At 37.0% G+C, this 108,357-nt stretch overlaps 7 protein-coding genes and 1 long non-coding RNA gene across 11 annotated transcripts; 3 read left to right on the top strand and 5 right to left on the bottom strand.

Annotated features, from left to right (window-relative positions):
- The first annotated feature begins 5,550 nt into the window (after positions 1–5,550).
- On the top strand, positions 5,551–13,338 carry LOC123663791 (uncharacterized protein DDB_G0287625-like). The gene is made up of 3 exons (XM_045598447.1): positions 5,551–5,860; positions 6,657–7,061; positions 11,530–13,338. The coding sequence occupies exons 1-3, from the start codon at positions 5,833–5,835 to the stop codon at positions 12,258–12,260; spliced, it is 1,164 nt and encodes a 387-aa protein (XP_045454403.1). The 5' UTR covers positions 5,551–5,832; the 3' UTR covers positions 12,261–13,338.
- A 5-nt stretch (positions 13,339–13,343) lies between these two features.
- Positions 13,344–28,050, bottom strand: LOC123663764 (protein cereblon-like). 3 transcript variants are annotated; one of them, XM_045598441.1, is made up of 5 exons: positions 27,998–28,050; positions 22,560–22,668; positions 22,287–22,489; positions 14,829–15,006; positions 13,344–13,495 (listed from the first exon to the last, which is right to left on the bottom strand). In XM_045598441.1, the coding sequence occupies exons 2-5, from the start codon at positions 22,651–22,653 to the stop codon at positions 13,452–13,454; spliced, it is 519 nt and encodes a 172-aa protein (XP_045454397.1). In that variant the 5' UTR covers positions 22,654–22,668; positions 27,998–28,050; the 3' UTR covers positions 13,344–13,451. The 3 variants fall into 3 exon arrangements, with proteins under 3 accessions (XP_045454397.1, XP_045454402.1, XP_045454390.1); XM_045598446.1 differs by having other exon boundaries at positions 27,995–28,032; XM_045598434.1 differs by lacking the exon at positions 27,998–28,050 and having other exon boundaries at positions 22,560–22,688.
- Positions 28,051–33,718: 5,668 nt separating this feature from the next.
- On the top strand, positions 33,719–39,391 carry LOC123663756 (run domain Beclin-1-interacting and cysteine-rich domain-containing protein-like). The gene is made up of 2 exons (XM_045598422.1): positions 33,719–34,054; positions 37,046–39,391. Exons 1-2 carry the CDS (start codon positions 33,833–33,835, stop codon positions 38,945–38,947), a joined length of 2,124 nt encoding a protein of 707 aa, XP_045454378.1. The 5' UTR covers positions 33,719–33,832; the 3' UTR covers positions 38,948–39,391.
- A 475-nt stretch (positions 39,392–39,866) lies between these two features.
- Positions 39,867–47,387, bottom strand: LOC123663745 (mitochondrial DNA helicase). The gene is made up of 10 exons (XM_045598413.1): positions 47,138–47,387; positions 46,822–47,048; positions 46,019–46,283; positions 45,655–45,802; positions 45,183–45,339; positions 43,578–43,727; positions 42,776–42,964; positions 42,193–42,381; positions 40,761–40,847; positions 39,867–40,686 (listed from the first exon to the last, which is right to left on the bottom strand). The coding sequence occupies exons 1-10, from the start codon at positions 47,385–47,387 to the stop codon at positions 40,372–40,374; spliced, it is 1,977 nt and encodes a 658-aa protein (XP_045454369.1). The 3' UTR covers positions 39,867–40,371.
- A 2,105-nt stretch (positions 47,388–49,492) lies between these two features.
- Positions 49,493–50,527, bottom strand: LOC123663737. Its single transcript, XR_006744697.1, has 2 exons — positions 50,051–50,527; positions 49,493–49,882 (listed from the first exon to the last, which is right to left on the bottom strand). It is a non-coding gene; the product is annotated as an uncharacterized LOC123663737 (long non-coding RNA).
- An 89-nt stretch (positions 50,528–50,616) lies between these two features.
- LOC123663727 (mediator of RNA polymerase II transcription subunit 12-like) lies at positions 50,617–96,711 on the bottom strand. The gene is made up of 47 exons (XM_045598396.1): positions 96,523–96,711; positions 96,084–96,243; positions 95,039–95,230; positions 94,141–94,254; positions 93,928–94,032; positions 93,222–93,405; positions 91,611–91,792; positions 91,150–91,517; positions 90,658–90,807; positions 87,044–87,131; positions 85,139–85,284; positions 84,258–84,397; positions 83,321–83,436; positions 83,027–83,152; positions 82,584–82,720; positions 80,546–80,682; positions 79,608–79,690; positions 78,469–78,654; positions 76,857–76,969; positions 75,221–75,403; positions 74,384–74,528; positions 74,072–74,261; positions 73,894–73,985; positions 73,687–73,795; positions 71,075–71,295; positions 67,803–67,979; positions 67,163–67,303; positions 66,524–66,644; positions 65,098–65,139; positions 63,677–63,859; positions 62,968–63,055; positions 60,485–60,648; positions 59,599–59,722; positions 59,189–59,301; positions 58,400–58,771; positions 57,523–57,730; positions 57,345–57,425; positions 57,076–57,215; positions 56,426–56,528; positions 56,187–56,291; positions 53,795–53,918; positions 52,924–53,033; positions 52,504–52,601; positions 51,847–52,138; positions 51,393–51,695; positions 51,223–51,300; positions 50,617–50,985 (listed from the first exon to the last, which is right to left on the bottom strand). The coding sequence occupies exons 1-47, from the start codon at positions 96,709–96,711 to the stop codon at positions 50,794–50,796; spliced, it is 7,215 nt and encodes a 2,404-aa protein (XP_045454352.1). The 3' UTR covers positions 50,617–50,793.
- A 1,071-nt stretch (positions 96,712–97,782) lies between these two features.
- On the top strand, positions 97,783–99,053 carry LOC123660162 (peptidyl-prolyl cis-trans isomerase NIMA-interacting 4). Of its 2 annotated transcripts, XR_006744140.1 has the most exons (3): positions 97,783–98,102; positions 98,186–98,674; positions 98,840–99,053. XR_006744140.1 is itself a non-coding variant. In XM_045595270.1 (2 exons), the coding sequence occupies exons 1-2, from the start codon at positions 98,018–98,020 to the stop codon at positions 98,503–98,505; spliced, it is 405 nt and encodes a 134-aa protein (XP_045451226.1). In that variant the 5' UTR covers positions 97,783–98,017; the 3' UTR covers positions 98,506–99,053. The 2 variants fall into 2 exon arrangements, 1 of the variants encoding a protein (XP_045451226.1); XM_045595270.1 differs by having other exon boundaries at positions 98,186–99,053.
- A 6,818-nt stretch (positions 99,054–105,871) lies between these two features.
- LOC123663717 lies at positions 105,872–106,882 on the bottom strand. Its single transcript, XM_045598385.1, has 2 exons — positions 106,577–106,882; positions 105,872–106,456 (listed from the first exon to the last, which is right to left on the bottom strand). Exons 1-2 carry the CDS (start codon positions 106,740–106,742, stop codon positions 105,906–105,908), a joined length of 717 nt encoding a protein of 238 aa, XP_045454341.1. The 5' UTR covers positions 106,743–106,882; the 3' UTR covers positions 105,872–105,905.
- Positions 106,883–108,357: the final 1,475 nt, after the last annotated feature.

Below are 108,357 nucleotides of genomic sequence, written 5' to 3'. Positions count from 1 at the left end.
TCAAAAATTTCACGATATCTAGCTTACTAAAAATATTATTGTTCGCCACTTTTTATGGACCCATTTCTAAGGAGTAGGTAATAAACATTATGAAGTTTAAATAATAGGATGAAAAAATAACTGAGTAAAAGTCAATAGTTACAAAAACATAATGAACCGAACAAATTGTCATGGTAATTTTTTTTTATTTGTGTAGAGACTACAGTTTTTTTAATGGTTAAACATAATTTCAAACAAATTTTAACGTATTCTATACATTGATTTATAAAAATAGATCAATGATTCTATAGTACCTAAGCTTCAGCCTGTAATATGTGTATAATGTGTACTGGGCATACATGGCTGTGACCGTTGCCCTAATACGGCGTCGTCGGTCGGGTATAGTACCTATAATAGTAACATTCTACATCGATCTATATAAAACTAGCTAACCCGACGAACTTCGTACCGCCATATTTTATTTCTCTAATCGCAACAGAGGAAATAAAACCCTTCCGGTAAAATCGAATTAGCTAAATTGAAAATAAAACTGGAGTACTCAATTGAAAAATTCATATTGTTGTACAAAATGCGTGGGGTGCTTATTATAATTACTACAGGTATACTAAACTATCGTTAAAATATTTACACAGCACTGAAAATCATCGACTCGATAGAATTTGATGGCCAGAACCTGAGGCCAGAACTTGCAACTTTGATTAAAATTTGGCGCCAAGACTTTAATAATTCTCTAATAAAAATAGTACAATTTTTTTTTTTGTTATTAATGGTAATAATATTGCAAAATAATACGCAGTAATAAAAATATCAGTCACAAACCATTAAAATAATCCGGTGATATGGTTATTAGAATTTATTTTCTAAGAAACAGAACACAGCGCCATCTATTGGGTGTATTTGCAACCCAGATGTCAAACAATATTGAAGAATTTTATCGACGAATCGGCGTCCACCGCCATTTATGAGAACTTCATAAAATTAAACAGTAAATAAACACTTGTTTATGAAAAAATTTATTGATACATTTTATTCGTTTACATTCACGACTTATGCAAATAATTAAGATGATAACTATCCTATCCAGTAAGTTAGACCAAAATACGGGTATATGTGAAATTTGATTGAAATCGCTTCAGTAGTTTTGGAGTTTATTGGCAACATACATCGTAACAAGATTTTTATATATATAAGATTGTTAGGTCATTTAATAGTTATCACGAAATATTGAAAACTACTTAACGTATAAAGATATAACGTATAATTTCCCTCTCCTCTTAACAAAAAAAAGTGAAATAGTTTTAAGTTTCGGTGCAGTTGAATAGGATCATCTTGCCTCATATGATCATCTCGTACATTTTTCCCCTAATTTTTATAGTTTGGTGTTCACTACTTTATTCATTTATTTATTTATTTTTATGAAAACAAACAGTAGGTACATAACTTTTGTACCTTACTACCAAACCATTTCTAATGTTTATTTAACATCTAATAAAGTACCAATGTGGCGGGAAGCGTCTTTCGAAACCAAGCAAAACTTAAATTGAATGATTGAGATTACAAAGAGTGTGAAACTATTCAAATTAACGATTAACATTATAATCAATAATTATATATAACAATTGTATCGATCAAGGTAAAGCTTTAGATTAGGTAAAACCGAATTTCGGGACCGTGGGGGGAAGGGGGGGAGAGGGTGGGGAACGCTACCCCTGGTACCACTGTCACACCTCAGAACCCCATGGTTATGGAGATATCCATGGTTAAAGTTTTGAGGTTAGAAGAAGAATTTCAAAAGTTAGAGGAACGCTTGCACTCCCTCCGCGCCTCCGCGGCACAAAAAAAATACTCTAGGGGTAGGACAGACCAAGACCACGTGGACAGTGGGGTGCTCCGATGTAACGTAGTAAAATTGTGGTGCATAGCGACATCTAGTTATAGCCGCGGTATTACTATTGATCCTGGTATTGAGGTTTATCTAGCGAAGCTTGCGGGCTCACTAGATGGCGTGCTTGGAGAGTTGCTATGTATTTGCACGGTTTTGTTTTTACATTGTTTCATATTTAAATATTTATTTAATTGCTTAGGATTTTTGTCTAAATTGTTTTTATAAATAATATTAAAAAAAAAAAATAAAAATATATAGATTTATTTCGGTTTGCTGTATTGGATAAATTTTTAATTTTGAGTGGCAACACTGCCAGATTAAAAGGACTTTCGCTTCGACCATGATTGGGAACGGCGAGGGAAAGATTTCACGTTTTCGTGTTTTGTTGGCCAGGTTCGCCTGCATATTAAAAATTATGTCTCTGAAGTAGAGAATAATAATTTTATTTATCTCAACAATAATGCTTCCTTATTTTGTTCATTTTGAAATAGATATTTTTATCTGATTTCGGGGATGGTGGGAACGAGAGATTACATTTATGCAATCTACTCTGGGTTTTTTTTCATTCTATCATTTTTATATTTCCTTAGTATTTTATTGTTTTATTTTATTATATTACGTAACTAATTAATAGAAATATGACTTTAGAAGAAAATACACTTGCGTTACCATGATGTAGGAAAAATTTAAATATGAAAAATTTATAATTTGAAATTAAGATGGAACTTAAATGAGTTACAAACTGAACTCAAACTTAAAATTATATTTCGATTTCATTCAGTCATTTTCGTTAAACTTCAATCATCGAGACCTGGATATTTGAATTTGGAATTTAAATAAAACACTAAAAGGTATCTTTTCAATATTTTGAAAGCTGAGTCTACCGTGGATCACCAGTGCAATGAAACATCTGTCCGTATTAAAGTAGAACCTTTGGGCTGGAGATCCTGCTCATCGAAACTTCCTGTTGAAACCTTAACACCCGGTGGATGTCCAGAGCAAATTGACAATTCAAGTAATTGGTATGAATTAAAGCAGAAGAGGTACAGACTTTCTCATTATTTAGTTGATCTATGCTTATTTACAAGGTTATTTGATTTCTGGTGGTATACTCGTTAAGCTCATTATACTCGTTAAGCTCATTATACTCGTTAAGCTCATTATACTCGTTAAGCACATTATACTCATCACGTATTTTTTTTTTAATGTAGTAAATATATTAAGAACCTTCTCTCTACGACTGAGCAACCTTAGTATTTGTTTAAATTGTAATTTCTGAAGTGATGGTTTTGGGGTTAGCTAGGTAGGCTTATTTATTATATTTTGTTACATGAGGGTAAGTGTAAAAAAAAAAAATGGAAATTAAACTACCTTAATGTTGAATATCTAGTTGGTTTATGATTTAAATATTTTTTTCCTACCTGCTTAAAATTTGTATATGGTCCTAGCCCTAAAGTTATATCACTATTTTTTTTTTTGTCAACGGCACATTGTATTCCGAAATAGCCGGGCAACTTTTTCCGTCAATGTGTCGGGTGGCACCGATTCGGTTTTGCGTATTTTTCGAATTTCTAAACCTATATTCTAGCACGCAATGTTACTAATTTTATTAGAATATTATGTCTGACGCGTTATTTTGTTTAAAAGTGTCGATTTGTCACACAATGCAAACAGTACGAGCTCAAAGGTATTATAATAGCTTTAAATTCTTCTTCTAACCTCAAAAGTTTATCCATGGATATCTCCATAACCATGGGGTTTTGAGGTGTGACAGTGTTACCTTGTATAGATTCCCCTACACCCTCCACCCTCCACACCCAAAAACCCCATAATTCGGTTTTTCTAATTCGGTTTTACCTAGTCTAGATCTTAGCCTCGATCAATACTAACATAACTAAAATTATCAACTAAAATCTAAATTTATAATTGATTGTAAAAAGATAGTAATAATTATTCAAATAGGATTACCGTTAGATAAAATATTTTTAATATGATGATTAAACTTGAATGAATTTAGAATTAATGGCTTTCACTAGATGATTAAACTTGGTTTATGACAGAATATGAAAGATGTCACGGTTTAGAAACAGCTTGTTGTATTATAACAACTTCTATTAAGACATACATTTCTTGCAAAATTAGTTTTGAACGCACAGTTTCTTCACGTCTAGCACTAATTCGCAAACAATGGATAAACAGACTCGAGAGCAGATAAAGCGAATCAAGATGACTTTTTATAATTTTATACAGTAGTGCTTCAGTCAAGGCAGCGGCCGTTAATATTGTGACAAAATTGTTCTAGTTATAAGTTGTTGTATACGAGGCCCTGACCAAATGATTATGAATACGTTCTATTCTAGAGACGTGATTTTTATACTGAGAATTCCACACAGAAGAAGCATATTCTAAAGTAGATCTAACAAAAGCATTACGTGTATAATAATATAAGCGTTGATGAGCGCCTTAATTCTTTTGAAATCCTCAGCTCAAAATCAAGCCTTTAGTAAGCCTTATCCGATAAATAATCAATGTAATAATTCAGTAGCTTAGAATCGATATCTAGACTCCAAGATCCTTGATAATGTTACCTCTAGATACTTCGACTTCCTTACACAATTCATTATAGTAAAAGTTATAGCGTTACATTTTTTAATTTAAAATTAATTTTATACTTATTTGAACAACTGGAACCGAGACAGTCAAGGCCAGTCTAGAAACACAACCAGTCCTCAGGGTTTTTCATTTTTTTAAATATATTTTATTGTCATCTGGCAATAAAATATCTTAATTTTACACCAAAGTAGGTATCTTAATTTTTCGAGAAAGATATAATTTGAAATTTTGTCAAAAGTTGGTCTAAAGTTTTAGAAAAACCAATTTACACGATGTCCACCTGGTAACCCATTCTGTTTCTGTTGGAGCTGTTCCAAAGTATACTTGAGCAATTATAAATGCAACTTGAGCAGTTTATTAACTCTTTGAGCAATTTAAAATATTGTATACACCAAAAGATGTAGGAGTTTGAAAATATTGATAAACGATATTTTTTTTCAGCGACTTTTGATTTTTAATTAAATAGTTTAAGGTGAACAATTTAAAAGGACAACGTAGTTGAATTGAGTTATTAAAAATCTATCGATTAGTATTTTTTTTATTACGAATATCCGTAATTTTTTTGCTTCAAATCATTGTCTATGCGCATCCGCAGCGCTCACCTGGCTTAAGATATAAACGTTAAATTTGTTCGAACTATATATATTTATTTAAAAATTAAGGGAAGTAGAGCTGTTCCAAACTGTACTTGAGCAATTATAAATGCAACTTGAGCAGTTTACTAACACTGAGAAATTTAAAATATTGTATACATCAAAATATATAGGAGTTTGAAAATATTGATAAATGTTTTTTTTTTTTTCAACGACTTTATTGATTTTTAATTAAATAGTTTAAGGTGAGCAATTTAAAAGGACAACGTAGTTGAATTGAGCTATTGAAAATCTATCGATTAGTACTTTTTTTAATACAAGTATCATTATTTTGCAGGCTGGGGTGGGGTAGGTCTACAGCGCTCGCGGCGTTTTTTACGTTAGTGGAATATTATATTTCAGCTGTCGTGGTCGATGGCGTTGCGGGCCTTCAGTGTAACGCGCCCATTAAAGTTTGCTTGTTTGGAACTGAAATGGGCCCGGTAGATCATAGACAGTCCAACGTGGTTATTAATATTGTACTCTTTGGTTAGGTACTGTATTATTCATCTGTAAACCGAATTTGGATTACTTACTCGATGTCTATTTTAGGCGCAAAGTTATTATTGTAAATTTTTTGAAGATTTCCTTTCTTTTGAATCAAAAGTTTTGAAGTAACTTATGATTTCTTCGTAAAAACCGCAGTGTTGAAAATAAAATTTTGTGTAGGTGTTAACTTAAAAACTTCTTTAAAGCATCAAAATGACCGACACTGTAAATATGTCACTGGGTAAGCATTCTTATTTTTATTTACCAGAACTAAAGATAAGCGTCGAAGAAACTACAGCAAAATACCAATTTTGTCTCTTTAACCCTATGTTAATGAAAAATTTTAAGTAACAAAATTCCCGATGTATCGACAATAACATGGATAAAATTTAGAATTGTATGGCACGAGTTTAAGGGTGAGAAGGGGTGACGAGGAGGGAGGAGTTCACCTCGACCACCGATACCACTCGTAATACTAGGTAATTCACCATTCTAGAAGAAAAAAAATCCCAAGAACCTAACCTCAAAATAAGATAATTTCGTTCCGTGACGTCTCCAGCGCTTCGGAAGGTGCAGTCCTTTCGTCCAATAACAATATGTAGACACCTAGCCTCGCCCGGGTGTCTGCGTTTTGTTACAGCAGGCGGGGGCTGCCCTCCCTCCGCGCCTATCGGCTTCTTAAGAACACTTTAGCAAACAAGACTACATAGAGTCGGTGTAATCTGTTCTGTCATTTTGAGGCGTATGTCAATATCCCTAAGATTCCTCCCGAATAAAAAAAAATTAACCATTGTGTTCATTGCGAGTGCGAGTGTCTACCAGTGTGTGGGTTTCTTTTTTTTTCATGAATGGTGCATTACCTTGTATTGCGAGTGGTATGGGGAAGTGAGGAAGACCCACTCCTCCCTACGAGACTCTCTCGCCAAAATGTGTTCCAAACGATTCTAAATCCAATCCATTAACATTATTGATACCTACATTAAAATATAGTTGGACTAAACATATGGCTAATCGTACCTAATTTTTGGTTGGTGTAGATGAAATTATCAAACAGAATCAGAAAAATCGAACTAGCCGTGCTCGTGGACGAGGTGGTGGAAATGTTAGAGGCCGTGGAGGTGGTCGCGGTGGACGCAGGGGACGCGGTGGTCGCGGTGGAGGTGCAGATCGCGGTCGACCACAATCACGAGCTGGAAGCAACAACAGACAGAGTCGGTCTCGTTCACGGTCTCGGGTTACCAGAGATAAATCTCAATCACGTGGACGTTCTCAATCGCGCAATAGATCAAAATCGCAAGAGAGGCGTTTTTCTTACCCAAGAACCAGATCTGCCTCACGTTCTCGATCTAATTTAAGGAGCTTAACACCAAAAGGAAGAGCTGGACTTGAGCATGAAAACTTAGATATGCCACCACTAGTGCGCTCAAATAGAGGTAACCGAGGTAAGGATAATGAATAATAATTAACACCTTACACTCAATACCCCCTACTAGGATTTACTCGCGTCTGGGCTTGGGAAACACTCAATACTCAAGCCAATACGAATGTATGTCATATGCATGTTGCATAGCCTTGGCCTAAATATTGTTACAAAGAAAAAAACTTTTTTTTTTATTGCAAGTAACAATTATTACTAATACAGTTTAATACATTAACTAGCAACCCTGGCTTCGCACGGGTGAAATGCTGATACTAAATATACTACAGATTGTCTTTATTAGTGATGTTCCAGATGTTCGTATATGTATCTGTGGATATCCACGAGAAAAATGAAATCCGTATCTGTCACTTTTCAGGCGGATCTTTTAATAATTTTCAAATTTATTTGACAGGATAACATGCTGCATAATAACTTAGATTACATTCATTACAGTCTTCTCCTTCTTCTTCTTCTTTAAAGACTATGGCTCCATCAGCTTTTCGCCGATGATTTTTTCTTTACAGTCATGAAGTAGTAAAAATATTTGGCACCTTTAATTGCAAACATATTCTAGTAAGTTATTACCATACTAATAGTATATAACTCAAAAATACTAAATCTACTATCTTGTGATATCACTATTACATATGGAAAGTTATAACATTACTTTTATAAATATAAGAAAATGAAAAACAAATAATTTTTCTATTGAAACAACTTTTTTGGATTTTATTGCGGTTTATTAAGTTTTTAAGATGCCTGATGTTTCCTGGACCTCGTTGCTAAACAAAGTAATACGCGCGCAATGCAAGTCGAAACCTGTCCTACCTAGGGTTGCCAGATGGACGGGATTTGGCGGGATTCTCTGGAATTTTTGTATGCCCTCCCGACTCCCGATAAAGAAAAAATCTCCCTAAAAACAACTTCAGTTTAGAAAACAATAATTTTAAGTTCTAAATTTTTGTCAACGAAACATTGAAGTTCGGCACTCCGGCAGTATTGACATGTTGTTATGCAACTGGGTTAGAGCGCAGCATATATGTAATATCCCACTCAAAATCTGCAGCAGCCTGACTAGGGAAGTACCTCGACCTTAATAATACTGATCATAGCTATATAATACTGATTTCTAGCAGTGTTGTGTTTGGGTGAGTAAGGTGTCCAGGAGGGGGGGGGAGAGTGAGGGAAGGGTTGGGAACGCGCTTGCGATGTTCCTGGTGTTGCAAGCTACTAAAAGCTACGGTAATCGCTTAACCATCAGGTGAGCCTTACGCTTTGTTGCTGGTTGTGAAAAAAAGATGCTGTAATGAGAAAGCTACTAGCCAGCTCAAGGGCCAAATGCAAATTAAATTCTATGGCAGACCCATAGCAATTAGAGTATCCGATGCTGAAAAGGAACAATTTTATAAAGAAGCAGAGCAGTTTTTCAAACGAGCTATTAAGTACTTAAAAGAACAATTTGATTTCATTGAGAAAGAACTCCTTATACGACTTAGACTCTCTCAATTTTCACTAAAAAAGAGACTTTGTTCTTATGGAATGTGCTCTTGGATCAATAATGATGAATTGTATAATGATTATTGTTCTTTAAAAGAAACATTTAATTTCAATCACCTCCCGGAATGAAAAATGAGAATGTCCAATGACAAAATATGAGCCTATTTTCTTATTAGGTAAATAATTGTATTTGCTCGTAAACGAAAAAAAAAACCGACTTCAATTACATCGACAAGTAATATAATGTAGGCAGACGAAAAAATAGTCAAGTAAATACGCGTTATCAAAAATTACTCAAAAAGTTGTTATCAGTAAGCAATGCAATTATGGTTGAAGAGTGTTTAGTTTACTGAACAATAATAGTTTTAGTATAATCCTATCCAACCTAATGTACTTTCTATAAATATGGTTTAAAAGTAAACCTTAATACCGACTAAAGTACAAATATACAATTTCGAAAAAATTGTCGGCCGCGGTCTCCGCACATGTACCGCCGCAATCGTTATGTCCCTGCATTTTAAATCTGTAATATCGTCGAAAATTTTCATTTAAATTACATGCTGTAAAGAGCCATATTGATCTATATTAAATGCATATCGCATTTATGGTACTTAATTGGATAAGGATTAATGCTGTTTTGCTTAAAATCGTTTCGTAAATAAGGCATTATTTCTTGTAAAAAGTCTCGTAAAAGGATAAAAATGGTTATTGTGGGATATCCCTAAGATACACATATATAATCGCGGACTTTAGTAGACCTTTTTAAGGTGTACAATATTGTCGTACACTATTTTAACCTATCTCGTAGGATTCCGCCAGCGTTTGCAATGTAAGCGCAAAAAATGTATTTATTTACGACATCACATTAGAAACCTCTAAATATTATCAGTGTTTGTCTACATGTATTATACACATAGACCTTCCTCTTGGATCACTCTATTTATTAAAAAACCCGCATCAAAATCAGTTCCGTAGTTTTAAAGATCTAAGCATACATACTAAAGATAGACAGCGGGAAGCGACTTTGTTTTATACTATGTAGTGATATAAAACCATTAAACATTATAAAGCTTATTGAAGTGGTTTCCATTGGCTGCAATACAGTCCTTTAAACGTTTAGGATAGTTATCAATAGAAGCACGCACACTTTCCATGGGAAAATTCCTCATTGCCAATTGTAGGAATTGTTTTAGGGACTCCAAATTATCATGGCATTTAGAGCAGCTCATACTCTTTAAAACTGATCATAAATACACTGGAGGAACGTCGCAAAATACTTGGTCTTTCTTTATTATATGACATTGTCCATGGCCGCGTGGATTGTACCGAGCTTACATACATACATATAATCACGCCTCTTTCCCGTAGGGGTAGGCAGAGACCACTTCTTTCCACTTGCTACGATCCTTACATACTTCTTTCGCTTCGTCCACTTTCATTATTCCCTTCATATATGCTCTTCGGTTTAGGGTACTCTTGACCTGGCCTTTTTTCAAGACGTCCCTTGTTTGGTCTCGGAATGTCCGCCTAGATCTACCCCTTCCAACCCTTCCATCCACACTCGCCTTATACACTTTTTTCGTCAATCGTTGTTCACTCATTCTCTCGACATGACCAAACCATCTGAGCCTACCTTTCTCAATTTTTGTCACTACATCTTCTTTCAGACCACAACGTTTCCTTATCTCACTATTTCTTATCCTGTCACTCAGTTTAACTCCTATCATACTTCTCAACGCTCTTATCTCAACTGCATTTATTCTGCTTTCATGTTTCTTCTGCCATACCCAACTTTCACTTCCGTACATGAGTGTCGGAATCAACACCCCCTCATGCACAGCCAAACGAGCCTTGTTAGACACCTTCCGACTGCTCATAAATTTTCTCATTAATTTGCTCTATGTCCCGAGCTTGTATCTCTTATATTACTATCCTATTAATTTTAATTTTGTTTTGTTTTTCAAGTCATTTTAATATGGGCTCTTAATACTGCCCTTTTGTATCAGTACTAACATGTATAGATAGGAAAACCTATTATTGGCTTTAATATTGTTAATATTATGTTAAATTTTATATATATACGAATTGTAACGCTGTTGGTTTTCGAATAAAATAAATAAATAAATAATAAAATCATAATCCAGCGGATTTAGATCAGGACTAGATGCGGCTGATGTCCAGAAGATCGAGCTTTATGACCCTGTGCCGAGTCTTGCTGAAAGTACCATCCTTGGTTATTGAACATAATAAATGGGCTTAACTATCTTCTCAAGAATGTTATCTTGATACATCTGTGGCGATGTTTTGATACCTTTTTCACAAAGATATGGCTCAGTCACTCTTTCATACCTAACAACTTACCAAACCATCACTGTAGTCGAATAATGCCCACGCTGTACTATGTGACTAATTGGAAAACTTTCTTAGAGCTTTTGAGCATAAATATAGTAATTTTGTTTGTTAAAATATTGCCCACCTTCCCTTTGCGTACCGCTTAAGTAGTTGCTTTGATTTTACCATCAAATTCTTTTTTAAATTATCAGTTAAGAAATTACCAGTGCGTTTCTTATAGGCTGCAAGTCCTAGTTGTAGGCACTATCTTCATCTCCTGGGATAAAATCTTTTTCTTTCGGACAGGATTCTTCGAATTCTTTCCCTTACTGCTTTGATCGCCTTTTTCGTACGAACACTACGTGGACGGCCAGATATCTTTCTGTCCCAAACAGAGAAGCTTTCATTGTACCTATCATTAGCCCGGTACACAAACGGTTCGGTAATTTTTATCATCCCACTCCATTTTAATATCACAAAATGTTTTAGAAGGTATTGGAAAATGAGAAAACACAATGAACAATCATATAAAATTGACAGATTCCAAATTCAAATGTAATGTTTTGTTTATTTTTAATTGTAACAGTATTTATGGCCAGACTTTGTATGTTGTATGTAGTCTGTTGTGATTGAGATTTTGTACTACTTGGCACTTTTTACAGGTGGAGCTCAAACAAGACTTCGACGGTTGAATCAAAATCAACAGAAACAAGGTATACACAGTAGACTTGGAAATACACGAAATACACGCGGTGGAATAAATTATGGCTTCAAACCCTTAGCAGTAGCTAAGCGTGGAATTTCTAAGAGGGGCCGTGGTCTTAGTACTAGAAATCGATATAGTTCAGTAGGATTAAGATCTGATCGAATTCTTCAGGAGCAACGTCAAAACTATTTACAGAATAATATAATAAAATCCCAGACGTTTACTCGCTCTAGAAACAATTCTCTCAATTCGGCTTCACAACTAACAGTCAGTGTAGCAAATGATTTTGCCAAAAGACGCCGAAATAGTGTTGGCAACGCAGGCTATTTAAATAAACAAACATTAGCACAATTAACTAATGACTATGGTGGATATAAAACAAGAAGGGGCCCAGGAAGTGTGAGGTCTGTTGGATCAAATAGATCAAATAGATCTAGCCGGTCCAATACCAGTAGAAAGTCAAGTCAATCTCGAGGACGGGCTCGTGGGAGGGGTGGCAATCGTGGTATAGGAAGGAAGTTTGTAAATAAACAAATTCTAAATCCTAAACTTCAAAAAGAAATTGCAGCTATTCAAGGAAAAAGTTATGGTGCGAGTAGCAATACAGAAACACCGAGTGGTGTTAACTTTACTCCTACACCAGCTACTACGCAGCAAACTCTGCATCAAAGATTTGCAACCTCATAAAATGTTTTAAGTGATAAGGTTACATTTAGAAATGTAAATAATATCGGTTTTTTTCAGCTTGAAATAAGAAAATTTTGTTTTGTTTTATTCAGTATAATTCTTTTCTACAATCTTAAGATGATTTTTATTAGTGAGAAATTTACTGAATTGTACAACTTTAATTTTATATCACGATCTTATATACAGGTTATGCAACGAAGCACAATTTCAATGATGAGATTATATATATATATATTTCAAAAGATAAAACACATTTTTTTTAATATTAGTAAAAAATTACACAAATTTATAAATTAGTTGTTCATAATGCAAATTTTTAACCGATATTTTTAGGTTACTTACTTTTGGTGCTTTACTAAAGCCACTTTTCCTACATTTCCACTTGCCTTTCGGCCACTAACACAACCACGAACAGCACAACACCTTCCCATTTCTTTTTATTACAATTAATTTTAAATAAATTAAAATTTTATATTTAAGTTAATTAAATTCAACATTCGCGAGCCAACACTTGTTTACGCGTAATAATAATAGCATCGGTACGTCCTAAATTTTAGCGCAGACAGTGGCAGAAAAGAGAACTAAGATCTGGGTTTATTATTGTGTACATGAATACTATGGAAAAGCCTATATCGTTCGGACTCCTTGTATACTTCATGGTCACTACCATCGATGGGTGCGGTGCGGTGCGCAGTGCCCACCGCGTACACCGGTTGAGTACTCTTCATTGTAATTTATTATATTGAGTGACGTTTTATTTTATTGGTTATATTGAGTAAAGTTTCATTTTAATTGGTTATATTTTAAAACATAATCTATCGTCATGCCTCTTGCAACGGTAAATTGAAAAGAAAAGTGCAACAATTAAGCCGACGCACCCCCATTACTATCGTTGTACGACCTGTGTATAAGACCGTGTTTTATACACTTTATGACATAGGCATAGCTCATTTGTTTTGTATTAACTACTAGTTGATAAGAATTTGATTTGCCCTAGTTTGAAGTTGCAAATTGTCTAATATTTCAAAAAAAATATTTTTGTAACTTTGAATTAGAATAAAGTTGTTCATAATAAAAACCTGATTCTCTTTTTATTTATTTTATTACTATTTTGTAAAAAACATATACTCAGTCCTGAAAGTTGCTTAAAGATATTTAAATATCTCAATTGATACCATTATTAAATATTATTTACATTTTATACATTTTGGGCATCATTATTAGTGAATCAGTAACTGAAAAGAAAAGTCTTATTATAATAACAATTTAGTTTCATTATTAGGGTCGGGAGAAAAGTTTCTTCGCATTCTATATAGAAATTCAAGGTAAGATGTTACAAAATTTTACATTAATTATAATAGGTATATATATACCATTTTGTTCGATAACTTGTCGCCAACTCGTAGGTATTGATTAGGACTCCGTTATTGTAGAAATTTTGGGACTTCTCATTAAAAAACCGCGACAAGTAGTTTTGACAGTCATCTCTTATTAAACTTTACACCACCCAAATAATTATGAAGAGACGAAACAGATGGAAATCTGAGGGTGCAGGGATCGGGGCTATTGAGACTTCCCAATGAAACTCAATTTTTGTTGAGTGGCCAAACACATATGTAGTTGGGCGTTGTCGTGATCAATGACTAAACCTTTTCTGTTGATCTATTTTGGCCGCTTACTTTCAAATCTCAATTTCTTGCTAACTTGCTAAGTCTCATCAGCTGTTGACAGTAGAAAACCGAATCGATGGTTTTGCTCAGCGGTAAAATCATAATGAATGATGCCCTTCCCAACCCGCCAAACATTCAACATCACCTTATTGCGTGTCAACCCGGGTTTCGCGATAGTCTGTGCAGCTTGACCGACCTTTGACTACGACTATTTACGATATCTTTCGTACATTCTTATTGTAGATGATCAACTTTTCGTCACCAGTGATCAATCTCTTCAAATTTGTTCGGTATCATTACTTCTAAGGAGAGTGTCGCAAATAGGTACACGGCATTAAGTTTCTTTCAGTGAGTTTGTGGCCTCCATATATCGAGCTTTTTGTACATACATAGACAGCATTTTTCAAATGCGTCAAAACTTTTTTATGATCAATTCTCAGATCTTCACCTTTATCGTTACTAATCAAATGTCGTTCTAGCTCCACTTTTTCAAAATGTGTCCGTAACTTGGCGACAAGAGTGAAATGCTTTAAACAATTTTGTCCAATTAGGTCCATAAAGGACACATTTTTTTCGCGACTTGTTGCATTTTTCCGCTTTTTTAACAAAAACTTTAAAATGTGCCGATTTTCTTCAATGGATTTGCCGATTTTAACGAACAGAAAAACAAATGAAAAGTGGCGGGAAACTGTTTTTTTACCTTTTAATTTCATTTTTTAAGATTTCATATTTTCATCGCGCAAAACCAGTTACAAATAATACAACCAAAAAGATTTTATTGCAACTTTTTACTATAAAATACGGAAAGACTTTTTCCCCGACCTATTATGTCAGTCTATTTTTATTTTTCATGTACATATTACAAAATTCTGATAGTTACTTATTAAGTAAAACTTACAATTTTCGCCAAGAATGTTGCTTAATATTAAACCATGAAATAAATTCATGCTCTCACTGTTATTTTCAACAGCTTTTGAATGAGAACTTTCAAAAGACCATCCTAAATGTTGTCCGCAGTGTGGGCAGGTACAAATACGCCATGTATAACCTGGAAACCACGAATCTGCACCTTGGCTCTGTAATTTATAAAGAATTTTTAAGTAAAGGTTGATAAATATTATTTTTACTATCTACACTACCAGTCAAAAGTTTGTAACAATGACAAAAACAATAAACAAGAATTGAGTGGTTTTGTGAAACCACGATGCAAGTGAAACTTTAGTGAATAAAAACATTTACATTATACACAGATCAAAATACACAAATACCGCAGAATACTTGCACGAATAAGTGATAATATAAATGCTACACGATCTGATGTGAGCTATGGGTGCCGCCATATTGACCTTGCCTGCTCTGCCATGCGCCTTTCACTGTTCCCTACTCTGAGGCTAGCTGTAATGCTACATGCGATAGATGAACGAAAATTTTTAGGGTATTAGAAATAAGTTTCACTTTTAGAAAGATGCATTTGAAGAGTGTGTATCAAAATTTTATCTTAGTTTTAAATGTCTAATTAATGCATGAATAAAATAAACACATTGTATTCAATAGCTCCACATCACGCTCACATTATATTCAGTACGATATGGACTCTAAGTCAGGTTTCCGGACACATAACATAAGCAGAAACACCAAGACTGCAACAAAAATAAAATAGGCAATTTGTACACCTATAATACCAGTTTCTTTAAATAGTATAGTAGTAATCGTCCTTGCCGTTTTCAGCTACGGTGAATTTCTGTTTCTACTCACCGAGAAGAGTTTCCGTGCTAGGCTCTTACGTGGCTTACGTAGTAAATTTTATGATGACAGGACAAATTACCGTTTATATAGTTATAGCAGTCTACACAATTGTCTAACGAAGCCGTCTAGACAGACAGGGAAATCGTGCTGGGTGTGGAAGGGTGAGACGTATGTAGGCGAACCCGAGCTGCATATTGCGACTTTTAGGGCTGACGCGTGTTTGTTTTAATAAATAAAATTATTTATTAGTATGAAGATTTTTTACACACGCTTAATGCTTCAGCCTGTAATATCCCACGGCTGGGCATAGACCTCTTTCCTCATGTAGGAGAAGGATCAGAGCTTAATCCACCACGCTGCTCGCATGAGGGTTGGCGGATATGTTCCCTATTATGAGTAACGATCGCTATTAAGTGTACACGATAACAACCTGGACCGACGGCTTAGCGTGCTCTCCGAGGTACGGTGGGGAGACCCACAAGGACTAACAACCACACCGGAAATAAATATTTATATAAACACAAAATAATATCCACTCCGAGCGAGAATCGAACCGGTGACCGTCGGTATTTAGGCGCCGCCGACATGGCATTCGCACCATTAAACCATAGCGGTCATCGTATTTTTTACATAAATTCAATAAAAGAAATTTCAAATCCAGTAAATCTGAAAACCGAAAATATTTGTCCGTTGCCCATTTATATAATAGGTGATTTGGAACATTATTTATCATTATAAATATATTATAACCCGCCATAAATTACTTTATTATAGGTATTATATACTTTATTGCACTAAAAATAATGTACAGAAAAATTGCACATAAAGTTGATGGCGAAGGTGGACTTATCTCTAGAAGTGATCTTTTCCAGTCAACCAATGGTCATGAGAGAGAGTGTAATATAGCGGGGAACACAGTGCAAGAAATAACAACGTAATAGCTAAATAACTGTAATATATTACATACTTACAAGTATAAATACATACACTTTCATAGAGACATATAGATATCATACATATACATACACACAAATACACATACATCATATAATATTATAGGTAATTATATACTTACATAATTATTCACTAAGTAGATGATTATAATTTGAGTTGAGAAATAAAGTGCTCCTTTAATTTACGTTTGAAGGAAACAGGAGAAGGACTTTTTTGAACGCTTTCTGGGAGTTTGTTCCACAGTAGAGGCGCGTACCGCAAATGAATTCAGTTTGAATTTGGTATTGCACTTTGCTGTGCTGTGTGGCTATGGCACCAAAGAATATAGCCACCCCCTCTCTTCCCGGAGGTGTCGTAAGAGGTGACTAAGGGATAACGAGGTTCCACTACCACCTTGGAACTTAAGAAGCCGACCGATGGCGGGATTACCATCTAACCGCTGGCTTTGAAACATACAGGCCGAAGACGGGCAGCAACGTCTTAGGTGCGACAAAGCCAGCCCTGCGGTCACCAACCCGCCTGCCCAACGTGGTGACTATGGGCAACACACATGAGTTCACGCAATTTTGGCGCGAACTTGTGGAGGCCTATGCCAGCAGTGGACTGCAATAGGCTGGAATGATGATGATTGCACTTTGGTACATCCAGCTTTGGTGTAATGCCTGGGCGCCTGGAACGATTAGGAGAGGGTAGGAAGTGAAAACGGGATCGAAGATAAGAAGGAGAGTTTGGGTCACGTATGATAGGATATGCAAATCATGGCGAAGGCGAATAGGGAGCCATTTGATCTGAGCACGGAAATGAGATACGATCAAACTTTCATACGCCAAAAATGAAACGTACTGCGAGATTCTGAAGTCGCTCTAATTTACTAAGCAGCTCCTCTGTTACATCCAGATAGCATACATCGGCATAGTCAAGGAATCAAGCATCGGCAAGGATAGGTAGTAGAAGAGATTGCGCGAGCATACATTTGGTTTTGAAAGGAAGAAAATACTGGAGACGCTTGAGAGAGAGGATCGAGTAATGTATTCTTTTGCTGATTTCATTAACAAGAGCGTTCCAAGAAAGGTTACAGTCCATAATAAGGGCCAAATTTCTAATTTTATTAGAGTAAGGGATTGGGACTGATTGATGAGATTGGGATTGTACTGTGTGGCTACGGTACTAAGGAATATAGCCACCCTCTCTCTTCCCGTGGATGTCGTAAGAGGCGACTAAGGGATAACACAGTTCCGCTACCACCTTGGAACTTAAAAAGCCGACCGATGGCGGGATAACCATCCAACTGCTGACTTTGAAATACACAGGCCGAAGACGGGCAGCAGCGTCTTCGGTGCGACAAAGCCAGCCCTGCGGTCACCAACCCGCCTGCCCAGCGTGGTGACTATGGGCAAAGCACATGAGTTCACGTTTTTTTTGGCGTAAACTTGTGGAGGCCTATGTCCAGCAGTGGACTGTATAGGCTGCAATGATGATGATGATGAATGATGAAGGGATTGGGACCCCAGAGTAACAGATTTTAGGGACGAATGCCCAGTCAAGTTAGCTTCTTAATCTACTGCTGCCAATAATAACCACTTGTCATTTAGCAGCATTTACTAGCATACCAAAAGATTTAGCCAAGGCCTGAACAGCAGCAAGATCATCATTTAAAATTCGAACAGCCTCATCCAACTCAGTCAAATCGAAGAGTCGGTATATTTGTAGATCATCTGCATACAGATGGAAGGGAGAAGTGATAACACGTAAATTACGTCACAAGTTAGGGGGGGGGGGAGATCAATGAAGTATCACAGAGGGTGGAAAGGAGCCCAGCTACTTATCTAATGTGATCATTTGAGGAAAATTATTAATGGATGTCTGTATTAAATTTATGTCTGTGGCCCGGAATACATTTAGGTTATTAAAGTGATCCACCCAGCGATCGAGGATTTCGTTTCGACTTGCAATAACGGAGCCAACAACAGACTTAAACGGTGTATCCGTTCTATTTGGGGTACCTAAGAATCTATGTATTTCACAGAACAACTCGCCTCGGTTTGTGTCGAATAATGCTTGGACATAATTAGTTTTATTCTGCCACCAGCCATCTTTTACTCTGTGTGCTACTTGTTCTAAGTTATATGAACTTTGTTTGATGTGATTTACTATTATTCGAGATAATTATGTCGTTGCGCCGGTGTTTCGAGATAGCCTCAGTTAGTACTACATCGTTTTTATGAAACCGGTCTTAATGATGGCGTGGCTTCACTCCAAGAGTCCCAGCAGCAACTTTCATGATGAAGTATGTGAGACGACAAGCATTTTCAGTCACCCTCTACCTCACCGTGATTACATGTAAGCTGAACGCTCTTAAGGGCTTTTGCGTATCTGATTTCTTTACAGTCTGTTTTTTATTTTATTTAAGGATGTGGGTTTAGATCGATTTGGTCTGCGTGATGGATGAAGTTGATCTAAATTTTACTAATCACGAGCCTGTGGGCAGTCTAGCAGATGGCACCTCGCATTACTATTACATCCAAAATGTCTCTCTTACGCATAATGGTATAGTCCACCACACCATGTCTTTCCAGCAATCCAGGTAAAGATTCATGGTCACAGCCAACACAGGCATTAAAATCTCCCAACAATAATAATTTCTCACTATGTGTGATGTGTTCCGGTTCGATGGCATGTAAGCCAGTTCCCTTTACCCCACCCTATTCTTTGCCTTTGCGTTTACCATCGCCAACAGACTTTGGTCCTGCACCAGTACTTTTCGTGCGGCGGAGCATGTGGCGCCGTCATGGGGTCCAAGGAGAGCCGATGAAACGGTTCACCGCTGCCCACCCGGTGGTTCGTAGGGAACCCGAACCCAGGCCATCCCTTCGTAAGAGGATATCCCGCCGCCACCGAAAAAAGCCCGTTAGCTGATCACCGTGCCGGTGTGGGAGAACGGTGTGGAACTCAATGGCTGACGGGATGGATTGATAACGTATCGGGGGCCCTTACGTCCACTATGCCGGCGACACACTACTCTCTATGACAAACTGTCTGGTGTACTCATTGCCCGCAGGACTGCCGGATTTGCTTCCACTACCACCTTGAGACGGCGAAGCCGGCTTTACTCTTTCTTACTGAGACACAGATATCTACTCCTGAGGATACTTCGTACTTGTGCTATCCAGGGTACAATTTTAAGCACCCCTTTTAACCTAAGGTCAGCGTTTGTATATGCGTCAGATTCCCGTCAAAATCAAGTCAAATTTCCGTTGGAGTTAGAGACCTGTCTATTTTATGGGGGCGCGTAGCCTTTGGTGTCGTGAGACGTATCTACGCGTGCCTGTATAGGTCTCATAGCGGTGATGCTGAAGTCGATCGTCGTCGGGTAGTCGGGCACGTCGAGAAGACTGCAGAATATGTGTTTCATCGGAGGTGGTGATCCTGGGTGAACGCTCAACACGTTTACTGGCTAGGTTCACGCACTACAGACCATGCAGGGAGAACCATATACAGCTTTGCCCATACGTATGGCTTCTCTCAACGTGTCAGGTATTACAAGAATTCTTGATAGACAAGATCATACTCCTTCCCTGCTGGATCTTCTGCTGACCACCCGCCTGGAGGGTTATCCGGTGCCCGTTGGTGCGCCGTTAGGTTCTTTCGACCATTGCCTGATGCACTCCGAGGCACCTGTATTGCGTACCGGTCACTCCCGACCACCTAGAAGTCGCCGAGTGTGGCACTACAAGTCAGGTGATTGGGATAGTTTGCGCGAATTTTACGCATCCTACCAGCTTTATTTTTCTTCAGGGGATCTATCGATGTGCGCAGAAAACGTCACGGATAACATTTTGCAGGGAATAGAATGTTTCATTCCCAGCACTTTTGTTCGTGTCGGCGGCAGGTCGCAGCCTTGGTTCGATGTCTCTTGCAAAACAGCTTGTAGCTACTAACTGGAGAGCTATCGGGCTTGGGCTGCAGCAATTGATGAGGGAGACAGGTCTCTAACCCGAAGAAGAGATACAACGCTGCTTCCAGGTCTTGCAGGAAGCAAATCGCTAGCGCAAAGTTCAAACACATTAGCAGAATTGGCGAGATTATTGGGCTTTCCAACTGGAACCCGTGCCTTTGGGTCTCTTACCAAAGCTGTCGAAGGTAACTTCTGTCATTCTTCACTTTCATCATTGCCCGAACCTAAAGGTACCCTGGCACATTCCGCAAGAGAGAAAGCGAAACTTCTTTTCACTCTTTTTGCGTCGAATTCAACTCTTGACGATGAGGGAAAAGCACCACCGAGCTTCGCCCTGTTCTGCGTTCCCTCGACGTCAAGACATCCAGTGGTCCTAACTGTATTCCGGCCCTCGTGCTTAAGACGTGTGCTCTTGAATTGACTTCGGATCTAACGCGTTTATTCTCACTCTCTTACACCACTGGTCTAGTACCGTCTTCGTGGTAAGTAGCAATTGTGCACCCTATACCCAAAAAGTGTAACAGCACAGATACATTCCAACTACCGGCCAATTGCGATTTCCTCCTTGCTTTCTAAGATGATGGAGCAGGTTGTTAACAATCAGCTCCTTGGTTACCTGGAAGATTGCCAGCTAATAAGCCACCGACAATACGGATTTCGTCTTGTTCGCAGCACTGGAGATCTTCTAGTGTACCTAACACACCGCCATTGAAGGCAAGGGGAAGCTATGGCAGTCAGTCTGAATATCGCGAAGACCTTTGATCGGGTCTGGCCTAAAGCTCTTTTAGCAAAGTTACTATCTTACGGTCTCCCCAAAGGAATTATACAAATGGATAACCAGTTTCCTTAATTCCTTAATGGTGACTACAGCGGTAATTAGTGTTAGTGACGATCACAACAGACTACAATAGTACAGTTTTGAATCTACTATGAAGGAATTTACAATTGTCTGTGAACTATAAAGATCTGTGGTTCTGTTTCCATAATTTAATCATGCTGAATATCCATCCCTAGAGTGTTCTTTAGAAGCCAGAGGCACGGAGAGACAGCAGCCCCCGCCAGCTGTGACAAAATGGAGAAACCCAGGCAAGCCAAAGCTGCGGAGGCGAGAGTGGATGTCTAAATTTTGTTACGTAAGGGTGAAGGGACTGCACCTTCGTATACGCGCAGAGCCGTCACAGAACGAAATTGTGCCAATGAACAGTCTAAATTTGAGATTAGGTCTATGGGATTTCTTTTTTTTTTTCAAGAAGAATCAGTCACGCAAAATTACCGCTGTAGTCACACTCGTGTAGTCTGATTACCCTCAGCCTACTTTTTAATAATTTTTGAGGTTTATCTTTACTATCCAAAGAAAAAATAAGATAATGGCTTCTTATGTATAACTTATGGACAGTAGAATATGCATGATAAAATTTAATTTTTTTAACTGGTAATCTTAACATATATAGGGAATTTATTAGTGGTTTCATACTTGAACAGCAGTGTATTTGGTAGTGTGGTGAATAATAAGCAAAATTGTATATATTTAAAGTACAGTATGTAACAACATATCCTATAAAATATCCAACGACGAAGAATGGTTAAAGCATAATCTGCTACTCTAATGGTTCCATTAAATATATAATTCAGAATTGCTTCTAGAATTGTAAGCAATTCAAGAATAACAGATTAATTTAGTTTTTCGCCATTAGTACTTACTGGGCCTATATTCGTACATCTTGCTTTTTCTGCTGTAACTATATCGAACTTAACACCAAAAGGGTTAATAAGTGTCTGCACAGTAATATTCTGCCTCCCGAATAAATTCTTTTTTTCAATTTTTTGTGCTCCTGGACTATTTTTACTTATCAAATAATTTGAATCAGCTACATCAGCACCGCACCTTCGACATAAAAGAAGTTCTGCAAAATAAATACAACTTATTTTCTGTTTTAAAATGATAAATTATAAGTATTTATAATTTATATGTACCTTGACCATTTTTTTGAATGTACGGATTTTGTTCTGCATTAATATATTGATTGTTTAATGAATATAAAATTAGTAAATAAAGTACGTAAATCATGCCTTATATTTACTAGTTTACTCATCAATACAGTTGTTGTTGTTTTAAAATTTATCCCCAATAGGGAAAGGCAAAGGACTATAATCCATACAGCCTAGTCTGAATTTGTAAGTTTCGTTCTGATATATCAAAAGGCCGGAGCCAAGTCTGAAGTAACTTTATTGTTCTTCTGATTCGATGACTGGTAGAGTAAGGCCGAAACCAAGTCTGAAATTTCATATTTTCGTCTACTAAGTGATAGGCGAGGTCGAAACCAAGTCTGTAATAGGCCGAAGCCTGAAATATCAAAATAAAATTTCACATCCGATGAATGAAGGTCCTGATCCTGTTTCAAATATCATTGATAGTATTGCAAATAAATTCAAATATACTAGTATAGTTATCCAAATTAGTCAATAAATCTTGTGTATTGCGCGGGACATTTTTTGGTCCAGAAGTTGATAACAAGTTGGCTATAAATAAGAGGCGTTCCAGATTAAAAGCGGAGCATTCAAAAAATATGTGATCTAAAGACTGTGTAGAGTTGTTGGTGCAATGTGGGCAAACGGGCGATGAGATGATACGCATACGATTCAAATGTGCATTAAATCTGCAATGTCCAAATCTCAAGCGGCATAGTATTGTATAATATTTTCTGCTTCTATGTTGATGCGATTTAGTAAACCAAGGACTTTTTCCAATATCTTGATTTATCTGAGCATACCAAGATCCTTTTCTTAACAAGGTTTGTCGCCAAAGATCACGCCAATCAGATAGGATTTTTGATTTAATAGCAACTAATAGATCAGTGTATGGTACGGCAACATTCTCATCAACAGGGCTGCCGCTGTCACTGTCAACAATTGAACGTGCCAGAAAGTCCACATGTTCATTTCCCCTTACTCCTATATGTGAAGGTGTCCACAATAATTTGATGTTGTAGTTTCTTCTGGATAGTTGATAAAGGAGATGTCTTATTTCTAAAATGATGAAGTTTGTATTAGCACTGAATTGATAATTATCTAAAGCCTTTAGAACGCTCATACTGTCAGTAATGATCAGCCAATATTGATTAGTTTGTTTTTTAATGAATTCTAGGGCAGCAGTAATTGCTAGAGCTTCAGCTGTAAATATTGATATCTCTTTTTTCAATCTGACGCCTTGGCCAAACTTCAGATGAGGTACATAATAGGCCATGGAAACATTTATATCATTTTTTGATCCATCTGTGTAAACTTGTTTGAACTTATCAGAGTATTGTGCTATGAGGTTGTAAACTTCCTGGCGCTCTTTTAGCTTATGGTCAATAATAATATCGATTTGATTAATAAGACAGTCAAACTCCTTTTCGTAACACATCCAATTGCTAGAACTGTGTATTTTGTGTTGGTTATTTAGATTTAACATGAATGAATATTCGAAGAGAATAAATGGGTTATTAGAAGTTAATGGAGCATTTACAGGATATTTACTATGTAAGTAATTAAGCTTTTTAATTAGAGGATGATTACTAATGGAAAACAGTTTTAGCAAAAAACAGTATTTCAAATATTTAAATCTAAGGTGTAAAGGGGAAATGTTGCACTCGACCTGTAACGAATTAATTGGGGTTGTTTTCATGGCGCCAGTGATAAGTCTCAGGCTGTGATTTTGAATAATATTTAATTTGTTAACCAACTTGTCATTAGCAGAAAAACATAGAAATCCATATTCAAAATGACTGCGTACAAGAGATTTATATAGGGTAAGAAGGATTTTTGGATCAGAACCCCAATATGTTTTTGCAAGAGACTTTAAAATATTAAGAGCCTTAAGAGCTCTATCAACTATGTGGTCTACATATTTGTTCCATGATAAGTTATTCATGAATATAACACCTAAAAATTTAACTTCATTTGTGATAAGAAGAGATATATTATTATAGTTTATTTTAATTCTTTCAGACCCTACTTTATTAAAAACTATGACTTTAGACTTTTCAAAGCTAATGTCCAATGCAAGATAATTAAAATAAGAATTTAATTTAACTAAAGCTTCGTTTAACTTAAGATTTAGGGTAGTTATATTATTACTAGAACAATAGACTACCAAATCATCAGCAAACTGTAAATTGTATATATGAGAGCCTAGAATTAAGTTTAATCTATGTATATAAAGTGTGAAAATCAATGGACTCAAAATGCTACCTTGACATGTACCTTTATGAGAAAGCCTTGGACCAATAAGTCTATTATTATACTTAACAAATACCTTCCTACTGTGCAAAAAATTAAAAATCCATTGTATAACTTTTACAGGTAAACCAATCGCAGCTAATTCCGTGGATAGAATATGATGGTTAACATTATTAAAGGCTCCAACTACATCGAAGAAAACTCCAGCGAGAGCTTGCTTTGATTGTATAGCATTATAAATATCAAGATGTAAGTGAGCAATGCTCTCCCTTGAAGACCTGCCTCTTCTAAAACCAAACTGATTAGAAGGTAAAATATGATTAGACTCTATGAAATGTTCCAATCTTTGTTTTAAAAGTTGTTCAAATATTTTTCCCATGCAAGAAGTCAATGCTATAGGTCTATATGAATCAAAGTTAAACTTGTCCTTGTTGGGTTTTAAGATAGGTACTAAACAATCAACCTTCCAATCCATAGGAATAAGATTATGCTCCCAAAGAAGATTCAGGATATTTAATAAAATTAGTTTAGATTGAGAAGACAGGTGTTTAAGCATTTTATATGAAATGTAGTCAAGGCCAGGTGTAGAGTCTTTTCTGGATGAAATAGCAGAATTTAATTCAACAATGGTAAAAGATTTTATAATAAAATTTTGATTAGGAAGAATATGGCAGAAAGAATTAAGATTAAAGGCTGGCTCTACAGTATCTGGAGTATATTTTTTGAGAAAATCAAAGATCCAAGAATAGTCAGAGTTGTTATGGGAAGGTGGAGAATAGCTTTTGTTAAATTTTCGCATATACGTCCAAATGACTGATATAGGAGTCGATCTGTTAAATTGTTCACAAAGTTTTATCCAACTGTTTCTTCTCTCATTTCTGATAATATATTTTTTGGTGGCTTGTAGTCTTTTAAAATTAATGTAATTAGCCTCAGTGGGATCAGATTTAAAAGTCAAATAAGCGTTTTTGCTATTTAATACGGCTTTGGTGCAATTGAAATTCCACCAAGGAAGAAGTTTTTTTTTTTTATTTAAGTTAGAAGGAGAGCATGAAGATAAAGCTGTATTAACCAAAGAGTGCTTAGAAATAGAAGATGATTTCCACAGTGCTGAGTGTAAAATATCTGTAAATTTTGTGTAGTTATGAAGGGGGTCTTGTGTATCAAGAGAAAATTCAGTGAGCAATAGTTGGACATTTAAATTATAAATGTTCCAATCAACGTTGTTCAGGTTAGGGAAGCAGGGTAGTGAGCTACTATTGGGAATAGGAGTGGCATTGTAATGATTGTTATTAAGTAAAATTTTTGTGATTACAGGAAAGTGGTAGCTGCCTAAGGGATCGTCATGTACTGACCAGTCACACTCTAGAGCCAATGAAGGTGATACTATGGTTAAGTCAAGAGCATTCTGTCTCCATATGTGCGAACCAACAGTGGTCATACTTCCGTCATTAAGTATAACCAAATTATTGTTATTGATAGACTCTAAAATGTCTTTGCCTCGACAATTAGAAGTAGAACAGCCCCAGGCTGAGTTTAGGCCATTAAAATCTCCTGCTAGGAAGATTGGTTCTGGTAAACTTTTAATTAACCTGTCTAGTTTAGATTTAGAAAAAGCAGGATTGCAATTAGTTGGACTGTAAAAGCTTATGATAGTAAGTTCTTTGTTGCTAGAGTATTTTATACGAACAACAACATTTTGAATGGAGTCATCATAAAAAGTATCAATTTTAGAATAAGAAATAGAGCTATGTATTAATATGGCTACGCCATTGTGGGTGTTTCCTGAATCAAGACGAATTACATTGTAATGACGTATCTTAAATTTTTGACAAGGCTTTAACCAAGTCTCACAAATTAACGCAATGTGAATATTTTTGTCCAAAAGGAAATAATTAAAAATATGTTGATTGTGTAGAATACTCTGAGCATTCCATTGCACAATATTTAAAGTATCCATAAAGTACAAATTATTTATTAGTAACCTTTTTTAATGTATCTTGCAGGACATTTTTAATATTTTGGGAAGAGATAGGTATTTCATTATTTTTGTTTAGTGTTATAAGTTTTACTAAAGCTTCTGTAATAGATTTGAGTATTATTTCGGAATTTAAAAGAGATAAGAACTGATCAGTTTTGTTTAATGATGGAAAGTGAGAGCTGTTTAAAACGTCAACAAAGCTTTTTTTCTGAAATTTATCTCTGTTAAGCTGGATTTTTTCTTTTTTAACAGGGCATGCAGGGGATATGGCAATGTGATTGCCAGAGCAGTGACAGCAACTGGCTGCAGTATAAGGAGTCTGACAATCTTTAAAATTGTGACCTTCGCCACAAATGCTGCATCTTTGTGAATTTTTACAGAATTTTGCAATATGACCATATCTTAAACACTTTAGACACTGCTTTACTGGCGGGATGTACTGCCGTACTTCGAACCGCCAGCTGTTGAGGTCCACACTATCTGGTAAATTGGGACAGGAAAAGGTTATAGAAATTGTTTTTGTGGGGATTAATTTTATTTCTCCATTTTCTCTTACACGTCGCATAAATCTACGTATAGATATAATATTTTTCGTGCTAGTTAGAGCTGAATATATTTCTTTATTGGATAATTCTATTGGCACATGAGAAATTACCCCAGTGACCTCTGTAGCGGCAGCCGGAAGGGAAGCTTTAAGTTTGTACCCATCAAGATATTTTTTGTTGCCTAAGACCGCGTTAGCAAAAGCAGGTCTATCAAAGATAACTCCAACTTTACTTTTATTAATGCGTTTTAGTTGTTTCACGCCTTTATTATATTTTTTTATGCTATTAGCGAGTGTCATCATGTCTCTTGTTCCGATTGGCTTGTCAGCCTCTGTACTCTCCAGGAATACAATATAGTCAAAATTACCCCCGTTCTCAGGGTAGTGCCGCACGTAATCGGCTACCCGAAACGGGGCATACCTTTCGGCGTCTGTTAGCTCAACAGATTTTATGGACTCGGAGTCGGAGCTCAACGAGTCGTCCTCAGCGTTACCTTCCTCCTTCTTTTTCCTTTTCTTACTTCTCCCCATCTCTTGATTAATTTATAAGTATTTATTTATAAAAAACTCCAGTGAATGAATTATAAAATTAATAAAATATTTTTGAAAAAAAAGACCGCCTTTTCACTTCAAAGTTCCCGCGCTTTCGCCTTAGAAATGTTTTATTGTTTTCTCATCAATACAGTTTTAGTTTGACAATTATTTAATTGACACTTGACAGTTTGTTGTTTTAAAATTTATCCCTAATAGGGAAAGGCAAAGGACTATAATCCATACAGCCTAGTTTGAATTTGTAAGTTTCGTTCTGATATATCAAAAGGCCGGAGCCAAGTCTGAAGTAACTTTATTTTTCTTCTGATTCGATGACTGGTAAAGTAAGGCCGAAGCCAAGTCTGTAATTTCATATTTTCGTCTACTTTGTCTATAAATGATAGGCGAACCAAGTCTATAATAGTCAGGCCGAAGCCTGAAATATCAAAATAAAATTTCACATCCGATGAATGAAGGTCCTGATCTTGTTTCAAATATCATTGATAGTATTGCAAATAAATTCAAATATACTAGTATAGTTATCCAGATTAGTCAATAATCATCAGAAGTTGATAACAAGTTGGCTATAAATAAAAGGCGTTCCAAATTAAAAGCGGAGCATTCAAAAAATATTTGATCTAAAGACTGTGTAGAGTTGTTGGTGCAATGTGGGCAAACGGGCGATGAGATGATACGCATACGATTTGACACTTGACAGTATGTCATTCAGGCCGCGTTCCATTAAGGGTCCGTTCCACCGCGTTCCATTAAGGCCCACAACGCCAACGCCCAACGTCCACAACCGCTGAAATTGGCGTACCACTAAGGCAAAAAAACGCCGCGTACGTGGTGGGTGAATTTGATAATTGGAACGCTTATTTGGGTGAATTGGGCCTTGTCAGGTATCAGCTGTATGCTCGCAATATGGCGGCATGGTGAAAACATGCAGCTGTGTGGGTTGTGAGTGAATATTTCGCATGGATTGGAGTTATACTTAATTCAACTGCCTGCCGAATCGAATGAGAGATAACATTCACAATTTGACATTGACAGTTGTTTTTTTTTAATTCCCACCACGTTTTGATGAAACCCAACTTTGATCCATTTATATTGTGTGGGCGAAGTGGGCGCGATGCGTGTGGAAGTGGAACGCGGCTTAAGTGTCTGCAACGCCCGCGGTGATCATTCTATCGTTCCACCAAGGCCCGTGGTCGTCGCGAGTCATAGATGACGCCACTGTTCGCGATCGCACCGCACCCATTTTGCCCACAAAATATAGGTTGGTCACAGTTGGGTTTTATCAAAACGTGGTGGAAATTAAAAAAAAAAACAACTGTCAATGTCATATTGTGAATGTGTGAATGCAAATACGCAATCTAATCCATGTTGAATTAAGTTTTACTCCAATCCATGTGAAATATTTACTCACAGCTACGTGTTTTTATTATGCCACCATATTGGTAGCACACAGCGCTCAAATATGCATTCCACCTATTAAATTCGCCTACAACGCTGTTTCGGGTTCGTACGCATTTTTCGTAGTGGTACGTACGTACGGTAATATCTTAATATCCGCGGTCGTGGTCCATAGCGTTGCGGGCCTTAAGTGGAACGTAGTCATTCTATTGTTATGATTGATATGATTTCTACACTCCATACTTCATATATGCGCAATGAGGAATCTTTTTTATTTATTTATTTACGGCAATAGACAGTCATAATTATATAATCCTCTTCTGATATCTGAGGGCGAGAGCAAACGGTTTGCCATCCGCTATTTTCAGCTTCTCCCCAAAGATCTTTGGAAAACTTTAGACCCCCTATTCTGCTCTATAAGAGTAGTAATGTCTCTCGTATTTGAGCAACGGAGGTCTCTGCGTACCAGTTTCAGTATCCTCTTGGAAAGTCTTCTTTTCTGGCGAAACAAATTAGTGGCTATGCCTCAAATATCGATAGTTCAAATTTCAAAATCGATTCCATAATTTGACCTCAACTCTATTGTCTCTTACAGCAATTATAATACAAAGGAATGCTACTTCAAATTTTCATTCGATTTCATTATGGAGTGTAGAAGAAAAGAACGCAATGTTATATGACGAGTCAGCTGAAAAATTGTCCGCTAATAAATAAATAAATGTTAAATTATAGTTCAAAATTGGTATATATAATCTAAAAAGTGATAATATATAATCTAAAAAGTTACTGTGAAATAACTTTGAAAGTTAATAAATTATTGATTTATACAGCTTTTGCAAGTGAATGTAAAGTGACAATTGTGACAAAAATTGTAAAAGCGAAAGTATTTCCATCTATGTATCCATTTACCTCTCCTTATTCTTTAATTTTTGGCGTTTTATTTGAAAATTACCCTCGTGCTACAGTGGCGTCTCCTATTTAATGACTTTGAACTGACAGTTTCTGTTATATCAAGATGTTGCTCCTTTCTTTTACACCACAGATTTCATGAACACAACTAGTTTATTCTTAGTCCGAGTTTTTTTATACAGTAATCAGTTGTAGGGATGGGCAAATGAAAAAAATATATCGATATATATCGTATCGATATTTTTAAAAAGTATTGATATATACTGAATAGAAAATATCGATATTTCGATATATCGATATTTTTATTACGAATTGAAAATTAATACATATTTGGCAAGTATATTAATTTTATTACATATTATTACAATGAAGACTTAAGTATTATGATAACAATGACAAATATATATATTATTGTATATATGAATTACATATTATTACTAACTGCTGTGCCCGCGACTTCGTCCGAGTGGAATTTAACAAAAAAGTTATTGCTCAGTTCGCAGTTATAAAAAAAAATCTAAAATAAAAGCAGCCTAAGTTACACCTTATTACACCAGCTATCTGCTAGTGAAAGTCCCGTCAAAATCGGTCCAGCTTAATAAACATGTACGCACACGTTACACCATAGATTAGCATTAGATTCACACTGGTATTTGATCACACTTAAATTAAGTCTAAAGGGGCCTACTCAAAGCACTGCCTGCAGGGCCTGCTTGCAGCTACTGCCGCAGAGGATGTTGCTCCACAAAGCACTGCAAATCATTTACGCGGCATACGTTGTCGTGTTCACTTGTGTTCTCTTTGTCCTTGTCTAAATTCGTCAGTTTTTATAAATGGCTCCTACATTATTCAAACACCAAAAAATAGCATTGGGTTTGACTGTATTGACTACTTGTAGCGTTCAAAAGAAAAAAAGGAAGCACTGGTGTAAAAAATGGTTACTACTGCGTAAGACATTGAGTCACGCCAATTTATTGAAAGAATTAGAACCTCATGACTATAAGAACTATCTTAGAATAGATGAATCAGTCTTTTAAGATTTATTGCAAATGGTGACACCACTAATTGAAAAAAAAAAGTATTTTGATGAGAGATACTGTAAGCGCAAGAGAAAGATTAATTGTTACTTTAAGGTTCCTTGCTACTGGGCCAGTTATGAAGACTTGAAATTTAGATCAATGACCTCTCCACAGTAACTATGTAAGAAAAACCACAGATCAAATAGAGTAGACAAACGTCGGAATGTACAGACGTATACAAAATGGTGGTCTAAATCGGCCCGACCGAGCTACACATGTCCCTGATTGCAGTTTACGGAGTGGGGAGATCGTGTGTCGGGCTGGCAGAACGACACTGCGGCCCTGCGACAGGGTGAACAATTAAAATATCGGCCCTGCATGCATACATACAATACGATCGGCAGTGGCACTGCAAGCAGGGCCCTGCAGGCAGTGCTTTGAGTAGGCCCCTTTAAGGGGCCTACTCAAAGCACTGCCTGCAGGGCCTGCTTGCAGTTACTGCCGCAGAGGATGTTGCTCCACAAAGCACTGCAAATCATTTACGCGGCATACGTTGTCGTGTTCACTTGTGTTCTCTTTGTCCTTGCCTAAATTCGTCAGTTTTTATAAATGGCTCCTACATTATTCAAACACCAAAAAATAGCATTGGGTTTGACTGTATTTAGTACTTGTAGCGTTCAAAAGAAAAAAAGGAAGCACTGGTGTAAAAAAGTTTTATATTTTTCATGTAAAAGTCACATAGCCTGCGACCGCATATCTTTGTTATGATAATGATCGTGGTTAGTTTTCCAAAGACATGGCAAATCCCTATACAATTAGATTACGTCCCTCCACACGTCTTTTTCTCGCTGGCTCATTTTTCTTGAAGAAAACAGAGCCAAACAAATAATATAATAAAACCAAACCAACTAACCACCAACTAACTGATTAATTGCTAAATGACAACCACTGACAAGACAAACCCCAGGTCAAATAGAGTAGACAAACGTCGCAATGTACCGACGTAAACAAAATGGTGGTCTAAATCGGCCCGACCGAGCTACACATGTCCCTGATTGCAGTTTACGGAGTGGGGAGATCGTGTGTCGGGCTGGCAGAACGACACTGCGGCCCTGCGACAGGGTGAACAATTAAAATATCGGCCCTGCATGCATACATACAATACGATCGGCAGTGGCACTGCAAGCAGGGCCCTGCAGGCAGTGCTTTGAGTAGGCCCCTTAAAGAAACTACCCATAGACATGTTTTTTGGTTGCGTTCACAAACTACAGAGGGATAGAGACAGTACTAATACCACCTACCCCACCCCAGCCTGCAAAATAATGATACTTGTAATAAAAAAATACTAATAGATAGATTTTGAATAGCTCAATTCAACTACGTTGTCCTTTTAAATTGCTCACCTCAAATTATATAATTAAAAATCAATTTTTTTTAATAAAATCAAATATTTTCAAACTCCTATAATTATCATTTGATGTATACAATATTTTAAATTGCTCAAAGTGTTAAAGAACTGCTCAAGTTGCATTTATAGTTGCTCAAGTACAGTTTGGAACAGCTCCACTTTCCTTAATTTTTAAATAAATAAAAATAGTTTGAACAAATTTAATGTTTATATCATAAGACAGGTGAGCGCTGCGCATACGCATACATACGCGTTCTTTTACACTTTGAGCAATTTTAAATGCTGTATACATCAAAAGATATAGGAGTTTGAAAATATTGGTAAAAAAATATTTTTCAACGACTTTTTTGATTTTTAATTAAATAGTTTAAGGTGAGCAATTTAAAGGGATAACATAGTTGAATTGAGCTATTAAAAATCTATCGATTAGTATTTTTTTTTATTACGAATATCCGCAATTGTTTTGCTTCGCATCATTGTCTATGCGCACGCGCAGCGTTCACCTGTCTTATGATATAAACATTAAATTTGTTCAAACTATTTTTATTTATTTAAAAATTAAGGAAAGTGGAGCTGTTCCAAACTGTACTTGAGCAACTATAAATGCAACTTGAGCAGTTTTTTAACACGTTGAGCAATTTAAAATATTGTATACATCAAAAGATATAGAAGTTTGAAAATATATGATTTTTTAAAAAAAAATTGAATTTTAATTATATAATTTGAGGTGAGCAATTTAAAAGGATAACGTAGTTGAATGGAGCTATTCAAAATCTATCAATCAGTATTTTTTTTTATTACAAATATCATTATTTTGCAGCCTGGGGTGGGGTAGGTACTAATACCAAAACTCGCAAACTCACGCGCGCTGTTACAGTTATTCATTTACAGATAAAACGGACCATATGTTGAAATAAAAGTAGAATACATAATTCATTTAAAATATAATATAATTAAAAAAAAATATCGACTTCGATATTCAAAAATAAATATCGATTATCGATATTTTGAAATTAAAAATATCGCCGATATTTATCGATATTTTTTTGAAAAAATTACGATATATCGATATTTGGTGCCCTTCCCTAATCAGTTGATATTGACATTACTAATGTTGTTTATTAATGTATTATCACAATAAATAATCAGTTTTACTGCGGAGTTATCAATAAATTTTAGGTCTATTTTTCCCTTCTAAAATAAAATAAATTATTAAAAATGTCGTTTTTTAAAAATGTTACTTCAAGCTTAGCAATTCGCAGTCGTGATACAATTCTCAAGGAATCTCTTATAAATAATTTATCGGAGTGTGTAAAGGACATCCAATACACCAGTCAATTCGAGGAGAACTTTCATAGCGTTCTTGGCTCTACGGACTCGACAAATACTTTATGTATGGCTTTGGAAGCTGTTTTTCTTCATGGGTTAAAAGATACATTCTTAACACGTTCACGGACAGAACGCCTATCGACGTTGTCACTACAAAAATTAATACGACAGTACGCCTGTCGACGTCAGACTTTTTACTGGTATACGATCAGTACGCCTCACGGCGTTCTATTTTCTATAGTGACACAAGGTAGGGCATTCTGTAGTGTCACAGTAGAGAGAATTTTGTCATTTTACTGTCATATCGTGACTTTAAAAAAATCACTTTGCAAAAGTATGCCTTACGCACACATGGATGGTTTGGTCACGCACACTACGCCCGTGGACGTCGTTATTTCATACATTTCGTTGAGTAGTGTTCGGCGGGCAACGCGCGCGCGTGTTAGAACACGTTTTGGCGCGTAAAGCGATTTCTAAAAGGTAAGTAAGTGTTTATTTTACATGTTACATTAATTTATTTATAAAAATAAATAACTTATGGGTTTCTCCTTGTGTAAACAATACGATTTTAGTGAACATTTATGTTTTAAACACGATTACATCATATTGAAATCGAACTAATATTTTTATAGATGTCGTCTAAAGATTCATACGAAGAGCGTCAAAAAAAGCTTCAAGCCTTGTTCGACAATGTTTCTTCGCCTGAATCTAGTCAAGACCCTTATGTTGACGATGGGACATTTGGTTCTGATCAAGATTATGAACCATCTGACGCCGAATCAACGAGTTCTGAAGAGACAATTCGTGCTTCACAAAGCAGACAGGTAGACAGGAAAAATTCGGTTTTGCGTTTTGATAACTCTTTGTCATCGGTACCTAGTGATGCAGATGATAATGAAGATAACAAATCAAGTTCTCAATCCGAGGGACATCTTGAAAATATTGATAATATCCAGTCATTTGATGAGTCTGTAAATCAGATACAAACGTCTGTTTCGTTGTTAACTGATGGGGCTAGAGACGATGCAGAGTGTCCAGCTGTATCCCAAAGTACCTCTGGTGAGCCAAATTCAATAAATCTTACCCCTAGAAGACCAGCTACTCCTGCTATAAATGAATCTTGGTCTAATACACTTATGGACATACCTAATTTTGATTTTAACAGCTCGGCATCTGGTATAACGGTGAATGTTGATAACATGGACAAATCTATTGATTTTTTCAAACTTGTGTTTCCTAAAGAATTTATAGAATATCTAGTGCAATACACTAACAAATATGGAAATGCTCTTTGTTGCACTAATCGACCACATAGCAGACACAGCCGAAAAACAGTTTACCGTGAAACCACTTGTGAAGAAATGTTGCATTTTTTGGGTCTCAGCCTTCTCAAAGGCCACATAAAATGTCCAGAGCAAAGACGTGTCTTTTCACAAGCTGATCCGCTATATTTTCATCCAATATTTAGTTACGTAATGTCAGGACGAAGATATGAGCAAATTTTGCGCTGTCTGTGTACATCGGAATTGGGTGAAAAAGGTGAAAAAAAGATTGTGAAATTTATTGACATGTTAACATTAAATTTTCGAAAACTTTATAATGCTGGTGAAGAATTGTCTCTAGATGAGTCCCTTCTTCTATTTCGTGGCCGCCTACTTTTTCGACAGTATATAAAATCTAAAAAAGCTCGCTATGGTATTAAATTTTACGAACTTACTACACACGACGGTTATGTGCTCAATATCAGAATGTACTCGGGTAAGGAAGAAGCACAGGACTCAAATGTAACCAAAACAGAAAAACTTGTGTTAAGGTTGATGCGTCCATATTCGCTTCGTGGTCACCATCTCTTTATGGATAACTTCTATAACTCAATTAACTTGACTCAGAAATTGCTAGATTTCAAAACTCATAGCACCGGCACTTTGCGTGCAAATCGTAAGGGCACGCCTACACATATAGTCAAAAAGAAACTGAAAAGGGGTGAGCATGTTTGGGCGTGTAAGAATAGAGTATATGTTTCCAAGTGGAAGGACAAACGTCCAGTCCTAATGATCACAACTAAAATACACCCATCAATAGTAGAAGTAAGCAACAGATTTGGCAAGAAAAGATTTAAACCTGCTGAAGTTGAAGTGTATAATAGATTCATGTCTGGTATCGACCATTCAGATCAGATGGTCGCATACTACTCGTGTCCTCGTAAAACAATACGATGGTATAAAAAGGTATTTTTTCACCTTCTAGATATAGCTGTGTGGAACGCGTTCTTCCTTTTTAAAAAATATAAGAAAGGAAACTCCACCGCATACAGTTACATAAAATATCGGGATGAACTAATCAAGGATATGATTGAACTTAACAAAAATTCAACGGGGAAAGACATTTGTAGAAACACTACAATAAATGACAGCAGGCGATTTGGACCTCCTCATTCTCATCCAGAGAATGTTTCTACAATTGAAAATACCGACAGTGGGCATTGGCCAGAACAAATGTTAGCACGTCCAAGTACATCAAAAAAATTTGCCTTTTTGAAATGCAAAGAATGCTCAAAACAAAATATAAGAAAAGAAACAAGCTACCGTTGCAAAGGCTGTCCAAATAAACCACCATTGTGCCCAGGCTGTTTCGAAAATTATCATAAAAGCTTGGGTTAATAAAAATTAAATTTTCGTTTATTACTAATAATTTTAAAGTAGAAGACTGATTATAATTTTGTTATATTAAAAATTCTGTTGATTATTTAGAAGATATATGAAAATATTTTTGTTATTTGTTATAATATAAATAAGTCTGATGACATAAGTAACTCTCTGTGATTTAACGTTAATTTCATAATAAATTTTAAACTAATTTACCGTTTTTTTTATTTATTTATCATAGCACAACAGTACCGCCTAAAGGCGTAGTGTCACAGGGCACAGTAAAATACATAGCACAATGTGACAGAACGCCTTACGACGTATACGCCTATATCTGTACTGTCACATCATATCATTTTTTACTTTTTCGAAATGACACAACGCCTCTAGGCAAAGTATGAAATTTTGTAGTGTCATAACACAATCAACCACTGAGGTGATACTGTCCGTGAACGTGTTAAGAAAAGCAAAAAATGTTATATCTGGTGACCCTGACTACCGTCCACAATCAAGCTTTTGGCCACTGATACTTGTACTATCTCATAGGCAAAACATTGATCAGATTTCATCTTTACCCCAAATTAACACAGAGATAGGACAATGTCGAGCCTGGCTTCGAATCGCACTAAATGAATGTTTATTGTCGTCCTATATGTCTACATTACTAAAGAATATATCAGCAGTGAAACCTTTCTATAACAGAACTGCATTTGTGTGTGATACAGAAATATTGGAAGTGGCCCAAAAGTTAGTACAGGGCTTGGAAACATGTGTCCAATTTAACTTACCTATAAATTCTAGTTTACTAAATAACTGGCCCGAACAAGTTTTGATGCAAGCAGGCATTTGGGTGCCGACTATGAGAGTAGCTCCAATAACTGCCGGATTAGATGTAGCCAGTACTCTTACAGATGAAGTAAAACCAAAACTAGCAACAACTCCAACGCATGCTACTAGTATTACAGGATTGGGTAGAATGTTATCTTTAAGCGAAGATGAAGCTCTGAAGTTTATACTTTCTAAAGATGCAAATGACATACACAACAAAGATAAAAATGTTGAAACTAAAAATAAAGTGGAAAAAGAAAAAGATTCACAAACAAATATAGAGTCAGCTTCGCAGTCATTACCAATAGTAGACCAACCTGCAATAGCTCAAGAACCAGTAGATTCAGGTCAAATATATTCATCATCAGCAGATTCAAGTGATTTTATAATACCAACTGATGCTATTGTTACTGGTAACTCTTTAAGTGGTAAAGGTTGGTCAAATGATAGCCATGATGATCTAAATTCATCAATCAATTCGAATTCATCACATGGAAGTAGTTTGATAAAAACACCAGAAATAAAGAGCCTATCATCACTCATCGATAACTCAAATCCTTTTAATGAAGCAGCCTCCAACACTCCTAATTTGAGAGACATTATGAAAGATATACATAAAGAGCTAAAATTAACACCTGAAGATGATAAGTTTTGTGAAGTAAAGCCAGAAACAGTATCACCAGATGATCCAACATTGCAAGGACTGGATTTTGAAGTAATACCAAGTTCTACAACAGGTTCTTTCACTCCCCAGGAGTTACAGAAAATGATAAAACAATTGGGAACATTGTCAAGAGAAAAAGGACTTGATTACCAAAATTATCAATGCAAAAGTTGCCAGGATTTATTAGGGAGCACAGTTTCTAAAGCTAAAGTTTGTGGCTACACTGGAGAATATTACTGTTCAAACTGTATGGACCCTAATGTGTTTATTATACCTTCTCGAGTGATTCACAATTGGGATTTCAAGAGATATCCTGTGTCAAAGAAGTCTGCCACATTTTTATTAGAATTCCAACATCATCCATGGATTGATATGAAAAAACTTAATCCTAAAATTTACTGTGGAGTTTCAGATATGGCTCAGTTACAAGAACTGAGGATTCAGTTAAATTTCTTGCGGGCATATATATTTACATGTCGTGAACCAGTAATTGAGGAACTCCAGAAGCGTGTTTGGCCACGGGAGTACTTATATGATCATATTCATACATACACAATATCTGATTTAGCACAAATACCAAATAGCTCTCTAGCTTTACAGCTAGAAAAAGTAGTTCAATTTGCAAAATCTCATGTACTTGATTGTTGGCTTTGTAGCCAAAAGGGTTTTATATGTGAAGTTTGTAGAGATTCTAAAATATTGTATCCATTTGAAACTAGTACAACATATCGATGCAATGAATGTTCTAGTGTGTTTCATTCCAAGTGTCTCAATGAAACCTTACCTTGCCCTAAGTGCAAAAGGAGACAAGAAAGAACGAATGATACATCACTAGTTGATGCCCTTCATAGCCATTTTAATAAGTAATTAATATAATATAGCAAACATTTGAACAAACAAAGAGATAACATGCTGTTACAAGTGAGGATGGTATCTTTAGACACATTGAAGCATTCATTTCAAAATATGTTTTATAGGTCATTAAATTAATAACCAGTTGTTCTGTTTGAAATAGATAAGAGCTGTGCTGATATTAATTGATGATTGCTTTTGCAATTAATATTGCGTTTCATTATTCTTAATATGTATATTTTTATATCATCAGTTTTCTAATCTTATTGATGCATTATTTTTTTGGCCTATTTTATAATTTGCAAATGGAATGATAGAAGTAATTACTGATTACTTTAGATAATATAACCTAACAACACATATTCTCAATAATATGTATAAAAACATATGGTTTTATCATGATATGGTTTATGTAACTACTAAGTTTTATGTCATAAAACTAATTATTTCAAAAGAGAATTTGATTTTTTTTTTGTTATTGTTGTCTATAATATGCAGGTCACTTAAAGTGGAAACTCAGTTTTAATATAGTTAAACTTTATTTAAGAATCATTTATCCATATAGGAGTATGTACATTTGTATTTTATTCAAAATAAAAAATCATTGAATTTATTTAATTATGTTTTTTGTATTTTTGTAATTATTAGAATAGTTTCACTAAATTTAATTATTGCAATAATACAAAAATTCTGTTTATATTTTTGGAAGTGTTGGAAGATGTACTCCTGAAATGTAATTAAAATCTCATGCTGTTGACTTTATTTTGCATCTAATTGCAGTTTTAATCTTTGTCCATTAAAAAAGTAATAAACTGAAGCTATTACTTTATATTGCTATTGTTATTATTTAAATGGTGATTGTGGTTTTGTTATATTGTATAAAATTACATGTTAATTTGGTAATAGGTGTTACTTTATGATGAAAAAACTAAAATAGCTGTTTAAATAATTTATTTATTAAAAGTATTATTAAAGTACATTTAATGAATATCTCAACTTTGAAACGTGTAATCAAATAAAATAAATGTATTTTGCGTTGGCAGAATTTTTATTTGATATCAACCAAAATTTCTCAGGATTAAATGTAGACTAATACCAAAAGTTTCTAAGTGTTGTTTAGGCGGCGAGCTGCGGCTGTGCCAGTTGTTCCGATGTACCAAAATTCATCGGTATATTATTCTTCCATTTTTAGTGAGGTATCAGAATGCCATGTGGCATCAACTGTGCGTCCATAGTGAGAAAACGGACTCCAAGCTAGATTAAACTATTGAAGTTTTATAGTAGAGGTGTTTTATACAGCAGTACATAATCTTAAAATCCGTTTTTTGTATCAGCAGCATAATAAAAATGGTTCTTAGGGCATTTTGGTTCTATTTCCCAAGATTACATATTTTTAATAACACTTTTAGTTAGTCCTTCACTATGAAATTCATTAAAAGTTATCTCGTTCTATTTAAATTTAAAATATCACTAAGAAATGTGTCTGCTTCATTATGCTTATTTTTGTTTTTCTGATTCTTTGCTTTGCCATTTGTATTACCAAAGTTATCGTAATTGCGTTCTTCCAAGGAATATTCTTCAAAACACTGATCTAAGAGTTTTTCTGGTTCATCTTTATTTTTTGGTTTCTTTTTCGGCTGATAGCTGAGCGAGTCTTTATCAAAATCTAATGGAACGATGCCGAGATCTCCACTGTATCTGTTTTTAGCAACTTGCAAGTATTTTTTTCCACGAACTGAAGTTAATCTTTTATCCTAGAAAAGGGCATATTAATCAGTAATAAAATATTGTAAGAAAACAGACGAGAAGACTTTATAAAGTGCATTACTTGAATTATAAGAACGTTATCAGCTTCTTGCGATGCTTTGGCACTACCAAAAATGGAGCTAGTTGACAGATCTTCACTTTCACGTTCCTGAAATTAATAAACTTTGTAGTTTACTTTGCCGTTTTTTTGTTCTCACATATCATCATCATTATCATCACAATAGCCTTTCGCAGTCCACTACTAGACATAGGCCTCCACAAGTTCACGCCAAAAATGCCGTGAACTCATGTGTTTTGTCCATAGTCACCACGCTGGGCAGGCGGGTTGGTGACCGCAGGGCTGGCTTTGTCGCATCGAAGACGCTGCTGCCCGTGTTTGGCCTGTGTATTTCAAAGCCAACAGTTGGATGGTTATCCCGGCATCGGTCGGCTTTTTAAGTTCCAAGGTAGTAGTGGAACTGTGTTATACCTTAGTCGCCTCTTACGACACCCACGGAAAGAGAGGGGGTGGCTATATTCTTTGATGCCGTAACCACATAGCATTCTCACATATATATAAAAAAAGTTTATTTAAGGAAGGAAACTGTACAGTAAAAGGGACCTACAGGAAATTAAAACATACTTCATAGAATCGAGCTTTTTTTATACGACTAGGTCGGCAAACAAGCGTAGGGCCCATCAGGCAACACCAGAAGCGTCGCAAGCGCTTTGCTAATTCTACCACAGAACCTTTCCAGGAGCTCTGGCCGCCTCACTCACCACAGGAACACAAAACTACTTGAGAGCAGTATTATTTTCCTGCTGTACCTTGCCTCAATAAAAGTGGAATGTAGAGGAAGGCTCGAGCAGATTTTAAGAATCTCATTAGTGCAGCGTGGTTAATTTTGTCACGTGCAAGCCGTCGAAACGTAATGAAAGTGAAACTTTAGTGAATAGATTGATAACAAGTGATGAAAAGTTTATCACTTACGACAATAGCGTGCGAAAATTTTACGGTCAAAGTGTAGTCAAACTCCACAAACAGCAGCAGCCATATTAACACGCAAAAGGGTATTTGAGCTTTTAACGCCAAGCAAAACTATTGATACGGATCTCTTACCGCCAACGACTAAGAAGAGTCAAGCAAAAAATTAAGAAATAATTTAAAAAAAACAAAAAACCCGCCTGCTTGAAGAACAACTAATACAAAATCAACTGAAAAAGTTGGAACAAGATAAAAATTCAATATGCACACAAAGTCAGCGAAATAAATAGAAACAATATCAAACATTTTGTGCTGTACATTTAAAATATATTAATACGGTAGTCCTTCGAAACCTTATGCAACGTCGTAGATAATAAATATGCAGTCTTCTATAAATGAGTTTCGAAATTTCGGTCGAAACTGATAATAAGATCGAAACTAGATATTTTGGCCGAAACCGAATTTCCGGTCGGTCCTGAAAACAAACTTGGTGCAATATGGTTAGTTTAGTCACGTGTTGCCTGCATACCTTCCTTGGATGCATGACGAGCGTGACGTGCGTGTGGCGCGCCGTGGCGAAGGTGCGGAAGGCGGCGATGACGGCGTCCTGGCGCTGGTAGCGGTCGCCCTCGCGCTCGTCGCCCAGCCCCAGCATGAACTGCACGTTGTCCACCACCACGTGCGCCAGGTCGTGCATGTAGCGCGCGTGCTCCACCGCCTACCGACACGTGACGCGGCTATACAACCTTTTAAAGCATTCACGGCCTCTATCAACTTAGAGTCAACCGTTACTACAGCGTCTGTAGCGTCGCTGATATATCGGGAGTTTCAAAATAACAATTGCCCAAGTCACGTTATTAGTAAAAGCGTATTAATTTAGCCAATTTATAAGATTTTGTCGACGATTTAAATGACTTTTTTTCTCATCTCGTCATGGGTATCCCAACACAAGTGTTATGTTGGTGACAATTTAAACTGTCTTTAATTTTTTTACATGAATACTTATGTATTATGAAACTGATAAAAGATATTTCAAACAAATAATACTCAAGAAATTAAAATAAAATTTTTATATCACACATTTTCTAATAATATTTTCTAAAAACCCTCACCTCCATGACAACTTTAATTGGCTGTTGTCCGTGGAAGGCGAGGTAGTAAAGAGGTAACTTTTGGAAGTCGTCAGCGTATTTACTGAAGTCCTGAAGGTTCTGCTCGAGCGGGACACCCGCGAACTGCTGAAGCATCGTGCGAGCTAGGCGAGAGTTACGAATTTCGAAACTTCCCCATAAAGTCGTGACCTTAACAATAGAATTAACAAATATATTAAAACGAATAACACTTTCAGAAGACAAATTATATAAGAAATAGATTACCTACGCGGTTTCCCCATTTTTAATATTGAAGTGGTCCTTAAAGTTGTCTTAGAAAAGCTTTAAAATAAATGAACCATAAATTTCACCTAATACGCTTTCCATTCAATCTGTTCATTCATCTCTTGCACTTTGTCTTAGCACTTGTCTCGCCCACTTTACACTTCTCCCTATCATACACCATTACACTACCCCACATTCTTTACAATTCCTCTCACCCTGTATATTTTCCCCCACCTGGACACTTTTCCTTATCTTTACACTTCCCATCACTCTGTACTTTTCCCCTCACTCCGTACACTTTCCTCATCCTGTACTCTTACCCTCACCGTGACACTTTTCCTCCCCTGTGAATTTCCCCTCACGTTGTACTTTACTACACTTTTCATTACCATAAAAATTTTCCACCACTTATACACTTTCCCCAACTTTACACTCACCCTCACCTGTACAGTTCCTAATATTCTTTACGCTCTCCCTCCCAGAGTACTTTTATTCTTTCTCGATACCTCCTCCCCCTGCACTCGGTCCATACACTCACCCCCTGCTGCGCGAGGTCGAGCGACATCTCCGCACAGAGCGTGGTCTTCCCGCAGCCCGTGGGCCCCGTGAGCACGGTGAGCTCACCCCGCCGGTGTCCGCCCAGCAGCCGCGTCAGGCCGGGGAAGCGACGCCACTTCACTCCGCGAACCTGATTCCCCCATTACTTTTATACTTAGTTTAGACTATTTACTTACTCTTTCATACTTTGACGACGCGTTGGCGCAGCGGCACTAGCTATTGCGCTGGCGGTCGCGGGTTCGATTCCCGCAATCGAAAGACTTTTATATCGACAATATAGTTGTTAGTCGTGGTCTGGGCGTTGTGTTTGTGTATTGTGCGTGTTTCCGGAAACCCAGCACAGGAGAAAATCCTACTGAGGGATCCGTTGAGTGTGAAGCGTTTATTAATTCTTAATTCTTAGATGAAAGGCAGTATAAACATCGATTTCGAGAAAATTTAGTTCAAAGCTTTGGATTTGTCTGAACTTAATAATTGACATCATAATAATTATATTATAATTATAACACGTTTAGTGACACATTTTACTGTAGTAATCACAAAAAAAAAATGTAATGGCGTTAAAATTTTACAAAGGCATTAAGAAACGGTTACTGCTCTTGTCCAGCATGTGACTAACCTGGGCAATACTAAGGATTTACAGAATGTAAGAATTAAGTTTGCTATTTATTGTACAGATGTTGAAAAAAACATACATAAATAATGTTGAGTGAGAGCCAAAATTCAGTGCCGGTTTTCACCAAAGCCGAGAAGAGAGATTTGTTACAAAGCTGGTAGGCTTTGTTACAAAGCTGGTTGGCTTTGTCACCAAAGCGGAATGGAGATGTAAGCTGTGTGTAGCGGAGATGTGAGCGGAGTTCATTATAGGGCTCAAAATCAGTCAAGTGTTATCTACGAAAGGAAGTCACATCATTACAAGTTATATTTTAATTTATTTTAGGAAGAGAAATTAGAGGTTAAAGAAACCAATTAATGCGAGGAGAAAACACAGCGGGGAGCGAGAGCGCGGGATATCTACTCATTAAAAATGAGACCTCTCCTCTCCGCTTGATCCATTTCTACCAAAGCTAGGCGGCGAGGGGATGTGAAAACGACGAAATCGGATTGGTTATTCAAAACACATATCCTCTCGTCTTCTCTCCTCTCCGCTTTGGTCGAAACCGGGCCTAAATATTCTTAGTTCCCTCCGTTTTCCCTTTTTCAATTAGCAAAGAAAGCATTTACGGTTCATTTATTTTTACACGTGTTTATAGGGAGCAACTTATACCCAATATCAGGTGATTAGCCTGAGTTTTTGCTGCCTGTTATCACAAAATAAATCTTTACACTCTGTACACTAAACACAGTTTTCTACAGCCTAAATTGGTCACCCAATTAGCAAACAGTTCTTTGAAGGAATAGTGCTTAATCCACTTCTCTAATCTTCTGCGGATTGCGGACTAAAAAAATTCTCGTAAATTCTTCCTACTTTCAATTCGAATTTTCTTTCAAAATTTCTACCAAACTCAAGTGGTACTAATCCGAATTTAATTAATTTTATATAATTACAATTATTAAAATATTTAAAATAATTTTAATTAATCACCTTATCTATGTTGGTGAGTTCAGCATATACATCATCCCTTAAGGAAGCAAAAGTAGTGATGGAACGATGGGCAGCGGGCTTCGCCTCTGAGACCAAGGTTTTCAAAGATAAATTAGCCTTTGCTGCTTCTGTTGCTGTTACCAAGCCATCTGTGGGTCTAAAAAAAAATACATTTTTAAACACGTAAAACTATTTCATTCTTACAAAAGTTGTAATATCTGATGTTATGTCAAGTACTGTGTACAATTATTACAAATATTAATCTAGCAGTAGTTAATAGATTCAAACTCAAGATGCATCTCAAGATCATATTGGATGCTTATTATTATACAGTCTATAAATTTGTTAAGACTTTTTAAGAGACTTATTGCTATTACACACCTCTCTTAATAATGACTTTTACTTATATAATACTAAAGTACTTTTGGGGGATTTTAGTACACAATCTAAGATAGTTGTTATTTATTAGTACCTAACAAATCGACATCTATCTTCACCCAGCTTCTCAGCAACACTTCTCATGTTATCCCAATCTCCCCACAGACACAATTTCTGGTAATTTTCTAGAGTTGGTAGTAATATTGGTGGTAGGCTGCAATTATTGAGCCAAATAAGTGTACCTGAAAATATTTAATATGGTACATATTTTTAGTAAAATTCTAATACAATATTGTATATTAATTTTTATAAAAAAATAAATTTGTTTGGTTTGCCAATTGTGATGAATTTTATCTAATACTAATACTAATATGATATAGATATGATGTACATAACAATTGAAATTGTGCATGTAATAATATTTACCCTAAAAAAATACTAAATAACTTTTTAACTACCTGGAACTTTAGATGCAGCTAAGTGTAAAACATCTTGTATATTTGGCACTAGTATGCCCATATCATTACGACTGGTTTTGGCGGCTCTACAGTGAAATAATCCAGCGGCATACAGGCCACAACTTTCAGTCTCATCCTCCCTTCCTGCTTGTACTTTATGGTAACCCACTACATTGTCCAGAGTGTTTTTTAAAGGGAAATATAATACTGTGTGGTCCTTTGATACTCTTACATCTGATAACACTTTCTTTGATTCTTCATAGTACTAAAATTTTTTATAACTATCTACATTAATTATAAAAGTGAAGAAGAATTGGATTCATTGAAGATGACTGAATTTAAATGAAAATTCGTTTATTGTAAGACAGCGAATAGATTGAAGAAAGCTTGTAGGTTATTTATGTCACCATGCTTTGACCAATTGGACTGAAGCATCAATGGAAACATTGCAAATGCGAAACCTGTTGGTACTAGCTTTGCTGGCACAAAACCAGTTTGATCTGGTTATACGCAGTCTGTATTGGCCATACAGGTGTTTGCCGTTTTCTGGATGTTTGTGCAGTCTTTGTGGGTCTCCCCACCGTGCCTCGGAGAGCACGTTAAGCCATCGGTCCCGGTTGTTATCATGTACACCTGATAGCGATCGTTACTCATAGTAGGGAATATATCCGCCAACCCGCATTGGAGCAGTGTGGTGGATTAAGCTCTGATCCTTTTCCTACATGGGGAAAGAGGCCTATGCCCAGTAGTGGGATATTATAGGCTGAAGCGTATTTCAATAATCACTTTAAATTTTAACTTACTGGATATTCAAATAATCTAAAGAGATCCAAAACCTCTACTTCACTTAAGTCTACAATTGAGGTAGTATTTTCTAAAATATTCTTCCAGTTTTGTTGAAAATTCTCTATCTTCTGCTGTAATTCGTTAATATATTCCTTAATACTGCCTTCAACTTTAGATTTCTTCAATAATCTTTCGAGTATGCTCCAGTCTCCGTGAATATTACACTTAGGACATATGAAATAGCCTAAGAAAATTCAATAAAGTACATTTTATCAATTAAATATGAAACAGAAATATAATAAGCTGTTAAACACAATAATAAAAATTTATCACCTGTAGTTTTGTTAACATAAAATTTATTATCAGCTTTTTTCTGTTCAACCTTTTCCTCCGTACATATTGTACACTTTGTTGTAAGAGATGTAAAACCATCCTGAACAGCGAAACCTTTTTGGCGTAAAACTTTGCGTATATTAGCAACAGTTACCTTAGGAATGTTACTAAGATCTACATTGTGTATTTTTCTTATGATATTAAAATATAATTTAAGCCTATTCTCGTTTATTTTCACAATATTATACATATTACTTTTATATATTTACAAATGCAAACATGATAAAAATATAAACATAACCTCAAAACACATTTTTCATTTTTGTTTATCGTTCGGTTGTTGTTGTTGTTTTAAAATTTATCCCCAATAGCGAAAGGCAAAGGACTATAATCCATACAGCCTAGTCTGAACTTGTAAGTTTCGTTCTGATATATCAAAAGGCTGGAGCCAAGTCTGAAGTAACTTTATTGTTCTTCTGATTCGATGACTGGTAAAGTAAGGCCGAAGCCAAGTCTGTAATTTCAGTTTATCGTTCGGCTTTTGACAGCTACTTGTCAACAGATATCTCAGAGTACGATCTAGCGGTGGGCGTTATTTAACGTAATCGGTTTCAGAAACTAGTTACGAAGCTAATAACCATGTACGTAGTTTCGCCGATACGAATGTAACGATTATTTTACGTACGCGGTTTTTTTGCGTACGCAGTTTTATCAAAAACTTGACACACGACCGGCGCTTAAGCGTTTTGCCTAATAACGTAACAGGTTACTAATATTAATCATTACAATACGCAGATACGCTTACGCGTAGGATAAAAAGAGATGGCTATAAGTACTATAGATGCATCTTTGTTTTCGAATATGCTCATGGGATTTTGTACGCAATTGACTATGAGCTTAAGTTTATTTTAATACGCACAGTTTTTTTAAAGAAATTTTAATTTCGGTCGTGTTTCTTTTTAAATATTTTCGAATTTACTATTTAGCATTAAGTTAAGACAGTTGACGAGTGATTAATTATTAACGATTAATGTTATTGTCTCGTGTTGAAGTATATACTAAAATAGTATGGGTTTTTTGTTGTATTTTTAATTATATGTATGTATGTATTTCGAAAAATAATTAAAAACTGTACATAAAATCAAAAGAACTTCTAAATACGCCTGCACCGATTATTATGTCTATACAAAAATCAAAAAGTAATTTAAATAATATGTTTTGCAGCCAGTCGTAAGCCTGAATAAAATATGAAGGGAAGTTAATTTAATTATACTATCCATCAACATTAACGTACGTAACGGCATTCGTATATGTTACAAGTTTTAACTAACTACTTCATAACCATAATACAAACAAAAGTAATATAACGTCGCCGTCCCGTACTGATACTGTATACAAAAATAACTAGTTACGAAAAATAAGTAGTTTCGAAACTAGTTACGCGTATCCACGAAACTACGTATAACCGATTACACATAAAAGACGTTACGACCCACGACTAGTACGATCAGTAAGATAGGTACTCAAATCTTAAAAATAATTATTATGTATTACGTACTGTTGTACGTAGTACATAATAATTCCATGACTTAAATATAGTGAACTGATTATCATTTTTCTATTTAGTTGTTTGACTAGCTGTGACCGCGACTTCTTCCGCGTAGAATAAAAAAAAATATTGTTCAGCTCGCAGAGTTACGAAATAAAAATATTTCTAAAATAAAAGTACCCTAAGTTACTCCTTAGTACACCAGCTATCTGCCAGTGAATGGCTTGTCAAAATGGGTCCCGCCGTTTCAGACATTAGTCGGAACTACCAGACAGACAGACGGACAAAAGTTGTAAAAAATGAAATTTTATACCTCCATATGCATTTAGTATAAAGCGGATATTGCAAATGAAATTCAGAATTTGTTCTTTATCAGCTTTAACTATGGCGTTGCAATATCAGATAAGTGTTGGTTTTTTAAAATTTTGGTTACATACTGCTTAAAATTTTTGTTTTTATCCCATGCGGGTATGTTTCGGTATGCGGGTATATTTCGGGGGGTCGTTCGTGTCTCTTTCATTCAGTTTAGTTTACTAAAAAAAATGTTAATCGTTTTCACTTCAGCCTATCGCATTTCACCGCTGGACATAGGCCTCCAAGTTCGCGCCAAAAACGGCGTCAACTCATGCGTTTTGCTTATAGTGACTACGCTGAGCAGGCGGGTTGGTGACCGCAGGGCTGGCTTTGTCTTCCAGTCACCACCTATGACACCTACGGGGAGAGAAGGGGAGGCTATATTTTTATTTTAATTGTATATACCGTTTAGAAGGGATTCGGTTTAGGAACTAATAAATAAAATAGCAGAATTTTATCTACACAATCATTTCATTCAATATTTACATTAACTTACAAAATTATTCTAATCTGTATAAACAAAAACAATTACAAAATTGTTAATATTAATTATAAATATATCACTATATCACTTACACTTACTAAGTATCTATTTATTTAAACGTTACAAAAATAAGTAAAATTTCGACTCCAAAATAAAATACTCTCGCTTAATAAGTTCTGTATCCATACTTGAAATTAATTTCGATCATACTTGTACACATAATTAACTAAAATAATTTAAAAATATATGTGGCATTATTCGCAAGCTGACAATTTTTTTTTATATTTTGTTATAAATAAAATTTACTAACTAACACTAACTTCGGATTCGTAATTGATTTTAGAATGTAAATAAATAACTAAATTTCATCATTCATCATCATCATCATTACAGTCTATACAGTCCACTGCTGGACATAGGCCTCCACAAGTTTACGCCAAAAATAACGTGAGCAAAACACACGGTTTTGCCCATAGTCACCACGCTGGGCAGGCGGGTTGGTGACCGCCTAACTAAACCACCTAACTAAATTTAATAAGAATTATTTTTATATATTGAAACAAGTTTTAAAAGAATGCCACATATATTATACTATACTCGCTACTTACTTTCATTATCAACTTTTATCCCTAATTATAACAAAACATTTAATCATAACTTAAAAAAATTGTAATAAAAATCACAAATATGCACATATTTCGAAACTATAAAAATGTTTAATTAATGATTTTTATTGATCAATTTCAAAATATTTACGGTATTAATAGCAATTCAGTCTACTGTGATTTTATTAGTATACAATCACAGGCTACTACTTACATACATCTGTCGGTACATAGAGGTGCTCTGATGAGTCAAAATATAACTACAATAGTCAGACATAAAATTAAAGTTAGATCTTTATTATTCTTAGGGTTCGTTCATTAATCACGATGTTTTTAGCAACTTTTTAACTCCTTACCCTTTCTTAGTGATATGTGGTCTAAAGTATATTGAAATTACATTAATCAGCGTCCAAAAAATATTATATTTTATTTCAGTAAAAATTAAGCATTGTTTCACACCAGACAGACATCAACTTTGCAGGGTGTTTGTTGTTTTTTTAGTTTAGAAATCTCGCTTTCAATGCAAAATAAATAAATGAACACGATATCTCATTACAGTTCCCCCCTCCTTCCTTTTGAGATATTTCGTAAATTTTTTTGCCGGACCCCTTTGAAGTCACATGTGATTAATGGACGACCCCTCATAGCATTAGTTGTAATTATGTTAATAGGGTTGTTGATATTGTTGCCGTTGCAAATGTTGGACGAGTGGTGTCTGCTGTTGCATGGCAAGCATTTGCTGACGCATTCGTTGTTGCGCCATTTGTGGGTACTGCCCGGCTTGGCCTGGCTGTAGGGCGCGGGGGTAGGGCGGCGCTGGTCCGCCCATACCTCCCATTGTTACATTTGGTGCTTGCTGTATAAATGAATATACAATTGTTTATTGTTTTGGAATTTTAAAAAAAACTTTCTAACTTCCTTAATTCAATATGTTAGGATTTGATTACTGTCACTTTTATTGGAATTAATTATTATCAATACCATAAATTGTTTGTTTTGACTTAGTTTGTAGTTTGTAATAAAATCGCAATCCAGGTAACGTAAAATGTTTGGAAATCGATTTTTTAGTACATAAAAGTATAGATATTAATACCTGCATATATTGTGGTCTAGCATTTTGCCTCTGTTGTGCTAAATACGCCTCTTGACTTGCTCTTCCACTCATCATATTCTGAAATAATTTATAGTCAATGAAATACTTATTCCATGAAGTGCAATATTGCGTCCAAATGTTTTAAATAAAAAAAATTGGGTAATATGTACCTGTTGGAATGTCTGTTGTCCAGGGAAACCGCCCATAGCGTTACCACCTTGTGGTCCCATTGGTGCATTTTGGCTGTTCATACCACCGATACCACCCCCTTGCCCCATCTGGCTCATTTGACCCATAGCCTGTCCCATCTGACCCATCCCTTGACCCATCTGACCCATTCCTTGAGGTATCTGCCCAGATTGTCCTACACCTTGATTCATTTGGCCAACGTTTTGGCCTATTGAGTTCACTCCTTGCCCCATAGGATTAACTGGTTGACCCATTTGCCCCATTTGGTTACTCTGACCCATGCCCTATAAATTGCCGAGAAGTCTGTTATACTTGTATATTGTTGTTTTCATAGTCGATTGTTATTTTTGCAGAGTAGTTAAATTGACAGATAAATCGAAGATGAATGTAAAAAAGAAAACTTTTACTCAAAAACATTTTTTGAAGATGATTTACCTGGTTCATCATTTGCTGTTGTCCTCCTTGCATCATTTGCTGTCCATAAGCGTAGTTTTGTTGCATACCACCATACTGTCCGCTAAACATCTGACCACTCATGCCACCCATTTGACTGCTACCCATTTGTCCACCACCCATTTGCGCCCCTCCCATTTGTCCACCACCCATTTGATTTGCACCCATTTGCCCACCGCCCATTTGAGCGCTCATTTGTCCGGGGCCCATTTGGACACCGCCCATTTGGCCCATCGGGCCCATACCACCCATAGCTCCCATGGGATTCATTTGGCTAAAATGAAAAAAAAATGTTATATTTGAATCACGATTCACGATGCAGGCCTTTTTTTCCACGTAGGAGAAGGTTAGGAGCTTAACCCACCATGCTGCTCTACTGCGAATTAACGGCTATTTCAAAGTAATAGCTAAATATTGCTAAGGGCATAGCTCGAGGACGGCTAGATCAAATCAGTTGATTTCTTCTTTAAGTTTTGAAATACTTTATAGAAGGTTCTTACAGAATGAAAAATTAAAGTCATAAATCGTAACGATTACTCAAGCTTTCTAGATTTTGACAAGACAGGACGACGTTTGTCGGGCCAGCCAGTTATAGATATACTAACATAATTTTTTTGTGAGTAAATCAAGTAAACTTACTTGGGTTGCATTTGTCCCATCTGATTGGGCTGCATTTGCCTCATACCTTGCCTTGGATAAGGGCCTCGAGGATGTGGTGCACCCGGGTAGCCTCCACTCTAGATAAAATATGAACACAATATTGTTAATTTTTAGTTTCGTTTTATTTTTAACTTCAGATTTACATATACTAGATTCTGCCCGCGGTTTGGACCATGTGGTTCAAACGATTTTAAACGTTCCATTTTCTTCCATTAAAATATGTCCATATCTCAGCATTATACTGGCGAAAGACTTAAGACTTATTAATATGTTTATTCGTTGCTAGCAAACAAAAAAAAAAAAAAAATCTTCTCGCTGTAAAATATAGATTAGATTTTAGATTAGACAGTATAGAAAGATTAAATTTTGATTTCAAGTCTAGTTGTAATGTAAGTTTACCTGCATCTGCGACATCTGCGTAAATGGCAGTCGCTGTCTTAGCATGTTACTGAGAGCTTGCTTTGATTGATTGTTAGATGGAGGCGCCACGCCACGAGGACTTACTCCCGCTGCATAGATAAAAAAATAAAATACAAAAAATGTTTTATCTATCAACAATAATGAAAAACAATCATGAAAAAAAATTAAGTTTATTTTGTTTTATTTTGTATTGTTATTGAAATTATACAGCAAATAAAAAAATAAAATAAAAATAGAATTAAACAGTGTTTCAGTTTTGGCGTCTCTTTTATTGTTGTATTCGTTACATTTTGACATCATTGCAATAATTTTGAGTTCTTTTTAACAGACTCCAAAAAAGGACAAGGTTCCCAATTCGACTGTATTTTTTTTTGTATGTTACTTCAGAACTTTTGACTCGGTGGACCGATTTTGATGATTTTTAATTTAATCGAAAGATAATATTTATCATGTGGTCATATTTAAATTTCATCGAGATCTGATAACAACTTTTTGAGTAATCTTTGATAACCAGTATTTACTTGACTATTTTTTCGTCGACCTACGTTGTATTACTTGTCGAAGTAATTGAAGTCGTTTTTTTTTTCATTTGCGAGCAAATACAATTATTGAGTACATAATTTTTGATTCTTATCATTTTTTTTTGCTGTTGTTCTATTTATTTATAATTTTGTATCTTAATATTGAAAGTAGTGATTACATCTTAAATAAATATTATTTCATGTTATTTCAAAATCAATTTGTGCAAAAAAAAAAGAAAATTGGACAGATTCTTCACAATCTTTGTAAACCGATTTCGAAAGTCTGTTTTGTAGATTATTATTAATTTATTATTTGCTAAGTCTCTAACCTGGTGGATTATAATAGCCTTGCCCGGCTGGAGGGAACCATTGCTGTTGCTGCATGAATTGTGGCTGTTGTGCGGCCGCCGCGCCATTAGTCGGTGTGCCACCCGGTGTTGTCGCTCCGTTTGTCTATAAATTATAAAAATCATTGTTTATACTATCAAGTTTTCGACTCTTAACTTTGTTCCTTAAATTGGGGGGTTCTGTAGGTGTAGTAGATCATCTTCCACGTAGAAAAAAATCCCAATTTTTTTTTTATTTGACTTTGTTTAAATAGATGAGCTACTTTGATAGACTCGTCGCATGATACCTTTCATGAGCGCGTAAGTACGGCTATAATTTACAATGAAAAACATTCTACGAGAAAAATAATTTGTTTTCATATTATGCGATTTAATAAAACAACTAAAGTGTTGTATGTGGCAGTTTGTAGTAATATATCATTTTATAGACGTTTAGGGCTAAGAAAAACAGTATTGGAAGGTTAAGTAAAAGTGCGTTGCTAGAATAGCTCGTATATTAAGACAGTTTAAAATAATTAAAAAAGGCCTTGCATTTTTCACTTCGATCGTGATCTGTAACATATGTATAATCTATATGAATAAAAATGAATCGCTAAATAAGTTAAGCACAAAACTCGAGAACGGTTGGAACTGTTGATTATGCAAATGTTAAATAATCATACTTGTGGCGCCATATAGTAAGTATTTTAGAAAACAAGGTTTGTCAATTGTCTTTGTTCGATTGTTCTCCTCCTGTCTATTCTGTGTGTTAGAACTGTTAACTGCTTAATATTGATTAAATTTGTTGATTTAATAATCACATTAAAGGAATACGTAGTATGGGTTTCAAGAATCTGGGATTTATACTGCGGAATAGTAGCGAGTTCACCAACCCCCAAATTACTATAGCTTTATATAACGCATTCGTTCGCAGTGGTCTCGAATACTATAGCGTTGTTTGAAACTCTTTTTACAATATTTATATTTCTAGATTGGAACGCATTCAGAAACTTTTTGTGTGGCACCTTACTTTTAAGTTTGGCTTGGCTAATAAAATACCGTATTATCGCAATAGATTAAGTCCCTTTAATATGAACACTCTCGAAAGTCGAAGATGCTTGCTCGACAACCTGTTTCTGTATAAACGAATTAATGGTGTACTGGATTGTCCTGTTTTGCTTAGTTCTGTTTGCTTATCGGTATCTACTAGATGTCTACGTATAAATAAACGAATGCTATTTTATTGTACCTTAGCTTGTTCTAACTTGGGTTATCAGGCACCTTTAAGCAGGATGACGAGATCCTACACCATTATTTCAAAAAATCTGGACATAGATATTTTTAACGACACAAATTTTAAATTTAAAATAATGATTAAATTGTATTTAATATTAATAATTTATAAGCAAAGTGATCAGTTTTTAGTATTTTTACAAATTATAGCTATAGCTTATAGCTTCAGCATGTAATATCCCACTACTGGGCATAGGCCTCTTTCATCATGTAGGAGAAGGATCAGAGCTTAATCCACCACGCTGCTCCAATGCGGGTTAGCGGATATATTGCCTACTATGAGTAACGGTCGCTATCAGGATAACAACCGAGACCGAAGGCTTAACATGCTCTCCTTGGCACGGTGGGGAGACTCACAAGGACTGCACAAACACCCAGACCACGGCAAAAACCTGTATGGCCAATACAAATCTTTGTCATGTGCGGGGATCGAAACCGCAACCGCCAGCGCAACAGGTACAATCCATGGCTGTTACCGCTGCGCCAACGCGGCGTCAACTTCACTAATTTTTACAAATTATTTCTCATTACTTCTTTGATTTCTCTTGTTTTAATCTTTTGTTCTAGTTAATTTAATTGTATAACACCATCTTAAGTTCTTGCTTGTATGTTATTTATGTATGTTGTTAGTCAAGTTTAATGTAGTTATCACCTATAATTAAAGTTACACTCAGACTCTACTGTTATATGTACTTGAAATATGGTGTATACTTTGTTGGTGTTCTTTAAATAAATAAATAAATAAATAAATATGGAGCATTAACAATATAGAATTAAAAGTGAAATTAAAGTAGTATTTAACTTTACCAACAATACGCTGATTTTTTTCCATCAAAATTTTCGTCTATACGTATTGAGCTGTTTTTTCTTTCGTTTGCTAATAGGTTCTAGAATGTTCTTACGCAATTAAATTTTAATAAAATTGCACAAAAAAAAAAATGGAAAATGGCAAATTTGAGAAAACTTAACAATTATTTTAACTTGACGCCTTTGATAATTAATTCGAAAGGCAGGACAATGTCGTATCAGCTATTTAATAATAATTTTAAACAAAAACGCTATGCATAACTGCACTTAAACATACTTTTAGAAGATTACTTACTGGAGTCGTGGGTTTCGGTTTCTTACTGATCTTGTTATTCATCTTGCATGACATCTTGCGGCCTTTTCCAGAGCCCGTCGGACTCGAATCTAAACTTCCATTATCCTACAAAATAATTGTTTCAATTTAAAATAAGCACTGTTTCCGTATTATTTTTATTTTAATTCTTAATTTATAGTAATTATGAGACTGTTCTCATGTATTGAGTGATTTTTGTAATAAATAATTATTGATGGTACCTGTTTGGTGTCGTTTGTGTCGAGATCTTCCGGCGGCAAGGGTAAAGGCTCTAAGTAATAACTTAGCGGTTTCACTAGACTGTGAGTGTGGTACTTCAACAACCTAATAAATAAATTATTACATTAATATATCTGAGGTATTCAGTAATCGAAATAATATTTGAACCTTTCACAGTGGGCAATTTATAAGAAAGTAATTCATCGGATTTGTTAGAAAACTGTAATTTATTTAATGTTATATATATTAGGAAACTTCACTCCTTTTTGCCATGGTACGTATTAATATTTTGAATCAATAGGTGTAAAATCTCATTTTTCAGTTTTATTTATTGACCTGACTATACATAGACTTATCTCATTTCTCCTTGAGATCACAGATATATTAATTACCATTAGTAAATAATTAGTATTCATTAAATATCAATAGATATAGCAATAAAATTACGGATGTAACTTGTACTGGTGGGGGTGGGGGTTGTGATAAGTAAAGTCATATGATTAATTAAATGGTAAATTTTTGATTGTAGACGTTAATTTACACTCGAATTGTAACGCACATGTCGCAAGAGAAACGAATAAATCACGAGTAACAGTTTGGTGGTGGCAGCGCTCAAGAATCGAGAGTATAAGCAAGTTTATTATATGTTTACCTATGAGCGTTTTCGTATGTAAGTGGTTTCCTTTCGATCTTAGTGGCTGCAAACCACGCCCAGGAAAGAGGGGCGGGGTTCCTACCACCTTCCACTAACTCCCAACTTGATACACGCTGCTTGTCCGTTAATCGAAGTCCCTACAAATTAAAATAAAGGAAAGTTAGTAAAAACGTTCTTTTCTTTGTCAGAAGATATATATACTGTTTTTGGGATAAATATATTAAAGTTATATAAAGAAATACAAAATGAGGATAGGGTGAGTATACCTGTTTTTTTTCACTATCGAAACCTGGTATTTTGTTTCCTTTTTGGTCTACGAGACAGCCTAGTGGTTCGCAAGCTATAACCTGAATAAAATAGTGTTAGTGAGTCAAAAAAAGTATATAAATATTGAGGTACGCGCGAAATATGTATATAATAAAACATTTTTTTAGGTAAGTTTACCTCAATAATAGTGTTCTTCGACAAGGGCAAAAGCTGCCTGACAGCCTGGACGCTAGGTCCGTAGCGGTCGCCGAGCTCCTTCTTAAGTTTCTTCATCAGATTCTGATAGTGTTTCCGATTGTTATCGTCGCCGCCCTCGGCTAGCGTCGAGTGTATCAGAGTAGCGAGCATGTCGATCAATGTCGTGAACAAATTGCTGTGACACAGACTACAATAAATTTATTGTAGACACACAATATTTGAGCCACGCTACGCTGCAAGTCGCAGGTGACGTCAGCGTTACATTGCAAGTAATGATCGGTTTAAATATTATATTTTAATAATGAATATAGCCCCAAAGCGTAGCGTTGTAATGGTCCGACTTGCTGCGTAGGTTATGAATGTAAAGAAGATTGGAGTAGCTTCATGGGTTAGTCGAAGTGAGATTCAATCGTTCAGAAGGTTTTTTGGAGGTTTTCGATGGTATGCGTATAAGTTATAGATTAGAGATTCGATCGCGACACACAACAGGTAATGAGAACGTATGAATGGCAACAGATAATGAATTCTTACCATTATTCTTTTATAGCAAAGAGAATTTTATATGCGTATCTGTATTTAAAGAAAATTTACTATTATATAGTGAAAATGAAATGCCAATTCAAGACATAAAAATTACCAACTATATGGTTTAAATTCAACTCTTTAATTAATATCGGAACTATAATTTTACATATTTCATTAAAAAAATTCATATGAATATTATTTAAGTTCATATTTAATTTTTAAATTCCTTTCGTGTATTTTCTTCCGAAAAATTGTCTTAATAGACAACATTCAGACACGGCGACGGATAGCTTTATGAGTGCGTGCGTGTGCGTGTGCGTGTGTGACGCACCTGTTGTTGTAGGCGTCGATGAGCTGGTGCGCGAGCAGCTGCGTGAGCAGCAGCGCCCAGTCGGCCGTGAGCTGGTAGGAGCGGCGGATGGCGTCGAACATGCCGCCGGCGAGCGAGAAGCGCAGGCGCAGCGCGTCGGGCGCCGCCTCGTCGTGGCTCGCGTCGCGCTCGTGCTCGCGCGCGTGCGCCAGGTAGTGCGAGAGCTGCGCGTGCACGGAGCCCAGCAGGGCCTCCTTCTGCTCGTCCTGGTGGCGCAGGCACGTGAGCACCAGCGACAGCAGCGGCTCGTGCGCCAGCCGCACGCCCGCCGCGCCGCACGCGCAGCCCGCCGCGCCCGCGCCGCGCTTGCCGCCCGCGCCCGCGCCCGCCGACCTGCGCCGCGGCGTGCGTGAGTCCAAGGGGACGGCCTCGTCCTACTCTTTATGGCCTATACCTCTTTAAATTAACTGACTAATGACACGCTACCCGTGTGCTGTGTGGTTACGGCAGTAAAGAATATAGCCACGCCCTCTCTTCCCGTGATTGTCGTACGAGGCGACTGAGGGATAACACAGTTCCACTACCACCTTGGAACTTATAAAGCCGACCGATGACGGGATAACCATCCAAGTGCTGGCTTTTAAATACACGGGCCGAAGACTGGCAAAGCAGCGTCTACTAACTAATGAAAACAAAACATATCGAGAAATTTTTAAGATCGTATAGATGTAATTTTAAAAACGAAAAAAAAAAAAACATTTTTTATTATTATTAAAACATTTTTAACGCTTATAAGAAAAAAATAATAACCCTTTATAGCTGGGACTCTGGTGACTTTTGCAGTCACGATGAGAGCCACCTCCGCCTCCGCCACCGCTTGAACAGTTCCCGCTGCAACCCGCGCCCCACCCGGCCTCCAATATCTGGTGAATAAATTTATTTATGGAAAACTTTCTATAAACTTATAAATTAAACGGAGCCGAGAAACAGAGGAACATAATTACATCAAAAGCAATTTTCTCTTTTCTGTCGCTTCACAGTAACAATTCAATCAATTGATTAAAAACGAATATAATTTTATTTTGTAAAATGACGTTTTCATCCTACTTTAAATAGTGTTGTGTATTTTAGCTTACTTAATCAAAATAAATGTTGAAGAAAAATAATTTTACTTTTACATAAGACATAAGTTTAGAAATAAAACATTCAAATGTACTCACCTGTCCAGCCTGTTTGAGCACACGGCCCTGAACGGCAGCTGGCAGTTTAGCTACGAGTGGTGCCACCAACCATACCGACTCCGACCACTTGCTGGTGCTGACCACACCCCGCTCCGTGCCCATCCTGAACCGTTTCATTATCATGGGTTATTATTTAAATGAGGTTTTCAATGAGTCAACTGTTAAATTTCAGACACAGACATTTTGAAATGGTAGGTAGTTATTGTAAAGTATCAATTAAATAGTTAACAAGCTACTTATAAAAATGTACAAACTAATTCCTCACGTCGTCTTAAAAGTAAGGGAAAGTTTCAAGGATTTAAATATGCATAATTTATAGATACACAATTATCAATTTCAAATATTAGTTAATTGTATTAGAGTACTACAAAAACTCAAAAACCAAATGTAACAAATTTTAATAAAACTAAAATAACAGTAGCAAAAAAAATAAGATGAAAAAAGGAGAAACACGGAACAATTGAGGTAGAAAAGAGACAGAAAGAGGAAGAAAAGACAAAGAGATAACAGGACAAAGCGAGAAATGGGAAGAGAAAGAAAATGGAAAATAGGAGAAATGAGTAGTAGAATTATAGAGGTACAGAACAGCAGGAAATATCCTGCTCAAAATTTGGTGCAGCCTCTCTAGGGAACCTTAAAAAAGATCATAGCTAAATAGCACCGCTCTTAAGAAGTGTTGTATTCCTGTAGTAAGGTGGCCAGAGCTCCTGGGGAGGATCAAGAGTAAGGTTGGAAACACTTGCAATGCTTCTGGTGTCGCCGGCGTCTATATGCTGCAGAAACCGTTTACTATCAGATGGGCCGTACACTTGTTTGCCACCCAAATAGTATAAAAAAGAGAGGAGAAGGGGTCACATAATCATACCTATCCTTATCGGGCGGAGGCGGTGCCGGTTGCTGAAACACGTTGATGACCGCTCGCGCCACCGTATCCAGCCACGCGTTCAGCTCTGAAGATCCACTAGGGAACTGCTTGAACATCAGCTGCAAGTCTAGCCACGACATGGGCAGCGACCATTGCTCCAGGTTCTACCACGAAATACACTTATTAGTAGTATATTTATACAAATAACCTAATAAACTAACTTATTTATTTATTCAAATAATGGTTGCTAACAAAGTGTGCAATAAAAAATATCCAATAATATACATACACTGCTGCTCTAATTATAAGCAACATTGCATTCATAGATAGCAAGACTAATAAAAACTTGAAAACGAAAACCAGCGAAATCAGTAATGACAATTTAAATAATCCCCTATCTACACAAATAAAAAAAATTGGAGTGTCTGTTTGTAATATTAAAATAACCGGTTTTTACTAAATGTATATGGATGTATACACGGTACATATACCAAAATGTTCGTTGTCCGTTGGTTCCGGCTAATCTCTGAAACGGCTGGACCGATTTTGACTGAACTTTAACTGGCAGATAGTTGATGTAGTAAGGAGTAACTTAGGCTACTTTTATTTTAGAAATTTATTTATTTTATAACTCTGCAAACTAAACAATAACTTTTTTGTTAAATTCCACGCGAACGAAGTCGCGGACACAGCTAGTAATATTATAAATGTAAATGTATGATTGTTTGTTACGCTTTCACGCGAAAACTACTTAACCAATCATCTTGAGACTTTGTACACATATTCTTGAGGTATTAGAAGTAATATAGGATACTTTTTATTAAAAAAAAATCCATGCGTGCGAAGTCACGGATTAAAGCTAGCAAAGGGTAAATTAAAATAGCTTAAATATTATTAAACAAGTATAAATAAAATAAAATTTAAAATCCGATCCATATTTGACAAACATTGTTACAAAAAAATTAGGACATGTTGAAAAAGTTCTTCCATACTTCATTAAATTTAAACTTCTTATTAAAAAAAAAAAAAAAAAAAAACGAAATAAAAAATATGAATTAAGCTCTGTTTCAACAAACAACACATTACATAAATAGACTGAGCGAATAGATTCTTGTATGGCCCAATAAAAAATATGTTTTTTTATAATCTCTTTTATGGTGTAGGTTAAGTTATTATCATAATTATATTAAATATTTAATACAATAAAAGACATGGAATCGTTAAAGGTGAAATCTACCTTTTTAAATTTTATTTAAGAGGCTCCCCCTTCTCAATGACCTTGAGCATTTAGACTTTGACCACACCCCACCCACCCGCACTTCACCTGATCAGTGTTACGTAAAGGTTATTAAACTCGGCCATCTACCAGCTCTAGCTTGTACTACTAGGACATGCGATCGATCCGTTTCCTAGACCAAGAGCTTGCGTACAAGTTGTGATCATCCATAATTATTATTTTATTTTCTCCTCGTCGTGTCGATCATTTAGGCTATAAAATTATATTAATTACTAATTGTTACTTGTTGTTCAGTTCGCAGTTATAAAATAAATAAATTTCTAAAATAAAAGTAGCCTAAGTTACTCCTTACTATATCAGCTATCTGCCAGTGAAAGTCCCGTCAGAATCGGTCTAGCCGTTTCAGAGATTAGCCGGAACACACAGACATACAGACAGACAAAAATTGTCAAAATGCTATTTTTGTGTATGTATCGTGTATACATTCATATGCATTTAGTAAAAAGCGGTTATTTTAATATTACAAACAGACACTCCAATTTTATTTGTATAGATATAATAAATTTATGTTTTATTCTATTATCGGCTCGGTGAAGATCGACTTTAGTTTCGGATCTTAGACCACAAACTAAGCAGCTTTACATACACACAGCTCAAAATAATTTAAATTATTTTTTTATTTGAAGTAAATACAATCGCAAAATTCAACAGTAAGTCTGTCTGTCTGTTACATTTTCATGCCTATCTTGGATTTAAAAAAGTAAATAAATATGCGCGTAAGCAAGAGCAGCGTGCGATGGCGAGCGACAAAAGTTCCCCGTACAAAGGCCTCTGGCCGTCTGCCGCGGGCCGCCTGTCGCCCGGCAAATAACCAGAAATTATATTTTTACGATTTTCTAATAAAATACTGCACTTAATAAAAAACCCTTCTGTAGAAATATTAAGTACAGGATTCTTAATTATTAAAAAAAAAATGTTCACTATTGTAAGTAGTAAAATAAGAAAGCCTATACGATTTTTGTACGCGAAAGGAGGTCCAGGTAAACAATTATTTCTCTTTATTTAGAGAGTTTTATACAATTATCTTACAGTCACATTAATAAACTGAATCCGAGTAACAACATATATTTATTTGATATTTTTAACGTAACTTTAACGTATACTTTATAGCACATGAAAACGGCCGAATTTGTCTGGGATCCCCTTAAGTATAATTTAGGTAGGTTTTTTATCTTCATTTATTCACCTCAAGTAGACGTGTTATCATTGTCTTCTGGTCGAGGTCTGGATGGGTGTGACTGGCTGAATCGGGATAGCATATCATGTGAAGTAGCCTATAAAAAAAATATTTAAATATTATTTATATTTTTAGTGGTAACATTGTACCATTCGACTTAAAATAAAATATGTCAAAAATAATACAATTTTTGTGTTCAAAGGCAGATTTATCTCTATAGTTTTTTCGAATTGAGAAAAAAAAATGACTCATGCCTGTCACACAACTAGCCTCACTGCATGTGTGAAGGGTTTACTTCAACTGGTCAATATGAATACTGGGTTCTAATTTATTACGATTTAATTGGTCAAAGCTCGTAGCCGAGCTGAGAGACAATAATGAATCACTATTTTCTTTTCGTGTAGTAGTCTATACTATATAATACTACTACACATTCTATTACATTATAATAAGATCATAATGTGTAATAGAATATATACTGCCGTGTTTAAGTAAAGAGCCGCAACTTTAATTTACTGCTTTTGTAAAAATTTCAAACCTTTACATTTCTTTTATGATTACAATTGTAAAATATACTGTGAAACCTAAATCATTACAAATAATATTATTGATTTAATTCAAACGATTCCAAATATCAATTTTCTAGGTTTAGATTCTTATACTTTACTACCTTTTACCTAAGCATACAAGTGTAGTAATAATATATTAAGTTACTAACCTCTGTGCTTGTCTCGGGGTGAGCATTGAGTCTAAAAGCATATCTGGTTGGTATAACTCATCTGGATTTTGTAAGCATTTCTGTAGCACCCATTCTTCCGAACATATCTCGGCTAGAACACGCCTCGCTAAGGAAGACAGGGATTGGGAAGAATCTAGAAGTGTAGAACCTACGCCGCTGCCTCTGTAAATAAGTAGGAAAACTTGGTTAAAATTATTTGATAATCTTTGTCTTTAATGAAATTTCACTAACATCTATTCTAACATAAATTTAGTTTTCTCCTAAAGATAAATAAGTATATAAAGACTAATGTTTCTTCTAAATATATGTCTCTAAATTATACAATCTATATATAATATTATAAAGAGGAAACAGTTGCTTTTCTTTTGTTTGTAAGGGATCAATTCAGAAACTACTGGACCAATTTAAAAAAAAAATTTTCACCAGTAATTTAGCATTTTAATGCTACGTTAAAACTGAAGTGATACAAGCTATATTTTCGGGAGAAAACGGAAAAGCCGCAGGTGAAACCGCGAGTTGAAAGACATTTTATAATAAAACTGTAACACATTAAAACATTATCTTTATGATAAAACAAAAATAAGTGTGTTTTACGTAGTTGTATACAACTTGAAATTCTGTATTAGAATAATTGTCGATTAAGATTCGATTGGTGAATCTCAATTAATCATACATGTTTTAAAGTTTATTAGCACCCATCAAGATGAATGTACACAAAGGGTTATTTACATACATTTATTTTTTATTAAAACAACGAGTGAAGTTCTAGAACACAGAGCTAACATTGACGTGATAAAATGTTAGGTATTCGTTTAACATTTAGCGAACCCAATCGTGTTAACAGAATAATGAAATGAACAGCAATACAAGAGAAGCGAAGCGACAGGTAATTATTTAAAATATTAATAGTATTCTTATTAACCGAAGTCTCGTAAACATAAGAAAATGGATAGATAGAAACTTTTTTAGGCTTTATTTTTATTTCACGTATTATTATAATAATTAATTATACCTACTTGCCATTATATAGATTTGGAAAATAATAGTAAATTTGAAATAAAATAACAAGTAATGAAATAAAGAATTATATTTTTTTGTAAAATATTTTTTATAAAAATGTTTTCCATTTTTTTTTTTTACATTTTACCTTACAGATTTGTTCGACTTTTTCAAATTAATAATCATGTTACATCATTAATAATAATTTTATTCATTCAAAACTTTTTAGTTTTAAAAATAATACGCAAAATAAATAAACAACAATACAACATGAATTGTATTTCTGTAATTAGTTTCATAGTTAGGTGAGAGGACCAGACGAGGTGAGGTGACAACCACTCGGAATTGTGAAGCCATGGAGGTTCGTGAATGTGCTCATAACTCATAAAATAAAAACAAACCTAGGAGTTCTATGGCCCCCACTCATCTCTGTATCTACCATCCTAAGAATAAAAAACATTAGCATATTATATAAATCAATTTAAAACAAAATTTTATGCATCTAAAATAATAATTTAAACATTGAGATTATTTTTATAAATAATGATTCGTAACAATGGGCGAATTCAAATTGCATTTTCTTTGTACAAATAATAACTAGAAAATTACAGTTTTGATTCTGACGATGTAAGCGTAAAGGAGATGGGGACTTTTAGGCCAAAATGTAATGAGTAGAGATATGGTTTAAAAATTTGGTCATATTTTTTATTTTGAAATATAAAATATCAGCTCAATTCTGAATCTGGAAGCGGAGAAAATTGAGAAAGATAGTTTTCGTAAAATTATTTGGGTATCGATTCAACTATAATCGATTACAGAATTCAAAAAGAAAATGTTTGCACTAGTTAATTAACTCAAGGTATTTAGATGCACAATTAAAGCTGTAAACAATAAAAAGCGTTTAAATAAAGTTACATTAATAGCGAAAATATCAAGTAATATCTGATAAACCAAAATGATTATCGATTTCGTATTGATTTAAAATAGATCATATTTTAAATGACAGTTTTGTCAGCTGACTAACAGTAATAGTGTGTCCGTCACTCGTTTCGTGTTTACTGTTTTCCGATGCATTCTGAGTCCATTCCTGATTTATGGTTTTAAATGTATATCAATATTTGTAATGAATTTTCAAACATTCTTCAGTAAATATAACAAACATTAGTGCTACAAGAACTTAGTGGTCGGGTTTTTTTATAGACATTGTAACATAACCGCACTTTTACAAAAAGTCTAATAACTCCACTCTCAGATAGCCAAAATATAGATAATTTTCAGCGAGGGATCAATAAGCCCAAATGCATTAATTGATACCATTTTCATTTCATTACATTTTGGCCCAAGAACGTATGGAATCGCTTCCATCTCCTCTGTTTTAATTTCATCAATTAACTCTTCTAATACTCTCTTCTTGGGAGTGTGGTAATAATAAGATCGCAAATTTTGCAGTGACTACATTTTTTCAGCTAAACTCTTGTCCCACCAAGCTTTCTACATTATTCTTCGATGATAAGAATCTATAAGGATTAAAATCTATCGCAGAAATATCTGTCCCTTTCTCTACTGAACAATATTGCTAATGAATTTTATCAGTCGTTGATAAGTCATCAATTATAGTTAAAAAAAAAAAGAGTAACTGAGGAGTTTCTGGCCAATTCTTCTCTGTTAAATCTACATTCCGGATAGATGGTAGCTTCAATTCAACTATAATTAATTTATTAAAAACAAATGACATTTTAATTTGTAAAATGACGATTCAAAATTGCTTTTGAAGCCTTCTTGAATAAAGTAATATTTGATTTTGATTAGAAATTGTGGTGTACGTACGACAAGAGATCGAGTTGAGCGTCTGTCGGTACGGTGTCGCTAGTGCCCAGGATGTGCGACAGCTCGCTAGATTTCTTGCCTCCGGGTTTACCACCGTCTCGCGCTGTCGAATCTCCAACCACTGAAAAGTCAGTTATTGAATAATATAGCTCTAAAACTAAAAGTTATATTCAATATATTTAAATATGAGTAATATTGATGTAATTACTAGTAGTTTTGAACAGAGGTTTTATCGAGCAACAGTACTTATGGCAGTGCTATTTAGTGTGACTTCACTAGACAGAATGCTGCAGGTTTTGAGTACGATAAATCTTGCAGTGCCCTATCTCAATGAAAATTGTTGATCCTAATTGTTATGGTATTATAACAATCGCTCTGGTGTAGTGATGCGAGTAATCGCCTAAAAGACTGACGGTTTGGCGGGTTCGAATCCCGCCCGGGATGGATAATTGTATTTGTACATATTCCTTGTGGGTCTCCCCACAGTAAATTGGAGAGCACGTTAAGCCGTCGGTTCAAGTTGTTATCATAGATACCCGAAAGCGATCGTTACTCATACTCACAGTAAGGAACATATCCGCCTACCGCCAGCACTGGGATGATGCAGGCCGAATGTAAAACACGAGTGTGGTAACTCACTGAGGATGGCCTTGAGTGTGGCGAGTACGGGCCCCACGCCGATGTTCTTGTGCGCGGCGGCCAGCAGGTGGCGGTCGCACGACAGGCGCACGCCCGCGCCCGCGCCGCCCGGCCCCGGCGACGTCGACACGCTGTACAGCCCTGCGCGCGGCAACACGCGCCACGTATAAATACTATACTGACTTCATCCGATTACATTCACGTCAACTAACTACATAGGTCATAATACTAAATAATCTTTTAACATACACACGCGGTCGTCTGTTCTTATAGCCTAAGATTCGGCTTAAGACTCCCATGAGTTTGATGACAATGATCCAGTAACAATGGAAGATACTACATATATTGACATATATCTGTAAGATTGCCGAATGTAATCGCGTCCAAACAACTATACTTACTTAATAAAGTAAATAAATTAAGAACGTAAATTAGTTCTACATAAACCATTCTTTCATTGTAAATTATAATCAAGCTTACGCGCTCATTAGACACCTAGCCTCTGAACGAGATCGAACCTAAACCCACTGAGAACAAGCAGGATCACTACAAATAATGCCAACGGGCTTGTCAAAACTATTATAGTTAATCTACATTGATTAATGTTATTTAATATATGAAATAAATATGTTATACGAACCGGGCTGCGGAGTATCCACAGTCTTGAACAATCGTAGCAGTAGATGACAAGTCAGCCGCGCGCCGGCATCGGGCGAAGGAGCGTTGGGGGGCAGCGGGCCGCACCCTCTGAAAGCTTTCACCAGCGAAGGCAGTGCCGCGTGCCGGACGAAGTCCTCCAGCGAAAAACAGTGCCGTGCTGTGGGGCAATCGTAATGATCACATGACTAATGTTGAATGAAAAGGTGTTGGTTTACATTCAAAATTACCAATAATAAATTTTGACTAAATTGAATTAGATTAAATATAGGCAAAAAATAAGTAACGGAGATAGTCGCGAAACAGTCAGGCGGTGGTGCCGCAGGTCGGGGTAGAGCGGCGGCGCGGCGAGCTGTAGTTGCGGCGGGTAGTGCGGGACGTGCGAGTGCTCTCACCGACGAGGATGCAGGTGAAGACGGCGAGCGCGTCGTGCGCGGCCGCGTCGTGCAGGTCGCGGTGCTCCAGCAGGTCGGGGTAGAGCGGCGGCGCGGCGAGCTGTGGTTGCGGCGGGTAGTGCGGGACGTGCGAGTGCTCTCACCGACGAGGATGCAGGTGAAGACGGCGAGCGCGTCGTGCGCGGCCGCGTCGTGCAGGTCGCGGTGCTCCAGCAGGTCGGGGTAGAGCGGCGGCGCGGCGAGCTGTGGTTGCGGCGGGTAGTGCGGGACGTGCGAGTGCTCTCACCGACGAGGATGCAGGTGAAGACGGCGAGCGCGTCGTGCGCGGCCGCGTCGTGCAGGTCGCGGTGCTCCAGCAGGTCGGGGTAGAGCGGCGGCGCGGCGAGCTGTGGTTGCGGCGGGTAGTGCGGGACGTGCGAGTGCTCTCACCGACGAGGATGCAGGTGAAGACGGCGAGCGCGTCGTGCGCGGCCGCGTCGTGCAGGTCGCGGTGCTCCAGCAGGTCGGGGTAGAGCGGCGGCGCGGCGAGCTGTGGTTGCGGCGGGTAGTGCGGGACGTGCGAGTGCTCTCACCGACGAGGATGCAGGTGAAGACGGCGAGCGCGTCGTGCGCGGCCGCGTCGTGCAGGTCGCGGTGCTCCAGCAGGTCGGGGTAGAGCGGCGGCGCGGCGAGCTGTGGTTGCGGCGGGTAGTGCGGGACGTGCGAGTGCTCTCACCGACGAGGATGCAGGTGAAGACGGCGAGCGCGTCGTGCGCGGCCGCGTCGTGCAGGTCGCGGTGCTCCAGCAGGTCGGGGTAGAGCGGCGGCGCGGCGAGCTGTGGTTGCGGCGGGTAGTGCGGGACGTGCGAGTGCTCTCACCGACGAGGATGCAGGTGAAGACGGCGAGCGCGTCGTGCGCGGCCGCGTCGTGCAGGTCGCGGTGCTCCAGCAGGTCGGGGTAGAGCGGCGGCGCGGCGAGCTGTGGTTGCGGCGGGTAGTGCGGGACGTGCGAGTGCTCTCACCGACGAGGATGCAGGTGAAGACGGCGAGCGCGTCGTGCGCGGCCGCGTCGTGCAGGTCGCGGTGCTCCAGCAGGTCGGGGTAGAGCGGCGGCGCGGCGAGCTGTGGTTGCGGCGGGTAGTGCGGGACGTGCGAGTGCTCTCACCGACGAGGATGCAGGTGAAGACGGCGAGCGCGTCGTGCGCGGCCGCGTCGTGCAGGTCACGGTGCTCCAGCAGGTCGGGGTAGAGCGGCGGCGCGGCGAGCTGTGGTTGCGGCGGGTAGTGCGGGACGTGCGAGTGCTCTCACCGACGAGGATGCAGGTGAAGACGGCGAGCGCGTCGTGCGCGGCCGCGTCGTGCAGGTCGCGGTGCTCCAGCAGGTCGGGGTAGAGCGGCGGCGCGGCGAGCTGTGGTTGCGGCGGGTAGTGCGGGACGTGCGAGTGCTCTCACCGACGAGGATGCAGGTGAAGACGGCGAGCGCGTCGTGCGCGGCCGCGTCGTGCAGGTCGCGGTGCTCCAGCAGGTCGGGGTAGAGCGGCGGCGCGGCGAGCTGTGGTTGCGGCGGGTAGTGCGGGACGTGCGAGTGCTCTCACCGACGAGGATGCAGGTGAAGACGGCGAGCGCGTCGTGCGCGGCCGCGTCGTGCAGGTCGCGGTGCTCCAGCAGGTCGGGGTAGAGCGGCGGCGCGGCGAGCTGTGGTTGCGGCGGGTAGTGCGGGACGTGCGAGTGCTCTCACCGACGAGGATGCAGGTGAAGACGGCGAGCGCGTCGTGCGCGGCCGCGTCGTGCAGGTCGCGGTGCTCCAGCAGGTCGGGGTAGAGCGGCGGCGCGGCGAGCTGTGGTTGCGGCGGGTAGTGCGGGACGTGCGAGTGCTCTCACCGACGAGGATGCAGGTGAAGACGGCGAGCGCGTCGTGCGCGGCCGCGTCGTGCAGGTCGCGGTGCTCCAGCAGGTCGGGGTAGAGCGGCGGCGCGGCGAGCTGTGGTTGCGGCGGGTAGTGCGGGACGTGCGAGTGCTCTCACCGACGAGGATGCAGGTGAAGACGGCGAGCGCGTCGTGCGCGGCCGCGTCGTGCAGGTCGCGGTGCTCCAGCAGGTCGGGGTAGAGCGGCGGCGCGGCGAGCTGTGGTTGCGGCGGGTAGTGCGGGACGTGCGAGTGCTCTCACCGACGAGGATGCAGGTGAAGACGGCGAGCGCGTCGTGCGCGGCCGCGTCGTGCAGGTCGCGGTGCTCCAGCAGGTCGGGGTAGAGCGGCGGCGCGGCGAGCTGTGGTTGCGGCGGGTAGTGCGGGACGTGCGAGTGCTCTCACCGACGAGGATGCAGGTGAAGACGGCGAGCGCGTCGTGCGCGGCCGCGTCGTGCAGGTCGCGGTGCTCCAGCAGGTCGGGGTAGAGCGGCGGCGCGGCGAGCTGTGGTTGCGGCGGGTAGTGCGGGACGTGCGAGTGCTCTCACCGACGAGGATGCAGGTGAAGACGGCGAGCGCGTCGTGCGCGGCCGCGTCGTGCAGGTCGCGGTGCTCCAGCAGGTCGGGGTAGAGCGGCGGCGCGGCGAGCTGTGGTTGCGGCGGGTAGTGCGGGACGTGCGAGTGCTCTCACCGACGAGGATGCAGGTGAAGACGGCGAGCGCGTCGTGCGCGGCCGCGTCGTGCAGGTCGCGGTGCTCCAGCAGGTCGGGGTAGAGCGGCGGCGCGGCGAGCTGTGGTTGCGGCGGGTAGTGCGGGACGTGCGAGTGCTCTCACCGACGAGGATGCAGGTGAAGACGGCGAGCGCGTCGTGCGCGGCCGCGTCGTGCAGGTCGCGGTGCTCCAGCAGGTCGGGGTAGAGCGGCGGCGCGGCGAGCTGTGGTTGCGGCGGGTAGTGCGGGACGTGCGAGTGCTCTCACCGACGAGGATGCAGGTGAAGACGGCGAGCGCGTCGTGCGCGGCCGCGTCGTGCAGGTCGCGGTGCTCCAGCAGGTCGGGGTAGAGCGGCGGCGCGGCGAGCTGTGGTTGCGGCGGGTAGTGCTGCGCGCCGCACAGCGCCACCAGCGCGCCGAGCCACTCCGCCGCCAGACTGCTGCACCACGCCGTCATCTCGGCGCACACCACGCCCAGCTCGTTCACCCTGCATTTGAGATCGACACTTATTACTAGTGATGTTCCGGATATCCGTATCTGTATCCGCGGATATCCGCGGGAAAAATGAGGTCCGTATCCATATCCGTATTCGTCACTTTTCTAGCGGAACTTTTACAGATCTTTTATTAAATTTCAAATTCAATTGACAGAATAAAATGCTGCATAATAACTTAGATTATGTGATTAAGTAGTAGGATTTAAAAAATCCCATTTAGCGTATTTTTTTATTTCTAAAATCAAATATTTGGCACCTTAATACCAAACATATATTCTAGTAAGTTACCATACCAATAGTATAAAACTCAAAGATACTAAATTAACTATCTTATAAGATCACTATAACACATAAAAAGTGATGACATTATTTTTATAAATATAAGAGAATGAAAAACAAATATTTTTTTATTGAAACAACGTTTACGGATTTTATCGCAGTTTATTAATCTTTATAGATTCCCGGCATTTCCTGGACCTGGTTGCTAAATAATTGTGTTTCTCGCAAACGAAAAAAACCGACTTCAATTACAAAATTAGTTATCAGATCTCGATCAAATTTAAATGGGAACACAATACAAGCATCAGATTTCGATTAAAACAAGAATCATAAAAATTATTTATAAACAATAAACTGCCACTACCCTCTAGTGGATAATATAGCTCAATACGTTATACGATAGTTCAAACCGAAGTAGTTTCTAATAACGTTAACGAAAAAATAAGTGACGATAACGACGCGTACGCACCGTTACATAAATACGCGTCATCAAAGGTTACTCATTATATTTCGATCAAATTTAACTGAATGTACAAGACAAGCACTAGCTCTCGATGAAAACAAGAATTATTAAAATCGGTGAACCACCAAACCACAAGTTATTGTCTTCCCGAAACTCTTTTGACGATCGGTTTTAAGAATTATTATTATTGAGGTAGGGCACAGCATTATTTAGATATAAATTACCAATAGGAAATATATTGTTCAAAATTTGGAGTAGCCCAACTGGGGAAGTAAAGTTGACGATCTTACAGAAGATCACAGTTTCATAACACTGCTCTCAAGTAGTGTTGTTCCTAGGGATGAGTAAGGTAACAGAGTTCCCGGGGAGGGTCGGGGACAGGGGTTATTCTTGCGTTTGCAATGGTGCACTTATAATCGTGCAGTTTAATAATTAAAACAAAAAGAATAATGAAATTAAAAAGAATTATTCTCTCACTTTATCCCTACCCCGCAGCCAGCTGTAATGCGACATGCGATAGATGAACGAAAATTTTTGGGGCGAATAAACTGGCGTCCTTCCATTCAACTGCGATATCAGAATCAATATTATAGCCTAAATATGCAACTTACTTTAATTAATGCCTTAATCTATACAAATAAATAAAATTGGAGTGTCTGTTTGTAATATTAAAATAGCCGCTTTTTACTAAATACATATGAATGTATACACGGTATATATACCAAAATAACATTTTAACAATTTTTGTCTGTCTGTCTGTTTGTTCCGGCTAATCTCTAAAACGGCTAGACTTATTTTGACAGGACTTTCACTGACAAATAGGTGATGTCATAAGGAGCAACTTAGGCTACTTTTATTTTTGAAATTTATTAATTTTATAAGACTACGAACTGAACAATAACTTTTTTAAATTCCACGCGGACGAGATAGCGGGCACAGCTAGTAAGAATAAAATCAAAAATAGCTTTATTCAAATAGGCTCCAAGAGCACTTTCGAATCGTTATTTTACAAATTAAAACTTTAAAAATAAATTATTATTTTTGTAAAAGCGAAGCTACCACCGATTCGGAATGTAGATTCTGCAGAGAAGAATCGGCAAGAAACTCCGCAGTTACTCTTTTGAAAATAATATATAAACTGTGTTTTAGTACAAAATTAGAAACATGTTGCATTAAATACAGCGTCACTAAGACCATAAATCTTTATCAACTATGTAATCCTACACCGAGTAATAAGCTTTATCTATTATTATTTTTTTTTTTTTTAATAAAAACTTTAAATTTATGTTGAGACAATTCCAAAATCGTTTGTGGTATTTTATTATACATGCGAATACCATGACCCAGAAAGGAAACGTTTACTTTGCGCATTCGGAAACTTGGAGTTACAATTTTGTTATTCCTTCTCGTGTTCCTTTACGTTCAATAATAAAATGAGTCGTTATTTATAAAATTATCGTAGTGTGTATATTAGTGTCGTATCAATGACAGAGTCACTTGAGTTTCACAGGTAAGTTGCTCATTTATAGCCAATTTTCCCACGTAACATTGACTCTAAGCTAAAGAATTCCAGTTTAATAACACGTTGTATAATATATTATTTTTCGATACAATTTAGAAAAGGTACAAATAATTCTCACCGATCGTTGTCCACTTCTCTACAGACGGCCAGCATGGCGGAACAAACGAAACTATATCTGTTTGCTGGGGACTCTGCTACCTGTCGCGCCCAGGAGATCTCGATTTTCCCTGATTGTATGAAATTTATAGCTGTTTTTAAAATAATTTTTGATACTGTTATTATATTGACAGTTTTTAAAATATGACAATATCACGATGCACTATACCTTTTCTTGGGTTCGTGAAGAATTCGCTCAAAAACTGTGGATTGTATTCGTAATTTGATGGAGTCGGTGTTAAAGGAGAGTAAAGCGCTTGTCTGAAAAAATACACATATCATCATATAAGTAACACAGAAAACTAAAATCATATACTAATGGTAGTATACACAAAAAAAAAACATACTTGATTTTAGGATAGGCATTGGCGAATGTATCGGCGTGTGGGGCGTGGAAGAGATGCGCAGCAGCCTTGTAGAGATCGTGAAGCTGGGCCAAGACGCAACGTTCAGCCGAGCCGCAGTCTCCAGGGTTAACAACGCATTTCACCAGGCGACATAGCTGCTCGAAAACTGCTGAAGTCTGTTCCATGCACACTGTTAGAAAAAATATTTTTATGAAACTAGGGGTGTATTTAGATTTTTTATATGTATGTTTATGTAATATTTAAAATCACTAGCAAATTAAAATAAATATCATAATTATTTCATCAACGTACGCAGTAAGCACGAGTGGTAGCGCCTCAGCGCCCCCACAGTGTAGAGCGCTAGCGCGGACGTGTATGCGCGAGGCGCCGCCAGACCGCTGATGGGCGCCCCGCGGGACAGCAGCGCGGCCTCCACCTCGGACAGCTCCTTGAGGATCTATAGGGGAGATACTACTGTAGCAGAAATTATTGACTTTTGCCTTGATGGTTAGTTTTGTTAGAAAATAGAGTGCTGCCAACAGCTCTATTAAGGGAAGAATTATGTCGACTTGTACATATGTATTTGGAGAAGATTTCTTTTTAATTTTTTATTTATTTTATTATATTTATTTAGAAAAATACAACAATGATATGTTTTTGATAATATGACTGCTAACTTACTATGACAGAGCACTATGTGTGATGATCAGCTAGTAGTATGTTTGCGGATTGTACGAGGTATGTGTTGGGTTTGTGTGAGTATGGACGTATTAAATGCACGATCTTACATAGAAGTCAGGAAACTAAGCTCAATTTTAATGGTGAGAGATTAGTACGATAGTGTCATAACTTTTCATTCGCGTCAACGCCGCTGTACGTCACTGCTATCGCTGTGTGCGGTCACGTGATGCGATGCGCACTGTGCACGCTGGTTGAATGATGCTTCATTGTAATTGGTTATATTTAGTGATATTTCATTGTAATTGGTTATATGCGTAACGTGTGATAGAAAAAAAGACAGATTGCTATTCTGTCTTCATTGCACAGCACTCCCAGCGATCGTCATGCCTCTGGCGGCTGTAAACCATTAAGCCGACGTACCGCCGCCACTGCAGTTGCCCGACCTGTGCAAAGACCGTGATGACATGCCTGTATGCAGGTCTCGATGAGGCCGTGCACGTTGAGCGCGATCTCCATGAGGTCGAGCGCGAAGGCCACGTGCTCGGGCTGCGGCAAGTAGGTGGTGGCGCCCGCTGCGTACGCGGCCAGCGCCTCGCACACCGCGCCGCCCACCGCCCACGACACCGCGCCCTGCTCGTACATCGACATTGCCTGAAAGCGTACCACACTATTACATTCTATCATTGACGTCCGGCACAGCAGGGCGCAACAAATAATACAATAAATAAAATTAGCATTTAATGGTGTTTGTCGAACTTACAAAACATTGTGTTTTATCTATAATAATTAATTATTACTGCATGTATTGTCAGAGAAACAGCTTGTCTTTCGACATGGGCCTCCTCTAAAGATTTCCATTTTCCCCTTTCTTTTGCCACTCGAATCCATCCTGGATGAGCCACATTTTTTTAATTATCTTCATCAAATCAGCAATACATATCATACGCAAAATCTAGAGCAACCTATTTGGTGAAGTACCTGAACCTTATAGAAGATCAGAGCCAAATAATACTGCTGTAGTGTTGTGTTCCTGTGACGAATAAGGTGGCGATAGCTCCTGGGGAGGGTCGGGGTTTTTTTGTATCGAAGGAGAACCTATTTATGAGTGATATCCAGGACGCCCGGGTAGGCAGTCCTAGATCTTATGTCGGCCTCAGCACTTGGGGGTGCAATACCGACCAAACTCCCACGGGAAGCCTTCAGCCGCTTTAATTGGAGGGTCTCGGATTTGTAGGCAACAGGTTGCCTCCAGCGACAGGCTGGCCTCGGCGAAAAGGCCAGATTTCTCCTCCATGGGGACTGTCCGACTACCTCTGAACAATCTTGACGACGCCGTGTCTAGCAGGACCGGGTTCCCATCCCGGCCCGACACGGGCACAGAGGCGTTACTAGAGGTGCATTAAGTAGCGCCTCCTACGCACCCCCGTTCGTCGCCTGCGGACGGGGGCTCGTCGGCGGCCTCCTCTCTCACCCGCTCGTCATTCTCCTTCTGGGACATAACTGTCTCGCAGAAGGAGACCATCGCCTTCCAGGACTCGTTGTCGCCGAGCATCGCGGTGAGGGTCGGGGATAAGGTAGCTCAAACCAGATTGACTAGTTTGTTTTGGGAGAAATCCGTTTATTATAAATATGTCGACAAGTCTAGACTGGGACTATCTAGTTAGTCCTAGGATGTTTTATTGTCACTACGCACAATTGCTACATTTTTTACTCTATCTCTAACGTTTCTTATCTACCTAAAACCAGATTGACTAATATGTGCTAAGACAAAACCGTTTACTGTAAACATATCGGCGCGTCTAGACTGGGCCTATTTAGTTGGTCCTAAAATGTTCTTTTGTATTACTTTGGTGGTAAGCAAGTGTACAACAGTCAACCTTTAAGACTATGCACGGAACATCAGAAGCGTGTTGGCTATTCTACCCCCATTATCAACACAATTTATTCTCAATATGATTATAAATTCATCCATGATTTTAAATTATTACTTAATTGATAACCAAAAATGAAAATAATATTACTAATCATACATAACAAATAAACGTACAAAAAAGATTACTTAATATTAATAAACATAAAAACAAAGTATAATTTAAATAGCCACCTGAAACTTATGAGTGACAGCTTCGAAGTTGAACTCGCTTCGGGAGTGCTTCTTTATTTTCCCACCCTCAGCGACGTCGATCGAAAACTTCTTCGAGAACAATTTGCAAATCTCTGTAGACAAAAATCAATATGTATTTTTTTTATATTAAGGTTTAATCAATATGAAAACTCTCAACGACACGAGCTTCCTACTTGTGTGCCAGGGGGTGTTGTTACATTAACTCGAAGCTGTGTGTAATACTGTACTGTGTGGCTACGGTACTAAAGAATATAGCCACCCCATCTCTTCCCGTGGGTGTCGTAAGAGGCGACTAGGGGATAACACAGTTCCGCTACCACCTTGGAACTTAAAAAGTCGACCGGTGGCGGGATAACCATCTGACTGCTGGCTTTGAAATACACGGGCCGAAGACGGGCAGCAGCGTCTTCGGGGCGACAAACCCAGTACTGCGATCACCAACCCGCCTGCCCAGCGTGGTGACTATGGGTAAAAGACATGAGTTAACCTTGTTTTTGGCGTAAACTTGTTGAGGCCTATGTCCAGCAGTGGACTGTATAGGCTGTAATGATGATGATGTGTGTAATAAATACGGCAAATGTTACGGTAACTAGGTATTAAAAGGCAGGATCAGACGATCAGCTCAATATAAAGTTACCGATAGTTATCAGCACAGATATTGATTGCTGACTTTCAACTTTGTTTCAACATTTTAAGGAAGAAAATATTTAATGAGTAACTAGCATTCAGCCTGTAACATCCCCTTCCCCATGTAGAATAAGGATTGGAGCTTAACCCACCACGCTGTTCCACAGCGGGTTGGCGGATATTTTGTCTACTATGAATAACGGTCACTATCAGATATTTGTGATAGCAAACGGGACCGACGGCTTAAAGTGTTTTTCGAGGCACAGTGGGAAGACCCACAAGGACAGACATCCAAACCGGATAGAAATATTTGTAAAAATACAAGTATTCATCTGGAACGGGAATCGAATCCTCAAACCGTTGGTGTTTTAGGCGACTACTCGCACCACCACACCAGAGCGGTTGTTAAACTAAATACTATCATATTTCAATATTGTACTGAACAAAACTATTTTCTATTTATCTAAATTCCCACACTATCGCCGAGCGCTCAATAACCACACCGGTACCTATATTGCATTGCTTAGGTAAAATACAGTAACCTCTAAATATCAAAATTTAAGAGAATCATGTTCAAAGTTTTGTATTTGTTCGATCCAAAAATATGATATAACAATACTAAAATAGGTTCAATAAAGTAGGTTTAATGATATATTTTACAATTGTAATCACGAAGAAAGTGTATTCGTATCAAAATTTAAAAAAGAAGTATTACAAAACTGTTACCGCTTGCCGTACAGTCGACGGTTGAGTGAGAGATGACATGCGAAGGTAATGAGGTAAACCAAACCAAATGAAAGGCGATCTAACACTAATTTTATTAACATTATTTTGAGTGCATATAGGCAAAAGTACAGACGTCATCCGCACAAGGCGAGTAGCAACTTCGTACGAAATAACCTAAATGCAAGGAGGTAATTAGTTCGCAAAGACAATCGCATTGCGGAATGCGCGGCCAGCTTACCCTTGGTCATCTTCTTGACGGCGTGCTTGGCGTCGTCCCGCTGGCGGCCCACGCCGTACAGCAGGATGTGGCGCTGGTTGGCGTCGTGCGGCGCGTGCTCGGGCTCCGCGGGCGGCAGCGGGAAGTGCGTGGTGTAGTGGAAGTGGCGCGGCGCCGGCCCGCCGCCCGCGCTCGCCGCGCGCAGCCCTGCAACCAGCGCGAGCTGCTCACTGCGCCCCGGCCTTCACCCCCCGCCGGCCGCGGGCCTCTCCCCCCCCCCCCCCCGTGCCGGCCGCGAGCCTCTTTCCCCACGCACCGCGCCGCTCCGATGCGGGTTGGCGGATATATTCGCTACTATGAGTAACGATCGCCACCAGGGACCGACGGCTTAACGTACTCTCTGAGGCACGGTGGGGAAACCAACGAGAACTAACGACTAGACTGGATGTAAATATTTTTATAAAAACAAATATACATTTGTTTGTATTATTTTTTGTATAATATGAAAAAATGTTAACAAATGTACACTCCGAGCGGAAATCGAACCCGCGACCCGTCAGTGTTTAGGTGCCGCCAACGCGGCACATGCACCATTACATCAGAGCAGTCGTTATATCTGTACACCGCAACGGTTGTTGCGCTAGCGGTCGCGGGTTCGATTCCCGTACATGACAATCATTTGTATTGGGTATGCAGATGTTTATCTTGGTCTGGGGGTTTGTGCTTGTATATTGTGTCTGTTTTTGGACCGACACAGGAGAAAATTCTACTGGGGTCTGTTAAATGTAAAGCGTTTATTTATTTATGAAAATTAAATAAAAATATTTACCTAACTACAATTAGTAGACAGGTTATTCTTAATCTACTTTGGCATGAAAACAAAAATATTTTTTACAACATTAATAGCTAACTGTATATGTGTATGTATGTATACTTATGTTTATGACTGATAGCACTTATTTTGCGCCCCTATCCCCATTAACAATCAATTCAAGTCCTCTGCCCAAAGGTTGCCTGGAAGAAATCGCTGCTTTAGCGATAAGGCCGCCTGTTGCAACTAATGCAAATTTATTATTTTTTTAACCTCATTAAACTTATGTTACTTTTGTGTTGGTGTGCAAAAAGTGTAAATAAATAAATAAATAACTAAAATGCCTTACCTGGTACAGACATTGGACCCATTCCAATAGATTGCATTCCCGGGATACTCATTCCACTGGCGCCCATCATTGGTGAGTTAACACTAGAAAAATGTTTGTATATTAAGTTCAAAACTACATAAATAATAGATGAATATGTGGAAAAGTTACTGCTATTGTTCTCATACTTTGGTCCAACATAACTATATCGGCACTTGCGCTATCGTAGGCAATAAGAAAGGAATTTATTAACAACAGCGTATCGTTCCATAGTCACCTACCCTCATTCATAATATTACTTGAGTTATTCTGACGAGTATAAAATGAACGGTGCAACTTCGGCTAAAGCAGCCTTGGCTCTGGCTTGGCACGATGCACTTGTTGTATCGTGCTACTAGCTTAACCTACTCTTTAATAATCTGCGCAAACACATCGACACAACTCGAGCAGTGAAGGTGAGCGTTGATACGTATCTCAAAGGGGGCATCCTTAAACCTACACCTAGGTCGCAAGTCCTAGGCACTGCTCTGAGTTACTCCCTCTGCCACACGATGGACTCGGCACCCACACGGTGAATCCATCGAATACTAAGAAGTTCGTCCCCCTCCCTGTTAACTAACAACTATACCGCGTTCCGTGTTATTGTGTTTACTTGTGCCAACATTGATCACTGAAGTCCACAGTAGACCGAATACTGAGAGGCAAGTAAGCGATTAGGCAAGAGAGATATACCCTTCAATCCGACAAATATATATGTTTACTGAATTACACACATATTTTTATTTTCAAAAATTTATAAGAACTAAATCAAGTCTACAGTGATTTATATATAATATGTATATATTTTTAGGAATTGTGATTTTTTTTTCACGTTTTGATAGTATAGTCGGCTTAAGAAAAAAAAAAAAATCATTACAAATCATATTAAATTTAATCCAATCATATTATTCGTAAGTTACCTGTGTGAGGTTTCTCCGGGATCCTTAGGACTGTCAGGCGCGTCCATAGAGTTTTGTTGGTCCTCCTTTATGTGCTGCAGTAACTTATCAAGATCGTCATCTATTTTGGAATCATCTAGATCCATCCTAACATTTTCCTGGAATAACTAATTTAGTTTAATTTGTGGTCTAAGCTTTTAATAAAAGTGTATAAACTAATATAACATTTCTTTATAATTTCATTAAAACGAAATACAACTATGATTATACATGCTATAATTTAACAATAATAATAAAAACATAATATCCTTAACTTTTTTTTTTTTAATTGTAACATGATAAAAATTCATTATTATTATTATAAACATAATATTCGTTTTTTTAACCATATTTTTTGCTCTCCTTTTTTTATTGAATTCGCTTTCTTTACTTACAAATTTATATTCTTTTACATTCTACTTAGCTTAACCCTTTAACCGCCATGTCATAATTCGTGTGAAGTGCCTGTAGCGCCAGCAACGTTTAGGTACAATTTTGCATAGTGTTGTAAAGTATAGTTATTGATAAACTAAGTAATGAAATAAATAAAAATTACAAAATTTTAATTAAAAGTTTAATTTCTTTGTTAAGTACTCACATAAGTTAATCTTCAAACATACGTTAATCAGTCTTGATTGTTATTTCTTCATAAAAAAATTAATACTCTGGAGATGGACACGGGCTGAAAGTCTCTTGATTTTGTGTTAATTTGTGTTAAGTCTTTTGCACGAGCATTACTTGAAACACATTTACATTAAAATGATGTTCATATACCTACACCTATGACAGACATGGAAAAAAAAATAACCTATCGATCACAATAATATTTCGTCTAATTTTATAATTTATACACCTATTACAATCAAACATTCACAAATCGCATGCCTGTAGGTCACTTCACTGGCGGCGCGGCGTCGGAGCATTCATGTCATAACATGATTAAACTTAAGTAACGTAGGTATAACTCGTGTTCTCACCGTTTGTGTGAAGATAGAATAGATAAGATTACCGTCTCTCACTGCACAATAAATTTAAATAAAACAATTTTATAAAAGATATAATTACCTCTTCATCACTATCAAATTCTTCGTCTGACACAAATTCGTCATCGTCATCACCTTCTAGAATTCGTATTAATTCTTCAGCAGTCGTCATTGTAAATTTCAATTTTAAAAACACGAACGTAAAACTTACTAACTCATTACTATATCACAAAAACACGCGCAACACTAACGAAAAATTCTATACGGTTGTGACGTCATGAACGGTCGTATTTATCCGACGCAGGCGCTGGCTATAAGCTGGCTATACTGGCGAAAAGGACTCAATCTAGGGATGGGAATTAGCATTTATAGTTGTCCGTACAAAATAACTAAATCGCTAATTTCTTACAAAATATAGATTTAAACAGAGCAAAAACAACACGTTATTAAATAACAATTACATACTTAATGTACTTTTTTTTTATTCAATAACTTGGTATTTAATATAATATTTTTGTTTATGAATATTCCATATCTTATAAATTCTAACATTGTCCCATCACTACTGTCGGATAAACACGACATAGGCGTTGGAAGTCAATACACTTTCTCCGGGATATAATATTAGTAAATTTACCTTAATTGAAATAGTATTTTATTTTGTTTCTTGATATAGTAAATCTGAATTGTAATACTAATTAAAAGGTCGAATAGATAAACTTTCGAAAAAAAAAAGTATTTTAGGCTAAAACATCATAATACGTTTAGAAATTGAATATATAATAAACAGGGTTTTGTGTCGGATAAATCCGACTCAGACGGAATAAGCCCGAAATTTTTTGTCGGATAAATCCGACTCAGGCGGTGAAAGGGTTATCGGCATTAAGTCCACTTTTTGTGCAATATTATGGATTATAATTGTATTTATCAACAAAGAAAAAATAAATTAAAGTTTAGTTTCAATCCTTATCCCATACATGAGACTAAAATAATCCTGCCTTAGACATTTTTTGGGATTGATACATGAGTAGTCTCACCTCCATTTTGGGCTTGAGGTCGATGCCAGCAAAAATGTCATCATCCATGTTGTGGTTAGTGCCGGCACTGGTGGCTGGTGGCGCCACTGTGTGGGCGTTGCCCGATGATGTGGGTTCCGTAGGCGAGATGAGGTCACCTACGTCATAACATAGAAACAATAGTGGACCCATCCCATCCCAGGGTCACCATCATCACATTGGAGTATAAAAAATAATTTACGCAGTTTCGACCTATTTTCAGAACTACCAAATATTTCATTAAAAAAAAATCAGTTATTTTGTTGTTGATGAAATAAGTTAAAAAAGGCAAATTATTTTGATTGTTTGTCATAAAGTGAATAACAGAGATAAATTTTAAACTAAATCCATCAAAATCTCTCCATAAAAATTCAATTTACATTGACTAACATAATAAAATATTATATACGTTTGGTTGTATTTACCTCTTGATATGAGAGTACACATGTATGCATCATGAGAGAATACGTCCCGCCTTATCAGTTCACCAAATAGATGAACTAAATTTGCGAACTGCTGTCTGTTGCCTGGAGGTGCGTTGGGACTCTCGTCTGTAACAATCAAAGTATAATTAACCACTGTTTATTTTTCGAAATTGCACTTATATGCCTAAATGCGTTCTTTACTCTGTGGCCAGAGTGCCTGATTGAATTAGTAAGTGAAGAATATTTCAGTAATAAATGTACTTATGAATAAAACACTAACGCCATGGAACTTACCTAATGTTGGTGCATCATTGTCCAAGAAACGTAGAAGCAGATTCTGGAAAATTGGCGGTCCGTTGTAAAGACCTGTACCAGAACTTATTGATTCCTTGTCATCAGATCCTAGAACAAAAGATTTATAACTAAATTGCAAATATTTCTTCCTTTAGCTTTTTATTGTATTACTAGATAAAACTTAATTTTATACTGAACCTGCTACACAAGACCCACTCAAAAATATAACTCATGATAAGTTAATTTTCAAACGAATATTTTAGATTCGTCTACTGTTTGAACCATTTTCAAGCCATTAAAAATAAATAATTCTGGCCCTTCTTCTACATGGAGAAAAAGGGCTATGCCCAGCAGTATGATGTGACAGGTTGAATAAATAAATCAATCAATTTAAAACAAAGCTAATTACCAATTTGTTTACTTACAAATGTTGTAAGTGGAATCATGGAAAAGTGGTAACCTGATTAGTTTTGTAATTGAATTAGGGGGGCGCGTCCATAAATTACGTGAGGTGTTTTTTTAAATTTTCTGTCACCCCTCCCCCCTGGTGAGATGTCGTGAAATTTTATTCAATCCCCTACCCCATCCCCCAATCTCACGTGAGATTTTTCAAAATGTGGGTTTCTTCGTGCTTTTATTTACCTACGACTAGTTAAGACTAGTAATCAGACACAATCAACAAATCAGACAGTCAGTAAATGTATAAAGTCGAAGTATGAATGAAATTATTTCTTTCGAACGAATTAGTGAATGATCTTATTCGTATACGATTACGCTTAAGATTAAATCTTAAGCATGTACAATCTGGATTAAATGGACCAAAATAGTATAATTTTTTTTTTGTTTCAATCAGAAAAAAATTATATGATATTTGTCAAGCCCCCCCCCCCCCCCCGGTAGTGATGGTGATGGTAGTGGTGATGTCGGTGGCGTACCCTGGTGGTCGTGGTGGTGGTGGTGGTGCTGGCGGCGGTCCAGCAGCGCGGCGGCCGCCATGGCGCGGTGCTCGCCCCAGCGCGCGCCGCACACCGCCCACTCGCACAGCACGCGCACCACCGCGTACGAGCACGCCCACTCCTGCGGACAACACGCATTATGACGTCTCATCTAATCCATAAAAACTCTGAACTTTTATTCTATTTATACGTGTAGCAGGTTAGGATAAATTAAATAGAAACTCGGTTTTAATAGACTTTAATGCACCGAAAAATATAACATAGGGGGTTCTAGTATGAACAAAGAAAATATATAAACATCAGGAGAATATTGCTAAGCAGTGTAGAGTTGTCATAGTAAAAATAATATATATATAAAAAAAAAAAATTGCCAGATATTTAGTTGATAATTTACGAGTAGCAAATAATCCAACAAAACGTTTATAATATTGAATATTTCAAAGAAAAGAAGAAAAACAACAATGTTTCCCATCGCTTCAGCCTGTAATATCCCACTACTGGGCATAGGCCTCTTTCCCCATGTAGGAGAAGGATCATAACTTAATCCACCACGCTGTTCCAATGCGGGTTGGCGGATATATTCCCTACTATGAGTAACGATCGCTATCAGGTGTACATGATAACAACCGGAACCAACGGCTTAAAGTACTCTCCGAGGCACGGTGGGGAGACCCACAAGGACTGCACAAACACCCAGACCACGGCAAACACCTGTATGGCCAATACAAATGTTTGTCATGTGCGGGGATCGAACCCGCAACCGCCAGCACAACAAGTACAATCCATGGTTGTAACCGTTGCGCCAACGCGGCGTCTTCCCCATACAATTTGGCAAACATCTCCAAATAATCAAAATTCTTACCGGATCTTTAGGATCAGGGTTGCCATCTTTGTTGGTTGGAGTGCAGTTTGCAAACACCTCCTTGTATAGTGTGTCTAAGTTATTATTTGGATCGACGCGATCGAAGCAGTGTCTGTCTAAAGCTTCTAACACTGCTAGTACCCGAGCTAAAACAAAATTAAATTTTTTCAATGTACATATGTTTTTTTTATTTTTATTTAAAGTTAAGACGAGAAGGTAAAAATAACATGCATAAAATTCATAACTCTAAGTTCATTATATTTCAGAATTGTTGTAAGTGATGGACACACCAAAGTCTGGAATCATAGATTTTAAGTAAATATCCTGTTTCACATCTTGATAATAGCTTAAGGGGATCCCAGACAAAATCGGCCGTTTTCATGTGCTATAAAGTATACGTTAAAGTTACGTTAAAAATATAAAATAAATATATGTTGTAACTCGGATTCAGATTATTAATGTGACTGTAAGATAATTGTATAAAATTCTCTAAATAAAGAGAAATAATTGTTTACCTGAACCTCCTTTCGCGTACAAAAATCGTATAGGCTTTCTTATTTTACTACTTACAATAGTGAACATTTTTTTTTTAATAATTAAGAATCCTGTACTTAATATTTCTACAGAAGGGTTTTTTATTAAGTGCAGTATTTTATTAGAAAATCGTAAAAATATAATTTTTGGTTATTTGCCGGGCGACAGGCGGCCCGCGGCAGACGGCCAGAGGCCTTTGTACGGGGAACTTGTGTCGCTCGTCATCGCACGCTGCTCTTGCTTACGCGCAAATCTATTTACTTTTTTTAATCCAAGATAGGCATCAAAATGTAACAGGTAGACAGACTTACTGTTGAATTTTGCAATTGTATTTACTTCAAATAAAAAAATAATTTAAATTATTAATTTTGAGCTGTGTAAATGTAAAGCTGCTTAGCTTGTGGTCTAAGATCCGAACATAAAGTCGATTTTCACCGAGCCGATAATAGAATAAAATATAAATTTAGTATATCTATACAAATAAAATTGGAGCGGCTGCTTTTAATATTAAAATAACCGCTTTTTACTAAATTCATATGGATGTATACACGATACATACACAAAAATAGCATTTTAACAATTTTTGTCTGTCTGTATGTCTGTTTGTTCCGCCTAATCTCTGAAACGGCTAGACCGATTCTGACGGAACTTTCACTGGCAGATAGCCGATATAGTAAGGAATAACTTAGGCTACTTTTATTTTAGAAATTTATTTATTTTATAACTGCGAACTGAACAACAAGTAACAACTAGTAATTAATATAATTTTATAGCCTAAATGATCGACACGACAAGAAAAAAATTAAATAATAATTATGGATGATCACAACTTGTACGCAAGCTCTTGGTCTAGGAAACGGATCAATCGCATGTCCTAAGTAGTACAAGCTAGAGCCGGTAGATGGCCGAGTTTAATAACCTTTACGTAATACTGATCAGGTGAAGTGCGGGTGGGTGGGGTGTGGCAAAGTCTAAATGCTCAAGGTCATTGAGAAGGGGGAGCCTCTTAATAGGAAGTTTAAAAAGTTGCATTGTTAAAAACACGGTTCCTATAGTCAAAAAACTCAAAAACAAATATTAGTGTGTATATGAGAAAATAACACACGGCCGTCGTGTAACTTCTGAAAAGTAGCCTACGGGAGCTTTTTTTTCACTGAGTGTATAAAATACTGTGTAATATAGTCTATCTCATTCGTTCTTACAAATGTATATGTTTTTGTCGTATTTTAGTTTCATCGAGTTTCAAATCACAACGATTCTAAAGAAGTTTCACTCCCTATAATTTCGAACATGTGGTGTTTAAAATTGATCGTTTCGTGACTATGTATATGTAATTTAATATCAAAAGCGATATTTTCAAATAGGAAATACCTTGTGAACTAGTTTGCCATTTATCCTCACACCACTTGCTTTCCGCTCTCTTACTTCGCGCTGCAATTTCTTGTTCAGCTTCATAAACCTTTGAAGATAACATTTTATATTAAAAATAAAAACATCCTAAATATTATGAGGCATGAACATTACCTATTCTTATTCATGTAGCAAACTTATTTTTCTAATTTTCAGAATGGATGGACGGGATTCGGAATGGATGGAATTGCAAGAGTGGTAGACAAAGAAGAACGTAATCACAGGAGCATTCAAATGATGTCCCCCTTCCGACAGCAAAAATTGAAGAGTTCTGTTCAATACCGGGAGTATGTTAAAGCTAAGGGCGTTAGCGCGTGAGCAAACCACTCGATGGGTGCGGGTGACGGAAGACAGCGGAGGCACTAGTGATGGTGCGAACGTAGGAGTGATGTATTATATCCACGACGCCAACACGTTCAATTAAATTTGTACTTTCTTTTATAATTTATGATATTATATAATTGTGTTTGCTCGCAAACGAAAAAAAAACCGACTTCAATTACATCGCAGAGTAATACAACGTAGATCGACGAAAAAATAGTAATACTTTGTTCGTATTCCATATAACGCGACATTATAAAATTGTAGAATTATATAATGTTCTACTGTTATTTCTAACATTTTGTTAGCGATTGTAGGCAGAAATTTCATAAAAGGCCCGTCGTCGATTCGCGCGAAGCGCTGACATCGCTTATTACGGCGGGTTTTTTAGTTGAAGCGGATTTATATTGAATTACGGTTTATGTCTTTTTTATTAAAAATATGTAATGTTCATGTTTTCACACAGCTCCGATGCACGACTGGAGTTTACCCCTTCAGATCAACTGTCTAAATTGGCACAAAAAGGCTTACGAGTCTAAGAAATATATTATTACTCTATCAAATTGTAAATAAATGAATCCGATAACGCCATCTATCGGAACCTAATTGCGTTATTAGAAAACGTCTGAACGCCATCTCTAACAAGGTCATTCGTTCAGTAGATTTTACTGTTCAATTTTTTCATTCCGGGGCCTTAAATGAAAATCGATTCTTAAGGAGAAAACTCCAAAAACAGTCAAGTAAATACGCCATATCAGATATAGCTCAAAAAGTTCGAGTCAAATCTCAATTATATTTAAATGGGACCACATGACAAGCACCACCTATCGATTAAAAAGAGAATCATCGATATCGGTCCACCCAGTATAATAGTAATGAGGTTAATATAACGTTGGTCGACGTAAAATAGCCAAGTAAATACCCAGTATTAGCGATAACTCAAAAATTAAAAGCTCAAATATATTTATAACGAATAAACTGCTACTCTCTACTCTAGTGGAATATTGTAATTTGATCGATAGTGAACGAAGTAATTTCATTAAATTTTGATAGATGGCGTTGTGGCAAAGTATTGAACATGACCACAGTCGTCTTAACATCGTCATGTAAATACGTGTCATCAAAGATTACTCAAAAATTGCTCATTATATCTCAATCATATTTAAAACGGACGACATGACAAGTATTAGCTTTTGATTTATACAAAAAAGATCAAAATCAGTGTACCCAGTAAAAAGATATAACGTATTACAACGTAGGGTGACGAAAAAACCGTCAAGTAAATACGCAATATTAGATATAACTCACAACTTACTAATCAAATCTCAATTAAATTTGAATGGGACCACGTGACGAATAGTAGCTTTTAATTTATATAAGAAACGTCAAAATCGGTGCACCCAGTAAAAAGTTATGAGGTATAATACAACGCAAGGTGACGAAAATAATGTCAAGTAAATACGCGTTATCAAAGATTAATCAAAAAGTAGTTATCAGATCTCGATAAAATTTATATGTGACCACATGATAAACATCAGCTTTCGATTAAAGTAAAAATTATCAAAATCGATACACCCAGTAAAAAGTTATTGCGGATTTTCAAGAGTTTCCCTCGATTTCTCTGGGATCCCATCATCAGATCCTAGTTTCCTTATCATGGTATCAAACTAGGGATATCCCCTTTCCAACAAAAAAAGAATTATCAAAATCGGTACACCCAGTAGAAAGTTATGTGGTATAATACAACATAGGTCGACGAAAAAAGCGTCAAGTAAAAACGCATTATTAGATATAATTCGAAAAGTAGTTGTTAGATCTCAAATAAATTTAAATGGGACCATTCGGCACACACCACCTTTAGATTAAAACAAAATTTGTCAAAATCGGTCTAGCTGGTCAAAAGTTCTGATGTAACATACATAAAAAAAAAAAATATAAATAAAAAAAAAAAAAAAAAAAAAACAGTCGAATTGAGAACCTCCTCCTTTTTTGGAAGTCGGTTAAAAATACAGTCTACCCTGTTTTTTAACAAGCATTAGAGTAACCAGTTTTTCATACCACTACAGACAAAGGGCAATTTTTTTTGTGTCTATTATAGTCATGGGCAGCGTGCAGTGTGTTGTGTGTGTAGGAACAAGGGTAATAGACAATGAGCGGTCACCAGGCGGCGGTGGTGCTCGGTGACGGCGGAGTCCATCATGGGCATGGGAGCGTGCAGTGTGTTGTGTAGGAACAAGGGTAATAGACAATGAGCGGTCACCAGGCGGCGGTGGTGCTCGGTGACGGCGGAGTCCATCATGGGCATGGGAGCGTGCAGTGTGTTGTGTGTGTAGGAACAAGGGTAATAGACAATGAGCGGTCACCAGGCGGCGGTGGTGCTCGGTGACGGCGGAGTCCATCATGGGCATGGGAGCGTGCAGTGTGTTGTGTAGGAACAAGGGTAATAGACAATGAGCGGTCACCAGGCGGCGGTGGTGCTCGGTGACGGCGGAGTCCATCATGGGCATGGGAGCGTGCAGTGTGTTGTGTAGGAACAAGGGTAATAGACAATGAGCGGTCACCAGGCGGCGGTGGTGCTCGGTGACGGCGGAGTCCATCATGGGCATGGGAGCGTGCAGTGTGTTGTGTAGGAACAAGGGTAATAGACAATGAGCGGTCACCAGGCGGCGGTGGTGCTCGGTGACGGCGGAGTCCATCATGGGCATGGGAGCGTGCAGTGTGTTGTGTAGGAACAAGGGTAATAGACAATGAGCGGTCACCAGGCGGCGGTGGTGCTCGGTGACGGCGGAGTCCATCATGGGCATGGGAGCGTGCAGTGTGTTGTGTAGGAACAAGGGTAATAGACAATGAGCGGTCACCAGGCGGCGGTGGTGCTCGGTGACGGCGGAGTCCATCATGGGCATGGGAGCGTGCAGTGTGTTGTGTAGGAACAAGGGTAATAGACAATGAGCGGTCACCAGGCGGCGGTGGTGCTCGGTGACGGCGGAGTCCATCATGGGCATGGGAGCGTGCAGTGTGTTGTGTAGGAACAAGGGTAATAGACAATGAGCGGTCACCAGGCGGCGGTGGTGCTCGGTGACGGCGGAGTCCATCATGGGCATGGGAGCGTGCAGTGTGTTGTGTAGGAACAAGGGTAATAGACAATGAGCGGTCACCAGGCGGCGGTGGTGCTCGGTGACGGCGGAGTCCATCATGGGCATGGGAGCGTGCAGTGTGTTGTGTAGGAACAAGGGTAATAGACAATGAGCGGTCACCAGGCGGCGGTGGTGCTCGGTGACGGCGGAGTCCATCATGGGCATGGGCAGCGCGGAGGGCGGCAGCGGCAGCAGGTCGAGCGGGGAGCCCTGCAGCGCCGAGCCGCAGCCCGACCACACCAGCGCCGTGGGGCACTCGATGCAGATTATCTGAAGAAGCAACACATAACTTTTGAGAATATAATGAACTTAACATTTCCAACATTTCCAAAACATTTTCCAATTGACTTTTCTCAGTACAGATTATCTGGTAATAATAATAAACATATTCTTAAAAACCTTTTAATAACGATTTAATATTGATAGGTTTTCGTTGAAATCATCTGCTATCTATTAGTGAATGCAACTATAAAAAAAAATTTTCAGGGTGTGTAAAACATATTGGGGGAGTGGAAGTCCAAACAAGTTATATGACTAGTAACTATTCTTACATTTAGTAATGCATAATACACCTCTGTAAAACTATAACAAAAATATCTTGTTAGACGGTACCTGTAGGATTGTTGCTAGCTGTATTATCACATCTCTGTGGTACGCGCAGTTAAGTATTTCTCCAAAACCAACTTGTACAGGATTCAATGAAGATTGTATCACTGTGGTTAATGTGGTTTTTGTGTCTCTCGGTGGTGATCCCACCTCTTCTTTGACTTGAACATCCATTGGTTGTTGGGGGTTAGGAGTACCTATGGGGTTGGGGGTTCCAAGGGAGTGATTGGGGTTCGGAGTCCCGAGGGAATGGTTGGGGTTAGGTGTCCCTTGATTTGTGTCTGCTGGTGTTGCAGACCGCTTTATTTGAGAGACATTTGGTTTGACATCTCCGTTGCCCTCATTTGTTGGGGACATTGGAGCCCCATTAGATTCTGTAAGTTAACACAAATGTTACTTAAGAAAGGTACCATATAGTAGGAAAAATCAAACACAAATAATAATACAAAATCAGATTATATACATACCTCCATTCCTATCAGTATTCTTATTAAAAACGATAGGTTGATTAAGTGCTCGTAGAGTGGTATCAGAAAGCACTGAACATATAGCAGCGGCCTTTTTAGCACAAGAGGTAGCCAGACGTCTGGATAAGCCCTCAGAGCATACAAACTCACTCATGTGTTGCAGGGCTAGAGGTAGGAATAACCTGAAAATGCAAAAGTTTAAATAGTATAATTTATTCTAATATTACACAGTAAGCAATTTTTATGTATGCATTAGACTCACAATCTTTTAATTAAAATGAAACAATTCTGATTACATTAGCAATTTGTTTTAGAATTATTTTTTTTATACATTGTCACGTTTTTTGTATGACACATTAGAGCAACAATAAATTATATTATTACAAAATAATTTTAAATAAAAAGCATTGAAGTACACAATTTTTTCATTCTCAGTTTTTTCAGTCTTTAAAAATTAGTATTAATTGATATTAGAGATGCGCCGAATGTTGGTTTAACCGAATACGAATGTGAAAGTATGAACTCATGGCTATTTTAGCCAGAATTTTTTTAACCTTTCCGACAACGACTGAAGAAGAAGAAGAAGAAGAAGAAGAAGAAGAAGGAGAAGGAGAAGGTGAAGGAGAAGGAGAAGGAGAATGAGAAGGAGAATGAGAAGGAGAAGGAGAAGGAGAAGGAGAAGGAGAAGGAGAAGACTCCCACGGGAAAACGGGGGTGGTGCTATTCTACTCGGCTGACGACACACGGTATAATACAAACTTAAATCGACGAAAAAATAGTCCAGTAAATACGCATTATAAGATATAGCTGGAAGAGTACTTTTTAAATCTCATTTAAATTTTAATGGGGCCAAGTGACACGTACCACCTTTCGATTAAAAAAAGAATCATCGAAATCGGTCCATTAAAAGTTATGAGGTAGCAGCATCATACATAAAAAAAAAGACGAATTGCAAAAAAATACACGCGCAATGCAAGTTAAAGCCTGTCCTACCCGCCGTTTCCAGATCACGCGCCGACATCGATTGCGCGAATAAATAAAGATCCGTATCCGTATCTGCGGATCTTGACACTAAATATGCGTATCCGGATCCATATCCGCGGATATACATTTTTGACGATCCGGTACATCACTAATAGGCATTTATTTTAAAAAACTTAATTTGATTATAAAGATATTTTAATACTTATGTTGGTTCCTAAAGATAGTAATTATTATATTATATTCTAATACAATATTTTCAAAGAAAAGTTATTACTCAAAGCAGTGTTCTTAAAATTGTTAGTTTCATAGAAATTTAATTTAGTTTAATGTATTATTTTATGTTAAAAAAATAGAAGTTTATTTGGTTAAAATTTTATTTAAATTGATTGTTAAAGTTTATCATTTTTATTTTGTCAATAAATGATTGGTAAAAACGGAATGTTTCTTTCATTTACCAAAAAACTATGTACAACTTTCGCAATAAACAACACTTATTTAGTAATTAGTTAACCTTACTATTTAATTAATCGTCAAATCAACCGAATACGAATGTGAGAAAATATGCCGAATGTACCGAATACGAATATTCGGCCGAAAATCCGGCGCATCTCTAATTTATATGCTTACCTTAAAAGTCCATCATCTGGAGCCCTTTTATCCAGCAACTCAATTATCCACGTAAGAAAATCATGTCTGTCCAGTAAGCCCTCATCCAAGAGATAGCGAGCCAGTCGACAACAATAGTTCCATTGCCGTAAAGCTTGTCGCCAGTCTGTGCTCTCATTGGGATTCGGCGTTGATGAACCGAGGCCTATTTTATTTTATAAACATGAAAATATCGTTCTTACGATTATATTATAATATAAATAAAATATGCAAAATGATACACTGCATGTCTAAAACCACGAAATATCTTGCCATTATAAATTTCGTCACATATTAGGTAAGTGTGACATTTTGTGACAAGGGTAGAAAAGATCCAAAATTGTGTGACATCACATTTCAAAATATGATATCTGTAATTGTAAGTATTAACAGTATATTTCAACCTAAAAACTAAAAAAATTTAATTGTTTGAAATTGAAATTTGAATTGATAGAGAATTGACATTAATTAAACTGCAATTACAATAATGTCGAAACTAAAGAACAAAATTGTAAAATATGTGACGTCACTCTAGGTAGGGGGGTGTCTCATGAATGTAAAAAGCTGTGACAAGGTCTAGGAGGGTGATTTATGTGACGTATGTGTGATTTTTTTTCTCGGCAGAATCTACATTACGAATCGATGACAGAATGTGTAACTATCATATGAATTCTAGTACATAACATACCACTAGAATTTCCAGGTGAGTGCATAGAATTAGGCACTGTTGAACTGTTTGGTGTAGAACCACCAGGCATGCTGCCTGAAGAATTGTGACTGGGAGTACCTTGCCCTATAAACAAGAATTTACATGAAATTAAATTACATTAACATCATAAAAAAATTCATGTTCAAAAATAAACATTTACTCATATATATGCCAAAAAAATGATTAAAATACCTGATTGAGATGGAGGAGTTTTGTCAGCAATGTTGCCTGCTACAGCATTCTGATAATATTCAGCTAATTTTGGAATCTGATCTTTCAGAAACTTTATTAAAGTAGTTGTCCATTCTGAAAAAAAATAAACAGTTAATATTATATAAATTTGTCAGTCCAAATAAATAAAAGTTTCAATAAATTTGACATTTGGCCGAACCAACCCGGTTTCAGTAGTACATTAAAAATTTACAAACATACTTTTGTGGAGATTTATTAAATAATTAGAACTATTTCTATAAAACAATCAATGATATAAAATTAAGTTTCTTATATAAGAGATAAAAAAATTTACTGTATGACAATGGCGGCCAACTTGCAGCTCTTTAGTCACTTGTGATAATCAACACGATGAAGGACGAAGATTCAGACAAATAGTCTATACAAACATTTATTCATACGAGTATACAGGCCATATAGATATTGAGATCCAATTGACAATTGCTAGGATTTCAATAAGTTTCTGAATATCAAATGTTCTCAAAAGATAAACAGCCTGTAATATCGCACTGCTGGACATAGGCCTCTTTCCCCATGTAGGAGAAGGGTCAGAACTTAATCCACTAGGCTGCTCCTATGCGGGTTGGCAGGTATATTCCCTACTATGAGTAAAGATCGCTATCAGGTGTACATGTGCTTTCCGAGGTACGGTGGGAAGACCCACAAGGACTGCACAAACACCCAGATTACGGCAAACATCTGTATGGCCAATATAAATGTTTATCATGTGCAGGGATTGAACCCGTAACCGCCAGCGCAACAGCCACAAACCAGTGCTGTGACCATTGCGCCAACACATCGTTGAAAAAAATTTTCAAAAAGAAATACTATAATAATATAAAATAACAGAAAACTATACCCGTGGTAGGATCAGGAAGTTGTCTTTTTTTAATTTTAGCTTCAGATACAGCGACAGTGTAAGCAGAGCTAAGTTTAATAAACCAGGCGGCTCTTGGCATTGCTACTTGATATTCAGTTAGTGTGATGAAAATTTCTTCCTTCTTATTAAAGTTTGGAGCTTTCTTAGCAAGTTGTGATAGAGGTTTACTTCCTGTTTAAAAGAAATTGAATCATATGTATTTTTATAATTGTTGATACCATCATAATTATATATTAATATGCTAAGGTTAAGATGTTTGCCTCCCTTTTTAGAAAAAAACCTCACAGTTACTCAACATAAATTATATAATTCATTTTCATTTAATAGATAATTGCTTGCTGTACCAGCATCAAAAACAAAAAAAATTTATTATTGCTTTTGTTTTTGTAAATTAATTAATTATTAAAATTATATATATGACGGCTTTAATTTTGAAAAAACATTAAAATGATTGACGGTCTGTAAGTTTTTTACTTAATTACTGAGAATTATTTGCACGGGTATTGCTAGTTATACATTAATTACAATAATAAATTAATTGTCAGAATAAACTTTTACAAGGTAATAATAATATAAATATAGAGACAAAGATATATACATACTATCATAAATTATAGTAATAGATTCTAAAAGTAACCAAGTTCATAAAAATCTTGAAATTACTTAATGATTATCTTGAGTTTTAGTTATAATAATTATAATAAATGTAAATGACTTGTACTAAGACGAAATATGTAGGCCTTGTTTCACCAGTGGGTAATAGTTTATTTAACATATAAGTTACTTATAAGATTTATCAGCATGAGGTAAAACTGGCTATTAACACTTTTATCACATTATCAAATAAACATTGTCTAGATTTACAGGTTGCAAATAGAAATATTTCACAGATAAAGTGTAACTAGATGATGATAGATAAAAAAAAAAAAATGTAGCATAACATAATTATACAAAAGATTTTGATGTTACATGAGATATCAACAACCAGTGAAAAAGACTCTTAACTTGAATAAATTAATCAAACCTGCTAAATCTTTAAACCATGCTTCAATTTGTGGCTTTGTTCTCGCTGTTGCTGGCCAAAAGTTGTCTTTAGGATTGACCTGTTGCCTCTTCCTACCACAGTCTGGTAATGTATTTAGTTCTTCCTTCTTAGACAGAATACCGGAGAAGAATTGTCCGATCTAAAAAAAGTAAATGTTATGAATTGTGTATTACTATTTAAATAACTAACGTTATTTTGACAACTATTTCAACATTTGTTAAAAACTAAATAAAAATTTTCAGTTTTTGAAATGCTAAAATGCCTTAATTAGAAACAATACTACATTCATAGCAACAATCACAAAAACTAGTAGATTGATTTGTATTAAAATTAAAACTAAAATCAGGAAACACAAATGTATATAATAATATGTTATACTATACAAATATAAAATTCTTATGTGTATCAAAATCCTTACTTTCGATGCAGAATAATTAAAATTGCGCGCAGTCCCAAATTCATCACTCGATTGTGGTGTTGTTGTGAATCCATGTTTTACGTTAGCAGACGTAAGCTCATCCTCCTTCTGTCGTGGCTCTTGTGGGTACACGTCTGGAGGTCCCAAGCGGGGCCTTTTCAAAGGCCGCTTTTCGTACATTATCCCCATCGTGTCGGATTGTGGGGACTTATCTGAATAACCAAAATTTCATAACATAAATACACCACTGTCGTCAAATTTACGATTCATATTCATACATTCTACCTAAAATATTACGATGTAAATCGTACTACTTACCTTTCATCTAAAAGTGGTTTATATAACACATTATTCAATTATTATACTTTTAATATTCTTTTAAAAACTATGTCAATGAAATAAAAACAAATCTACCAATAATCCTTTCAATGTTTCTCACTCAAATTTCTGACAATATCCTTTGGTTACAGTCATAACACAGAGTATAGTAATACTTACAGAAAAGTCATAATATGTGCCATAGATAAGATATAATTTATAAAAGTAATTGATTCTAGAAGAAAAATAAGTTAGGGCCATCACAAACTAGCAGCAACATATATTGCTTAAAACTAATAATCGTAAATAATAAGTTCACGCCATTTTTGGGACGAACTTGTGGAGGCCTATGTCCAGCAGTGGACTGCAATAGGCTGTAGTGATTGAGTGATTGATTGTCCCATTCTGAATCTATAATTTTATTTCATTATCATACAGCTGTTCCAATCAACACTAGAGTATTCCAAAAAATTCTTTAATATTTAGATTTTTTTTTTGTCTTCGTTAATTTGTAAACGTTCACATTCTTTATTAAAATCTTTAATACATTGGGAGGCATTTGAGTTTCTTCCGGTAAATATTTCAATCATGAAATCCTTTGCAATTTTTCTATAGTTTGAGTTTCAGATTTTTGTTCTTTTCCTTTATGAATTTTCTCTAATAGTTTTTCCAATGTTTGATTTGAACCACCAGGTATAGATTCAACCTTATCTATTTTTTCCACAATTTCTTCTAGGTAAAAAAAAAATCATTAAATAAAAGACATCAAACAAGGAAAATATGGATAACATTGACAGATCAAATATTAAAAATATATTTAGACGAAAAACAAAATTTGCGGAACCGCAATTTCAGAGGTCGTCGTCGAAAATGTTGTGAGCCTTAGGTGGAACGTGCCCTTAAAATCACAGTATGACCATAGAGAATATAATAATTAATGTCACTTATCATTATCAAATATCAACATACGGTTTTGCTTATGTATATAATTATATATCAACTGGCATATTGTATGAATGAAATTGAATGAATCTACTTTCTATCATCAAGACTATAAAGTATAAATTGACTTGTATACTTATTACTTCTTTCCACTTATGGTGGTAATTGCTTATATATTTGAATATTTTATAAATCGACTATTTAAATAGTGTTTACAATTTAATATAAAATAGTAATGCCGCCAAAAAAAGCAGAAAAAGGAGGAAAAGCAGCTGGAGGAAACAAATCCAGTGGAGGCAAATCAGGTGGAGACACGAAAGGTTAGAACACCATCAAATTTAACTTACAAAATAATTCAATAAATACTCTAACGTTGACATAATAGTATGTATTTTAAATTTAGAAGCCGCAGGAAAAGAGAAAAAAGGTGGGACAGCTGTCAAAGTTCGACATATACTTTGCGAGAAACAATCAAAGTGTTTGGAAGCTCTGGAAAAATTGAAAGCAGGCCAAAAATTTCCTGATGTAGCGGCAGCATACAGTGAAGATAAGGCAAGACAAGGTGGAGACCTCGGCTGGATGACAAGAGGTTCCATGGTCGGGCCCTTTCAAGATGCGGCATTTGCCTTGCCTATATCATCAGTCACCAACCCTGTGTATACTGATCCTCCAATAAAGACAAAATTTGGCTACCATATTATAATGGTTGAAGGAAAAAAATGATGGAAATGGTTTCTGAGTTTGAATATTTCTGGGCGATTGTTTTGTTATTTATTATGGAAAGAATTTGTTGCCTGCAGGAACAATTCGATAAGGATTTACTAACTTTACCTGATACGCAGCGGTCTAATGTGTCACTGAACTCTGATATTCCAGAGTTTTCTAACACTGAGTAAGCTTATGTTTTATATAAAATAAAAACAAAGTAGTCTTATTACTATTCATTGTAAATGTAGTAAATTTAATTATTGTTATGTTTATTAAATTCTGTGCAAACAAAAATTTTATTCTACACATGTGACATGTAATACTTACAAATTCTTTTTAACTGTTGCAGTTATGGTTTGAAGCTAAGTTTTCTGCGTCTGTACCGCCTGATGCATATATCAATGCTTCTAGCACTTGCAAACTTTTGTAATCTATGCCTTTGGTTCATAATGGCTAGGAAAATGTCGCCCAGAAGACTTTTGTACACGTTTAATTTAAGTTTGCCTTTAAAATATAGAATGTGAACTGCCTTACAATAACTGAATATATTCATTTATATTTTCTTTGATTTATTATTTTTTACTTACGTTGTAGTGTTTAAAAGCTTAAGTGTGACACTATATCGATTATATACTATTTATATTGATTTAAAATGCGTAGAGAACAACATCCAAGGATCAGTCGCAGATAATGCAAGAAATAGTTTTTAAAGTAAACTTAAAAAGTGTCTTATTATTTATTTATTAAAACTTTACTGCACACAAAAAATATACAATTTAGAACCATTACTAATATATAAGTATGCAAAGGAGACCTTATGGCTTATAGCGATCTTAGAGGCAACCTTTATTGCTGTTATCCTAAAATGTATCATTAGGCATCAGTGGCCACACAAGCCACCCACTTTCTTAGTCATTGGAATACCTGGAAATTTTTTTTCTTTAAAGAAATAATGGGTTGTCTTAAAGGCCATAAATATGTATTTTACTGCTGGCGGACCTACACGGCGACCGAACTGAAAAAAATGTGATACTAAAACCGTAAAAAAATATATATAACGGAAATGACGTAATATTAGTCACGACTGTATAATATGACGTTTGTAAAACTAAAATATTACTAGTAAACTTTTTAATTATGTAATTTTATACTGTCGACAAAAATAAATAAAGTCATATGTTTTTTATTTCACTTACTAGTTTAAATTATTATTTTGTTTGATTTATTTTATTTTACGGTATTTGTTATTTTCTAAAATACTAAATTTCCTAAATAATATTTATATACTTAATAAAAACCAATCAACAAAATTAAAAAGAATCAAGAACTAGAAAATATATATAAAATTCAACATATTTTTTTTCAAATTGTGTTGCTTCTACTATACTATCCGAAGGAACTTCGTTCATACGGTGACCGAATTGGGAAAAAAAGCGCGGGAACTTTGAAGTGAAAAGGCGGTCTTTTTTTTTTCAAAAATATTTTATTTATTTTATAATTCATTCACTGGAGTTTTTTATAAATAAATACTTATAAATTAATCAAGAGATGGGGAGAAGTAAGAAAAGGAAAAAGAAGGAGGAAGATAACGCTGAGGACGACTCGTTGAGCTCCGACTCCGAGTCCATAAAATCTGTTGAGCTAACAGACGCCGAAAGGTATGCCCCGTTTCGGGTAGCCGATTACGTGCGGCACTACCCTGAGAACGGGGGTAATTTTGACTATATTGTATTCCTGGAGAGTACAGAGGCTGACAAGCCAATCGGAACAAGAGACATGATGACACTCGCTAATAGCATAAAAAAATATAATAAAGGCGTGAAACAACTAAAACGCATTAATAAAAGTAAAGTTGGAGTTATCTTTGATAGACCTGCTTTTGCTAACGCGGTCTTAGGCAACAAAAAATATCTTGATGGGTACAAACTTAAAGCTTCCCTTCCGGCTGCCGCTACAGAGGTCACTGGGGTAATTTCTCATGTGCCTATAGAATTATCCAATAAAGAAATATATTCAGCTCTAACTAGCACGAAAAATATTATATCTATACGTAGATTTATGCGACGTGTAAGAGAAAATGGAGAAATAAAATTAATCCCCACAAAAACAATTTCTATAACCTTTTCCTGTCCCAATTTACCAGATAGTGTGGACCTCAACAGCTGGCGGTTCGAAGTACGGCAGTACATCCCGCCAGTAAAGCAGTGTCTAAAGTGTTTAAGATATGGTCATATTGCAAAATTCTGTAAAAATTCACAAAGATGCAGCATTTGTGGCGAAGGTCACAATTTTAAAGATTGTCAGACTCCTTATACTGCAGCCAGTTGCTGTCACTGCTCTGGCAATCACATTGCCATATCCCCTGCATGCCCTGTTAAAAAAGAAAAAATCCAGCTTAACAGAGATAAATTTCAGAAAAAAAGCTTTGTTGATGTTTTAAACAGCTCTCACTTTCCATCATTAAACAAAACTGATCAGTTCTTATCTCTTTTAAATTCCGAAATAATACTCAAATCTATTACAGAAGCTTTAGTAAAACTTATAACACTAAACAAAAATAATGAAATACCTATCTCTTCCCAAAATATTAAAAATGTCCTGCAAGATACATTAAAAAAGGTTACTAATAAATAATTTGTACTTTATGGATACTTTAAATATTGTGCAATGGAATGCTCAGAGTATTCTACACAATCAACATATTTTTAATTATTTCCTTTTGGACAAAAATATTCACATTGCGTTAATTTGTGAGACTTGGTTAAAGCCTTGTCAAAAATTTAAGATACGTCATTACAATGTAATTCGTCTTGATTCAGGAAACACCCACAATGGCGTAGCCATATTAATACATAGCTCTATTTCTTATTCTAAAATTGATACTTTTTATGATGACTCCATTCAAAATGTTGTTGTTCGTATAAAATACTCTAGCAACAAAGAACTTACTATCATAAGCTTTTACAGTCCAACTAATTGCAATCCTGCTTTTTCTAAATCTAAACTAGACAGGTTAATTAAAAGTTTACCAGAACCAATCTTCCTAGCAGGAGATTTTAATGGCCTAAACTCAGCCTGGGGCTGTTCTACTTCTAATTGTCGAGGCAAAGACATTTTAGAGTCTATCAATAACAATAATTTGGTTATACTTAATGACGGAAGTATGACCACTGTTGGTTCGCACATATGGAGACAGAATGCTCTTGACTTAACCATAGTATCACCTTCATTGGCTCTAGAGTGTGACTGGTCAGTACATGACGATCCCTTAGGCAGCTACCACTTTCCTGTAATCACAAAAATTTTACTTAATAACAATCATTACAATGCCACTCCTATTCCCAATAGTAGCTCACTACCCTGCTTCCCTAACCTGAACAACGTTGATTGGAACATTTATAATTTAAATGTCCAACTATTGCTCACTGAATTTTCTCTTGATACACAAGACCCCCTTCATAACTACACAAAATTTACAGATATTTTACACTCAGCACTGTGGAAATCATCTTCTATTTCTAAGCACTCTTTGGTTAATACAGCTTTATCTTCATGCTCTCCTTCTAACTTAAATAAAAAAAAAAAACTTCTTCCTTGGTGGAATTTCAATTGCACCAAAGCCGTATTAAATAGCAAAAACGCTTATTTGACTTTTAAATCGGATCCCACTGAGGCTAATTACATTAATTTTAAAAGACTACAAGCCACCAAAAAATATATTATCAGAAATGAGAGAAGAAACAGTTGGATAAAACTTTGTGAACAATTTAACAGATCGACTCCTATATCAGTCATTTGGACGTATATGCGAAAATTTAACAAAAGCTATTCTCCACCTTCCCATAACAACTCTGACTATTCTTGGATCTTTGATTTTCTCAAAAAATATACTCCAGATACTGTAGAGCCAGCCTTTAATCTTAATTCTTTCTGCCATATTCTTCCTAATCAAAATTTTATTATAAAATCTTTTACCATTGTCGAATTAAATTCTGCTATTTCATCCAGAAAAGACTCTACACCTGGCCTTGACTACATTTCATATAAAATGCTTAAACACCTGTCTTCTCAATCTAAACTAATTTTATTAAATATCCTGAATCTTCTTTGGGAGCATAATCTTATTCCTATGGATTGGAAGGTTGATTGTTTAGTACCTATCTTAAAACCCAACAAGGACAAGTTTAACTTTGATTCATATAGACCTATAGCATTGACTTCTTGCATGGGAAAAATATTTGAACAACTTTTAAAACAAAGATTGGAACATTTCATAGAGTCTAATCATATTTTACCTTCTAATCAGTTTGGTTTTAGAAGAGGCAGGTCTTCAAGGGAGAGCATTGCTCACTTACATCTTGATATTTATAATGCTATACAATCAAAGCAAGCTCTCGCTGGAGTTTTCTTCGATGTAGTTGGAGCCTTTAATAATGTTAACCATCATATTCTATCCACGGAATTAGCTGCGATTGGTTTACCTGTAAAAGTTATACAATGGATTTTTAATTTTTTGCACAGTAGGAAGGTATTTGTTAAGTATAATAATAGACTTATTGGTCCAAGGCTTTCTCATAAAGGTACATGTCAAGGTAGCATTTTGAGTCCATTGATTTTCACACTTTATATACATAGATTAAACTTAATTCTAGGCTCTCATATATACAATTTACAGTTTGCTGATGATTTGGTAGTCTATTGTTCTAGTAATAATATAACTACCCTAAATCTTAAGTTAAACGAAGCTTTAGTTAAATTAAATTCTTATTTTAATTATCTTGCATTGGACATTAGCTTTGAAAAGTCTAAAGTCATAGTTTTTAATAAAGTAGGGTCTGAAAGAATTAAAATAAACTATAATAATATATCTCTTCTTATCACAAATGAAGTTAAATTTTTAGGTGTTATATTCATGAATAACTTATCATGGAACAAATATGTAGACCACATAGTTGATAGAGCTCTTAAGGCTCTTAATATTTTAAAGTCTCTTGCAAAAACATATTGGGGTTCTGATCCAAAAATCCTTCTTACCCTATATAAATCTCTTGTACGCAGTCATTTTGAATATGGATTTCTATGTTTTTCTGCTAATGACAAGTTGGTTAACAAATTAAATATTATTCAAAATCACAGCCTGAGACTTATCACTGGCGCCATGAAAACAACCCCAATTAATTCGTTACAGGTCGAGTGCAACATTTCCCCTTTACACCTTAGATTTAAATATTTGAAATACTGTTTTTTGCTAAAACTGTTTTCCATTAGTAATCATCCTCTAATTAAAAAGCTTAATTACTTACATAGTGAATATCCTGTAAATGCTCCATTAACTTCTAATAACCCATTTATTCTCTTCGAATATTCATTCATGTTAAATCTAAATAACCAACACAAAATACACAGTTCTAGCAATTGGATGTGTTACGAAAAGGAGTTTGACTGTCTTATTAATCAAATCGATATTATTATTGACCATAAGCTAAAAGAGCGCCAGGAAGTTTACAACCTCATAGCACAATACTCTGATAAGTTCAAACAAGTTTACACAGATGGATCAAAAAATGATATAAATGTTTCCATGGCCTATTATGTACCTCATCTGAAGTTTGGCCAAGGCGTCAGATTGAAAAAGGAGATATCAATATTTACAGCTGAAGCTCTAGCAATTACTGCTGCCCTAGAATTCATTAAAAAACAAACTAATCAATATTGGCTGATCATTACTGACAGTATGAGCGTTCTAAAGGCTTTAGATAATTATCAATTCAGTGCTAATACAAACTTCATCATTTTAGAAATAAGACATCTCCTTTATCAACTATCCAGAAGAAACTACAACATCAAATTATTGTGGACACCTTCACATATAGGAGTAAGGGGAAATGAACATGTGGACTTTCTGGCACGTTCAATTGTTGACAGTGACAGCGGCAGCCCTGTTGATGAGAATGTTGCCGTACCATACACTGATCTATTAGTTGCTATTAAATCAAAAATCCTATCTGATTGGCGTGATCTTTGGCGACAAACCTTGTTAAGAAAAGGATCTTGGTATGCTCAGATAAATCAAGATATTGGAAAAAGTCCTTGGTTTACTAAATCGCATCAACATAGAAGCAGAAAATATTATACAATACTATGCCGCTTGAGATTTGGACATTGCAGATTTAATGCACATTTGAATCGTATGCGTATCATCTCATCGCCCGTTTGCCCACATTGCACCAACAACTCTACACAGTCTTTAGATCACATATTTTTTGAATGCTCCGCTTTTAATCTGGAACGCCTCTTATTTATAGCCAACTTGTTATCAACTTCTGGACCAAAAAATGTCCCGCGCAATACACAAGATTTATTGAGTAATTTGGATAACTATACTAGTATATTTGAATTTATTTGCAATACTATCAATGATATTTGAAACAGGATCAGGACCTTCATTCATCGGATGTGAAATTTTATTTTGATATTTCAGGCTTCGGCCTATTACAGACTTGGTTTCGACCTCGCCTATCACTTATAGACAAAGAAGAGTAGACGAAAATATGAAATTTCAGACTTGGTTTCGGCCTTACTCTACCAGTCATCGAATCAGAAGAACAATAAAGTTACTTCAGACTTGGCTCCGGCCTTTTGATATATCAGAACGAAACTTACAAATTCAGACTAGGCTGTATGGATTATAGTCCTTTGCCTTTCCCTATTGGGGATAAATTTTAAAACAACATCATACGGTGACCCCTGACACCGCATAAAGGCCGGCGCCCATTGCCGGCACGGCACGGTGCGTCATAGCAAAGGATTTTAACACTAATTAAGTTATTTTGAACCTTATTTCAATGAGTTTAGAATTTATGTTACTTTATTTTGGTACCACGATGCCGCAACGTGCCGCAGGATGCTGCGGCATGACACGACACGCCACAGAATGCGGCGGCATGACGTGTCTTGCTTTTTCATTCCACGGGATGACGCGGCGCGCCATTGCATCCCGCGAGACGTGTGGGTCACTTTGGGGTCGAGGAATTATGATTGCTAGATAGTTGAAATAAGGTTGAAACTTGTGCAGCATTTCGGTGGGGCGCAGTCCGGTCTGTGCGCGGGGGCAAGGGAGGGAGAAAACACACTGGCGCGCGCCATTTTATGTCTGTCTCTCACAACACTGACTGCGCATGAAAAGTGATTAGCACGTGCGTACGCGATATAATAATATTACTTTCACGTAAAATACGGAAAAATGGATGAAGAAAAGCTTATTAATCTGGTTCGTTCGCATGAGTGTATCTACAATGTGTCCTCCCGTTTCTACATGGATCAACATATGAAAAGGAACGCATGGCTGAAAATTGCAGAAGAAATGAATAAAACCCGTAAGTTATTTTTTACTTATTTATTGTCAAAAATAGAAGCTAACATCTATTAACAATTTTATTTTGCCAGTACACGTTACCAACATTAGAAAAATATTCCGTGAAACAATCTCTTACAACCATCCCTTCGAGATTGTTGAACACTGTATCATTGGTTCTATCGATTGCATTATTAGTATTAGAGCTAAGCGCCTCCATAGAATGACCATCAATGATAAAGTTATGCAAACACGTGCTTGCTAGTATGATGTTGTTAATGTACTTTGGTTGAACTTTTATACCTTTTTGAAATAATTCAAATCTTTCTTGTAACATCCCAAAAGCATTTTCTACAATACGCCGTGCTCTACTTAAGCGATAATTGAATATCCTTTTTTTTTCATCATTTAAAAGATGTGAGGGGTATGGTCTCATAATATTTTCTGTTAGTGGAAAGGCTTCATCGGCGACAAATACGTGGGGTAATTTTTGAGTTGAATGTGGTAAAGCCTTTTCCGGTGGTATGCATAAAAACCCATTACGTAGTTTCGAACCAAATTTAGAGCTTTGGAGTATACCGCCATCGCTATTTCGACCATATGCTCCGACATCTACAATCACAAATTTGTATTTTGCATCCACGACAGCTAATAAAACGATGCTAAAAAACTTCTTGTAGTTGATATACATACTTCCACTGTTATTAGGAGCTCTAATCTTGAAATGCTTACCATCTATTGCCCCAATGCAGTTAGGAAAATTCCAAAATTTATCAAAGTCGGTTGCAATTGACTGCCATTGTTGGCTCGTGGGTTTCGGCAATGCAGTCGACCTTAATACAGTAAATATTGCTTTACAGGTTTCGTGGACTATATTACGCACGGTAGTGAATCCCATACGATAGCTAAAAGCTAAAGACTTAAAAGAAGCTCCTGTAATTAAATACCTGTAACAAAACAAAAAAAAATCATTAAGCCGGGTCTAGACATGTATTATTTGCACGATCCGATCACCGTATCCGCGTATCATGATCGCATATGTGGACGGGTAAACGCGTCATTACCCGTCCACATATGCGATCATGATCATGATCATTACATACATACATATGCGATCATGATACGCATCGAGGATACGAATACGGTGATCGGATCGTGCAAATGATACATGTCTGGACCCGGCTTTAGTAAACGACTTAAAAGCGTGTGTTATTTGAAATACTTCATTCTTGTTACAGATGAAGAATGCCAGAAGGCGTGGAGCTGCCTTCGTAACAATTATAGAAAAGCCTTAAAAAACAGGGTGTACAAAAGCGGTGACGCTGCCAAAAAGAGACGACCAATTAAATTTGAAAAGGAACTTGAATTTCTGCAAAAGTTTTTTCAAGATAGACCTCAGCTCTCAAATTTAGACTCTTCTTCCGAAGATACACAGCTTTCCGAAGATACGCAGCATATTGAAAATACACAACCTCCCGAAACAGCATCAACTGTTCCTTTTCCTGGAGCACAATCACCTATATCTCCAATGTCGTTTTTATCACAGGCATCAGATTCTAGACCAGTTAGACATGATCGTCAGCGATCATACATGTCATCGGAAGCACAGCATACGGAAACAACAGCAGAAATATTAAAAAAATACATTGAAAACCAAAAAAAGGAACAACATCCTATGGAGATATTTTTTCAGGCAATGGCGGCAACAGCGAAGACTTTGTCACCAAAATTACAAGCTGAAATAAAACGCGATGTTTTACATATTGTTACTGATGCAGAAATAAAGCATTTGGAAAATGTGGAGTTAACTTCAGTTGTGCAGCCAAGTCGTCCTTCAACATCAAGTTCAGGATTCGATATTTCAAATGAATTACATTCATCTCAGCAATACGTACCAACTTCTGTTGCCAGAACCCATAATACAATAATCGAAAGATCAAATCCTTTACACAATTTTTGTTCATTTAGTAAGGCCGAACAACAATATAACACCGAACCAAACTATGGTGCTACACATATAGAATACATACCTACTGCTATATCCAGACGTCATAATAATAATGATATACATGACAATAACTCCAATAGTGAATTGGCGGACTATGAAAATTCATAAAATTTTATAATACTTTCATTTTTGTCATAATGTACTGTAGGTACACAACTGGATTGATGGTCAAGTGCCACCATGTAGCAGTTGTGGTAGATAGCTGATTATAAAAATAAATAATTACTAAATATATCAAGACTTTTAATTTAATATTAGTAAATGCTCCGTGGTGTCACCTGCCGCTCATGAGCGCATGTCTTGCTTCCATGAGCGCGAACACAGAATACCCTTATACAATTACCTTAATGACAAACAGCTATCCACATACCATAACTTAGATTGTAATATATAATAGCTAGAACAAGTTAGCTGGGAAGCTGTATGTATTACGCGTTGGTATATGAATCATTGTAATGTAATATATACTTACCTTAAACATACAGACAATCTCTCGGTAACAGGT

The sequence above is a fragment of the Melitaea cinxia genome, chromosome 2, assembly GCF_905220565.1.
Source record: "Melitaea cinxia chromosome 2, ilMelCinx1.1, whole genome shotgun sequence".
Taxonomy (NCBI): Eukaryota; Metazoa; Arthropoda; class Insecta; order Lepidoptera; family Nymphalidae; genus Melitaea; species Melitaea cinxia.
This window is presented reverse-complemented; position numbering and strand designations above follow the sequence as displayed.

What these genes read in the sequence shown, in the direction of transcription:
- LOC123663764 (XM_045598441.1), bottom strand. Translation starts at nt 22,653, where the DNA reads ATGATTTACGTACTTTATTTACTAATTTTATATTCATTAAACAATCAA. An exon ending in CATTCAAAAAAATGGTCAAG is followed by an intron (nt 22,490 to 22,559) that starts GTACATATAAAT and finishes TTTATTTTGCAG; the next exon opens with AACTTCTTTTATGTCGAAGG. An exon ending in CAACATTCTTGGCGAAAATT is followed by an intron (nt 13,496 to 14,828) that starts GTAAGTTTTACT and finishes TTTTCTTTTCAG; the next exon opens with TTACTGATTCACTAATAATG.
- LOC123663745 (XM_045598413.1), bottom strand. Translation starts at nt 47,387, where the DNA reads ATGTATAATATTGTGAAAATAAACGAGAATAGGCTTAAATTATATTTT. An exon ending in AACTCACCAACATAGATAAG is followed by an intron (nt 43,728 to 45,182) that starts GTGATTAATTAA and finishes TGGGGGAATCAG; the next exon opens with GTTCGCGGAGTGAAGTGGCG. An exon ending in TCGACCTCGCGCAGCAGGGG is followed by an intron (nt 42,965 to 43,577) that starts GTGAGTGTATGG and finishes TCTATTGTTAAG; the next exon opens with GTCACGACTTTATGGGGAAG.
- LOC123663791 (XM_045598447.1), top strand. Translation starts at nt 5,833, where the DNA reads ATGACCGACACTGTAAATATGTCACTGG. An exon ending in CACTGTAAATATGTCACTGG is followed by an intron (nt 5,861 to 6,656) that starts GTAAGCATTCTT and finishes TGGTTGGTGTAG; the next exon opens with ATGAAATTATCAAACAGAAT. An exon ending in CTCAAATAGAGGTAACCGAG is followed by an intron (nt 7,062 to 11,529) that starts GTAAGGATAATG and finishes CACTTTTTACAG; the next exon opens with GTGGAGCTCAAACAAGACTT.
- LOC123663756 (XM_045598422.1), top strand. Translation starts at nt 33,833, where the DNA reads ATGTCGTTTTTTAAAAATGTTACTTCAAGCTTAGCAATTCGCAGTCGT. An exon ending in ATGGGTTAAAAGATACATTC is followed by an intron (nt 34,055 to 37,045) that starts TTAACACGTTCA and finishes TCCGTGAACGTG; the next exon opens with TTAAGAAAAGCAAAAAATGT.
- LOC123663727 (XM_045598396.1), bottom strand. Translation starts at nt 96,711, where the DNA reads ATGGGGATAATGTACGAAAAGCGGCCTTTGAAAAGGCCCCGCTTGGGA. An exon ending in AGAGAAGTGGACAACGATCG is followed by an intron (nt 71,296 to 73,686) that starts GTGAGAATTATT and finishes TCTCAAATGCAG; the next exon opens with GGTGAACGAGCTGGGCGTGG. An exon ending in GACAACAGACATTCCAACAG is followed by an intron (nt 51,301 to 51,392) that starts GTACATATTACC and finishes AAATTATTTCAG; the next exon opens with AATATGATGAGTGGAAGAGC.
- LOC123660162 (XM_045595270.1), top strand. Translation starts at nt 98,018, where the DNA reads ATGCCGCCAAAAAAAGCAGAAAAAGGAGGAAAAGCAGCTGGAGGAAAC. An exon ending in ATCAGGTGGAGACACGAAAG is followed by an intron (nt 98,103 to 98,185) that starts GTTAGAACACCA and finishes TTTTAAATTTAG; the next exon opens with AAGCCGCAGGAAAAGAGAAA.
- LOC123663717 (XM_045598385.1), bottom strand. Translation starts at nt 106,742, where the DNA reads ATGGGATTCACTACCGTGCGTAATATAGTCCACGAAACCTGTAAAGCA. An exon ending in CTGCATTGGGGCAATAGATG is followed by an intron (nt 106,457 to 106,576) that starts GTAAGCATTTCA and finishes TTGTGATTGTAG; the next exon opens with ATGTCGGAGCATATGGTCGA.